The sequence below is a fragment of the Dasypus novemcinctus genome, chromosome 1 (assembly GCF_030445035.2).
Source record: "Dasypus novemcinctus isolate mDasNov1 chromosome 1, mDasNov1.1.hap2, whole genome shotgun sequence".
Taxonomy (NCBI): Eukaryota; Metazoa; Chordata; class Mammalia; order Cingulata; family Dasypodidae; genus Dasypus; species Dasypus novemcinctus.
In genome coordinates, this window is record NC_080673.1 from 64,462,359 (window position 1) to 64,606,537 (window position 144,179).

Here is a 144,179-nt window from a genome sequence, read left to right on the forward strand (position 1 = left end):
ACATCAGCAAATTTTTAATATTGAAAGTACACCATAATAATCAAAGACACATACATATCATCATTTTTTCAACATATGATTTTTTTTTTTTTTTTGTATTTTAAGAGGAATAGGATATCCACATGGAAATGTCTGACCCCATAGATAAATAAAAATAGCTATTCATTGTTAGGAATTTGTTATTATCATTTAAAAAAATAACTACTGTATCATTAAGCCTCCTTAGGAGAACACTTAGCTGGAATGGGTTAGATGTATGGAAACCATCTCCTTCCACTATATGTACCCTGCTGCACTCTGACCACAACCCTCTATACAATGTCCAAAAAACCCACACTGCTATAGTTTGGAGAAACCATTATATAAATGAGGGGCACAAATGAGTTTATTATATTCTTAATTACATTTCCCCCTCTTCAATCAAAATAATGTAACTACAACTGAATTTTGAGAAACATAGAATTTATTGAAGAAGTGCAAGATTTAAATCATAACTATGGAACATTTCTTATCACCATAGACACAGGTATGAATGTTTTGTTTAGGCAGTAAAAAAAGTCATAAAACAATTTTTAGATTTTTATTTTCCAATGTTAATTCCTTAAGAGTATGTTACAAGTCACTAATTGTTCTAAAAATAACAATGAAATGTAGCATTCAGGAAAAATAAAAATATATATTAATTTCTTTCTTGCACATGTATAAAATAGTGAATTACTGAAAGTATCAGTGTTGAGAGATAATCATCTCACAAAATGCAGTGCTTTCTTTAAAAAGTGTGTGTAATTAACAGCATGTGGTCAATTATCAATTCTTTAAGTTCATGTAAACTTAATTAAATAGTATAAGTGGCCTTTAATATCTAACACTTTAAGGCATAAATAACTGAAAAAAATAATACTTTTTTTAGGCATAATGCATTTTTAACCACTTTTGCATTTATCAGCAAGAATAGGAAAGACAGAAGTTTGATTTCAAAGACAATTGAGAGAGTTTAGGGAATATAGTATTGGAGTAGCCAGGCAAGGCTCAACTTACTCACAAAAGGAATGGATAAAGTACTAAAAGATATCTGAAAGAACTTCTTGGGGGTCAGCAGACCAGGACAGTGCTGCAAAACCCCCAAGCTGGGAGAGACAGAGAGATGAGGAGCCTGAAATGACAATAGTGAATTAATAAATCCCTGTGGAAGCTGGGAAGAAAACCCATCCCCTACCTTCATGGCACGCATCCTGAATAAAACCCTTGGACCACTACAGCTGATGGAGAAAGAAAGGCAAACAGTTTTTGAAAGGATCACCTCCATGGAAAGGTTTAAGAACAAGCACCATTTGCTGGCCAGCTGGGAAATTACAAGAGAAAAATACTTCTAAGTCTCTCTTTTATAATTTATTTATTTTTTCTTATCAAATACCTATAATTATATGTTGCAAAGGATTACATACCCAATGAATTTATTAATGGTGCAGAGTTTACATCCTCCCATACTGATAGATAAACACACAGATATTTCTCTAAGCACAAAGCTTATAGTCAAAAATAACCTTTTGCTTAAAGGCAAAATTTCAAATAATGACCACAATGGGAAATTAGTTATTTAGTGCAACCACTAATCTAATGTTGCCAGTAAACTCTAAACAGTTTTATCACAAAACCAGGGTTACATTCAGTGGACATGTATTAATAATCTATACAACTCAACATTATACTAAAAAAAGTAGTTTAATACAAAATTTCCCATCATTTTTGGTGGTTTTCAAATATCTAGGCACAGATTACCAAAAAAACTGTTAGAACAAATTTTACATATTTTCGCAAAAATGATAAAAAATTGAATAAGCCTTTGAAATTGTCATACTGGGCTGAAGTTTTCAAACATCAAGCTGGCCCCAATCTGTTAAAATTGACAGATAAATATTTACAATAACTAGGTAGGCTTTAATTACAATGATACTGGTGGAGTAGCACCTTCTATCAGAATCCCTTTGGGAGATAATTTTCAATGCAAACGTATCTTTGTAAATACTGTTGTAATATAAACTTGGAAACATACTTAAAATCAGGACACAGATGAAAAATAACACAAAAGTCAATCTTATCTGACCTGTCAGCATAAAGCCCTCTGACTCCCAAACATCCAACACTGTTCCCCTCTCCATATAAAACTAAGTTAAGAAGAGTTGAATGACTTTACCTTACTACTTGTCTGTGGCAGCGGCGGTCTGAGCCTGGCCGAGGGACAGGCGGCCGTGGGCTAGGTGACTCTTCCCGGAGGCGAGGGCGAGGCGGGAGACTTGGCGGAGTCTCCGGCGGAAGCGTGCAAGGTGTGGAGGGCGGCAGGAACGAAGGAGACGAGACACCCTTGTAGAGCTGTAACAGAGCCGTTTATTGGGGGATGTACAGAGGTTATACAGGGCTATCATGGGGGCGGGACGGAACTCTTGTTGGGAGTTAGGCGTGCTGGGGTAAGTGGCAGGGTTTAGGGATTGGTGGCTGCTGTTGCTGGGGTGGAAGACAGACTTTAGTTTCGCGCCTTGCGCTTGCGCACTGCTTTATCAGCCTGGGCAGTGGCGGGAAACAGAGAACAAAGGAGCAGGGAGGAAGAAGAACAAGGAAGTGGGCTCTGCTCTGGCGGCCATGTAAGGGATGCTAGGAGGGGCAGGCGTTTGGGCAAGGGGATGAAGCGGGGGAGCATGAGTTGGATGCTGATAGGCCAGGGAGTATAGGCCGTTACTGGGTGTGGCTAGACCTGGGGGTGGTGCTGGATGTCATGGTTGAGAGGCTTGCATTGGCGACAGGCGTTTATCAGCGGGGGAAGAGCTCGGCCTGTGGCCGAGGCCGCAAATTCCGTGCCGGGGAAGTTACAGAGGGCCGGTCTCCTACCCTTGCCTGCTACTTCCACTGAGGGCTGCATGCTCTCCCCAGGCTCCAGGTGAGGCGGCCCCGACTGTCGCTTAACCTCACTTGTCATTCTTCTACAGCTTATCTTTCACTACATATCAGACAGGGGTCAAGCTCTTTTAACTTCTTTCTCTAGACTATAATTAGCAGAGCACCAAAATACATAAACTTAACCCAAAATGCTAAGCACGCTTTTCTAATAGAAGCAAACGTTTTTTTTTTTTCTATTGTTATTTCTATGTGCCATGTTATTCTTGAAACTTTTACGGCTGGCTACCAGTAAGAAAAGAACAGGGAAGCTGTGAACACATCTTGTACTTTTCATCAAGGCTAAAATGCAAATCTCCATTTCTCTGGTATTTTTAGAGGCTAAAACATCAAACACATATTTAAGGAAAAGAGGTGACAGTAGAACTAACACAAAAAAGACCTCTTTAAATATACATTTGAAGACTATATAAAACCAATTTAATTTTCCTTCCTTTGGTGAAATTTGTAAATGAATATTTGGATGCTCTTCCCCAGGACGAGAAATTCCAAAATTATTGTAAGAAAAAATGGAAAAAAATAACATTGCATGACAATGGGCATAAGTTCATTAAGAACCTCTCTGTAAAATGAGATAAAATGGAAGAAAATGCCATGAAATTAATAATCCTATGAGAATTGTTTTTAAGCATATTAAATTTGAGCCTTGGTCTTCATGAAGATACTATAGTTTACATAGTATAAACATATCTTCGTGAAGATATATAGTTTATATAGTATAAATACTATATTTATACAAGACTCTGGGTAAAAAAAGTCATGACACATATTATTTAACATTCTGGAGGCCTGAAAAACTATGAGGGCAGAGAGAGAAGGATGGCTAAAACTGAATTTTCACTTAAGAATAAAGAACTATGAAAAATTCCAGGGTCAAAATAGAGTTCTAAATAGAACCACACTCATGAAAACACACAACTTAGGAGATTTTTAAAGGAAAGAAAAAGTACTGAATAATTGCAGTCCCTTCCAAAAGGAAATATTAAATTAAGAGGAAAATATTCTAATAGTGTAAACGAGTCTGGATCAGAAAGAAAACTGAACATATCCAAAATTCTGTCCATAAAAGGAATGAGAGTACACCTTTTATAGTAAAGAGATAAGCTATTAAAAAGTTCATTCTCAGAATTTTTTTTTATGCAAAGCTTATTTGTGGTCCTTTGTAGGTGGATAATAAAGTTCCATGGGTTCACTTTCCAGTATTTCTCACTGATTAATTTCAAAGAAAAAGAGGTATTTAATACAGTGGACTGGCCATTGACTGTTGCTATGTAAATACTATACCGCCTTTCACTGGCTGTATCGAGGTTCATCTGGTTTGATTCTCCTTTGCTCTGAAGTTCTTCTAAAGCTAACCTTACAGCCAAATATTTGGATAATTGATAAATCTTGGCGTTGCCTGAAGTCTTTATGTATCTTGTCTGTGCACTGTCATCTTTTTCCGTAAGTGTAAGATGAGGCCTGAATACTAATTCAATTTCTTCAGTATCATCCATTATTGGATCAATTGACACTGTTGTATTGTTATAATCAAGCTCAAGCCCAGAATTATCAGATGTTTTGGTCAGTTTGTTCCTAGGTCCTGCTTCCTGATTGCTGGGTGTGGATGCATTTCTATAGTGAAAACTGTCACCATTATCTTCTGCTCCACTACATAGTAGACAAATGCTCCAATTGTCAATCTGTTGTTTCTTGCCTTGCTGTAGACTGTTCATGGTCTGTATCTTCAGTCCTTCTTCAAAGCCATGACTGAGAGCTTGCTCATTATTGTGCTTGTTGATCAGGCTAATACTCTCTTGGTGAGTTTCATGTTCATCACAACTTGGATAAATTTTGCTAATGAGTGCATCAAAGTTTGGGTCTGGCCTTAGTGATCTTTTGGAAACTAGCTTTTTCTGACAGGTAGGACATTCTTTGTTGACACTTCTGAGGGCTGTGATAATGCAGTCTGCACAAAAATGATGTAAACACTTATTTGTAGCCATGGTGTTCTTCAATATATCCAAACAGATTGGGCACATTAATTCACTGTGTAGACTTTTGAGGTGAAACCACAATTTCCAGGCCATCTGTTGTTGCCCCCCTGAGGTGTTTGCTGTAATTCATATAAATTAAGCTTCCATGTTTTCTTAATGGTTGAGAGCCATTCATCTGTACAGTCTGAGACACTGCTGCTCCATGCTGGGGGTTTCAGGTGTGCACCCACAGTGGTGCAGCTTGTCTGTGCCATCTGGCTTGGATGGGGCTTAGTTTATTTTTATTTTTATTTTTCTAAATCTCTCTTAAACTGAAATCCTGGGAGGAAAATGACACCCCATTAGTGAGTTCCTGGCCTGATTTTGATAACTTAAGCTGGGCAATTTTAAAGACTCAGAATAAGTTGAATCAAAAATCAGAGAAAATTGTGAATAAAAGCAAAACAAAACAAAACAAAAACTAGGCAAGAGTGAGAAATTGACCATCAAAGTTAAGTTCACCGCCATTATCAGATGACTAGACCTCAGCAGAAAATTAAAAGGCATACTAGGAAACATCAAGATAAGGCCCAGCCAAAGAAACAAATGAATTATCCTGATGAGAAATAAGATTTAAGACAACTAATCAGTGATAATCACACAAATCTCCTAAATCAATTCAAAGATTTGAAGAGAAATATAACAAAAGAGATGAAGAATATTAAGAAGACACTGGATGGGCATACAGAATAGTTGTAAATTCTTCAAAGAAAAGTAGCAGAGCTTATGGGAATGAAAAACACAATGAAAAATATTAAAAATACATTAGAGGTATAACAGCAGATATGAATTGATGAAAGACAGAATTAGTGATATCAAGGAGAGTACAGTTGAAATTGAAAAGACAAAAGAAAGAAGAGAAAAGGATGGAGAAAAAATAGAACAGGGTTTCAGGGAAGTAAATGACAATGAGAAATGTATGAACATACACATTATTGATGTTCCAGATGGGAAGAGAATGAAAAAGGGGCAGAAAGAAATAACCAAAAACTTCCCAATCCTTGTGAAAGACATAAATAAATATCAATATCCAGGAAGGACAATGCACCCCACACAGAATAAATCCTAATAGACATACTCCAAGACACCTACTCTACTGAATACGAATATCAGAGCTAGAGAGAGGATTCTGAAAGCAGCAAGAGAAAAGCAAAGCATCACATACAAAGGAAGCTTACTATGATTATATGTTGACCTTTCATTAGAAACCATGGAGGTAAGAAGACAGAGATATGATGCTTTTAGGGTATTGAAAGAAAAAAACAAAACTGCCAAACAAGAATTCTGATGCAGCAAAACTGCCTTTCACAAATGAGGCAAATGAGGGTTACTTTAAAGTCTTCAAAGACAGATAACAACTGAGGGAGTATGTTACTAAAAGAACAAAATTATAAGAGATACAAAAGGGGGTGCTACAGCCTAAAAGGAGAAAACAAAGATGAGAGACTTGGAGGAGTGAGCAGAAATAAAGAAAAGGAAGTGTCAATTAAAAAGCAAAAAGACAAACAATAGTAACATATGACAGCAGAATAGACCATATGCTTAGTCACAAGACAGGTTTCAATAAATTTAAAGAAGATTGAAATTATATATAATACTTTCTCAGATCATAATAAAATTAAACTGGAAATCAATAATTGATAGAAAAAGGAAACACTTAAAAATATGAGATTGAAAAAAACACTATTAAATAACCAGTAGTTCAAAGAAAAAAATTGCAAGATAATTCAATGACTTTCTTGATGAAAGAAAATGAAAACAACATATCAAAATCTGTGGGACATAGCAAAGGTAGAGCCGAGGGTGGGAATTTTTAACACTTAGTATATACATTACAAAGGAAGAAAGAACTAAAATTGAAGACCTAATTGCAAGAACTAGTAAAAGATTGTAAACTAAACCCAAACCAAGGCTGAAGGAAATAATTAGTAAAGATCAAAGTAGAAATAAAATTGAGGGAAAAAGCAATAGAGAGAATCAATGAAACAAAAATTTGATTCTTTGAGAAGATCAACAAAATCAACACAACCTTAGCTAGATCGACAAAGGAAAAAAAGAGAAAATGCCAACAAATAAAATCAGAATTGGGGTGGGCATTACCACTGATATTGTTGCAGAAATAAGAGAGATCATAAGAGAACATTATGAACAACTGTAGGCCAAAAAGTAAACAGCACAGATGAGATGGATAAGTTCCTAGAAACACACAAACCACCTACATTGACCCTAGGAAAACAAGAAGACCTCAACAAACCAATCACAAGTGAATAGACTGAAACTGTCATCAAAAACCTCTCAACGATGAAAAGCCCAGGACCAGATGGCTTCACAGGTGAATTCTACAATATTTCAAAGATGACATAAAACCAATCTTGCTCAAGTTCTTACAGGAAGGAATGCTACCAAACTCATTCCATTCAGTCAACGTCACCCTAATATCAAAACCAGATAACAGTACTATGAAAAAAGGAAAATTACAGACCAGTAACTCTAATGAATATAGATGCAAAATTTCTTCACAAAATATTTGCAATTCAAATGCAAAATCATATTAAAAGAATTGTACACCACTTTCAAGTGGGTTTTAATCCAGTTATGTTAGAGTTATTCAACACAAGAAAATCAATTAGTATAATAAACCACATTAATAATTCAAAGAAAAATTACATGATCCTCTCAGTTGATGTAGAATAGGTGTTTAACAAAATACAGCATCCTTACTTTATAAAAACACTCCTAAAATCAGGAATAGAAGAAAACTTTCTCCATATGTTAAAGTGCATATATGAAAAACCTACAATAGCATTACTAAAGCATTGTACTCAATTGTGAAAGACTGAAATCTTTCTCATTAGGATCAGGAAGGAGACAAGGATGCTCACTGTCACCAGTGTTATTCATCATTGTTAGAAGTTCTACCTAAAGCGGTTAGGCTAGATAAAGTAATAAAATGCACCCAGTTAGGAAAGGAGAAGTAAAATGTTCACTATTTGTTGATGATATGATTCCATATTTAGAAAATCCTGAAAATTCCACAACAAAGCTTTTAGAAATAATAGACAAGTTCAGCAAAGTGGTGGGATACAAGATTAATGTGTAAAAATCAGTAACATTTCTCTACACTACTGATAAGCAGTCTGAGGAGGATATCAGAAAAATATTTATTTTCAATGAATCAGATATGTAGGAATAAATGTAACCAAGTATATAAAGAATGTGAATTTGGAAAACTACAAAACATTGCTAAGAGAAACTGAAAAAGACTTAAATAAATGGAAGGATATTCTGTGTTCATGGAATAGAAGATGAAATATTGTTAAGATGTTAATTCTACTCAAACTGGTTTACAGATTTAAAACAATCCCAATAAAAATCCCAACTGCCTTTTTTTTGTATAAATGGAAAAGCCGATTATCAAATTTATTTGGAAGGGTAAGGGGTTCTGAATAGCCAAAATGTTTTAAAAAAGAAGAATGAAGTCACTTCCTGTCTTTAAAACCCAAGTCTCCATCCATTGATAAATGGATAAGCAAAATTACACATAATGGAATACTGTTTATCTGTAAGAAAAAGTAAAATATGTATGCATATGACAACATGGATTAACCTAGAGTTTATTATGTTGAGTGAAATAAGTCAGACACATAAGGACAAATATTGTATGAGCAAACTAATATGAATAGGATGCAATGCATAAACTCACAGAAGTAGACTCTAGAGGTTAAGTTTCTAGGAAATAGAATGTGTTTTGAGAATGAGAAATGATGTTTAATGCATATAGCATTATTAATAAGGTTAACTGTAAAAGTGTGGAAATAAATATTGTTTATGGTAACACATAATAGTGAGTATAACTGTTGATATATAAATGCGATTGTGGCTGAGAGAGGTAATATATGGAAAAAATGCCAATTGAAAAAAACTAGAGAATAATAGGCTACATATAAAAGTGGTTTGGTGGTGGACGAAAGTGTGATTAATAGTATTAACGTAAGAATGCTCTTCTTTTACAAAGTGCTAAGAATATGGTGAAACATGGGAAAATTACAATGAACATAACTTATGGATGATAGTCAATGGTAATATTGTACTATTTGGCAGCAATGGCAAGAAGACATTATTTCAACAATAGGGATCAACATTAGGGGGATATAGCGAGCAAGGGGGTTTTTCCTTTTGGAGTAATTAAAACATTCTAAAATTGACGGAGTTGATAGCACAACTCCAATGAAAATGAAAGCCCCTGTTTGTACACTTTGAATGGATACACAAATCATGGGACCGTATAACACAGCGATGCCAGTTTTGAATGAGACTGAGGCAGGTTATATGTATTGTCTTATTTTATTTTTACAATCGCTCTAAGATTCTATTACTTTTATTATCAATTTATATATCAAGGAAAAGATCTGAAAGAAACTTTCCAGAAGTGTGGATAGCTTGTGAGTATCAGTGTGATTTTAAAGTAGGTTTTTCAAATAATTTTAAAGCAACTCTTTAAACCTTAGGTATAGAGCTATTAGACAGAGGCATAATTATCTAATGAATATGATATTGTTTTTATATAAAGTCCTTAGATATTGGGGCAATCTTCCTTTTCAAAAATACTTTTAATCTAAATGAAATCCCAGGGAATTTAAAAGTATTTCCTATGTTGAAAAAGCCAGTCCTCTTGTCTAATTGCCAGTAGTTCACTTATTCTTTAAAATATATTTTTAGCTGAAAATCAAGACATACCATTTAAGATATCTTAGCTATAATAACAAAACCTGCAACTGAGGTATGGAAGAAAGTAGAGGAAGTTAAGTTAGATACTGTCTGTGCTTTCAACTACCCGAGTTTCTTACACACTCTCCTTCCTCCACTGAAGACCTTCCAAAATTCTTATGCTTTTTCCCCCAAAACGATCTTATTGTGTCCTTAAAGATTCATTGATGTACAATTATCATTTTAATTCCAAGATATCAGAGTTTTATGCTGTTGTCTCTATCAAGTGAAATAAACATCAAAATAGAAATAAATTGTTCACTTTCCAAAATGCTCATGTTATATGAAATGAAATTGCTGATTTCCCAAAGGAAGCACACAGAGTCATGTAGCTACAATTGCAGAATCCCTAAGGCAAACAGCATACTATTATTAGGCAAATATAATAGTCAAACCCCAAACAAACTTCACAATTAGAAATTAACTACTAATCCTAGGTAGTTTACATAAAGCAATTATTCCCATTACTCTTGTCTGATATGGCTATAAACAATTAGGGAGATCAACCCAAAATACTGAATGGGAGGCTACTTGATTGAGGCATTGGTTTCAATGCCAGCCTAGGGAAATTTCACCACTCACTATCCATATCCAGAAACATAATTTATGTTTTATGCCAGTGACCACTCTGTTCAAAGTACTTCCAAATTTTGAAAAATAATATTATTGTGTTTAACAAAATCCTTGAATAAATTTTGGTAGGAAGCAGTTTATTTTAAAGTGATAGGTTGTTGAGATGATTAATTTCATCTGCCAACTATGGCTCCAGTTGTTTGGTCAAACAGTACTCTAGATGTTACTGTGTGCTATTTTGTAGATGTGATTAGCATTTATGATCAGTTAATTTTAAGTGAAGATGGTTTCCTTTCATAATGAGAGTGGGTCACATCCAATCAGTTGAAGGCCGAAGATCAAAAACTGAGTTTTCGTGAAGAAGAAATATTTCTGCCTCGGGACTACTACATCAGTTCTGAGTTGCTAGCATGCCTGCCTTCCCTATGATTTCAGAACTTTCCAGTCCCTACAATTGCATAAGCTAATTTCTTAAAAGAAATCTCTTAATATATGTCTCATTGTTCCTCTTGCTCTGAAGAATGTGAACTCAGTATTCTCACCTGATAGAGATAAAAACATAAACTAAAAGTGGAATGGGAGTGATTTGGGAGTTTTGCTAGACTCATCCCATTCCTTTGATGGGATTCTGTATTCAGAAATATTTGCCTGCAATGTAAAGCCTTCTCTCTAAAGAGCTGAACTAATAAAGAATTGTACTGTCTTCCACAATTGAAATTGCAGATGTAAAGCAAGCTTTAAGATTACTGAATAACATAGCTAATCCAGTGATCAAAGACACATGCCCTATCCTAGTCAACACATTGCTACGTAGAAGCAGATCCTTTCTGATATGTGTTCCTCAATTGGGTGTAAAATGGCTGCTAGTGTGAACTCAGACCACAATCTTTTAGTTTACTTCTGATGGAGGAAAGACAGATCAAGAGGAGATCATCCCTTTAAGTATATAAATAAAAATCCTTACCTACATTCTTAGTTGACATGTCCCTGGAATAATGATGATTACAAGGAAAATTCCATGCTTCTTGAAACTGAAGCAGGAGTAAATCTCTACTGACATACATGAAATATTTTGGGGTGAGATGGCTACCTCAAAAAACTACTGTGCCATTAGGAAACTAGAGAGGATTTTCCTCCTCAACTTCTGGAAAGAAACCAAAATTCTACAAGCCTTCCTCTACTGAAAATAATTTAGTTCATGCAAATATATTTTCTAACCTTGAAAAACTGAGTCATAGATAGATGGAAATGATTGAATAAATAAGTGGTTGAAAGCAATTGAAATTCACTAACCAAAGCATTAAATTGTGGTTATTTATTTTTATCATTTGGTCATTTAGCATACTCCTTTTGAATATTTGTGTAGGTTAGTACTCAATGCTTACTTAATATTGATTTATTTTGATTTAATAATTATGAATTATTTCAAGAAATAAAGAAAACAGAATTCTCACTTTAAACCACAATTGTCATATTCATATTTGTTAGTCAAATAAAACAAAATATGAAATTCAACTGATTTCCAGCAAAGTATAGTTTATTTCATTCAAACCTTAAAATTAAATCCTTAGTAAATGCTGTAATTAATTTACATTTTCAATAATTTCAAGATAAAAAAAACTGTTAAGTGTCTATTTTGCTCAAGACACTACTAGATACTCAGAATATATAGATGAGCAAAACTAGATATGCTTTTCTCCCCCATGGAGCTTGTTGTCTGTTGCTACCAGTCATTACAAAATAAAGCTATATGTCATGTACTTGACAAATTAACTTTCATGACATTTCCAAGAGGAAGATTATTATTATAATCTGTGTTTCAAAATGAATAAAGTTTATCTTACCAAGTTTAGGTAAGATGAAAAGGAAATAGATTATGTATTCCAAGGAAAGGTCCACTGACAGGGTACTCACTTCTTGGGGTTGTGTGCCTTGCCTATAGTGCCCAGCTGTCTCTACTGCCCTTGAGAGTACCCCCTTGTTTACCATGGCAGTTAGTGAGATCCTCCTGAAATAGGCATAAGTGTAACCTCTGTAATGACATCTTGATTCACTTTGAAATCTGTCAGTCATAAAAACTTTTATATTTAATTTCCCCCCCTTTTCATTCAGGTTTTTTTCCAAATGCTTTGCTGCTTGGTGCTTGGTAATAATCCCTCAGTGACAGGGAGGCCTCATCCCTAGTTGTCATGGAGAAATTCTTAGGCATTAATTGTAATTAGGCTAGGATTCATTTTTACAGGAATAAAGTTCATAAGTACAAGCTTTAAGATTGGGAGCCTGGCATATTGACCTATTTTTTTAATTAGGCATGGTTTATGTATTTCACAGATTTTTGCCATTTTATTTGAGAAACTAGCAGGACTTTCCCAAGATAGAAGTTTAATATTTTGCTTGCTAGTATGTGAGTCTCTATCTATCAAGAAAACATACCTATGACAACACAACTATATTCATATCCCATAGATGTATTCTTTAGATGCATTTTCCCCATATGTCACTGCACTATCAACACCCTAACAAGTGACATGTCTTTGTTATAGATCCAAAAAGAATATTCTTATATTCGTATTACTAACCACAACCCTCAGGTATCCCAGAGTTCACTCAGTTAACTATTGACAGTTTTATCCTCTAGTTTTGTTTCTAGCATCATGAATGACCAAAAACTTTTCCTTTCAATTATGTTCACTCTCACACTTCTGTGCTGTTAATTATGCTCATATCATTGCACCTCCATCACTTCTGTCCATTTCCAAACTGTTACGATCAATCTAATGAGAAATGCAGCACAGATTAAGCATCAGCTCACCAAATCCTACTTCCTTTACTCTTTCATAGCCTATCTTCCAGATTCTACCTCTATGAGTTTGCTTACTATCTTAAATTCATGTTTTAGTTTGCCAAAGGAATGCTGATGCAAAGTACTAGAAATCTGTTGGCTTTTATAAAGTGTGTATATTTCAGGTAAAAGTTTACAGTTCCAAGGCCATGAAAAGTCCAACTCAAGGCATCATTCTTACCAAAATCAGATACCATGTGTTGAAGCAAGATGGTGGACCATCTCTGCCTTGTGTCCGCCATCCGCTCCAGGCTTCCTCTGTCAGGCTCAGCTGCTTGGCTTTCTTTCCAAGTTCCGCTGCCAACTATCATAGGGCTTATCTCTTAGAGTTTCTCTCCTTGCAGCTCAGCTGTGGGAAAAACTAGAAGCTTTACTCTCACATGCAAAATCCAACATGGAAATTCTCTTTTTCCTGTGTCTGTCCATGTGAGTTTGTTTATATCAGACCCAGCAAGGGAGTGGATACTCAAAGTGAGTGATTCCTTAGTCCAATCAAAGCCCTAAAATGATCTTATCAAGTAATATAATCAATGGCCCCTCAGCTGAATTTAATGCAATCAAGGGGAAACACACCCAGAGGTTTAGATTAGTTTACAAACAGGGAAGCGGACTTGGCCCAATGGATAGGGCATCCGTCTACCACATTGGGAGGTCTGTGGCTCAAACCCCGGGCCTCCTTGACCCATGTGGAGCTGGCCCATGCGCAGTGCTGATATGCACAAGGAGTGCCGTGTGATGCAGTGTTGTCCCCCATGTAGGGGAGCCCCATGTGCAAAGAGTGTGCCCTGTAAGGAGAGCCACCCAGCACAAAAGAAAGTTCAGCCTGACCAGGAATGCTGCCGCACACATGGAGAGCTGACATAGCAAGATGATGCAACAAAGAGACAGATTCCCATGCCGCTGACAATAATAGAAGAGGACAAAAGAAGAACATGCAGCAAATGGACACAGAGAACAGACAACTGGGTCAGGGGGAGGGGAGAGAAATAAATAAAAATATTAAAAAAAAGATTAGTTTACAAACAATAATTATTTTTTTGGTTTTCATAAAATAATTCAAACTGCCACAGTTCATATCAGAGGTCATTCAATTCTTGTCCTTTTGTGCTAGACTTATTTCAATCAATGTGAGGTCCTCATGTTTCATCCATGTTATCACATATGTCATTGCTTCATTCCATCTTACACCTGAATAATATTCCATCATATGTATACACTACATTTTGCTTATTCATTCCACTGTTGATAGACACCTGGGTTGCTTCCAATTTTTGGAAATTGTGAATAATATCCCTATGAACCTTGGTGTGCATATAATAGTTTGGATATTTGCTTCCAATTCTTCTGGGTATATACTTAGTAGTGGGAAGGCCAGATCATATGGCAATCCTGTACTTAGCTTCTTGAGGAACTGCCAAACTGTCCTCCACAGTGGCTTCAATGTTCTACATTCCCACCATCAGTGAAAGAGTATTCCAATTTTTCTGCATCCTCTCCAATTCCTATAGTTTTCTGGGTTATTTTTTAAATAACTTCCAAACCAGTACATAGGGCATGATATCTAATTGTAATTTTGAGTTCCATTTCCCTAAGAGCTAGTGATATTGGACATCTTTTCATGTGCTTCTTTTTAACAAATCATTTTTTTATATTATTAATAAATCATACAATTCACCCAAAGTGTACAATCAATGGCATTTGCTATAATCACATAGTTGTACATTCATCACTTCAATCATTATTAGAGCATTTTCATTAATTCCATACTACTACTAATAAACAAAAAACAGACAAAAAACAAGTAAGAAAATTCCTTACCTTTCATTCTCTCTATGCTTTCCCACTGTACATAACGCTATTTCTTGCTATAGTATCCAAAGTGTTTAATCAATAGTTTTTATTATAATCACTACGCTGAACATTCAGCATCTCAAAAATTTTAAAAAAATTTCATTACTCCAAAAAGAAAAATTCCATATCTCTTAGCTTTCCTTCTTCAACCCTACATAACAATTAATCCCCTCTCATCTTTTTTTTTTATTTTTTTATTTTTTTATTTTTTATTGACTTTGTAATAATATTACATTAAAAATATATATGTGAGGTCCCATTCAACCCCACCCCCACCCCCCCTCTCCCCCCCCCCAACAACACTCGTTCCCATCATCATGACACATCCACTGGACTCGGTAAGTACATCTCTGGGCACCTATGCACCTCATATACATTGGTTCACATCATGTCCCATACTCTCCTCTATTCCATCAAGTGGGCCCTGTGAGGATTTACAATGTCCGGTGATTACCTCTGAAGCACCATCCAGGGCAGCTCCACATCCCGAAGACGCCTCCACCTCTCATCTCTTCCTGCCTTTCCCCACACCCTTTGTCCATTATGTCCACTTTTCCCAATCCAATGCCACCTCTTCTATGTGGACATTGGATTGGTTGTGTCCATTGCACCTCTATGTCAAGAGGAGGGTCAGATTCCACCTGGATGCTGGATGCAATCCTCCCATTTTCAGTTGTAATCACTCTAGGCTCCATGGTGTGGTGGTTGTCCTTCTTCAACTCCATCTTAGCTGAGTGTGGTAAGTCCAATAAATCAGATTGTAGGTGCTGGAGTCTGTTGAGGCTCAGGATCTGGCTATCACATTGTCAGTCCAGAGATTCAAATCCCCTAAATATATCTTAAACCCCAACATTAACTGCACCTCCAGCACATTAGCATGAAAGTCTTATGAAGGGAGATCCCATCTGAGTCCAGATTCATCACACATAAACACCATTTCCAAAGAGGGGCCATCTGCCCTGGTAGTTAACCCCATCGGCCATGACCACAACTCCCATGGGTCTCTTTAGCCCTCAAAGGAACCAATATCTGGGGGTTGTATCTGCTTTATCTGTCTCTCTGACTCTGCTCAGTTGTGCATGTGGGCAAACCTTCTGCCAGCCTCCAGACTCTTTTTTAGAAACTCGTAGCCATATAAACTCATTTCTCCTTTCCATTTCCCCCTTACTTTAGGTCAAACAGCATTTTAAAGTCATGGTATTTTATGTAGACATGGATATTCTGCTGATCCGCATTGAACCTTCCGTATAAGGTCATTTTCCAGTTGCATCATCAGTTGGTAGTTGATAGTGGTCCCTCGTTGCCAGGGAGGCTCATCCCCGGGTGTCATGTCCCGCGCTGGGGGGAAGGCATTGCATTTACATGCTGAGTTTGGCTTCGAGACTGGCCACATTTGAGTAACATGAAGGCTGACAGAAGGAAATTCCCAGGCACAAAGTTGCTCTAGGCCTTGTTCTTATTTTGGGTTTATCAGCTCACAAGCATAGTCATTAGCATCTGGGGCTCACTGTTGAACCCTCACTCCCTCCCGGTCCCCACCACTGTACCTGGGAGACTGTCGCTGCTCCTCTAGGGACCACGACAGAGCACCACTGGCCAGGAACCCAGTACCCCCCCCTACTGTGGTTTTTAATTGTTGCCACTATGAGTATATCCAAACATTACCATGCACCCTGGACATATGTTCTGTACAGCTCCCTGTCAGTCATATATCACCTGTCATTGGTATCCCATACCAGTATCCCTCCATTGCCATTGTTGAGACACTCTGTGATCCAGAACTCCCCGAAATTTGAAGCCCAATATAATGTCATGGTCCCTTACTAGGGAATGGCATATAGCGATGAGTTTAAAGGATAGATAAAGAACTTGGATAAAGTTAGATAAAGAACTTAGATAAAGAATGTTGACTTGAAAAAATTCCACATCCTATTTTTTTCTTTCCCCCCCCCCCCCCCCAATTATTCAGCTTTTCTTCACAGGAGTCCTAGACCACAGCAATGTATATATATAATATACAGCACTCCCACACATCCACCAGAAAACCTTTTCCCTTCCACAGTGATACTCTTACGCCCTATTCATATCATATTTACTTAAAGTGATGTACAGAGTCTGAGACATTAGCTTTCTAACAAGGTGACATCTGTGCTTACATTATGGTGCATACTTTAGGATACACAGTTCTTTACATTTTTAGTTATCCTATGTTTTACATTATGGTTTACATTATCAGTCTGTCATCTCCTATATGTTATGGTGTAATATTACATGTTTTATATCCATCTTTGTGTACTCTCAAGAAACTCCTCTCTTACCCCCCATTTACTTTGGTTCCACACATTTAACGTCCATTTTCCCTTCCACCTTGGTGCCCTCAGTGATAGCCAACCTCCGTTTCCTGAGGAGCCACTTCCAGAGATAGATGGAATAGTGTTCAGGGCCTAACTTGCTCAACTGCCCCAATGCCCTGGGAGCCACCCTTTCTCTCGAGGGATACAGTTCCCTCTATTGGATGGCATTAGTCCTCCCCAGGATGTGGGTCCACCCCCACTCTCACTACTTGGGTTTCTACCCCATGGTGTCACCCACTCTGGCAGAATGAGCATTTAGACATTCCCCAGGAGCCCGTCCTGCATCAGACCCTCCCCTCCGAGCATTCTAAACAGGTAACCCTCTTTATTATATTTTGATATGATTTTCTCGGCATTTTACTCTCCACCAACACCTGACCCTCTCCTGGTTCGTATGCTACCCCTCCCTCCCCCCACTTTTGGGCAACGTTACCCATCCGTCCCTCCCCAGCCACCCTCAAACCCGCAAAGCCCCAAGCAAAGGCAACCTCTTGCCCCCCTTTTATCTCTTCTTTGTGTTCATACTTACCACCATCTCGTCTTAAATTCCACCCCTGCAGACATCGGCTCATATCCTTCCTCCACCCTCCGATTTCCTGTAAGCCTATCGTTCAGTCTCTTGCTATCTAGGGCAGCTTGTTTATTTCATATCATTGAGGTCATGTAGTATTTGTCCTTCAATGTCTGGGTTGCTTCACTCAACATAAGGTTCTCAAGATTCATCCATGTTATCACATGTGTTTGTAGTGTGTTTGTTCTTACAGCCGAGTAGTATTCCATTGTGTGTATATACCACATTTTATTGATCCACTCGTCTGTTGATGGGCATTTGGGTTGATTCCAACTTTTGGCAATAGTGAACAATGCTGCTATGAACATTGGTGTACATATATTGGTTTGTGTTCTTGTTTTCAGTTCTGCTGGGTATATTCCCAGCAGTGGTATTGCTGGGTCATATGGCAAATCTATGGCTAGTTTTTTGAGAAACCGCCATACTGTTCTCCAGAATGGTTGGATCCTTCTGCATTCCCACCAGCAGTGGATGAGTGTTCCCCTTCCTTCACATCCTCTCCAGCACTTGTATTCTTCTGTTTTTTTCATAGCTGCCAATCTTATGGGTGTAAGATGGTATCTCATTGTGGTTTTGATTTGCATTTCCCTGATAGCTAGAGATTTGGAACATTTTTTCATGTGCTTTCTTGCCATTTGTATTTCTTCTTCGGAGAAGTGTCTGTTTAAGTCTTTTTCCCATTTTTTAAATGGGTTGTTTATCTTTTTATTTTCAAGATATAGGAGTTCTTTATATATGCAAGTTATAAGTTTCTTATCAGATATATGATTGCCAAATATTTTCTCCCACTGTGTGGGCTCCCTTTTTACTTTCTTGACAAACTCCTTTGAGGTGCAGAAGGCTTTAATTTTGAGGAAGTCCCATTTATCTATTAGTTCTTTTGCTGCTCGTGCTTTTGGTGAGATATTCATAAATCCATTACCTATTACAAGGTCCTGTAGATGTTTCCCTACACTGCTTTCTAAGGTTTTTATGGTCTTGGCTCTTATATTTAGGTCTTTGATCCATCTTGAGTTAATCTTTGTATAAGGTGTGAGATGGTAATCCTCTTTCATTCTTCTACATATGGCTATCCAGTTCTCCAGACACCATTTGTTGAATAGGCCACTCTCTCCCAGTTGAGAGGGTTTGGTGGCTTTATCGAATATTATGTGGTTGTATATGTGAGGTTCTATATCAGAGCTTTCAATTCGATTCCATTGGTCTATATGTCTCTCCTTATGCCAATACCATGCTGTTTTCACCACCGTAGCTTTATAGTATGTTTTGAAGTCAGGTAGTGTGATTCCTCCAATTTCATTTTTCTTTTTCAGTATGTCTTTGGCTATTTGGGGTCTCTTTCCTTTCCAAATAAATTTCATAGTTAGTTTTTCTAGTTCCTTAAAGAAGGCTGCATTGATTTTTATTGGGATTGCATTGAATGTGTAGATCAATTTTGGTAGGATAGACATCTTAATAATGTTCAGTCTTCCTATCCATGAACAAGGAATAGTCTTCCATTTATTTCGGTCTTCTTTGATTTCCTTGAACAATCTTGTATAGTTCTCAGTGTATAAGTTCTTTACCTCTTTAGTTAAATTTATTCCTAAGTATTTGATTTTTTTATTTACTATTGTGAATGGTATTTGTTTCTTGATTTCCTCCTGATCTTGCTCATTATTGGTGTACAGAAATGCTACTGATTTTTGCGCATTGATCTTATAACCTGCGACTTTACTAAACTCATTTATGAGTTCTAGAATCTTCGTTGTAGATCTCTCAGGGTTTTCTATGTATAGGATCATGTCATCTGCAAATAATGAAATTTTGACTTCTTCCTTTCCAATTTGAATGCCTTTTATTTCTGGTTCTTGCCTCAGTGCTCGAGCAAGTACTTCTAAGACAATGTTAAATAGGAGCGGCGACAGTGGGCATCCTTGTCTTGTTCCTGAGTTTAGAGGGAAGGAGTCTAGGATTTCTCCATTGTAAACAATATTGGCTTTAGGTTTTTCGTATATACTCTTTATCATGTTCAAAAAATTTCCTTGTATTCCAATCATTTGGAGTGTTTTTATCAAGAAAGGGTGCTGTATTTTGTCAAATGCTTTTTCTGCATCAATAGATATAATCATGTGATTTTTTTCCTTCAATCTGTTTATATGGTGTATTACGTTGATTGATTTTCTTATGTTGAACCATCCTTGCATACCTGGGATGAATCCCACTTGGTCGTGGTGTATAATTCGTTTAATGTGTTGTTGAATACGATTAGCAAGTATTTTGTTAAGTATTTTTGCATCTAGGTTCATTAGAGAAATTGGTCTGTAATTTTCCTTTCTTGTGATGTCTTTGTTTGGCTTTGGTACTAGGGTAATGTTGGCATCATAGAAGGAGTTGGGTAATGTTCTTTCTGTTTCGATGGTTTGGAATAGTTTCAGCAGGATTGGTGTCAGTTCTTTCCGGAATGTTTTGTAGAATTCACCTGTGAAGCCATCTGGCCCTGGGCTCTTCTTAGTTGGGAGATTTTTAATAACTGATTCTATCTCTCTGCTTGTGATTGGTTTGTTAAGATCATCAATTTCTTCTTTTGTCAATATGGGCTGTTTATGTGTTTCTAGGAATTTGTCCATTTCCTCTAGATTGTCATTTTTGTTGGAATATAGTTTTTCAAAATATCCTCTTATGATAGTCTTTATTTCTGTGGGGTCAGTGGTGATATCGCCTTTCTCATTTCTTATTTTGTGTATTTGCATCTTCTCTCTTTTTTTCTTTGTTAGTGTTGCTAAAGGTTTGTCAATTTTGTTAATCTTCTCAAAAAACCAGCTCTTGGTCTTGTTTATCTGTTCAAGTGCTTTCTTATTTTCTATTTCGTTTAGTTCTGCTCTTATCTTTGTTATTTCCTTCCTTCTTCTTCCTGTTGGGTTACTTTGTTGTTGTTTTTCTAATTCCTTCAAATGTGCAGTTAGTTCTTCAATTTTTGCTCTTTCTTCTTTTTTGATATATGAATTTATGGCTATAAACTTCCCTCTCAGTACTGCTTTTGCTGCATCCCATAAATTTTGGTATGTTGTGTTATCATTATCATTTGTTTCAAGGTAGTCATTGATTTCTTTTGAGATTTCCTCTTTGACCCACTGTTTTTCTAAGAGTGTGCTGTTTAATTTCCAAATCGTGGTGTGAAATCTGGGCTTCTGTCCCTTGCAAATCTCCAGCTTGACTCCACTGTGGTCAGAGATAATGTTTTGTATGATTTCAACCTTTCTGAATTCGTTCAGCCTTTCTTTGTGGCCTAGCATATGATCTATCTTGGAGAATGATCCATGTGCCCTTGAGAAAAATGTATATCCTGCTGTGTTTGGGTGTAGCGATCTATATATGTCTATTAGATCGAGCTCCTCTAATATACTATTCAGATGTTTTGTTTCTTTGGTGATTCTCTTTTGAGATGTTCTGTCCAGAGTTGATAGTGGTGTATTAAAATCCCCCACTATAATTGTAGATGTATCTATTCTTTCACTTAGTTTTTCCAGCGTTTGCCTGACGTATTTAGAGGCACCCTTGTTAGGGGCATAGATATTTATGATTGTTCGATCTTCTTGACAGATTTTCCCTTGGACTAAAATGTAGTATCCTTCTTTGTCTCTCACAATTGTTGCACATTTAAAGTCTATTTTGTCTGATATTAATATAGCTACTCCTGCCTTTTTTTGGTTATTGTTAGCTTGTATGATTGTTTTCCAGCCTTTCACTTTCAATCTCCATGCGTCTCTGGGTCTAAGATGTGTCTCTTGTAGACAGCATATGGATGGGTCATATTTCCTTATCCAATGTCCCAGTCTGAATCTTTTGATAGGTGAGTTTAATCCATTGACATTCAGTGTTATTACTATCAAGGAATTATTTGTGTTAGCCATACTTTGATTGGATTTGTGTTTGTCATATTTTGTTTGTATAGTTTTTTTTGTCTTTTTTGTTGTTGTTGTTGGTCTTATACTCTCCTCCAACTTTGCCTTTCCTGTTTTTTCCTTTCTTCCTGCAGCACTCCCTTTAGAATTTCTTGAAGGGGAGGTTTCTTGTTGGTATACTCTTTCAGTTTCTGTTTGTCTGCAAATGTTTTGAACTCTCCATCATATTTGAATGCTAGTTTAGCTGGATAAAGTATTCTTGGTTGGAAATTTCTTTCCCTTAGTACCTTGACTATATCATACCACTGTTTTCTTGCCTCCATGGTTTCAGAAGAGAAATCAGCACTTAATCTAATTGAGCTTCCCTTGTATGTGATGGTTTTCTTTTCTCTTGCTGCTTTTAGGATTTTCTCTTTGTCTTGAGCATTGGATAATTTGACAAGTATATGTCTTGGGGTGGGCCTGTTGGGGTTTATGACTTGTGGAGTGCGCTGTGCTTCTTGGATATGTACATCTGTCTCTTTTAGTAGATTTGGGAAGTTTTCAGCCATTATTTCCTGCAACACTCTTTCTGACCCCTTTCCCTTCTCTTCACCTTCTGGAATGCCTATAATACGTATGTTTGAGCGTTTTGCATTGTCATTCAGGTCCCTAAATCCTAATTGGATTTTTTCTATCTTCTTATTGACCCCTTCTACTATCTGTTTGATTTCTGATGTACTGTCTTCCACATCACTAATTCTCTGCTCTGTCTCTTCTAGTCTGCTGATATTTGCTGCAAGTGTATTTTTGATTTCTTGAACTGTGGTGTTCATTCCCATCATATCTGTTATGTTTTTGCGTATGTCTGCAATTTCCCCTCCAAGTGATGTCTTCATGTTGTTAACCTCTTTCATTACTGCATCAAATTTGTCGGTGATAAATGTTCTGAGATCTTTCATTGCTTGTGCCAAGTTTTGCTCCCCTTCGTGATTGTTGGTTTGTTGATTGGATTCAGCCATGTTTTCCTGATTATTGGTTTGGTTCGTAGATTTTTGTTGCTTTCTGGTCATCTCTTTATTTTGACGAATTTAATCAGTTCCTTAGCTTCTTTGTCTGCTCTTGGAGGTTAATTAGTTGTTATTTATGCACAGGTGTTATATCTTCTCTTTGTCACTTTTTTCTTCTTATTCTAGTTACTTGTTGTTGGTTAAGTTCACTTTAGAGGAAAGTATTAGTGTTGGGGAAAGGCAATTGTGTAAGCAAGGGAAAAGTGTAAAGTTGTATTGGTGATGTATGTTAATAAAGCAAGAATATGAGATCTGGAAGGATGGAGGTTAGATTCATGTAGATTGTATAGAGTTATAGCTGTAGGTAGAGTACCTTTTATGAAGTAGATGACTGAATTTGGGAGGAATATGGTATGAACTACACAGCTATTGTTTTCATGAGAGAGGGAAAAAGAAAAGAAAGGTAATAGTTTCAAGAGTGGATAATAGACAGAAAACAGAACAAAGGTATTAGAAATTAAGAGTTAGACACTTTGTGGATCAAAGAACGGGAGGTGGGGGGTGGAATATAGGAGAGACAGTAGATGATAGTGGATATCAAGATGCAGGGGAAGGGGGATAGTGTAGGTAGCCTAAATCAGTTCACACAGAAATGAGGCAGTGGAGGATGGGAAAACCCAGCAAATGTGAGGTGTTCCCTGTAGCACCTATTGTATACTTGAATTAAAGTAAAAATAAGTGGAAGATGAGGGACTAGAGGGAAAGAGAAAACCGAAAAAAAAAAACTAATTATAATAAAGAAAAAAGAAAGGCAAGAAGAAAGGAAGAAAGAAAAAGAGGATGGGCAAACGGTGGGGAACGGATAGGGAGAAGAGAGATACAGGTACACACGTGTCACAATTGCAACACTATCTAAAACAACAACTTCCCCCCGCTTTGCCCTAAAAACCCCGTCTGTCTGCCCAAATGGGTCTGCAAGCACCTCCCTTCCCACAAACCCCCAATAGGCCGCCCAGGGCCCACGAACTCCCCAGTACTGCAGATGCTCAAAAAAAAAAAAAAAAAAAAAAAATTAAGTAAAATAAATTAAAAAAAAAAAAAAAAAAAAACAGAAAACAAAAACCAAAAAAAAACAGAAACCCCTCCGCAGGCCCGGCTCCGCCCGCCGCGGAGGCTTGGACTGGCTCTGCCCGGCTCCTCACGCCGCCTTGGCCTGGCCTGGCTCCACCCAGCTCCGCTCGCTACAGCGGCCCAGCCGGCTCCGGCGTCCACCTCCCGCCACCGGGGCCTGGACCGGCCCTGCCTGGCTCCGTACCCGCCGCGGCCTGACCCGGCCCCGCCCGTCTCCAAACGCTACCGCGGCCCGCAGCCGGGGCCTGAACCGGCCCCGCCCGGCTCCAAACGCTACCGCGGCCCGCAGCCGGGGCCTGAACCGGCCCCGCCCGGCTCCAAACGCTACCGCGGCCCGGCTCGGCCTGGCTCGGCCCCGCCCGGCCCCGCTCGCCGCCGGCGCAGCCCGGCCCGGCTCCGGCGTCCGCCGCTGCAGCCCGGCCTGGCTCAGCCCCACCGAGCGGGGCTAGATGCCTCGTCTCCGCCTACCCAAGGAGGGAATCCTCTACAGGTAGCTGGGATCTCCGTGTATATTTCACAGACGAATCCTCTCTGTTACCTTCCCTCCAAATCGATGTCCAGACACCTCCGGACCAGCAAAAATCCTGAAACAATCCGGTCCCAAAGAGTCTCCAATGCCGCCCAGCCGATTCCCTGCAGAAGACCCTAACAGGGATGTTCACTCAGCCGCCATCTTGCCCCCTCTCCCCCCTCTCATCTTTATAAATTGATTTATATTTACATTTTATATAAATGGAATAACACAAAATATAGTACTCTGTGTCTGGTCTCCTTCACTTAGTATAATGCATTTTTTATGTATGATATTAATATTTTGTAGTATAAACTTATGTTTGTTCAGCTTCAAAGAAAAACAGTCTTATATAGGCAATTCTACCCATATTCGTATTTCACATAAGATATTTATATTTCTCATAATAGATTTAGCCTCTGAAAAAGTGTCTGTTCAAGACTCTTACCATTTTTTAAATGCATTGTCTTTTCATTATTGATTTGTAAGATTTTTATATATATTGGGTATTAGACCTTACCAGATATGAGGTTTCCCAATATTTTCTCCCATTGAGTAATGTGCCTTTTCACTTTCTTTACAAACTCATTTGAAGGACAAAATTTGTTTTGTTTTTTTTTTTAATTTTGGAAAGGTTCCATTTATCTGTTTTTCTTTCATTGTTGGCACTTTGGGTGTAAATGTAATGAAACCAATGCCTACCACAAGATCTCATGCATGCTTCCCTATAATACCTTCTTGGAGCTTTATGGTTCTGGCTCTTATATTTTGTTCCTTGATCAGTTAATTTATGTATAGGACATGAGATAGAGATCCTTTTTCATTCTTTTGGATAAGGATATCCAGTTATTCCATCACCATTTGTTGAAGAGATTATTCTGTTCCAGTTGATGAACTTAATGGCCTTGTTGAATATTAGTTGACTCTATACGTGAAGACCTAATTCTGAACTCTCAATTCAGTTATTTTTGTCCATATTTGTATCCTTGTGCTAATACCATGCAGTGGATTTGTAGTATGTATTCAAGTCAGGTAACATCATTCTTCCAACTTTGTTTTCTTTATCAAGGTATTTTTGTCTATTTGGGACTCTTTTCCCTTCTAAATAAACACAACAGGTTTTTCCATATCTCTAAAAATGCTGTTGGGATTTTTATTGGGATTACATTTGAATCTGTAAATCAGTTTGGGAAGAATTGATGTCTTAATGATATTTAGTCTTCCAATCCATGAACATGTAATATACTTCCAGTTATTGAGGTCTTCTTTGATTTCATTAACAGTGTTGTGTAGTTGTCTATGTACTAGTCTTTTACATACTTAGTTAAATCTATTACTAGATATTTGAATCTTTCAGTTGCTGTTTTAGTTTACCAAAGGGCTGCTGACACAAAGTACTAGAAATGGGTTGACTTTTAAAAAAGAATTTGTTTGGGGTAAACTATTACAGTTCTAAGACCATCAAAAGCCCTACTCAAGGCACAGTGAGAGATGCTTTCCCACCAAAGTCAACTACCACTCATGGAAGCAAGATGGCAGGTGATCTTTGCCTAGGTCTCTGCCTTCCTCTCTGGACTGTACCATCTCCTGAAGCTCAACTGTGGGCAATCATGCATAGGGCTTGCCTCTCACTGGGCCTTCTCTCTCAGAGTTGGCTCCTCTGCCTTCTCCCAAGGTCAACAGCAAGCTATCAGGCATGTGGCTCATTTCTTCCTTGGTGTCAGCTTTGAGCCTTTGCTGCATTCAGCTAACAATAGGTTGGCTCAAAGGGAAGGCAACACAGAAATAAAGGTAGAGACACAAGAGGGGAGACAAACCTGGGACCAGAGGCTCACAGTTTCTGGAACTGAGAGCCTCAAACCTAGTTTTCCCATTGCATTTATTGGGAAACTACCAAGCAGCTGTTTGCTATCTGAACTGCAACATCATTTACAATAACAGGGAACAACTGCAACATCTATCAATGGCTACATTTAACATGTGTAACATTTACAATAACAAACAGGTAAGCCAGTTTCCCACAACAAGCCTTTATTTTGTTTCCCATGGCAGGATCAAATATGGCATAGCTCCCTTTCCCTGTGTGTCTCAGGTTATATCAGACCCAACAGAGGGTGGAAACTCAACCTGAGTCATGCCTTACAGGCATAGTACAGTCAAAAGGCTCTCACATTCACAAGAATAGATTAGTTCCTTTTAGGGATTCATAAAATAATTTCAAACTGCCACAGGTGTTAATGTAAAAGGATTTTTTTTCTTGATTTCCTCCTCAGATTGCTCACTATGAGTAATGAAAGAGTGCTGATTTTTGAATGTTGATCTTATTTCTATTTACTGAACTCATTTATCTGCTCAAGTAGCTTTTTTTTGTAGATTTTTCAGGAATTAATATAGGACCATTTCATCTGAAAATACTATAAGTTTTACTTCTTCTAATTTGGATGCCTTTTGTTTCTTTTTTTTTTCTACGTGCTCTAGCGAGAACTTCTAACATAGTATTGTATAAAAGTGGTGATAGTGGGCATCCTTATCTTGTTCTGTGTCTTAGAGGGAAAACTTTTAACCTTTCACCATTGAGTGTGGTGTTAGCTCTAGTTTTAAAAATGTGCCTTTTATCATGTTGAGGAAGTTTCATTCTATTTCAAGTTTTCAAAGTACTTTTTAACCAGAAAGGATGCTGAATTTTGTCAAATGATTTTTTTTCCTGTGCTGATAGAGATGATAATGCAATTTTTCTACTTTGATCAATTAATGTGGTGTGTTACATTGATTGATTTTCTTATGTTGAATTCTCTTTGCATACGTGGGATTCCATGGTTTGTAATTAGTTTGGTGCGTTGTTGGATTTGAATTACAAGTACTTGGTCAAGGTTTTTTAATCAAAGGTCATTAGAGAGATTGGTCTGTAATTTTCTTTTCTTGTCTTGTACAGAGCATCTTTATGTGGCTTTGGTATTAGGGTGATATTGGAATCAGAGAATGAGTGAGGTAATGTTCCCTCCTCTTCCATTTTTTGGAAGAGTTTGAGCAGAATTAGTATTTATTTTTTATTTTTCAGAATGATTGGTAGAACTCACCTGTGAAGCTATCTGATCTGGTCCTGGGTTTAACTTGGTTGGGAGGTTTTTGATGACTGATTGTTCTGATTACCTGTGATTGGTTGTTGAAGTCTTCTATTACTACTTTTGTCAATGTAGGTTTTGCATAATTCTAAAAATCCATCCACTTTGTTGGAATTGTCAAACTTGTTGTCATACATGTTTTCATAGTATTTTCTTTTGATATCTCTTATTTCTGCAGGGTCAATGGTAAAGTCCATTCTTATTTCTGATTTTATTTATTTTCATCTTCTCTCTTTTTTTCTTTGTTAGTCTAGCTATGGGTTTGCCAATTTTTATAACCATCTCAAAGACCCAGCTTTTGATTTTGTTAATTCTCTCTATTGTTTTTCTAATTCTCAAATTCCTTTAACTCTGCTCTAATCTTTGTTTCATTTCTTCTGCTTGTTTTGGGATTAGTTTGCATTCTTTTTCTAGTTCCTCCAGATGTGCAATTAGGTCTCTGATTTTAGCTTTTACTTCTTTTTTACTGTAGATATTTAGAGCTAAATTTTTCCTTCTCAGCACTGCCTTTACTGTATCCTATAAGGTTTTTTTTAAGACTTATATTATTTATTTATTTCTCCCCACACCCTTGCTGTTTTCCACTTGCTTTCTGTATGTCATCCTTGTTCCTTTAGGAGGCACCAGGAGCTGAATTCAGGAACCCCTGAGGTGGGAGGGAGGTGCCTAAGTCCTTCAGCCACCTCCACTCCCTGCTTTTGTTGTCTCTCACTTTTTTTCCTCCCCACATCTCTTGTTGCATTATCTTGTTGTGTCAGCTCACTGTGCATGCCTATCATGTCAGTTCACTGTCTTCTTTAGTAGACACTGGGAACCACTGCTTCCTCCTTTGTTGTGCCTCTCATTATGTTTTTTTCTTGTGTCTCTTATGTCAGCTTGCTATGCCTGCCTGTCATGCCAGCTCACTGTTTACTTTAGGAGGTACCAGGATCCAAACCAGTGACATCCCATGTGGTAGGTGGGAGCCCAGTAGCCCGAGCTACATCCACTTCCCTACACCCTATAAGGTTTGATATGTTGTGTTGTCATTTTCATTTTTTCTGAGATTTGCTGATTTCTTTAGCCATTTCCTCTTTGATCCTCTGATTGTTTGAGTGGATTGTTCAACTTCCATATATTAGTGAATTCCAGCTTCATTCTGTTGTAATCAAAGAAAGTACTTTGTATAATTTCAATATTTATAAATTATTTGAAACTTGTTCTATGATCTAACATATGGTGTGTCCTGGAGAATGACTGATGAACAGTCAAGAAGAATGAATATCTTGCTGTTTTGGAGAATGATGTACTTTATATGTCCATTAGGTTTAGTTCCTCTAACACATTATTCAAGACCTCTGTTTCTGTATTGATCCTATGTTGAGGTGTTCTGTCTATTGCTGAGAGTGGTGTATTGAAGTCGACCACTATGTAAAGACATCTATTTCTCCCTGTAGTTTTGCCAGCATTTGTCTCATATTCTTTGGGGCAATTATTTATTTTCTTCCTTCTTGCTACAATGCCCCTTTACTAATATGTAGTATCCTTCTTTATCTTTTACAACAGTTGTTCATTTAAAGTCTATTTTGTCAGCTATTAGTATAGCTACTCCAAACCTTTTATGGTTACTGTTGGTATGAAAAATTCTTTTCCAAAATTTCACTTGCAATCTCTTTGTACTGCTGTGTGATTCTGGTGTGTTTTTTAATTCCCTCCATTGTATCTTTCACTACCATAAGATCTGTGTAGTTCTTATGTAATTTTTATGATTTCTTCAGAATATTCACCCAGTGTTTCTTAATATACTTAATCTCTTCCCTCAGCTCCTTAAATTGGTTTAGATTTGTTTGGACACTTTTGATTAGTAGTACCACATTCAAGTCTCTTCCTGCTTTTTATTTGTGCATTCGCCTGGGCCACATCCTCCCGCTTCTTAGTATGACTTGTAATTTTTTGCTGATGTCTATACATCTTTTTATCTTGCTGAATGTATTCTGTTGGCCAGTTTCTCTCTCTTGCTTATGGCTTTATTTCTGTTTGGCTTTGTGTTAAGGAATTTTTTAAAACACTTTGTTCCACTTATTTTATTTTATTTTATTTTTTTAATATTTATTTATTTATTTTTTTAAATTACATTAAAAAAAATATATGAGGTCCCATTCAACCCCACCGCCCCCGCCCCCCACTCCCCCCACAGCAACACTCTCTCCCATCATCGTGATACATCCATTGCACCTGGTAAGTTCATCTCTGAGCATCACTGCACCCCATAGTCAATGGTCCACATCATAGCCCAGACTCTCTCACGTTCCATCCAGTGGGCCCTGGGGGGATCTACAGTGTCCCATAATTGTCCATGAAGCACTATCCAGGACAACTCCACGTCCTGAAAACGCCTCCACATCTCATCTCTTCCTCCCGTTCCCCACACCCAGCAGCCCCCATGGCTACCGTTCCCACACCCATTCCACATTTTCTCTGTGGACATTGGATTGGTTGTGTCCATTGCACACCTATGTCAAGTGAGGGCTTAGATTGCACATGGGTACTGGATGCACTCTTCCCGCTTCTAGTTGTAGACACTCTAGGCTCCATGTTGTGGTGGTTGACCTTCTTCAACTCCATGTTAGCTGAGTGGAGTAAGTCCAATAAGTCAAAGTGTAGGAGCTGAAGTCTGTTGAGGCTCTGGGCCTGGGTGTCATATTATCAGTCCAGAGATTCAAATCCCCTACATATATCTTAAACCCAGCACCAACTACAATTCCAATAAAGTAGCATGCAAGTCTTGTGAAAAGAGATCCCCTCTGAGTCCATTTCCATCATGCAGAAACACCAGCTCCAAATAAGGGCCATCTGTCATGGCAGTGAACCCCTTCTGCCATGACCATAGAACCCGTGGGTCTCTTTATCCCTCAAAAGAACCAATACCTGGGGTTGTATCTACCTTATCTGTCTCTTAGACTCTGTTCAGTTGTACATAGGGCTATTCCTTCTGACAACCTCCAGACTCTTTTTTAGAGACTCACAGCCTTATAATCTCATTTCTCCTTTCCATTTCCCCCTTACATTAGGTCAAACCGCTTCCCGAAGTCATGTTATTATATGTAGACAGGTATATTCTGCTGTTCCGCATTGAATCTTTAATTCAAGGTCATTTTCTAGTTGCTTCTTCAGCTGGTATGTGGTAGTGATCCCTCGGTGCCAGGGAGGCTCATCCCCGGGTGTTGTGTCCCACGCTGGGGGGAATGCATCACATCTACACGCTGAGTTTGGCTGTGAGAGTGGCCACATTTGAGTAACATGAAGGCTGTCAGGAGGAAACCCCCAGGCACAATGCTACTCTAGGCCTTGTCCACTTATTTTAAATATTTAGAATTCCCATGTTGGAAGGAAGGGAGGAAGGGAGGAAGGGAGGGAGGGAGGGAGGGAGGAAGGGAGGGAGGGAGGGAGGGAGGAAGGAAGGAAGGAAGGAAGGAAGGAAGGAAGGAAGGAAGGAAGGAAGGAAGGAAGGAAGGAAAGGGTGGGCACAAAAGAAAGAAAGAGAAAGGAAGAAAAAGAAAAAAAAGAAGAAAAAAAAGGACCTCCCTCTCAGACAACTGACTTCAGCTTGGATCCTCCTAATTGCCCATTCATGCCCTCCAATCAGTCATCCCATGGCCTGCCTCTCCACTGGTATGTAGTTGAGAAAAGAAACAAACTGGCCTCCCTCACAGGCCTTTGGCTTCTAGATAGGACACCATTACTGGCTAGATATCCCACATGGCCTGCAATTCCCCTGGTACACATTTGGGCACCTTATACTTGCTTTATCATTCTATAGCCCATTGCTCATCCAGTGTCCAGATGTGATACCCATTGCCAGCTGAATCACCTGAGCAGCTGCCTGCTGCTCCCCAAATACCTAGATGGACTCTGTTCTCCAGTCACCCACTCTGACAGTCCCTGGGGCCCCAAGGCTTTCTCTATGCCCAATAAGTCTGCCTGTCTTCCTGTAGCTTCTGGAGGAGGAGTGTAGCCTGCTATTCCCTACTCCACCATCTTGTATCTCCCACTTTTTCTTTATTGTAAATTTATTTCGACAATTTTACTTTAATTAAAACATTCAATGATAAACATTTATATTTTCTTTAAAAATGATAGCTACTTATCCTGCTGGTGTAGAAATTTTGTTAGTTATATGGCCTATTTGATTCAGATTTGAAATTCAAATTTTACATGGGATCTTTTACTCTTCCAGAATGTGGGCTCAGATTAAATGATTCTTTCATAGGTACTAGATACCAAGATGTTACTTCTTGTTTAGATAACTTTTTAAGGGCCAAAATTATCAACTATTCAAATATATGAAACCTAGTTTATTTAAAAGAATGTCTGTCTTGGAGTAAGAAAAAAAAGTTAAAACAAGTCTTTTGCCTCTTTGAACCTTAGTATTCTCTGTCATGAAATGGGAATAATACTACTTAGTATTTTTCATCAGATGGCTATTATATAGGCCAATTTTTTTCATGTGTACTAAAGTCCTTAATGAATTACAGTGCAATACAGAGATGGAAGCCATAATTATAATTTCCATTATCATTATTAGTAAACCCTGAAGATATCCTAAGGAAAAATAGATGGGCATTTATGGGCATAAAATTATCACAGTATTACTAATTTCCCATAAATTTGTAACTTGACTATTCTGGACCCAAGGTATTTCCATGATGAATAAAAGCTCTTGAGACCCTTACTGTTCTTACTGATTAGATCAGATTTAAAATATATGTGGAATGTCTGAGATTTAACATAGAACTCAGAGATCTAGTTATGGAGAGTAAATATTTATATGAAAGCTCAACTTTTTCAATGTGATTAAATATTTCAAGAGTATTTCTATAAACAAAGTGCTTCTGTTGAGCAACTATGGTGAATCTAATAGAAACTGATGATATCAAATCAAATTTAATGATGATTTAAATTTGATATTTTAAGCTCCTGCCTTTATAGGAATTAGATGTAAAATAGAAATGCTTCATATGAAACTTTGAATGAAGAGGCATAATCAGTAACAAATATATATATGGATGGGCAGTTGATTACATAGGCCAGAATGAAAATTTTAAGTTATGTGCTTCCGGATTTCATTTGTCACTTTCCTCTCTCTGTGAGGTTTAACTTGTATTTATCATCATGAGTGTATTGACAGGAAAACTGTATTGTTTGACTAGAGTTGATTACATAGGTGACTGAAAAGATCAAATAAAGTAATTTCAGGAAAAATGTACATTTTAAGAGTTCATGTTTTATAATAGCTTTCCAGGTTGTTAATTATGATGAGGCTGCTGCTGCTATTGATAACATATGTGTACTCAAAATTTTCAGATTTTTTACTGTATTGTAAATTTTTTCTTTACTTTTGCAAAAATAAACAAAAATAGCTATAAGTCATTGCACGTTTTAAACCTTTTAAGATACAAAATTGAGGGATGCTTAATTTAATCATACAATTTAATTTCATGTAAAAATTAGGTGAGTTTGAAATTTGTATTTACTTTTAGCAGGTAGACAAATGTTTTACCAACACACTTTTAATGCTAAGATATTTAGAAGTTGGCAGTTTGCTTTCTTTCTATGAACAAGGGTTTGGCATATGATTTATTCCCAAGATTAAAGAATGTACACCAGCATCTAATGGTATTTGTAGAAAATGCATTTTGAACAGATAAAAATTGAAGTGTAAATTAATATCATTTCATAAAGCTCTGGGATTTACCTTAAATTTCATTTTATGTCAGTTAAATGGAGTTGCAAGGTTCATTCTTTTTTTCTTTTTGTGCAGATATATCAATTTTATGAAGAATTGCACTTTAGTAGGATAAAGGATTTTATATTCAGTCAAACCTAATAATAGTTCTGCCCAACATGGCAGTAATGGAATAGATTCCATTTCACTTATGATTATCATTCAAAAATACAGACTAGCAAATAAAATTTTAACACTGCAAAGATAGACTCCAAATTTACAGAATCAGCCTGTTACACTTTGCATAATGGCCAAAACCATTTAAAAAGCATAACTTATAAATGAACTAATTGTTCTATGGTAAATGTTTAATTTAATCCATGGTTTAGAAAAACATTGTGTATATTCATATGGATTGCAACCAACTTAATTATGAATTTTTAGATTTGAAGAAGATGAATAATTTAGTAGTAGCTTTTTTATCTACTTTATATTTAATTAAATTTCTTTTGGAAACATATACATTTGAATGCCCTCTTTGTTCAGATTTATATATGGAAATATGGGATATTTATAAATTCAGTTAATGTGTGGAACTTGCTGCAATAAGTCAAAGGGTATTTCATGGAATATATTATGTAAAAATATTTTTATCTTTGCTTTTATCCCATAATGAAGAGAAATTATTAAATGGAAATAAGAGTGGAATTAAAATGTTGTCATATAAAATTTGGTCATACTAATAGTGAAAAAGATTATTATTCATTTTACATAGATCACTACCTAAAGAAGAAGCTCTTAGCAAAGCGACAATAGGAAATCTAAAGTAGTATATGGGGATGGAGTAAAGTGATGGAATTTGTTGGCAGTTTGTGATTATGAATCTCAAACAGAGAAATATTGTTTGTAAACTAATCTGTTCCTCTGGGTGTGATGATCTTTGATAGTATTAAATTCAGTTGTGGGGACTGTGACTAGGTTACTTGATTGTAAGATTGGTTTGGGCTTTTGATTTGACTACATCAGTGGGCATGTCTCAGGTTGAGTCCTTGTCCTCTTGCTGTGCCTGATATAAATGATCATTCACACATACAGACACACACACAAGAAGAGAGATCTCTCATTTTTTATCCTGCCAAGTGACAGAAAGAAGAAAGCTCAAACACGAGAGGCCCTGGGGAGAGATGAGCCAGTTTGGCTCATAGCTTACAGCTGAGATTTGGAAGAAGAGCTGAGATGGATATTGAAGACCCAGAAAGAAACAAGCCCTATGAAAGGAGAGTGAGGACTACAGAGTCACTTAAGCATGAAACCTCAAGAGGCTTGGTTCATGGAGCTCAAGAGAATAAAAAAGCCAAAAGGGAAAGGAGAGACCATCATCTGACTTCAACACTTGGCAGTTGACTTTGGTGAAAAAGTACTCCTTATGGCACCTGATCAGATTTTTTATGGTCTTTGAACTGTAAGTTTTTATTCCAAATAACCCCCTTTACAAAAGTCAACATATTTCCGGTATTTTGCATTGGCACCCACCCGTTTGGCACACTAATAGGGCATTATCTCCTCTATGTATTATCCCCCTTATAAGATTAAGATAAAGCATAGGGCATATTCTATAATATCAATTATACTTAAAGATTTAGGGATATATTTTATATTAAAACCATTGTCATTAAATTATGGAATGTAATGAAAACTTCATATTGATTTTTTTATTAGACCTAAGAATTTGTATATGTATTTATCTTGAGATGAGCTGTTCCATCAATTCCTCTTGACTCCCAGAGTTATTTCTAAGTCTTTACAGCAGATCATTTCACTTCCATTAGGAAAACAGACTCTGTTATTTGAAAAGAAATGATTACTATGTATTATAAAAGGAACATTTGTGTAATATTTATTTATTGAGAGGTGTCCTAGCTTTCCAGAATGCAAATAACAAATAACACACAGTGGGTTGGTTTAAATGGTAGGAATTTATTGACTCATGGTTTTGGAGGCTGGAAGATTTACTTCCTCCTTGAGTTGGTAGCGTTCTGCTGGCTAACAATCTTTCAATTTCATGACTTTCTGATCACATGGCCATGCACGTGGAAATGCTCCCTCTTTTCTTTTCAGGGTTCCTGCTGACTTCCAGCTTCCAGTAAACCCCAAATAGCTTAAACTCTTTATGTCTTTAGAGTTGTATTTTTATTTTATTGAACATATTTATAATAGTTTATTTGAAATCTTTATTGGAAGAGGAATGGTTTTTATTTACTTTTTTATTTCCCTGAGTATAGATCATTATTTCTTATCTCTTTGCATACTTCATAACTCAGTTTCCAATTGAATATTTTAGAAAATACCTTGTAGCCAATCTCAGGTCTTACATTTTCCCCTTGTAGATTGTCTATGTTGCTCTTTATATTTATTTTTCGTTTTTGTTTTTGCTCTTTTTATTTTTTGTTCCTTTCTTTAATGACTTTGGTGGGCTAAGTATTGAAATATATTCCCCCCACAGAATGGGAGGTTACTGTGTTTCTGCTTACATTAATGAAAAAATAATTCCTGATTTTGTATTTAAGCCTGTATTCCTCTGGTCTCCCCTTTTTCTGCACAGCTTAGTGATCAGTCAATGATTCCACCGAATTTGTGTTTAAATATGTCTGGACAACAATGCTTCTGCCCCGTCAATGGATCTGTGTTTGGGTAGAGGATCACATTCAATGTTCAAGGCATTTCAAGTCCCTGCTATGTAATGCTTTCTTACAGGCTCTGTAGAGTCTCCTGTGCTCATATGGACAGCCATAGAGAAGACTAGAAATTGTGAAAATGGTGGACCTGCCTGCTTTTCCATTACAAAATACATATTCTGGCCAGAGAAATACTTTCTTCAGCCATGCACACATTTTGATCTAATATAATGAGCTCTTCTTCTGTGCCCACTTGACTTTCTCTGAATTATCACTTCCACTGACAGCTGTGGCTCGGCCTGGGCATTTGCTACTACTCCAAATAAGTTCATCTCCATTTAGCCACAACAAATAATATGCCAGTTCCATTTCTACTGTTATTACCCAAAGTTCAACAATTTCTCAAGCAAAACTACTTCTTCACTGTTTTATGCCTCTGGTAAATATAAGGTCACTAAAGTGGTTGCTGCTGTCTATTTTTTCATGCTTTGTAAATACATTTTAGAGAAAAGCATCATTAGTCTTCTTATTTCGCCATAGCTTCAAGTTGCACCTCCTCACATCATTTTTACAAAGATTAAAAAAAGACATAATGTCAAAATTGAAGTTTCTTTTGGAATATCTTAAGGAATATCCACCATATTTACATCATACCTTTATCATAGTAGTGACAGATATATTCATGTAGAAAGGTTTATTCATCCATTCTTCTTAAATTTATCTGTAATATTCCATTTGATTCTGAAGGATATTAATTAATGCCTAGACTTTTGGACTTTGTTAATACATTTGCTTCAATTATTAAATGGTAGACTTTTTCCCTCCAGAATCTTAATGAAATATTTCCTCATCCTATGTTTTCCTCCAAATTAGAAACTCCAAGTTGCTTTCATTAATTAGTATAATACTTGAATAATGGGATTATGAGAATTTATCAGAGTTATTGAGTGAATTACTATCTGTAGAAATTTCTTTACTATGTTTTTCCACATCTTTACTGGAAATAATTTCCTCCTAGGGGTATCTCAGAGACACATCCAGCCACCCAAATAACTATATAACAATTGTCTGCTTTTCAATAATTTTATAATATTTTCTCAAAAGACCCCATTTGTCTATCTAGAGAGTTATGCTTTAGTCTGTTATGTATAATGTTTGAGTTATATATATGCATCAGTAGAGATAGAATAGATATAGATAGATATAGATATGGATACAGTTATAGATATAGATAGATATATTTTAGGTTTTAGCATATAATCCATAACTTAGGTACAGTAATGGCATGGAAAGAGAAAAGGTAAATTCAACATGTAGCCTCATTTATTTCAGAATATTTAGTTTTCATTTTTCAGGTGGGGGGACAAAAAACTAAGAGTGTGCTGAAATCTCAAACACTACCAGGAGAAATAATCTCAACGTTAATTATGAGCTCATTTCCCACCCCAACCCCCCACCCCCTGAGGCTCTAGTACTATTTGTCCTCATTTTAGTCGAGTGGGAAATCTAAGCATCAATCCCAGCATTTACTGAAGTATCAGGATTTGCCATCCATTAGATCATTCTCTTTTCATGCACTTTAGACCTTTCAATAAACCTCCTTCACTCTCACTTTCCCAGAGTCCTAGGATAAGTGTACAAATGATTATAGGGATTTCACTTTTAGACATGTATAATATTTTCCTTCTGGAGGTGAGATATATAAGTTCACACACCAGGATTTAGAGACTCTAGATCTTAGTAATATACACTTTAAAACTAAAGCAAATAAAAGTAATTATATAGTCAAGGTCACCAATTGTCATACTAAGGTCCAGATATATCACTTGTTCTTTTCTAAGAGTTTGATTTTCTCTTTAGAATGCCCAGCCTATAGCTACAAATGAATATGTATTAATTATACAACATGAATTTAAATCATTTCACTTTCAAATGAAAATGGGATTCTGCAGAGATTGGTAAAAATATAGTGAAGGAATCTGGGAAAATTAAATGTACTACCAGTGCTAGTGTGATTATGGACTTTGTTTTGTTTTAAAGGTAGAAAGTGTTTCTATTTTCCCAAACAAAGTGAATGGAACAATTTTTAAATCCACAAACATCTTTCTTTGTTCATCAAATGTTATAATATTGAAATTTCAATGATATTACACCTCATAGCTAGAAAAGATTTATTCTGGAATTATTTAAATAATCTTTGATAAGAGTAATACTAACACTAATAATAAGGAATTTATATAGCACTAAGTGATCTTTGTACTATACTAAGTGTTTTACTTATATAAAATATTGTGCAGCCATTTGAAATTAATTTATAATTTTGAAAAATGTAACTCTTTTAAGCAGTGAAATTTAAGAAGCAAAATTTTGCGTTAGGCTGTGCATTAATATAACACTTTGTAGTATTAAGTCATTGCTAAAAATATGGAAATTTACCTTTTGTAATTTTAAGTCAAATTATGAAAGGATATTTGTTTTACCCTCAATATGTATTATTTCATCTACCACAGCTGTATATTGTGTCTTGTCAACTAGGCATTAATGAATGGAAATCAAATACACATTTTGTATTATATCTGATTCCAAAAGAGACATGGACACAATAAAAACATTTAATAAAAATATATCTTTTGCACAAAAAATATTTTTAACCAAGACATGTTGCTTAAAAAATGTTATGTAGAAATAGTCAGTGAAATATTATGTTATAGGTAGGAAAATACAAGGCTATTTTGATAAATAGGCTATGGTTTATAAATCACTGCATCTCTTACAACTTAACATCTCAAAACCCCAAAAAAAACAACTGATTTCAATACAGAATTAAGAAGTAAAAATAACCTAAAATCAAATGTTTACAATTAAACTCCTTAGGTACATGTATTGTGTTCGAATTTAAGGATTTTTGTGTTGATCAAGAGAGAGATTTGACCACTAGATGACAGTCACACACAAGCTATTTATGGGGACCCACACTGACAAGTTGGAATGAAGAGGCTGTCATTTCACAAGAGACCTTATTGAATCTAGTGGCATGAAGGAGCATGCAGAGGGAAATTATGGCAAGAGGAAAACTCCCAAGATCCTGAGTGGGTAGAAAAAGGGGGCTTTAGAGGGCTTAATCTGTCCAAGTATCACAGTGTGGCTGAAGTATCAGAAGACTTTAAAAATAGGCATTTTTGGGGGTTGGAATTGTCCTGGGTAGTGCTGCAGGGACAGGTACCAGACATTGTATGTCCTCCCATGGCCCACTGGGTGGACTGTGGGAGAGTGTGGGCTATGGTGTGGATCATTGACCATGAGGTGCAGCGGTGCTCAGAGATGTATTCACCAAATGCAATGAATGCCTCATGATGCTGCAGGAGGTTGTTGTTATGGGGGGAGAAGTGGGGTGAGGGGGGAGAAGTGGGGTGAGGAGGGAGGGAGGTATATGGGGACCTCATATTTTTTTATGTAACATTAAAAAAAGACAAAAAATATATAAATATATTTTTAAAGAAGCTTTAGATTACATAAATGTTACATAAAAAATATAAGGGGTTCCCATATTCCCCACTCCCTCCCCCACCCACACTTCCCATATTAACAACATCCCTCATTAGTGTGGTACAATTGTTACAGTTGATGAACACATATTGAAGCACTGTTACTATAGATTACAGTTTATTTTATGGTTTATACTCTGCAGCAGTTTGATATGGCTATGAATTCCAAAAATAGATAGTGGATTATGTTTGCAATCTTGTCTGTACCTGGACATGATTGAGTTATGATTAGAGCTTTGATTGAGCCACATCATAAAGGCATAACAAAAAACAGCGTTGAGGGTTCTTAAGGCTGGAGTTTTGATGTTGGAGTTTGATGCTGAAGCTGGAACCCCGGGAAGTAAGCTCACAGGGGAAACAGAAGCAAGCCCCAGGAAGAGAGGAACCTAAGCCCAGGAAGAAGCAAGCCCTGGGAAGAAAGGAACCTTGAACCCAGAGAGAAGAAAGACCCTGAAACGGAGGAACCCAGGAAGCCTGAACCCTCACAGACATCAGCAGCCATCTTGCTCCAACACATGGAAATAGACTTTAATGAAGGAAGTAACTTATGCTTTATGGCCTGGTATCTGTAAGCTCCTACACCAAATACATACCCTTTATAAAAATCGACCCCTTTGGCTGACTAATACACACTCTGTCCTTCACAATTTTATAGGTTCTGACATACAAGACAACTTCGATATCCCAAAAATGCTCCCATATTTCACCAATTTTTCCCTATCCCATCCCTCAGAATCTCTGATTCTCACTGCCTTTATATCAATGATAAGAGTTCTTCCATTGCTAGAATAATGATAACTCTATAATAGAATAATAATAAGTCTGTTTTAACCCATTGTTCATTCCCCAGTTAAGGATTTTGTGATGGTGCTGCCCACTCTGCTTCTAATGAGATGGAGCTTAGATTCCATGGGTCAGATGGATGGGACTATCTTGCTTACAGTTACAGTCACTCTCTTCTTTGGAATGGATGTTGTACATGATCATTTTGTTAGTTGTCCTTGTTGAGTCCAATGAACTGGAGAATAGGTTTTGCAACTCTGCTGAAATTCAGGGCTCAAATGGAACATGGAAGGACCAAAGATATAGGTTTGTGGGACATATATTTATCAAGTATAGTGCTAATTATATGTCCAAGAAAAAGGGGCAAAAGAGCCAGCCCTAGAGAACCTATTAATGAGCCTAACTCTGTTACACTGGGGAGCATATTCCAAAGTAAGACCCACTAATAGGGTGCCAAATTCCTGAACTGTCTGCCCAGTTTATATTTTCTGAATCCTCAGGAGCCCCACCCTTTAAGGCACTGTTTGCTCTGGCAGTCAATGAGTCCCTGCTGAGACTTGCATAAACATAGCCTCTGATATGACCTCCCAATTCATTTTGAAATCTCTTAGGTATAAAAACTCATTTTTATTTACCATTTCCCCCTTTAGGTTAAGGTCTTTTTCCAGATGTGTTAATAGTTGGCACTTGGTAATCCTTCAGTGCCATGGAGGCTCATCCCTGGAGTCATATCCCATGCCAGGGGAAGATATTGCATTTATATGTTGAGTTTGGTTTAGGGAGAGACCAAATTTGAGCAGCAATGATACTTTTGGGAAGTAATACTCAGGCAGAACATAATACTAGGCTAAGTAAATGCAGTCTTATCTAATCGACTGAGAACAAAAACTGGGTGAAGCTAGATAAGGTTTATTGGTTACCTGAAACAGATTAATTCTAAATAGCTAAAAAAAATTGCTTATTTGGACTATTTTTTAAAACTGAGTGAGTAATAATTTAGTGTGGTATGGTAGGTTTTTCTAACTGACCCCAACTGCTCTGAAGAAGGAAACAACACACAGGGCCTCTACAACTGTAGCAAAAGTACCATACTTTTCATGATGTCATTAATGGGGGAAAATGTGAGAGGGGAGGGGCTGAGGCCTATGGGAATCCTCTGCAGTTTTGACATAACTTTTCTGTAATCTAAGACATCTTTAAAAATAAAGTAATTATATCGGGGGAAAAAAGCTAATGAAACACACACACAAATACAAGTGGTTTCACATTTTTTCTTCATGCTTTATTTTTTATTCTGCCTCAAGCAGATACAGGATACCATTTTCATAGTTAATTTCCAGTCAATCATATCTAGTTATTTACTGCTTATGGTAAGTGGTGTCCTAACTTAACATTTGTGGAAAGAAAGGACAATATGGAGACAGTCCTTGATATTCATGTAGTCTACCATTTACGGCACTGAAAGAGAAAAACTGCTAGCCAAGAATTCTGTACCTGGCAAAACTCTCCTTCAAAAATGAGGGTGAGTTCAAAGTCTTCACAGACAAACAAAAACTGATAGAACATGTTACAAAAATGCCAGCGTTACAAGAGGTACTAAAGGGGATGCTGCAGCCTGAAAGGAAAAAAAGGAAAAGGCTGAAATATATGGAGAAGAGTTTACCAAAGCCTGATGAAGGAAAATGCATAACATGAATTATTTGAATCTGTCTTTTTTAAAGTTATCATTTAACATTTTAGACACAGGAACATTTATTCTGGAGAAACAGGGGTAAACTACCTTTTGTAAAATAAGTCTTCCAGATAAAGTATATAAATCTAAATGGTAGCATTATTGTATAGTATTTGGATTTTGCTTTGATAAGTTATGGTTCATAATTTAAGATTAGAATTATGAGCATGTTTTTGATGCATAAATTTAATTTAATCCAAATACATGAATGGATACATTTTAAAGACACAAATTGAAAAGCAAATTCTTGAGTAAAAAATAACTTGGTTAGTGTTATTAAAATGTTGACTCATTGACTTTTTTTTTATGATGAATAATTCGTTGCTTTCTCTCCTAGGAATATGCTGTTGTTACTATTCACTGTGTTTTCCTTGCTTCTGTAAAGTAAGCTTGTCACAAGGCTTATGCATTTTTAATATTTATTTTGATTCAAAGTTGTGGTTTTGATATATGTGGAATCTTTAAACCTTTAGTCAAAAATGTACACAATTGCGAACGTTCTTAAGTTTCTCTCTTTTTAAAAATTTTTTTTGGTCTTTATTTTTTTTTAATGTTACATTAAAAAAATATGAGGTCCCATATACCCTCCATCCCCCTTACCCCACTCCTCCTCCCAAAACAACAACCTCCTCCATCATCATGAGACATTCATTGCATTTGGTGAATACATCTCTGAGCACCGCTGCACCTCATGGTCAATGGTCCACACCATAGCCCACACTCTCCCACAGTCCACCCAGTGGGCCATGGGATGACATACAATGTCTGGTAACTGTCCCTGCAGCTCTACCCAGGACAACTCCAACCCCTGAAAATGCCCCCATATCACATCTCTTCCTCCCACTCTCTACCCCCAGCAGCAACTATGGCCACTTTCTCTACACCAATGCCACATTTTCTTCGATTTCTTAAGTTTCTCTTAATTCTGATTTGTGCTTACCTGTTGGCTTTAAATAAGTTGTAACAATGGTAGTTGCCTCCTTTAGTATTTGTTAGATGTGTGAAGTACTGACAAATGTCACAAAGATGGTTTTATATTTTAGGTTAACACTGTAGGTAGGTTAGTCCTTACTACAAGTGAGTTATGTTTTTAAATGTGCATGTTTTTAATGAGCAGATTTTACAGATTCATCATAAATTATACTGCTACATTTTAAAAAATAGGGAAAATGTAGGAGAGGGAGACGGTACATAGGAATAATTCATAATTTTGATGTAACTTTTCTGTAATCTAAAACCTTTTTAAAAATAAAATATATTATATTTTTTAAAAATCTGTTTTATCTGATATTAGTAGTAGTACTCTAGCTGATTTTTGGTTACTATTTGCATGGAATATCTTTTTCCAACATTTCACTTTAACCTGGCTGTGTCCTTACATCTGAGGTGAGTCTCTTGTAGACAACATGTATAGAGCTCATATTTTTTAAAACCATTCTAACATTCTATGTCTTTTGATTGGGGTGGTCAAGCCATTGGCATTCAATGTTATTACTTCAAAAGTGTTACTTCATTCATTTTGATATTTGGCTTTCTGTTGTCATATTGTATTATTGTCTATCTCTTTACCCTTTAATTTACCCCTACTTTCTAATAATCTTTATTTCTACACTATTCTCCAAGACTCTTGCAACTGTTTTTGTTCTTTCAGGCTGTGGCACTCCCTTTACTAATTCTGGACTTTTGGTAACTGATTCTATAAGTCTTCAAAGTTTGAAGGACATCTCTGCTTCATAAAGCATTCCTGGCTGGCAGTTTTTATTTTCCAGTACCTTAAATACATCATACCACTTTCTTCTCTCCTCCACGGTTTCTGATGAGAGGTCAGTACTTAATCTTATTCAGTTTCCTTTGCATGTGGGGCTTTGCTTTTCTCTTGGTTATTTCAGAATTTTTTCTTTATCTCTGATGTTTTTTAATTCTAAAGTAGATGTCTCAGGGTAGGTCTGTTTGGATTTATTCTGAGTTGGTTATGCTGTCCTTCTTGTATATTGATATTTATGCCTTTCTTTAGTGTATAGAAGTTTTCAGTTCTTATTTCCTCAACTATTCTTTCTGCTCCTTGTCCATTCTCTTCTCCTTTCGGGACACTGATAGAGCATATACTTTTGTGTTTCACATTGTCATTCAATTCCAAGGGAAACTTCTGTTTTTTCCATTCTCTTTCTGTTCTCCGATCTTTTCCAGTTTAGATATTTTGTCTTCAAAATCACTAATTCTGTCTTTGAATAATTTAAATCTGCTCTTCTGTGCCTCTAATGTATTTTTAGTTTCATCCATCATGTCTGTTATCCTCATTCATTTTCTTTTCAGACTTTCAAATTGTTCTTTATGTTCTCCCAGTCTCTTCTCAATATCTTTTATCTCTTTAGTCATATTTTCTTTTAATTCTTTAAATTGATTTAGACATTTGTATGGTTATCATTGATTAATTGTCTTAAATTCTATATCTCTTCTGGATATTTGGTTTGTTCCTTTGGCTGAGCTATCTCTTCTGTTTTCTTTTATGGCTTACAATTTTTCACTGATGTCTAGTATCTAAACATGTTGCTGAATTTACTCGGATGGCCAGTTTCTCTGTCTTGCCTATTATTACTTTTTCACAGCTCTTCTTTGGTACTTGGTTCAATTTATCCTAAGGTCTGTAAAATTGCCCAGCTTAAGTTATCAAAATTGTGTCAAGGACTCACTAATGACTCACAGATTTTCTCCTAGAAGTTAGACAACAGAGAGACCCAAATGCAGTTTCTGTCCATTTAATTTCCAGGCCAACCAGTGTATTGCATTCATTGGCATACCTTTTCAGAGAGGTGTATCTCACCCAGCTTTTCTTTTTGTTGGTCTGGTTGGAGTTAAGATTCAAAGAGGTCTCCACTTATCAAATTCACTGAGAAATGCCCCCTAATAACCCCCTCCCATTTTCCTCATAAGAGCTGGCACGGAGGAAGACACTGTGGACCTCCCAGTCAGCTGCAATGAGTCAAGGGTTTTACCACACCTTAACATATTGGGGTTGGGGGAAGGGAGCCTTTCCCAGCAGCCTGGAAGTTTAGTAACTCACATTTTTTGTTTTTAATTCTTCATCTCTCTGTCTCTCACTCTTTTGGAATTGTGAAGCACTGTTCTAGTGTGCTGACCCCCAAAGAAGAACCCCCAGGCAGCTTTTGGCTCTTTCTCTATTGTTTTATGAGAGAGCTGAGACTTGTCTGCCTAATCCGATGCCATCTTCCCATAAACCCCTCTTAGCATTATTTTATTTTTCAGATGTTATATATTTCTTTGCAAATGATCATGAAGTTATAATAAAATATGCATATTAATTATATATAGCCTTGTATAGTAACTGTGAAATTTCTATACACCATTTCAATTATACAAAATTTTGAACATTCTAATGAACATCCACAAATCTACATTCTATATTCATATTTTGCATATTTGCCTTCTTTATCTATGTGCAAACACAAATATATAAATAAATACAATTGATACATAGATATACATTCTATGTATACATAGAAATACATTGACATATTTATACATTTCTGAATATAATATATTTTGATTAAATACTTCCAATAATTTGTAACTATCAAGCTCCTTAGTTAGGATCCTTAATTCCTAACTAAGCTTGTATTTCTTAAGAATAAGGTCATTTTCTTGTATAACCAAATTCTGGTTATACAAGAAAATATGAAAAAAATACATTTCTTTCATAATATTATCTCAAAGCTATTTAGTATTAAATTTCCATAATTGTTCAAACTTATCTAATACTTTCATGCAAGAGTAAAATTAGTGTTTAGTATTATGTTATTTCAGCACTTTATTGTCAACTAATCTAGAACAGTTCTTCAACTTTGTGTGTGTATGTTTATATGAAATCTCCATTATTTTAAAAAAATTTCTATACATATTTTCCCTTTTATTTAATTGGAGAAGTTATTGATTTATTTTAAAAAGTCATATGGCAAGTAGAGAGTTACCCATATACCCCACACATACAGTTTTTCTCATAATTAACATTTTGTATTAATATAACTTTGTTACAATTAAAGAAGCAATATTATTATAATTTTACTATTAACTACAGTCCATAGTTTACATTAATATTCACTGTTTGTGTTGTACAATCCTAAGGTTTTTTCCTGAAGACTTTTATTATGTTAACATATATACAACCCCAAATTTTCCATTTTATCCATTTTCACATATAAATTTTGTGGTGTTAATTACATTTACAGTGTTTTGCCATCACCACCATCCATTACCAAAACTTTTTTATCATTCCAAAGAGAATCTCCATAGACATCAAATATTAACTCCCCTTTCTCCACTTCCACCTGACCCCTAGTAACCTGTGTTCTATTTACTGACATTATGAATTTGCTTATTATAATCATTTCATATCAATACAACATTTTACTATATATCATGTCTTCAAAGTTCATCTGTGGGTAGCATACACCAGAATGTCATTCCTTTTTCAAACTAACAGTAGTCCATTCTCTTTGTATGTACTATATTGCCGTTTTGAAAAGATCATGTCTATTCTTATGTAGAATGATTCATATTACAATAGATTTCATTAAGAGCACAGATTCTTGACCCCTCCTTTTATTCACACTTTTTGCCTGATTATTTTGCTTTGCAATGCCTCTTAACCTGGTTTCAGTCATGTGACTTGTTTTTGTCAATAGAACAAGGTGGAAATGATGGTGAGCAAATTCCAAGCCTAGACTGGAAATGACTTTGTGAGTTTGAGCTCGATATCATGTGCCTCCATCATTGTCATGAGAAGGTCTTACCACTGCTAACCTTTGGTTCCAGGAGGAGTTAGAGAGTGCCTGAGAAACCAATAATGAAGATATATAATTATATCCAATCAAGATTATATAAACTTACCCCCAGTCATATAACACTGTGTAGATATTGTATGCTGCAATATTTAAGGTATATTCTTAAAAAGAAAAGGCTAATAGAGTAAACATTACACTGATGCTTCATATGTTTGTATCTGTGTAGGAAAACAAAACTTGCCTGGGTTTTTCAATACTCCTGCAAAAACTCTAGCATCCTGAGACTTTATATACCATAAAAATTAGATTTATGGACATTTTTTTAGTTAATTGATCCAATAATTTGAAAGAGTGATAAAACTTCTTTTACCTCTCAGAAAGAGTTAAATGATTACATGCTGGAATAGATACCTTGGTTAAAACAGAGGGTAAAAGAAGCCTGGAGAATTTTACCCCCAGGTATTCACGTGTCAAACAGGATATAGCCCCAAAACTTGTATATATCTTTTGGTCATAAAAGCTGAGACAAATGGAGTTACCTGGATCCTAGAGAGATTTTGTCAATATACTGAAGTGTTGAGGTTAAAACTAAGACTATTATATTTCCAAGGAGTATCTTTCAGGTGTGGAGTGGGACAACTGCCTCTTTTCCTTTTATAAGAAGAGAAATTCATTTTACCAGGTCCCTTGCCTCTGGAGTGTCTGGCTAATTACAGAGGAAAAATTCTCCCTCGGTTACCATTACATCAGCCCAGAAGTAAGCACAGGACAAAGGAGACAAACACACATTACTTAAGATAAAAAATAATAAATCCGTATCTGACCCAGGACACTATGTATATACATTCAGACAAAATTAATAAAATGCATATTTAGTATTCAACAATCTAAGTCAATTAAGCTGAAAAAATAATTTACCCCTTTAAAGTGCAAAATCTTCAGTTTTAGTTGGGAGGTCCACTATGAGTGATTTTGGAAAATTATAGAAGTATTTTTATGCAGTCAGAAGCTAAAAGAAATCAATCCCTGAAATAGCCCTTTAGCCAACTGAGTAAAGATAAGTCAGCATAGATATTGGGAAAAAGCAATAATTTTGGGGGTAATAACAACAGAAAATAGTATAATAACAAATATAATTTAAAAAAATAAGCACTAATTTTTAGTTTAATAAAATATTTAATAAAAATTATAAGATGTAGTTCAAAATCCCATTACTCTACTTATAAATGACCCCAGAGATAATATAATATAATGAGGAAAAAACATTTAAAATGAATGAATTAAATAAAAAGATATATGTATATTTATATAGATAGAAAGTGAGAGAGAGAGAGATTGATTTTAAAATGTCATTGTGCATAAAATACTGAAGATGTACAAAAAATCAAAAAATGCAATCACAAGGAAGGGACTAAGAGATTGACATTAGACTGACATTTTTCATATGGCTCTAACCAAAGCCTCTGGGATTGAGATAAAAAATGGGAAGTAATTCATCATTAAGTCATAGAACCATGGACTCAATATTGATATTTTAAAAATGCAAACTATGTTAAACATTATATAAAAATGGGGACAGAATATTTATCAGATGCAGTTCTTGTATTTAAAGGTCAAAGTGGGAACATATGATCTTATCCAGTTTGGAGATAAAGATCTACACTACACTTTCGATACCTACTAGTTCCAAAAAAATTATCCAAAGTTAAATCAGAATGAAAGGACAGGAGGTGAGGCAATTAGCACAGAATCTCCTCAAAGTATCAAAGGAAAAGTAAACTTATAGAAGGAATTAATGAAATTAAAATGAAAAGACATAGAGAATAATGCAAATATAATCAATAGAGAAGCTCCTAAAGAAAAAAAAAAAATAAAGAACATTATTGATAGAGAAGGATTGTGAAGAGCTAGAAGCATTAAGGGAAGTTCAGTAATTTGGAACACAAGTTCAGGATATATCTGATCTTGAGAAGTCCTGCCAATGATTACAAGGAGCCTTGGGCTTTCTAGGTCAGCATTGCTTGCATTCAGGAAATCAATAGAAATGCATCTTACATTTCAACAGTGTTTATGGTGTCTTATTCATTTCCTAGTATACAAACAGATTATGAACTAATGAGAGTGGGTTTGTTTTGTTTTGTTTAATGGAATTAATTTCTTTAAAATTTTTAATTAAGGAAGATACAGAGATAATGTATACTGAGAAAGTAATAACCAGGTAAGTACTGAATTTGACCATAAAAGGAGCAAATAACTTAGAGTGTATTATTATGAAGTATAAAAATAAGTGGATTCTAAGCTTGATTCCAATGGTTACATTTTTTCTTCCTTCATTTCTTCTTTTCTATCACCATTCCTTCTTTTTCTACTTCCTTCTTTTTTTTTTTCAAAATGATAAATACATTCGGGAAGTTTAAAGTAATTATAAACCCTGGGAATCACATACATTTGTATATGGACTGCATACCTTTTGTTTTACCATAAATCAGTGTCTTAAGTATTTTTATGTACAAAATTCAATCCAAGCATATTAACTCATTTCAACTTCCATTATTAAATTATGCCATCATTCTTATTCACTTCTAATGGAAACCATACAGGGTAATTTTTAGTCTATAATGGGCTCCATCAACTTAAGTATTTATATAGCCTGAGAAGATTGAGATCCCAATCTCTGATATTGCAAATATTTTAAAAAATCAATTTGAAAAGCAAATATTTGTCAGATGTGATCACTGTTTGCATTCATGATTAAAAGGCCATGGAAAAAATGCAAAATGCATTTCCAAATTATATGGAAATATATTTCCAAGCTTTGTTGTTTCCCATATTTATCTTGCACTGATCAGTTAGCTTCATTTTTGTTGTCTTTGGTTAGAGGCTCAATTGTACTTGCAGATGATCATGCCACCTAAAAGCATTAAGGCATTCTCAAGTGATACTAGGAGCTCTTGGTGCTACAAAGTCAAAAGTGCATAATAACAAAAACAGTGGATGAAAACTTTAAATAGAAAAAAATTCTGCTACACATCTCTTGACTTTAGTTGGTTAGGAGGTTGAAAGAAAGTACAAATCACACATAGAGAATAAAAGACTAGTCATCATTATGCACACTAGCTGTTTTCCCTTTGGGTCTTAAATAATTTAAGGAATAAACTGGGTGTCATTTGCATCCTCCCTCTTTGAGAAGAAAGACATGCTGCTATTTTTAAACAATATTTCATTGTAAGATTCATTTTCCTTCCCTATTTTTCTCACTTCAATTTTCTATTAACTTTAATTGATTTCACCTCATTTGCAAATTGATTTGGAAAGCAGCAAAAGGAATACTAGCTTAGTAAACAGATTTTCACAGTTATAGTTTTAGAGAGTGTTTTGAAAGAGATTAATAAATAATTATTTTCTAATTAAATACTGAATATTGATGTAACTCCAGCTGTCCTTGATCAATTGAGCTGTTCATGTCTCCATGTTATATATTTTTACAGGAATATACTCTATCAGGAAAAAGGTGTCACCTCACAAAATCAGACTAAATTGTCAAAAATTGGAATGTTTTAAGTTGGCATTCTAATGTGCCTTTTTACTATAATCTAGGAAAGTGTACTCTTTAAATTCAGATTTCTAAATCAATATATATGCTGTCTATACTCTATTTGTATGTTATTATCAGCACACTTTCATTTAACATATGTCAAGTGCCCAATATATGCCATACATTGTACTAAGCATGGTAATAGAGATTAAGAAAGACAAAGTTTAAAATTCAGTCAGCACTCCATTCGTGGAGCTTACCTTGGAATATATGATAACCTATATCTCCAATGTATCAAAGTTAGACTCATTTATGATTTTTCTACACATGGTTCTTATCCCCTTTCATTTAAAGCTATAATTAGCACTACACCTATTAAATATATTTCCAAGACACTTTAATCTTCTGACTTTTCTAAAGCCTGAATCTCAGCAGAGTTGCAGCCAACACCAACTCCCCAGTTCATCAGACTCATGCAGAACAACTAACAAAAAGATGATGATGGACAATGCCCATCCCCCAAAGCAGATTATATACAACTGTAAGCAAGACAGTTCCATTCATGTGCCCCATGGGATCTAAGCCCCTTCTCAAACAGAATTAGTGTTGGCACCAACATCCCTAAACCCTCAAGACTGAGGAATTAACAAACATAACGGGGGGACTGCAACTATGGACTAGAGTAGACTTATTATTATTCTAGTAATGGAAGAACTTGTATCATTGATATAAAGACAGTGGTCACCAGAGGTTCTCAGGGGAGGGAGAGGGAACAATAGGTGTAAAACATCACATTTTGGAACAATGGAATTGTTCTACATGATATTGCAATGATGGATACAGGACATTACACATTTTTGTCAAAACCAATAAAATTGTATGTTGCAAAGTGTAAACTGTAATGTAAGTTTTAGACAATGGTTAGTAGCAATGCTTCAATATGTTTTCAACAATTGTAATGAATATACCACACTAATGAAAGATGTTGTTAAAGGGGGAAAGTGGGGGATGCGGAGGGGGTTGATTATTTAGTAATCCCTTATATTTTCAATGCAACATTTATTTAATCTAAAACTTCTCTAAAAATAAAGAAAAATTTAAAAAATATATTAAAAATTATTTCTTAAAGATTTTGGAAAGATGGTGTGTAAGAAGCTCTAGGAATCAGTCCCTCCAACAAAACAAATTTTGAACTGACAGGAACTGTCTGAATCAACTATTTTGAAACTCCAGAGTACAGTGGAATACTGTGTAGCATCCAAGAAAGAATGAGAGCTGGAAGAAAAGCCTGGTAAATTGTGTTGAATACTGGTGAATTTCACCTCCTTGCAGTGTATACCATCATCCATCCCCCAATCTTATGGCAGGCAGCAGTCAGGAATTGCAGCCTGGGCTCCTGGTGTACATTGCTGGTGACAGGATGGGATTTAAAGAACTGGTCTCCAAACTCCAGAAATGTGTGGTTTTATTTCTAATCACTGCTTTAGAGCAGCTGTTTCAGATCTCTGGAGTTGGGATTTGAGGATGGAGATTTTTCCAACTCCCTCGGACATAAGTGGCAGAGAAATCTGAAGGATAATGTTCTTTCTCAAAATTATGGAAAACAATTAAAGGGCTTCATTTACTGGGAATATGCCAAACCAAGGGAAGGCAGCTTCAAAAAGCTGCTAGCACCTGTAACGACACCACTTCAACCCTCTTCCCAATGCTATGTGGAGGCAGCCTATGCTCCCAGTATCCCTTGCTCTATTCCAGAGGGAGCAAAGGATCCACTAGGAGCATACCGTAATGCCTATATTTCAGTGTCCATTTGTCAGGTGGAAGTCTGGAAGACTTACCAGGAATCTTGTCTGAGGCTTATCTTCCCAGGATTTGTCCTGATGGCAAAGATGCAGATTTCAGGCAGCAAAAGCAGTATGAGTAGCAATTAAATATCAAGACAGCCTGAGGCAAAAGAAAAGCTGCATTGAGTTACACAATATAGTACCATGAAGGAAAAAGCCTTTATAAAAGAGAGTTGAGGGGGGATTCCAATGCCAATAAACCATAAAAAGGAGAACTCTTAAGGCCGCACCCAAGCACATCATGTACAAAAAAATCAGCTGAAAATAGATCAAAGACTTAAAAATAAGAACCAGAGGCATAAAATTCCTAGCAGAAAAAATAAGGAAGCATCTTCTAGACCTTGTATTAGTAATGGTTTCTTAGACTTTATACCCAAAGCACAAGCAACCAAAAGGAAAATAGATAAATGGGACCTCATCATGCAAAAACAACAACAACAAAAACCACTTTTGTGCATCAACGGACATTATCATGAATGTGCAATGATAATCTACAGAATGGAAGAAATATTTGGAAACTGCAAATCTAATAAGGGTTTAATATAAAGAATTATAAAGAAATCCTAAAACTCAAAAATAAGAAGACAAACAACTCAATTAAAAAGTGGGCAATAGTCTTGAATAGACATTTTTTCCAAAGAATGTATACAAATCTTCAAAAAGGACAAGAAAATATGGGTACTTTCATAGCCTAATGATTTGCATTAAGGCAATGCTAATCAAAACCACATTGAGGTGCCATTTCTCACTCCCTAGAATGGCTGATATTTTTAAACAAAGGATATTTACAAGTTTTGGAGAGGACATAGTGAAATAAGAACACTCATTCTTTGCTGGTGGGAATGTAAAATGGTGTAGCCACTATTGAAGACAATTTGGTGGTTCATCAGAAAGCTACACATAGAATTACCATATGATCCAGCAATCCTGCTTCTAAATATATCCCCAAAACACTGAAAGCAGCTATTCAGTCAGATATAAGCATAATGATAGCCATAGTGGCATCATTCCCAATTGCAAATAGATGAAACTAACTCAACTGCCCATCAACTGATAAATGATTAAACAAAAAGTGACATATAAATGAAACGGAATAGAATTCAGCCTTATAAAGCAATGACATTATGATGCCTGTGCAAACATGTATGAACTTAAAAGACTTCATGTTGAGGGAAATAGGCACAGTCATTAAATCATTAAACTTGATGTTCTAACTATTCTCTAACAATGGGCAATTTCTGCTACCATTGGAATATAAAAACAACCTCAAATCTTAGAAAAATTAAGAAGTTAAAAAGGCAAAATTTTATAATGAACATCTGGCCAATGAAATTAGGGTATGCATACCACATCAAAATACCCTCAGGAAATAATATTTTTCTAATCCATTAAGATTTTGAGTAAAGTAAGAAAATATACCCAAAATATGGGAAATGAAAACTAGATAAAAATAAGAATCTTCCAGAAGACAAAGATTTAAAAAATGCAAACTGCTAAATGCATAGTCCTGAAAATGTAGGATATTGGGAAATACACTTATGCAAACATACACCCACAAACAGGTACACACATTTGTGCACAGTCATAGCAATACATAGCTATTGGAGAGACAAATCCAAATCAGAAAATGGAGACCAACTGTAGCTGAGCGTGAGGGTTTCGTCCTCACTCAGGCCCAAGAGTCGGGGGGGCTTGCTCCTGCCAGGCAGCCGGCAGGGGGTGCTCCAAGATGGAGCACCGGTTCTCCAGGCATGGGGGACGCGCAGTTGAGGAAAAACCACGGAGACTGCTTGAGCGCAAGAACAGGTCTGCTTTATTGCGGAAGTACACTTGGTTATATAGGCAGGGAAAGGGGTGGAGTATGAAGGGGAGAGCAGGGCGGAGGGGTGGCTGTGGATTGGCTAAAACTGGGGGGGCAGACCTCTGGTAATACGCTGTAAGCAGTTACTGGGGAAGAGGGCAGGTTGTAGGTTGGTAATATGGGCGGGACTGGCGGGAAGGGTGGCGGAGGCTGGAAGGGGAGGAGGGGCGGAGAAAGGCGGCAACAACTGTTCCTTTTGTTTTAAAAAGAAATTGAAGCAACAAGTTTTGGTGCACACGGTGGGTGTGAATGGCTCGGCGTGCGCAGCAACAAAAGACAAGGATTAGGAGGAAGAGTAGGAGGAAAAGGAGGTTATAGGGACGGGCACGGGGATAAGACGAGGGGTGGGGGGAGACCACGAGGACCGGCTGGTCGTGAGCGGACAACATAGCATCTGGCCAGGATGCATGTGCCTGCCATTAGGGTCGGCGCACGCCAGCGCCTGGCGCGCACCGAGCCTTGCCAACGAAACGGACCTGTGATGCCCCTGTACCCCTCGCCTGAGGGGGAGGAGTAGTTGGGGAGAAGTAAGGAGAGGAAGACAAGAAGCTATAGGCGAGCGGTCTGGAGTAGGTGGCTTTTGGTGAGGTTGGGGTGAGAAGAGTTTAGAGAAGCGTACGAAGCTCTGATCAGATTAATGAGGGGGCTGGGGTACAGAGTAGGGGGTAAGCGAGGCTTGGGGTTGTGGGAGCTGAAGGAGGCAGTGGCGAGGGGAGTGCCGGGCGAAGGAGCGGGCAAGGTGGAGCGGGGCAGGGAAGGGGGCTGTGCCTTTGGAGGATTGAAAATCTGATTTGGGCCCACTGGGGTGGAATGTGTGGGAATTGGCTCCTTTTTTATAGTGATAATGGCACCGTAATCGTAGCCTACTGCATACAGGCGGGCTCCCCACATGCGGCCTCGTAACCAGAGGTCGGAGTTGGGGCCTTTGACTGTGAGTGTGATGGTGTTCCATCGAGTAGCATTACGTTGGAGAGTGAGGTATGGGTCTTTGTTAGGGGCGCTGGACCATCCGTGGGTGATGGTTTCGCACCCCCAGGAAGGACAGTAATAGTGCGTTGGGTCATGGCATCCTCTGGCGGAGGATGGGCACATGTAGAAACCTGTGGCAGCGGGGTTGTGTCCCCCCCACTCATAAGACGGAAGGTTCGTGCGTCCAGTGAGTAGGCGACATCAGTTGTGAAAGAGGGGGCGGAGGCAGTTACGTTTGAGGCGAGGAGCCTTTTTTGTTGCCAGAGGGAGAGGGTCCAATTGAAGGGCTGGTGACTCGGGTTGGCAGCGGCTGGGAGAGTGAGGGAAGCCAGGACGAAGAGAACGGCTGCGAGGCTGTGTAGAGGCATCATCTGACGGTGCGGCATCTTGATGATGGCTGGTGCTGGATCCGGGTGAACGGGGCGACCTCTGGGCCGTATCCACTGTCAATGTTATGTCTCACCGAAGGCATAGGGTGCTGATCGTTCGGTGGAACTAGTGGGTCAGTGGCAGGCCAAATGCAACGCCCAGGAATCCAGAGCGGCTGCGGCTCAGAATCTGGAAAGCCCCTCCCCTGTGCTAGGAGGGGAGCTGGATCTTGCCAACGATTTGTGGCAGGGTCTTTCCAATGGACGAGGGGAACTTGCGAGGGCTGCCACATGGGTCCCCAGTGTTTATGGGTGGGGGAGAGTCCATGGTCATCGAAGGTTAGGAGATTGTGATGAATGAGGCAGGCAGTCACGACGTCGGCGGGGGCCTTGTGGGGAGAGGAGGCCCTTTCTTTTTGAATGAGTAGCTTGAGCTGTTGGTGAGTGCGCTCGACGATTCCTTGCCCCTGTGGATTGTATGGAATGCCAAAATGATGCGTGATGTGATACATTTGCACGAAGCTGGCGAAAGAGGCACTGCGATATGCTGGTCCGTTGTCTGTTTTGAGATCCCATGGAATTCCCATGAACAAAATAGCTTGGCGAAGCACCTGGACGCAGTGTTTAGCACTTTCTCCCGCAAGAGGGACTGCATAGCACAGATGCGAAAAGGTGTCAATTGCCACATGAAGATATTTGAGGTGGCCAAATGCACTGACATGAGTGACATCTAATTGCCACCTTGAGTTCAGGCGGAGGCCGCGGGGGTTAACACCTTGAGGCTGCAAAGGTCCAAGTGGCAGCAAGGGTGCGCAAGTTCGGCACGCGCGCACAAGGTGCTTGCAAGTCTCAATGGGTATGTCTGGAAAGAGCTTTCGGATGGACCACACAGAGAAATGAAATTGGGAATGTAAGAGCTTAGCTTGATTGACAAAGTCCCCAAGCCGCGGCCCGTCGGCAGGGCTTTCATGGAGGAGGACTGGGTTTACCTGGCGGCTTGACACAGAAGCATCAGCGAGGTCATTCCCTAGAGCCAGCGGTCCTGGTAGGCCAGAATGGCTTCTGATATGAGCAATGAACCAGGGCTGCTGCCTCGCCTCAAGCAGTTGCTGTACGAAGGCGAGCACCCGATCGATGTTTGAGTCACCTGGTAGGAAAGTAGCAAGTGGGAGGCTGCGACACACCTGAAGAGTGTATAGGCTGTCAGTAAAGATGTTGAGAGGCTGGTCTGGGTGGAGATTGAGGACTGCAGCGACAGCTAGAAGCTCGCCCACTTGAACAGAAAAGTCATTTGCGAACAGCAGTTGCCGTGGCTCAGGATTCCCAGGAGTGTATATGATGGCAGCAAACGCCATTTTTGAGGCATCTGTGAAGGCAGTGATGGCTGAAGGGATCGGGTTCCGTGCAGGCAATGGACGGAATGGGTTGGAAAACGCCAATTGAGACATTCCCTGCAGCAATCGGTGATGAGGATAGTGGTTGTCAAAGGAGCCGCGAAAGAGCTCTACCAGGCTCTGCATTTGGGCATTGTTCATGATGAGGGAGGTAACTTCTTTGGCATCTAAAGGCCAGACAATGGTGTGTGGCGGGATACCATACGTCTGTATGGAGAGAAGTACTAAGTCAGTGGCCAGCGTGATCCAGGCCCTTATGAAAGGGCAGATTTTTGGGAGCTTCCTTTTTGACGTATGAAGAAAGAGGAGGGGGCCATCTTGCCATAAGAGACCCATGGGAGTGACCAGCGTTGGCAGAACTAAAGCCAAAATTGGAAGGTCAGGGGAGAACCGCTCCAGGCGGCACTGCTGCAGAGCGGCGCTGACCTGTTGGACGGCTTCTCGGGCAGTGGGGGTGATGGTGATGCTGCGAGTGGCTGCAGTTGGTGGGCTATCCTTGGTCTGCAAGAGCTCAAAGAGGGGCTGCATTTGCGCTGTTGTGATGGGAAGCGTCGAGCGAAGCCAGTTGATTTGCCCGCAAAGTTGCTGGAGCTCGGTTAGCGTCATCCTATCAGAAAGGTGGATTTTTGGGCTTGCGGGTTGGATGAACCGATGAAAATGAAAGCCTAGGAATTGAAAAAGAGGCTGGAGGTTTATTTTGTCAGGCTGCACGGTAAGCCCGAGGCTGGAGAGGTTTGTTATTATTGCCGAGAGCAGATCATTGAGGGGCGCACTGGAGCTCGCTGCTAAAAGGAGTTCGTCCATGTAGTGGAGAATATATGTGTGCTCCGGATTGAACTTGGAGCGCAGCGGCTCAACAGCATGGTTGACATACAGTTGGCACATAGTCGGGCTGTTGCACATGCCTTGAGGCAATACTCGCCACTGAAATCGCTGAGCTGCGCCTTGGTTGTTGATGCGCGGAACTGTGAACGCGAATCGTGGACAGTCCCGGGGGTGAAGAGGAATAGAGAAAAAGCAGTCCTTAATGTCAATGGTTGCTACGTGAAAATGCTGGGGGACTGCGGTGGGATGCGGGCATCCTGGCTGAGGTGATCCCATAGGCTTAATATGTTTGTTGATCTCACGGAGGTCGTGGAGAAGGCAGTATTTGCCGGTGTTCTTTTTGCTAATGACAAAGACTGGTGAATTGTAGGGACTAGTGTATGACTCTATATGCCCTGCTTGTAGCTGCTCTTCAACGAGGGCAGAGAGAGCTTGCAGCTTGTGAGCTGGCAAGGGCCACTGCTCAACCCAGATGGGCTCCTCTGTGTCCCATTCCAGAGGGATAGGGTCAGGTTTTGAGATGGGAGCAGTGGCCCCTAGAAGGGGGGGGGGCAGCGCAGCTGAGAAGGCTTCTGTGGTGATTCGGGCCTTTAGCTGGCTGAGGACATCTCTCCCCCATAAGATGGTTTGGACAGACGAAAGGACGAGTGGGTGAATTTGGCCTTCGTGGCCTTCTCGGTCGCTCCAATGCAGAGGTTGGGATGTTTTCCAGGAGGTAGCAGCTCCCGTGGCGCCGATGACTTGAGGGCCGGTCTCTAGGGGCCAGTGATTGAACGCAGCGACTTCGAAGGGAACACAGGAGACTTCAGCGCCAGAATCTAGAAGTCCATCGAGCCATTGCCCATTGATTTTGAGCTCCAGTGAAGGTTTCTGGCGGCGTGTGATGGGCATTGTCCACATTATGGCTTGGGAATTTTCCTGAGGGCCTCTTGGGGGTGGGGCTGAGGCCTGCCCCGCTGGGAGTTTAAAGGCTGCTGGGAACTTTGGGTGGAGCGGCAGTCGCAGGCCCAGTGATATCCTTTCCCACAACGTGGACATGGTGTAGAAGGGCCCCTTGGCCACCGCAACGGCGGGTCTGAGCGAGGCGCTGGGCTTGGTTGGGAGCACTCACAGACACAGTGGCCGGGCTGGCCGCACCAAAAGCAGACAGAAGTGGGGCTGGATGAAACAGCCATGGCAGAGGCAGAGGCAAAGGCAGCGGTGAGTGTTTTGACTTGTGGGTCGATGTCACGGCAAGCAAGGACCCATTCGTGCAGAGCTTTGTCACGTATGGGAAGGACTATGACCCGGAACGGCGCAAGGCACCCATCAATGACTAACTCTTTGGCTAACGCAAATTGGGCATCCTCGCTGGAAATTTTCCATTGACAAGCTTCCAGGACGCGGGCGACAAATGCTGGGAAGGTCTCATTGGAGTCCTGAAGCAGCTGCGCAAGCTTGGTGGGCTGCTTGGTGGAAACTAGAGAGAATGACCGCTGGACGAGGACTTTTACCCGGTGCCAAAACCCTGGGTCAATTTCGAGATAAGAACGAGGGTTTGCATAATTGTTGGTGCCCGTGTATGCATCGGAGGGATGGAGGACGCCGACTTGGGCATTCTCCACGATTTGCCGGTCAACAGCCGCTTGGTAATGGGCGCGCCATTCAATAAATTGACCCGGCGTCAGGATGGCACGGGCTAGTGCAATCCAGTCATATGGGAGAACGAGTTGGGTCCCTAACTCCTCAAGTAGTTGCTGCGCATAAGGACTGCCAATTCCATCTTCCTTTACAGCTTTGCGGAGGGTCCTGACCTCTTCCGCTGTAAAGGGTAGCCAAGTTTGGGGTCGCTGTGGCGTGGGCTGCGGATTTAGCGGATATAGCTGGGGTGTTTGAGAAGATGTGGCACCGGGGACTGATGGAGCAGCCAAGGCAGATGAAGGGCTATTGCCGTACGGCGGCGGCAAGGGATAAGCGGAACACGGCTGAAAAAATGGCGACCTAGCGGCTTCCGGCCGACAACAAAATGGCGGCGGGACCCTTTCGGGCGCCGGCCAAGATGGCGGAGCAGCCACATCCGACAGCGGGCAAAATGGCGCGAGGGGTGCTTCCGGTTTAGCGGAAGATGGCGACCATGCAGTTTCCGTGCCTGAACCGGATGCTGACTGGGCAGGAAGAGGCGGGTAGAGGCGGGAGGAGGAGGACACCGGCGGAGAAGAAGCCGGATGGGCGCCATCTTGGGCAGAAGACAAAGGCGCTGGCGGAGAAGAAGGCGGAAGTCCGCCATCTTGGGGAGCGGCAGGAGTGGTTTCTGTCTGCTGCGGGGAGCTCGGGCGGGGAGGTTCGCGCTTGAGAGCAGCAGCAAGTTGGTCAGACAGAGAGTCAGTGTCGGCGGGCTCATCGGGATCACAGTCTAGAGGCTGTTTGGGAGAAGCTTCATAAACGGCCTCGGTCGGAGCGCCGAGGAGACAAGCGCAAATGGCAACGAGAACGGGTAAGAGGCCTGCTGGGAAGGTGCGTTTCTCGTGCTCCATGGCAGAGGTGACTTGATCTATGAGTCGCGAGTATGTGTCCGGGCTCCAGAGTTGGCAGGTGGCGAGCCACGGATTAAAAGGGAGCAAGAGATCCCAGTACTTTTGGAGCTGCCGCAAGGAGACACGGACTCCATTGGCATCGAACAGGGCAGCGAGGGCTCTGACTTGCGGCGCCTGACGCAATGACAAAGAGGCGCCCATGACGGGATAGGGACGGGACGACGGCGAGGGGTCCCTTGGGGCTCGTCCGGGCGAGGGGTCCCTACCTGGAGAGGAGGACGATCACAGCAGCAGCAGCAGCAGAGAGGGGCCGGGGGAGGAGCCGCCACGTTGGGCGCCAGTTGTAGCTGAGCGTGAGGGTTTCGTCCTCGCTCAGGCCCAAGAGTCGGGGGGGCTTGCTCCTGCCAGGCAGCCGGCGGGGGGTGTTCCAAGATGGAGCACCGGTTCTCCAGGCGTGGGGGACGCGCGGTTGAGGAAAAACCATGGAGACCGCTTGAGCACAAGAACAGGTCTTCTTTATTGCGGAAGTACACTTGGTTATATAGGCAGGGAAGGGGGTGGAGTATGAAGGGGAGAGCAGGGCGGAGGGGTGGCTGCGGATTGGCTAAAACTGGGGGGGCAGACCTCTGGTAATATGCTGTAAGCAGTTACTGGGGAAGAGGGCAGATTGTAGGTTGGTAATATGGGCGGGACTGGCGGGAAGGGTGGCGGGGGCTGGAAGGGGAGGAAGGGCGGAGAAAGGCGGCAACAACCAACTATATGTTATGTTAAAATAAAGACTTCAAAATAGGAAAACACAGCATAATACTTTGAGAATCTGGTGGAATTTAAATGAACACTAAATAAAATAGGTACAGTTCTATGTCTAGATAACAGGAAGAGTGTTGAATTCAAGTTATAAGCAAAATATAAATATTAACAAGATAGTAACATATGTATAATGACACTCAGTGCGAACACATTAATTCCCTTTATTTCAGCAATAGAATTCAAGAGGCACTGTTTAAGAATTAAACAATAAAGAGATTGTTATTAAATAATATCAAGTTGAGCAGAAAAGGGTTAACCCAAGTAGCCCTGGTTTGCTTAAACCCTGAGTATTCCAAAGAAAGCTGACTTCAGACAAGCTCTGGTCCAGCTCCTGGGCAATATCTCTGAACTCTTGGGATTTTCTGCCTGATAAGAGTTTTCAAAGGTTTAAGGAATTAGGCTATGGGTATTTATAATTGTGTTCATTTCTTAGTTTTGTCATAACCAATTACTACAAATTTGTGAGCTTAAAACTACAGAAAATTTTTCTCTCACAATTCTGCAGGCTAGAAATCTGAAAAAACAAGGTGTTAGCAGGCCCATGGAGATAGAAAGAGTGATATAGAGAAATAAAGAAAGAAGAGAGAAAGAGAGATTGAGAGAGAAAAAAATACAAAGAGAGAGGGAGAGAGGAGGTGAGAGAGTTAACTTTTCATATTTCCATAACATGAATAAATTGTATACCAGAATTCCTACAGCATTCTTACAAATTTTTAAAAGTGTGTAATCATATAAAATTAAGAACAATTAAATATAATATGTACATAAATGGATAGACAGGTAGGTAGGTAGATAGATAGATAGATAGATAGATAGATAGATAGATAGATAGATAGATAGATAGATAGATTGATTTTCTGGACTTTCATTCATGAGTCATTAGCCTTCTTTTATTTTTGGCAATCTTTCCTTATGAAATGATGTTTGATTTTTATTTATGGAAGACCTGCATGCTTAACTTGAAGATACTCTCTTCAACAAGAGTTTCCTTCTTTCATTTTTTTTGCCTAGTGTGGTGGCAAGTTTCTGCTTCTACTCTAGGTTGAGGGTGGCTCAGAGACCCCAACTAATGGCTACCCCAGTCCCTGCCCACTTTTTGGTTCATGCTCAGATCTTCACTGGTTGTGTTCGCTTGTTAGTTTATCTGACAGAGAGGTTGGCAACAAGGATGTGTCATTTCTCTCTACCTTTGTTGGGATCAGCAATTTCTCAGACTCTGTTCTCTATGTAGTCTGCTGGTAGTGGACAGTGGTGTGCCTCAGATCTCATATTCACCCATGATACTGACAACAGCAGAATCATTTTCATCATGTGAATGAATTTATTTTTCATAACAAAGACAAAAATTTAAAAGTTTGGTAATGTAATTTATGACTAAGTTCAGGGGGAGATAGCTATTATAACACAGTGTTTTTGGACAGTAAATTTAGAAAGACTTTTTGTAGGTAAAATTTTTGCAGTATCTATCAATCTTCAAAATCCATATGTCTTTTGACAGAGCAATTATATTACCTAGAATTTATTCAATAGATACACTTATACAAGGATAAAATTATTTAAAAGTCATCTCCACTTTCTGTAAATTAAAAACATTTGATAACAACCTTAATTTCTGTCAATAAAAACTTAAATATATTATATTTCTAATTAGCTTAAAACCATAAACTATATAATCATAAAAATATTTATTCCATTATCAATTTTCCAAAAAATCTGTGGTTTATCAGCTAACCTAAAATGTGTTAATATTCTATACTTTTTTTCACTGCCAGCATTACATTTATGTAAGATCACATACATATGTTTATAATTTCATTATCAAAATATGGGTAACATTTGTCATGTTAAATATTTAAATATTATATTCCAAAAGAAAATACAGAGTTATTTAATAAATTTGATCAATGCCAGTCTTGATTTGGTTGGAAGATTTTCTTAATGTCCCACTCCATACAGAGTACTGCCATTATGATTTTCAGCTTAATGGAGATGGCTTTACATTTCATCTAGGAATCCAATATAAGAGAAGGTTTAGGATTTAGTAGTTAGTGACAGACATATTGAAAGACCTAGAAAGGGATATGCAGGATGTTTCAAAATTGATAGATCAAAATTCAAACATAATTCAGTGATGGGATTTTTAATTTCTGTGATTGTGTTTCCTAGAGGTATATATATGAGAAAGTTATGAACTATTTTTCTTATCTTCAAAAAGATTTTCCACTTTATTTTTATTTCTTAAATAATTGCTGGCTTCAACCTGGTCTTTAGCAAAAATATATGCTAATTTAAATTTTCAGGACTAAGTCTTAGAAGTTACCCTAGTAAACCAGTTATGTACATAAAACTCTTATTTAAAAATATATTAAATAAAGGAAAGTGAAAGGAAACCAAAGAAATATACACAATTCATTAATGCTGCTGTGCTAAAGAAAGAAGATGTACTGTCTCCTGTTAGTTTATTGGAATATTAAGGCGTAGCTGAGAGAAAAGGTCTGGGCAGAATTCATATCATACTGACCTAAAACAAAGTAATTTCTAACAATAATTGATTTTATTATGTTGAGATGGGACTTTGAGTTTTTGCTATATATGTGTGTTTATATCTATATATGTATATAGATATATCCCCAAATGTGTGTAAGTTTATCAAAATGGATTAGAATATTTAGAGAAAGACTCTAAAATTTAAGTAAACTCAGAGAAGTAAACTAACAATTAAAATATTTAAATGAATACTATTTTGTTATTGAATAGCTATATTATTTTGTATTTGTAGAAGATCAAAAAAAAAACATAGTGAAAATTGGGAACATATTTATTTGAAGTAGTTATTTAAGAATTGGTAAAATAGAAAATTAACCATAAATTGAAAATTATCTGCAGTATATATGAGAAAAATACAAAAGACATAATTGTATATATTTCTTAAGATAAAATTTGGAGTTTTTTATGTCATTTGATAAATTAGAAATTTTGTGAGGATTGGGAAAGTAATGGGTAAAACCTGGTGCATGTAGGATTTGGAAAGATGAGAATCCTTACTTAACTAAGGTAGAAAACACATCAGTTTATCCAGAAGATAATTTGACTTAAAATGGTTTGAGCTTTGACCTTTCATTGAAGAAAGGTAAATATTGTGAAGGTGTGATAAAAGGATTTTCTAAATTATAGAAAAATTATTAGCTGTGATAATAGTAGATGAGAGGTATATAATACCCATTGGTGTTTTATAGCAGAAAACTTTGAAATCTAAGGTAAAATAGCTTCAGAATGTTCTGAAGGGAAGAATGCAGGTCTTTCATCAGACAAGATTTTTTTTTTTCAAATATACTCACTGATTATTTGGAAGTGACTGAAGAGGAGAGGTATAAAGTATGAAGTACATCCTTTATTTAGGAAAGTTTTAAGGCAACCTCATAGAGAATGAATGTTCAAAATAGTAGAAATGAAAAAATGGTAGGGTTTAGCAATTCTGGCTAATGATGAGATGTGAAAGAAACAATGTATGTGAGAAAAGCAGAAAGATAGTGGTGATTATCTGAAATAAAGGGGTTGTGGTTAGAGGCAGGCTACATGGAGCACAATTAAGAAATAGAAGAAACAGCTAAATGTAATGATCAAATGAGCTGACTCTGAATCCTCTCTCTCTGTGCTCATTTGTCTCTGTCCATTATTACACAGTGACTCCATGGAAGAATAATTGTACAACTATTTTACAACTTTGTGCTGTCTCAGTTTCCCCATCTATAAAACGTTGATGATAATAGTACTTACCTATTGAGCTGTTGTAACGATTAAGTGAATAATCTTTTCAGAAAAACTTAGCAAATTTCCTTACCCATATTTGCTCTTAGCAAATATTATTTACATACAGTAACCTTAATATTCATGGCAATGCTATTAATTATATCCTAAATATAAACATCATCATGTATCATGCTACGATAAAACAGGACTCAATACATTTACAAATTCTTAAGCATGTATATTAAGTATATGAAATGTATATTTTTCTTCAGTTAATTCTACCATTTTAATATCAGATTTCTACAAATATTTTAACCATACTGAAAACTTATAATCACCTTGATTAGAGTAACAAAAAAATATTTTTAAAACAGCTCATGGAGACATTCTCATGTCATATACTTGCCCTGGATTGGTCTGGAATAAAGCATAGTCTTAGAAATTGCAATTTGTCCTATAATTAGATATCATTAATATAGAAATATAATGAGAAATAGATTAAAAATTGAATCATAAGTAATCAAGGTTGACTATCAGAGAGATTTGTTACAAAAACTTTATTTAATCCTAAACTAATAATAGATAATTTTTTGATGTTTATTCCTGATAAAATATTGATTATGCTGATTATATTAGTCAGCCAAGGGGGTGCTGATCCAAAATACCATAAATTGTTGGTTTATAAAGGGTATTTATGTGGTGTAGAAGCTTACAGTTACCAGACCATAAAGCATAAGTTAATTCCATCACCAAAGTCTATTGCCACATGTTAGCACAAAATGACTGCTGATGTTTGCCAGGGTTCAGGCTACTGAATTCTTCTCTTCCTGAGGCTCATTTCTCTCCAGGCTCAGCTCCTCTGTTTTATCCAAAAGGTTTGCTTTATACATTGAGGTTCTCTAGGCTTTGCCTCTCTCCACAAGGCTTGCTGTAGAGTATCAGGTGACCAGCTCTGTCTCTTTTCCCAGGGCTTGATTCTCTCTAGGCTCAGCTGCTCTGTTACTCTGTGTGCTTACTTCCCCAGCTCTAGCTCAAAATTCCAGCATCAAATTTCCAACATAAAAACACCAACTAACTTCTCTGCTCTGATGTGTAGTTTTACCTGTGAGTTCCTAACCACTAAGGAGGTGAGGACTCAGTGTCCTACTGACATGGCCCAATCAAGGCCCTAATCATAATTTAAGCATACCCAGGTACAGACCAGTTTACAAACATAATCCAATATCTATTTTTGGAATTCATAAACCATATCAAACTGCTACACTGGTCTTTCTGGAAAGTCTAACAAATTATTTTCACATATAAAGTAGCATAAAGATATACCCATATGTATATTTTACATATTGGATTTCATTAAAATTATCTGAAAGGCTCTATCATATTAACACACCACACAGTTCGTTATCAATCTTCTTAAAGCTGTATTTAAAAAAATAGACAATTATAATTATGAAATGCATGCATCATTTTATATGATTATTAGCAAGAAAGAAGTTTCATTCAGTAGATTATATTAAAATGTATCATTTGCTATCAGTAACTCATAATTACCTCATATTTCTGGAGAAATCTTATTTGCTCAGCTGCAAAGGAAAATATGTGATATCAGATTTGTTTGAATTTGTGAAGTAAATTCACTTATAAGCCCTTTGTCTTATAGGATATATATGAAAAAGTTAATTTTTGTGTGTGAATGAGCACCTAGATAACTAAGGTTTTACCTAAAGTACAGAATTTTTTTCTTTAGCTCCCAGGAAAGGTAGTTTTATAGAGTTTCTTAGTTCAACCTTACTTGTACAAAGATAACTCGAGCTGCATCATCCCTACAACAGAAAAAAGAGAAATAGACAAGAGTTCTAAAGAACTAGACAAGTGGTGATAAAGAAAGCTACTTCCTTAATGTAATGGAATTAACTTTTGATTTTTATTTTTGTTTTGGTTTTCACTGTCTGTGTGTATTGTTTTCAATAGAAATTTCAGTGAGGATATTGCTATGAGCTCTATGGAAATTTCTAGGGAAATGCCATAACATTTATTCATATATATATTATTTAAAATAATAAATTATATCTAATATGGAAATAAACTTTACTTGTATCATTTATGCAGACTGACTCGGGAACTCTGAGTTCTGCCTAACAGATAGGCATGTATCATATAATACAGGCAAGGTGTTTTAAGGAAAGCTTAGAAGATAACCCAAAACGTAAAAATTTGGTACCAAAGACATCATCATTCATCTTATTCACATTTAACATGTTTTGATGTATAAGAGATTTGATGCAAAAATTAATTTTATTCATTGATTTTCTGAAATGTTTATTGCCTTAAAGATTCTGCAAAGAATCCTGTGAAAGAAAATACTAGTAGAAAAATAATTGTATAATACTTTTGTTTCCTTTATCAAGTTGCTAATAAATTAGACTCATAATTTATTTCATGCTGATTTTTCTAAACTAGATCTTGCTTATTACTTTTTGCCACTATATAATATAGCATCATAGGAGTGTGCTACAGTGTTCATTTCATTCTGTTGTTGATGGATATTTTTATTTGAAAATGTGTGCAGTTATCAATAATGAGATATAAATCCAAACTTTCTTGATTTCTGAAGCTCTTAGTTTCTCAGTAATTAATCAAAATGGCTTTAGAGGGGTGGCGGAGTTGGCCCAGTGGTTAGGGCATCCATATATCACATGCGAGGGCTGTGGTTCAAACCCCGGGCCTCCTTGACCTATGTGGAGCTGGCCCATGTGCAGTGCTGATGTGCCCAAGGAGTGCCGTGCCATGCAGGGGTGTCCTCCGTGTAGGGAAGCCCCATGCACAAGGAGTGTGCCCCATAAGGAGAGCTGCCCAGCACGAAAGAAAGTGCAGCCTGCCCAGGAATGATGCCGCACACACGGAGAGCTGACACAACAAGATGACGCAACAAAAAGAAGCAAAGATTCTTGTGCTGCTGACAACAATAGAAGCGGACAAAGAAGATGCAGCAAATAGACACAGAGAACAGACAACTGAGGTGGGGGGGAAGGGGAGAGAAATAAATAAAATAAATAAATCTTAAAAAAAAGATGGCTTTAGAACAAAATTTATATCTAACAGTTTCATTTATGAAATAGTTATGTCCAAATACTTTATGAAGCATTTATGTCTTACCAAATATGCTGCCTGTTGGGCCCTGCAAAAGTCATCAAACTTTGGAATCAGTTTGGACATGGCCACCATCCATTTCCTGTTCTACATTGATTTTCATAAGATACTTACCTTTTATCAGAGCAACCACTAGAAAACCAGCTTTGCAAAGGTATAATATCATTGAAAGTAATGTCAAAATTTAGTATTCACCTGGGAATGATGTTGAATTTGGGTCTGTGCAATTTCCATCAACTGACACTGTGTATCTTTTAAAATTTATGACATTTCATCATGTACCTATGAGTTTGCTGCAGTGCTCAGGGTATTTCACTGCCCAGTTTTGGTACCTTGGCTGTGAATTATCAAATGATTCATTCCTTCTGGTTGCCTAAGGAGATAGGTATTTTTCACAGAATGTTTATTTTATATAGATTCTTTAGTATATTCATTTGAACTTTCACATCAATATTGCAAAATAGGAATTATCCTCCTCATTTCACAGAAAAAGAAACCAAGGGTCCAAACTAGGATAGCTAACAGTTGCTAGGTCTGGGAATTTGAACCCTGCTTTTCCTACCACACCACACTGTCTTTTAGAAACACAGACCCTTTCTAAAAGCAGTATGAGGATCCACAAAAAAAAATTAAAATTGAATTTAAAAAATATTGCTGATACAAATGCTTTCCCAATGACAATCTACTAATTAAAGTCCATACTTGAAAAATATGAAACTTCTGTAGGACTCTTGTGTGGAGTTATGAACTCCTCACTGCAGTACCAAAAACTGTCCTTCAGTGAATTGACGGCCATATTCCATTCTTCTCCATTTAATGTCTGATGGAAGCATAGAGCAGAGGTATATCCCTTTACATTATACTTTCCAATGAACCAGTAAAATAATTTTTCACTAGAAAATCTTTTGCTTTTAGAAATACTTGACAAAAATTCAAAGTAGTATAAACAATCTTCTGAATTATCTTGTTATCATATTCTTATTTAAGGAAATGAAGATCATATAAAGAGGGTCTACTTGATTTCAAAGATAATTGTGTTATTTTGAAAATGCTTTCTTCAATACTAAATTCTTTGCAAGCAAACCTGTGTTTTCTTATTCCACCCACACAAAGAAAAAAAATGATAAAGAGACTTATTAAATGCATACTGAAGATGAGAAAACTGTGGATTAAAGAGTTTACTTTCTACAAGGTACAAAGGAAGTAAATGGTAGACTCATAACTGAAAAACCACATTTTTTTACATCCAATTCCAAGCCATTAACCACATCACTGTTACCATTCTGGAATTTTATAATGCTTTAATGGTACTTTTTATTGGGTATGTTTTATTCTCAGTAGATTTAAATTGATTTTCACTGAATAAATCATATATCAAATGATATAAATATTTATCAATGCTTTATGTACATTGCTGACAATATGTAACTCAAATATTTATATTCAAATACATGCTTAACAGTTTGTTTCTTCTCTTATTGCAGGTAGGAGGCTGCTAATAAGACATGCCAAGCTTGTGTCTATAAAAGAAATTTTAATAGTGTTTCACACTATTTAATGATCTCTAGAGAAAATTTCAGATATGCATACATAGCCTAAGCCTACAACTGATTAAGGCCTTATATTCAACCAGTCTGAAAAAATCAATCACAGTTGTATTTTAGGTGTATATAGAATGTGCACAGGAAGTGTTCTGGATCAGAAATGGGTTTATTATTTATTACCTCACAGTAAATAATAAGTGTGCTGGTGTGCCTTGCCCCAGTGCTTACTCTGGTGGTGACACATATATCCCTTATGAGGTCCAATATCCTTTATGAGGATGTGGATACTCCATAGGAGAGGGTAGAGGGAAAGTTATTTTTCTCTGCTTATAAAGGGAAAGGAAGCAGTTATTCTTATTCTCACCCAAAATTGTCTCCTTGAAAAGAAAATAGAGCAGAGTCCATACTACAAACTATTGGTCTTCTCTTTCAGACCTAGAGAAGTCTCAAGTTCTGGGGATCACATTTTTGACATGTGAATATCTAGGGCAATACCTCTGGAGTCTCCCTCACAACCTGGAGATTAACCAAGGGATGCAGTTTGAACTATAACTGTTTGGTTCTCTTATGGAAGTAAAAGAAGTTTATTATCTCTTCAAATGCTTAGAGTAACTCTAATTAATTTTCCTCACCCAAGACAACAAACAAGGAGACGATGATGGACAACAACCATCCCAAGGAACAGATAGAGAGTCTGCATCTGCAGGCAAGATAGTCCCATCCATATGCCCCATGGGATCTAAGCCCCTTCTCAAATAGAGGTGGGGTGGGCATCATCATCCCAGAATCCTCAAGATTAGGTAATGAACAACAGACTAGAGTATACTTACTCTTATTCCATTTTAGACTTGTTGTTATTCTAGCTTTGGAAGCACTTTTATCATTGACATGGAGGCAGTGGCCACTGGAGTTCCTGAGGAAGAGAGGGAAAAATAGGTATAATTTGGGGGCATTTTTGGGACTTAGGAATTGTCTTGAATGGTATTGCAATGACAGATACAGGCCATTATATATCTTGTCATAACTTACAAAATTGTGCCGTATGCAGGAGGGAGTATAAACTACACTGTAAACTATAATCCATACTCAGTTGAAATACCCCACAATGTGTTCAATGGTAACAAATGTACCATACTATGAAATATGTTGTTAATGTGAGAAAATATTGGCAGGGTAGCAAGTGGGGCATAAGGGAATCCACTATATTTTTTTATGTAACATTTATGTAATCTAAGTATCTTTTGCAGGGACAGATGCTGCACATTGTATATCCTGCCATAACCCACTGGGTGTACTGGGGGAAAGTGCAAACTACAATGTAAACTATTATCCATGTGGTGCAGCAGTGCTCCAAATGTATTCACCAGGTGCAATGAATGTGCCACAATGAGGGAGGTTGTTGATGTGGGAAGGGTGGGATGGGGGTGGGGGATGTATGGGAACCTCATATTTTTTGAATGAGCCATTTTTTTGTGATCAATGTATCTTCAAAACAATACAATTAAAAAATTGATTGGGGTGGGGCGTGGTGAGTGGGGTATATGGGAACCTCTTATGTTTTTTGATGTAACGTTTTGTGTGGTCTATTAACTTTAAAAAAGATGATTTTTTAAAAAGTGAAAAAAATATATGTGTAAAAACAAAAGAATAGGTATTTTTACCATAATTTATCTGACTTCCCTTAGCCATTAAAAATTGTATTCCTTATAGATACAATGACATATTTAAGATGTAAAGTATGTCAGTATATTTGTTATTTGATATTAGGACAATTTCATTGCCAGAATGTTCAAATTTAGCATTATTTTCTTAATAAATCAAGATTTAAAAATTAAGATATTTTATGAATTAGTGTCCTACATTTACTCTGTGTTTATAAGATAATTGTTTTAATTAATACAACTGCTTATTGTTATTATAATCCCATGTATCTCATTCACAATTTGTTAATCCTGTGCCTTTTCATCACAATTTATTAGTAACCTAAAAGGTTTTCAACTTAATTGTAAGAAGTGAAAGTACTCTAACAGTATGTTTTAACTTCTGATAGACATCAATTACCTGGTTCTATTTTTTTTTTTTTGTATACTTTTAGTTTAGCTTTCATATGTCTAATAGATTGCTATCATCTACTTTGTTTCAGTATTATAAGTGAAAGTTTTATAATTAATTAAAGTACTATTGATGGTAAAGTGCTTGAGTGAAGCTTCGTGGGACACATGGTTTCTGTCACAACAATTGAGCTCTAACATTGTAATCGCATAGACAAGGACATAAATGGCTGTGACTATGTTCCAATTAAACTTTGTTTACAAAAATTAGGCAGCAGGCCAGATTTGGCTGGTAGACATAGTTTGGCAACAATAGTTTAAGATAAAAGGTACGAAAGTTCACTAATATAAAAAATAGCTTAATGCATTGTGTTCTTACTTAACCTGTTTGTTTTTAAATATATTCAAGCATTTCTATGTGTTATTTTTAAAACTTGTTCATCATTTGTGAGTTCATTTAGCCTTACTCTTGATTTCTGATTTGACGTTTCCTGATTATCATAAATGCACATCCTATCAAGAGTTAAAATTTTAAAATAAAACCGATGAAAAAAATCTGTTTCATTATATCTGTTTAATCTTCTTCAATAACACTTTTTTACCATACCTAGAAGCACTCCTATTTTACTCAATTTCTTAAAAACTCAAAATAATTAGAAAAAAATTTGATGCTAGCTTTCTTTTGATAGATCAGTCAGCAGGATTGCATCTGAATATTTCTTATTATGTGCCAAAACAAGTTTGTCTGCATTTTATTTTTATATGACTTAAACAAGTTTTTCTGAAAGATAACAGTGTGAAGGTAGCATTTATCTTTCATTTGATCCCAGATTTTTTATGTCATTAATTGTATATATTAGTCCAGGGAATATATTTCACCTTTTTTTGTTGTTGTTTTTTCCTGCAGAGTTTTCCATTCTCTGTGAATTGTCCATTCACAGAAGCATATTTCATTAAGGCTAGTTACAACAGCTTCAGCTTTAAGGTATTTGTCTGTTAGTGCCAGCATCTTGCTTATGTCACGTTTGGATTCAACTAATTTTCTCTGTTTGTAAGAATTTATTGCACTTTTAAATTCTTTATACTTCAGTTAATTTTGTATTGAATATTAAATATATTAAGTTTTGGAAAGTCTGTGTTCTGTTATTTTTATCCAATATATTTTGTTACTCTTAATTTCAGCATGGAACATTTTAGGCAGTCTTAAATGTCAGTTTTTCTTGAGCATCACTGTGGTCTCAGTTCAGATCATATACCTTTAGTGAGGTTGATTTGAATCTGTTTTACCGGTGCATGGTTCAGTGTTCAGTCAAATTTTGTATAGGCTTCCTTTGAAAATCTCTCTAGCTCTTACCCTTCTGAAATTTTTCTACTCTTTTGAATGTTCATCATTACCTCATATAACAGTTTGATATTATTTATGGATTCCAAAAAGAAACAGATTATATATTTTAAACTGGTTGATTCCTTTGGTGTGATAACTCTTTGATTGTATTAGATTCAGCTGAGATGTCTGATTAAATTACATTAAGATCAAGGCTCTATCCAGCCATGTCATTAAAGTCACTCCCATCCCCCTTGGGAATAAAACAGATGCTCAAACAGAAGTAAACATACAGAGAAGAAAAATACAGAAGCAGATATGCAGGAAGAGAGAGAGCTCCTTAGACATGGCCCCAGGAAGACAGATGAGCCTGATAGTCTACAGCTGACCTTGTGGAGACACTAGAACAGCTGAGTCCAGAAAGAAATGAGGCCCAGGAAAATGAAGAGGCTTATGCTCAGATAGCAAGAAAGCTGGGACCAGTGAGGAAAGAGGAAAGAGGAAGACAGAACAATTGCAGATATCACACACCATCTTGCATCACTTGGCCATTGACTTTGGGTGAAAAAGTACCCAAATAAATATCCTTTATAAAAGTCAACAGACATTGTAGATCCCCCCAGGGTCCACTGGATGGAATGTGGGAGAGTGTGGGCTATGATGCGGACCATTGACTATGGGGTGCAGTGATGCCCAGAGATGTGCTTACCAGGTGCAATGGATGTGTCATGATGATGGGAGAGAGTGTTGCTGTGGGGGGAGTGGGGGGTGGGGGCAGTGGGGTTGAATGGGACTTCATATTTTTTGAATGTAATTTTTTTTTAAATGAATACAAAAATATTAAAATACTTTCCATTAAAAAAATAAAATGGCAAAAAAAAAAAAGTCAACAGAGTTCTGGTACTTTGTATCAGTACCTCTTTGCCTGACTAATACATCTAGATTACTTTCTGGTATCCTAGACTCTGGGCTTTATGTACACAAGGAAGCTACTATGCATATAATCTTTTTTTTTTCTTTATTCATTTTTTTAATGTTACATTAAAAAAAATGAGGTCCCAATATACCCCCCCACCCCCTTCACCCCACTCCTCCCCCCATAACAACAACTTCATCAATCATTATGAGACACTCATTGCATTTGGTGAATACATCTCTGAACACCACTGCACCTTATGGTCAATGGTCCATATCATAGTCCACACTTTCCCACAGTCCACCCAGTGGGCCATGGGAGGACATACGATGTCCAGCAACTGTCCCTGCAGCACCACCCAGGACAACTCCAAGTCCCAAAAATGCCCCCACATCACATCTCTTCCTCCCACTCCCTACCCCCAGCAGCCACCATGGCTACTTTCTCCACACCAATGCCACATTTTCTTCGATTACTAATCACAATAGTTCATGAATAGAATATCAGTAAGTCTACTCTAATCCATACTCTATTCCTCCATCCTGTGGACCTTAGAATGGTTGTGTTCACTCCATATCTATATCAAGAAGGGGCTTAGATTCCACATGGATGCTGGATGCAATTCTTCTGCTTTCAGTTTTAGTTACCCTTGGTTCCCTGGTGTGGTGGTTGACCTTCTGCACCTCCATGTTAGCTGAGTGGGGTAAGTCCAATAAACCAGAGGGTAGGAGTTGCAAGTCTGTTGAGGCTCAGGGCCTGGCTATCACATGGTCAGTCCAGAGATTCAGGTCCCCTGGATATACATTAAACCCCAGCAACAACTACAGTTCATATAATCTTGACTCTACCTAGTCCCAGTTTAAAAGCCACAGAGCCATCTAACATTTTCAGCAGTTTCTGGTTTTGAACTAAATGCATGTTTTCAAGTTTTTCCCCTCTTTTTTCTTTTTTTAAAAACAATAGAGTTCATATAAGTTGACTCCTGTTCTTAGTCCATCATACTAGGAAGAAGAACCAATTCATGTTCTTGAGAAAATCCAAAATGCTATTTTCTTTTCATGGGAAAATGAATTATACAGTTGTTTTTTATTGATATTGGACCGATCAAAACAAAGGGACGTAACTTTAGTCCATTCCTTATCCACAGCCCAGTATATTGATATAAGATTTAATCTTCTGTTTTTTGTGGATTTTTTTTGGGGGGGGAGGAGAGGGTAAGGGTGTTGAGATAGAGATATAATTGTTGGGAAGGGTAGGAAGGGGCTCTACAAACTTTGGGAGTTGGTGGGGACTTAATCATGTACTGTGGAGACTCAGCACCACCACCCCAAGTCCACAGCATGAAGTGCCTGTGTGACTTAAACATAAGTTAAAGGTTAACAACCCTTTCTGGGTTGGAGAGAATGTATATACATCATATCATAAACTATTATCTTCCCAAAGCAGTAAACCTCTTTGGTAATGTCCTTCCTATGAGCATAGTGAAAATATCCCCAGAACCCATGTGTGCCATCATGGAACGCTAGCAGGAACTCTGTTCTCATACCCTGTGGAATGTCCTTGTTCTGAAGCCCATTATGTCACCCTTCATTTCCCTGTCTCTTTACAGAGTGCTTTCTTTATTCTCAGAACTGCCACCATTCAAGATTCTCTCCTGTCCATAAGTCCTGATAAAGTTTATGCCTGACTAAATACCAGGTGCATTCTTTGGTCTTGCTGCCATTCCAACTCATGCCCTTCAGGAGTTGAGTTGTAACAATTGGTGAGCTACAGCCAGGAGACCTAAGGACCATGGGCAGTAGCTGGTATGAGCTCTGGGAAGGGAGAATCCATGGAGGAAATCATGAGTTGGCCTATCATCTCCATGTGGGGAGGGGTGGCTGCCCTCCTGGATGAGTGGGGACCATGAAGAAAATATGTGGATGCTCTAAAATCTCTGGCAGTTATGCTGGCTGTACTATAGTAAGAGGGCAAACAGCTGCAGTTAAGTAAGGAAATGATGGACCACCCAATAGTGGCTATAGCTTGGCCCCTGTTAAGAGACTTTTCCTGTAGCTACTGAGGCTGGACAAGCAGCAAAGCATCTGTGTGCTGCTTATAAGGAAAGTTAAAGTTAGAAAGGGGTACATGCCTGGCACAGGCAGAGATGAAAGATTCCTTAACCAATCGCTTGTGCCTAGTTGATGATCAGTTATATTACAAAAATGTGTAAACTGGAAGAGTTTAATGGGATGTTATTTTAACACTGTTTTAAGTTTTATTCACATTTAATTTTGTTCAGGATTTTTATCAAGAACTTTCTATTTTCAATTAATTGCTTAATTCTGAACTTTAAGTGTATGCCTGAAAAGGAATCTAGAATATAAGTGTTAAATGCTTGTCTAAACTGCTAAATTAGTGCTTAACAGCATTTACACTGCTCAAGTATTCCTAACTGGTTCCTAGTCACTATTAAAAGTGTTTCCAAGAAGGAGCTTGCATATCACAGGCAATATTGATCTCAGAGGAGATCTTAAAAGCAGTATAACTCAGAGATGTGGAATGATGGAGACCGTGGACACAGCCATACCAAAAGATTGAGACTCATGAATCAAATTAGTGAGTTTTATGTTTCTGTTGGTGTGTCTTAACTCTTTGTGTATGTCTGCTTGTTCAGTTTATATTTTCATAACTCCAAATGGTAGTATTAAGTTAAATAAAAAATTCTTCAAAGAGCTATTTTCAAATTGCTAAAAATTAAATAGGTATTTATAAAGGTAAATTAGTACTACTGTAGTCCAAATTGGAGGAGCCAAACAGGATAAAAAGTCACATAAAATCTGAATAAAGAAACTATTTAAAGGAAATAAGCTAAAAAGTTTTTCCTGAATTCTCCCAAAAATATTTCTATAGCCTATCATGCCCCCAGAGTATTCTCCTAAACTTGACTGAATTCCAGTGACTCATTAAAACCAGTTGAGGAAACTAAGGGGATGCACTGGGCATGTAAAGAGAGGGGAGATGTGAGGTTAGCTTAGAATTCTGTCTACTAGGCCTGTAACTTATATTAATAAGAACAAAGGGTATATTATAGAACAAACCTTGTTTTTTATAGTCTGTCCTGTAATTTCCCAATTAAGTTTTAACAGCTTTGAGATAATAATAAAAATCCAATGACCAAATTTCAGTAGGTAAGAAAAGTTCCTTGAAAGTTATGGAGATATTTTTCTAAATTATGATTAAAAGAAATTAAACAGTTTTAATATGTTCTCCAGAACCTGGTGGTCAATATGCTTTTAAGGTTATTCAAAATTTTAGAGTTTTGTAAAGAACAAGCTTTAGCCTCCTGTGGAAGAAGGAAGAAAAAACAATATGTCTTGCTTGAACCATAATTGTTCAAATTTTATTTAACTTGGGTGAAATCTCCATACATTTATATGGATACTAATATAATAAGGTAGTTTTGGCTAATGAAATTATCACAAACTTCTTTTAAAAATGTTTTTGCCTTAAATTGAAATGAACAGTTTTTTGTTTTGTTCTGTTTTGTTTTCTGTACAGAACAGAATGAGGGACCTGACACATGGATGTTGAAAGAAGTAAAAAGTGTATGGAAATGAATTCATCATCAATACTGACTAAAATTTGTTGTTTTTTTTTAAGGGAATGTGATTTGTCCTATGATAAGATGACTGGTTTTCATAAAATCAAGGTGGAAATATGTAAGATAAGGCTTGAATGAATATAGAAAGCTGTAGAAGGTATTGTAGAAATAGCATTTGTGTAAGGGAATGTGTTTTGTAAAGGTGAAATTTGTCTTGAGAAGAAGTAACTGTAGTTTATGTGGTTATGGATAATTATGGGAAGTTTGTAAAAACATTTTCTAAACTGAAATATTTAAAAGGCCAATTTCAGGAATCCATTATTAAATAAAACTGAATTCATGCTGATAAAACAAAGTAAATTCCTAACAGGGAAACCTGTCAGAGGCCACCTCAGTCTGCATATTAAAGTTGTGGTAGGGGGAAGATAATCTTGATTCCATTGAGAATCTTAGATTTTCATGAAATAATTGAGAAAGTAATTTTTCCTATACTGTTAAAGTAAAATTAATTAATGTAATCATTGTAAAGGTGTAAAAGTAAAAAGTAGAGTACTGAAATAGTTAAGTTGATTTAATATATTACAAACTGCATTAGAAGGTGCATAAAAATTGAGAGATAGACTTTAGTATTGTTAAACTCTCTTTTGCATTCAAACCACATGTCATTTCTCTTCATTTGAGGTATTGGCTAGGTTGGTCATTATGACCCTGAAAATAGTAAAAGGATCTAACATATTTCTGAACATGACTCCTGAAGTGGATGGAGAGTACATTGCACTTTTGGACTCCCAGAGCAGCTGGTGGTGGCTCAGTTTAGATGGTTATATAATGGATATTGCCTCCAGACTGGCTCTGTTTCATAGTGCCAAAGGGCACTATGCACCAGGCTGATAAAACATTGAACCTTCCTTCCAAGGGCCAACGGTGCTGCAACATGCTGGTTGTGTGAAGGATTTACCAAATGGAGCAATAATTACCAGAGTAATGTAAGTAGAACCTAAACAGACACAATTGGCATTATAGTCTGCACCCATGGAGAGACAACATGTAGGATAATGCAAACCTGGAGGTTAGATCTATTAACTACAGTTTAAGAGGAACTGGTGCATTGATTAGTATTAAATGCTGTACCTATATACCTGATGAATACAATAATATCCCTCCTATTCCAGGTCATAAGCTGAGGTATATTGATCATTTTAAAAGTCTTTGTAAACTTAATTCATTTTCTTAGTAATTAATGAATGTGCATATAAGATAATGTGTCTTTAAAGTGTATCTATTTTTCTTTCCATATGCTTATCTTCTTGCTTTTTTTGTCTTTTTGAATTTACATCCACATACTTCTCCTTGCTCTCCTAGGCATAACCACCAGTATGGGAACAGGAGGTGGCAGTTTCCTACACTGCATTTGAAATTTACAAGATCAAGTCCATGAGCTTGAATATGAGGAATATGTAGCCTCTGGAGGCACCTGACCTTTCTCATTCCCATGGTTCAGTATGTGTCAGTTTGCCCCTTTTGGGGACCATGTACCACAATTTTCTTCCAGAAACTTTATTTCTTCCAGAATCAACACCTTTCAGTATAAGATTTTAGTGATGCAGGGATTTCGTCAAGTTACAACTGCGGTGCTCAGCACACCTTCCTTCAACTTCAATAGAATAGCCAGAGAGTTTCATGCCCTGTCAGGCAGGGACTACTCTCCCTAAACAGCAGGAAGCAGCTACAGAAGAATGGCCATTATCCTTCTGCTCCCACTTAAAAATAAGGGTGTAAACTCTCATAGGAGGAAGTTGAGGCAGGTTAGTATAGGAAACAGGAAAGGTGCTAGTCAGAATAAAGCCTGCCAAAGACCCTGGACATGAGGTCCAATTTGAAAGTCCTGGACTCAAAAGAAGACCTGTAGAACTCCAAACAGAAAGGCCTCCCCACTGGTTCCCTGAAAGCTGACAGGTGGTGGTAGAAAGGCAACTAATGAGGACAGCAAATAGCTGGCACCCTAAGTGTATCTATATGGACTCTCCTTATGCCTAAACTAGTTTTTGAGGTCACCATCGAAAACCCAGAGGATTTAGAAGGGAAAATGTATAGTTTTGGAAGCCTCCTCATAGCACTTCTCTACCTGGTATTTTGTTATCAACAATGGAAATGTTTCTTGTTTACCTTTAAGCCAGCACAATATGCCCCTTATTGTTCCTCATAAACATCTTTCTTTTCACCCAAAGTGTCCTAGCCAATACTTTTCTACAGTGGGCTTCAGCAGTAGCCCATGCCCACAATCAAACCCAATGTTGGGTTTATACAGACTTACCATCCTCTGGTGCTACTAGCCTTCTGTGGGCTGTAGCTCCTGCACATTGGACAGCATTAAACACCTTGCTGGCATGGCAGGATATGACCCAATGACAAGCTTGGAACAAGACCTTCTTATGTAAGACTGAGATTTAGTGGCAGTCTTTCAATGAGACTCATAATTATATTTTTCCCTTATAAGGAAACATATGAATAAGCCCAGGCTTTTATTAGGATATGCTGTCTATAATGGTTTGGCATGGTTAAAAGCTAAATTTGTCACCCTAGATAAAAATGACCCTGAATGCATGGAACAGCAAAAGGAAATCTGTGATGTCAGGTGGTTATTCCTGAATTGTATAATTTTACTAGCAAGGCTACATATAGAATAAAGCATGGCACCTGTTGGTTCTACCCATGGACCATCTTTGTGTCAGGTGGAAATGCAATTGTCACTTAAAAGCACATAACAGCTTTAGCTATTATCTTTTATACTGTTGCTGATGAATGTGGATGCAATCCTTGTCCTACAGTCAACATAGGCCACTAAGTAGAAGTGAATTTTGTGGACCCAGAATTCCCCAAGTCATCAGCACATTGCTACCCACATGACATAGACATAAGTTAAAGGTTAACAACACTATCAGGACGGTAGAGAATGAATATATGGTATCATAAACTATAATATTCTTAGTGGTAAGCCTCCTTGGTAAATGTCCTTCCTATTAGAGTAGTGAAAACATCACCACATCTCATGTATGCCATCACTGGGGCCTAGCAAAAACTCTGTTCTCGTATCCCAAGGAATGTCATTGTTCTGAATCCCTTCATTTCCCTGTCTCTTTATGGAGTGCTATTTTCATTCTCTGAACTGCCACCATCAGAGAGTCTCTCCTGTCCATAAGTCCCAATAAAGCTTATGCCTGGCTAAATGCCAGTTGTGTTCCTTGGTCTTGCAGCTGTACCTTCTCATGTCTTCAGGAATTGGGTTGTAACAGTGTCCCACAAAAGGCATTTTCAAATCTTAATCCAGTTCCTGTGGGTTTTAATCCATTCACAACTAGGACCTTTGAAGATATTATTATGAATTAAGGTGTGGACTCATCTGTGAATAGGATCTTCAAAGATCCTATTTAGATAAGGTCAAACCAAATCTGGGTAAGTTTAATCTATATACTGGAGTCCTTATAAACAGAAGTCTTCAGATGCAGTCAGTCAGAAGGCAAAAGGCAGCAGAAATCAGAGGAGTAGCCATAAGGAGAGAGAGGATCTCCAGAAAATGAAAGTTTCAGGAGGAAGCAAACTCTACCAAGACACTGATGTTGGACTTCTAGCTTCCGGAACTGTGAGACAATAAATTTCTGCAGTTTAAGCCAACCAGTTTTGTGGTATTTTTTATGGCAGGTCTGGAAAATTAGGCAAGAATTTATATATATTTTACAGGATTTTTTTTTCCCGTGCCTTTCTCCCTGACTTATAGTAAAACAGGATTAAGGTGCAAATCCGATTGTGAAAACCAAAACAAGAAGGTAAGAAAATCTTTTCTGATTTAATTTATACAAAAGAATCCCAGAGGCTGTGATATTGGTGTGAAATGTGTTCTGGCATCCATATTAGTAAACATTTCTACCTGATTCTTGTCCTTTGGAAGAGAGAAATATAACTCCTTTCTGACACTCTCATGGTATTTAGAAAAGAAACAAACAATTCAGGACACAGTTTTCAACCTGATTACTAAGCTATAAAATTCATTCCAGATATTGTAGATTTTGTAATTATTTCTTTAACAAAATGGGAATGAGGACTGTATTCTCTGTTAGGATCACTAGTGATTCACAAACTCTACCTAATGATTATGTACAAAATCAGGCTAATGAAATTTCACATTCTAAATACATGGAAAATAATCTATTTCTCTTTTCATAAATTCATAGAGTGGTAAAGAGGTTTTCCTGATGATAAATGACATGTTTTGGCTGGATGAGTTCAAGGGCTTCTTTTAATCTACAAGTTCTTGTATGCTTTCTGGCCCTAATTATAAGTCCTTATTGTCACCAGCACCAACCACAATGTCTCAAATAAAGTTGGTGCACAATAAATATTTATTTAAAGTAATAATTAAACATATGATGTTTTATTATATTCAGATCTTGGTGATCTCAATATTATTTTGTTGCCAAAAATCCTGATGACTTATAGTAAATAGCACTCCCATAATTCTTGACTCCCAAAATATACAAGAAATTTTTTGATTCTTATTTCTCTTGCCATGCTAAACATAGATTCCAAGTGTACCACCAGTCCAGAGTGAGCAAGACTGAGGTTGGTGATGAAGTTAAATAAAGGCAATTGTTTGAGTTAAAAGGTTTTGCTATGTTCTCAAATTCATGGGTCAACAAGTCTCTCTTCCTACCCCATCATTAAACTAGAAACACCCTTTTGTGTTAAGACATATTCCATTATTAGAGAAAACTGTAAGTATATATTTGAATCCAAAAACTTTAAACAAGATGATAGGTGGAGCATTAGTGACAGCTTTTCCTTCTCAGTAAATGGTTCATTTGATATTATTTGCTTACACATTTTTCACATGAACAATTTTGCCAAATGAATAGTTTTTGCATTAATTTACTGGGTTCACATTTACACCTGCCCTTTAATAACATGCATTAACAGCAGGACTTAAAAATGAATAGTGCTTGAATCTGCAATGCCACCTCCCAGTTTTCTTCCCAATCCTTTTATTGAACAAAGATGAAAAGTGGTCAGCTATTAAAAATAATTTGGTGAAGAATAAAGTGTAGAGCTTGAGATAATAGAGAATTTGGTGATTGCAAAATTGGAAAAAATACATTACAACTTTTAAAATCTATGGTTCAATTTCAGTGGAAATTTTATAGCATTGGAAATAAAATATGAATGGGTTTTGAGGTAATAATAAGGAAAATACCTTCTGAGAAAAGTATATGCAGACATGAATACCTAGCTCTTCAGACCTGTCTCAATTAAGCTCTAGAGAACGAAGGTTTTTTTTGTTTTTGTTTTTGTTTTTTTTGGAGGGGAACTGGGTGGGAACAGATAAGGAACATTGAGAAAAGTAATTATCATTTTTATAGAGAGAAAGTACATAGCTGATTGGCTAATTTCAAAGTGCTAATCTATGATAGAGAAGTAGGATTTTTCAGAAAATCTTTTCCTCTCTGGACAGCATGCCAATGTAGGCTTAGTTGTGTAGCAGTGGAATTGTTTAGCTGTCAAATAGATGAATACAGTAGTATGCATGGTGTGACAGGCTCTTCATTAGCAAAATTTGATTTTATTTTAGACAAACAACTTTATTTAAAATAAACATCACATAATGTGTAATGATTTGTATTTGAGCAATGATTCTCTTAAATAGATAATTGTAGTTATGGATTTTTGCAAATCGAGGCTATGATTTATAGCCAAATGCTATTTATTCTACAGAAAAATTGATAAATGTATTATGAGTTTTATTAATACAGAATAGTTGTGTGTGCATATTTGTGTATGTGACTGTGCACACAGGGATAAACACCTGGCATGGATGAGAGTTACTGCATGTCCTTCAATCTTTCAAGTGTACAGTTCTTTCCATTCTAATGGTAATGAGCAGCATAGAGAAGGAAAGAAAAGGGAAAATGAATAAATTTACAGAAATATTTCCAAAAGATCAGGAAAGAATATTTTCTTAGATTAAAGAATGTGTGTCCTTGCAGGGGGATACCAAAAGACAAGGGATCTGTTTATAGTCTATAAATCTTTCCATTAACCTATAGAATGACTTCCAGTACATGAAATGAGAAATCATATTAGTCTATTTATATTTTTATAAGCCTTTATCAACGCCATTTCTTCATGCAAAATAATCCATGGGAGTTAACTGATTATTAGAATGGGGTTGATAATGACTAGATCAAAACATAAAAATAATTCAAATTCATATTTATAATGGAATTGTTGAAGGCTTAGCATTGGTAACATTATATTCCCATAATTTGTATTACTCAATGCCTTAGAAATCACCTTCCATAGAATATGGGGTAAAAGGAATCTAACTTTAAACTGGTATTGGATAGATAGATAGATAGATAGATAGATAGATAGATAGATAGATAGATAGATACATAGATAGATACATAGATAGATAGATGATAGATAAATAGATAGATGATAGCTATAGATAGATAAAGAGAGTCAAAATAGGAGACTTTATTCTGTTTAAGAAACTATAAGTTTCCTCCTTAATGGAGGAAAACTATTTGCACTAGAGAAGGAGTGATGTTATTTTATACTTTTCCTCTATACATCCTGCTCTTATTATTTTCAGAGAAAAAAAGGAACCTCCTCTTTATGTAGAATTTTCAGTTTATATAATCTCTATGTCCTTGAGGAAACAAGGGATATTAAAATATCAAAAACAGGTTATCTTGTCCCATCTTTGGATTGATTCACTGTCATAACACTAAATGTTATAGTTTATATTTTATAACAATTATTCATTCAGAGTTGATTTATAAAGTCATGACTGAATCTTGCATCACTGGAAGTGGAGCCACACCAAAAAGAAATAAACTAAATCATATCAAATTACAGAACAATTATAGCCAAAAATGGGATGAATGATGGATTACTTAATTCTGTTTGATGTGCACTTAAGTTTCTTTCTCAAGACTGAGTCCTCTGCAAACTTTCAGGGGGTTGATATCCAACTATGTGTTTGTAGTCCTGACCTTTATCATGAACTTTAATCTTGACTTTTAAACTTTCTGCTGTACATCTCTAATTTCTGAAATGAAATTGCAAATCAGATATCCCTTGGGCTTCTTCATTTTTTCCACCTATTTGACTAGCTTTTGATAGTCTAAAGTCTTACAACCATTTTAATTCTTTTCCATTTTTTCTTCATTTGCTCCTGTGTCCCTCAGAGAAAGCTAGCATGGACATTTGCACACAGTAGAATCTCAATAAAGATGGTAAATTCACCAGAACTAAATTGTGTTGACTTGGTAAGTAATATGCATCTTACTTTTATTTAAGTATTTCTTTTTTTTTTAATAAATAAAAAGGAATGTTAATGTGAAGATACTGAAAATGTAGTCAAGTCAAGGGAGTAAATATTGGAGATTGTCAATGATCCTGATGGCAGAAGATTCTAAGTTTGATGGGGAAAGTAAGGGACACTTTGTGGGAACACATGCTAATTATAAATGTCAAAGTTAAGAATATAATTAAATGTTTATAATCCATCAAAGACTGTACCCAAATTATTTTGGTCTTTTAATATAATGTTGATTGTGTGTTAGGTATATGTCACCAGAAAATAGAATGATGTCAGGGAATGGAAAGCTGAGATCTAATCTGTGCAGAACTGGTAAAAAGATTGTTTGGAAATGTTTGGAAATGAACTGAAATGGTGAATCCATATCATAGTGTTTGTAATTAACAGCACTAATGTATGGGTATTATAGTGGTTAAAAAGGGAGAGTCAAATGTGTAAATTGTTAGAAGTGAAGCTAAAAAAGGAAATATGGGAGTGTACACGATAGCAAACCCTTGTAAAAAATGAGTATGATTAATAGTGCATGTATAAGAATGTCTGTTTCTGAAACAGAACAAATATATGTTAATGTTACAAGATGATGTTAATATCAGTGTGCTATTTGGGCAAAAATACAACCAAAGCAAAACTATGAACATTAATATATAGTAATATATTAAAAATCTTCCCTTCAGTGGTAAAAGAGAAAGTATGATATTGAAAGAAACTAGATAAAAAGTACTACATATTGCTTAAATCCACCCATAAAAATGTAAATACAAATAAATTGTAAAGATAGAAATAGATTCACAGTTATGTGTGGCAGGAAAAGGATAGAGAGATGGAAAGGTGCCTACTAAGGGTAGGGTGTTTTGTTTTCATTTTGTTTTCATTTTTTTCTTTTATTTTTGGAGTAATGAAAATGCTCTAATATTGATTAAATTGATGAATGTACAAATCTGTGATTATATCAAATGTCGTTTATTGTGCACTTTAGATGGAGTGTATAGTTTATAAATGTTTCAATAAAATTAATAAAATTTATATCTATGAAGGATTTGCCTTTCTATTTTTAAAATAACTCATCCACTTAGTGACTATGTCTCAAGGCCATGTTGCTAAAGACAAAGATATATTTTAAATAGAAATAATTTTGAGCTATCATGAATATGCAACACACTTGATCATTCATTTCCCATGATTTTGTCACTTGCCTTTTAGGATCCCTCAGTTGTCTGGTTTTGGCTCTTTCCCTTTGTCTTCATTACTAATTCAGAAATGTGACTCTTTCTTCTCTATTTTTACATGTTACTGAAATGAGCTCTTCCTGAACATAAAAGATGCTTATAGGGCTAACAAATCCAAATTTATGTGTGCATATGTCTCCCAATGTCCAGACTGATTTATCCAATTGCTTACTAAATTTGCTTGTGTTTATGGACATCTCAAGCTCAACATAACCAAAACAGAATCTTACCCCTCAAATTTCCTTCACTTTGAGTTTACCATCTCTGTTGAAGGCAATGGAATCTTTCCATTTGTGCAATAAAAATATATATTTATCAGTCATTCGTGATCCTACTGTTTCCATCACCTCATATTCCAATTCACCTGGAAATCCACAGGCTGTACATCAAAATATATCCTGACTTCCACAACTTTTTTCTGTTTTTGTTCTGTCACCCAACTCTCATCACAATCATCTTTCTCCTATATTTTAACAACCTCCAAAAAGCATGCCTGCTTTTATCCATGTCACAGAAAACTTATTATCAACATGGCAGAGTGATATTTACGCATAAGTTAGGTTATGTCACCCCTCAACTCAAAACACTGTAATAGTTCCCAAATTTAATTAGTACCAAAGCAGCCTGGAACATCTTTGATGACCTAAGCTCTCTTTGCATTATGACAACAGAAAACTTTCCCCATGTACCACCCCTAGACTTCATCTCTTACCACCCTATCTTCTCTTTTCTTTTCTGTGTATATATGAATCATTATCCTCCCACAGGAATTTTGCCTGGGCTTTTTCCTCTGCCTAATACAAATTTCCTTTGGATACCACATACCACATAGCTAAATCCATCACCATATTTAAGTCTTTGCATAAGGTTTCCCTTCTCAATGATATTTGTCTTAAATAACTTTTTAAAAATTGCAGCCTGAGGAAAACACTGGTAATTCCCTTTACCTTTCTTTATCTTTTGCTACTTAATGAGATTTATAACTTTAAAATATACTAAAATGACTTTATTATATTTAATTTATAATTCAATAATATTGTCTTTTTTGTCACTATTAGAATGTTAAGTTTGTTGGTAGATTACTTTCTTTAGTTTACTGATATATCCCAAGCAGAGAGAATAAGACCATGCCACTTGAGTGATGCAGAGATATAAATTAGTTTTCAATATGTGCTTTGGAATGGATATTAACTTTACTATGAAATGTTATGCAAAGCATAGGAAATATTAAGTGCGTAATATATGAAGAAAAAATCAAAACAAATTTGTTTTTTGATAGTAACACTTTTACCTTCATTTTTAATAGATACACAGGATTTTATAACTAAATTCTGTCATTATACCTCATTTATGTAATAAATTTAAAACAATAAAGGAAGTATTTTAAAATATATTTAAGAGGTTTTAGCAGGTATGAGTTAAATTATCTTAATTTTCAAATAAACTACAATATTCTGAATTTTCTTAGAAGTGCAGGTTAATGATCTTAGCCATGTGTTAATGATGCATTTTCAGCACTGGTTGTCAGGAAAACACTCTTCCAAGTTGAAAATAGAAAACATATGTTGCTCCATATCACAGTAAGGGTCTAACTTCACTGCAGGGATAGAACATTTATAACCTTGTAAAATTGCCAGCACATTTCATGTGAATTCACAGTATACACCTTGCTCTAGTATACAATGAAATAAAGAAAATGTCCCTTGGTAGTAGTCCAACATACTGAGCCCCCTATTATTACCATGTTAAACAGTGTTGATATGTTTGAAAAGATGAAATACACTGACACCAATGACCCTGCAACAATGATCTTCCCCTGCCACAGTTGTAACCCTTCTGTAATCCAAAACTTCTTCACAAATGAAGCCAACAAAATAGCCATATACAATTAATAAGAAAATGAAATAATAATGATTGTTTTTAAAATAATAAATAAAACACAATAAAGTAGAAAATAAATATAAAAAATAAAATTTTGGGATAAAAATAATGAAAAAATATAATTTTTTGACATTTTGCCTTTCCTCACTACAAGATCTCTTGTCCTATATGTAAAGTGAAATTTTCTTCTGTTCATTGCCCCAGTATCTTATGTTTTCATTTTGTTCTCTAAGCAGTTTTAGGTTATAGAAAATCACATACCAAATACAGGGGACACCATTTACCCCAAATCCTCTCCCTTCCCCTTTCCCCTATTAATACCACTTTATATGTGGATAGTGCATTTAGTACAATTGATGTAAAAATATTGAAACATAGTTACCAACCATGGTCAATGGTTTACATTATGGATTATATTTTGGACCATACACTTTTAATTTTTTTTAGCAGCATTGAATTATATATTTGAACGTGGTTAAAGGGGTAATTTTTACATTGTGTATATATTGCAAAAACAAAAACGACGTACGGCTATTATATAACACAAACTGTAAAGCTTAATGTAAATCATGAACTGTCATTAATAGCACAATTATAAAAATGTTCTTTCATCAATTGTAACATCTGTATCACACTAATGCAAGCTCTTAACAACAGGATGGTACATGGAATCTGTGTTTTTGCATAACTCTTTAATAAAAAATGTGAAATGGATGGCAACAATGGCATGAGAGGAAAGTCTTGACCTACATGTTTAGAAGTATAATTTACTTAAAGTTCAACTCAGATTTTAAGACATATGTATTTTGTAATCCCCAGGACAATTATTATAAACTTTTAAAATGCAGAGTTTCACCCAGGGACAGAAAAAAAGGTGTAAATAAACAAATAAATTTAACAAATAAAGAGCAACTGGTAATGTGTATATTTTTGTGTGTAGATATTTTACATTTTTTTAAATTTTTCATTTTATTTTTTTAAAGATACTAAGATTTTTAAAATGTCACATAAAAAATATAGAGAATTCCCATATGCCCCACTCCCCACACCTCCAACATTTCCCACATTAATATCCTTCTTTAGTGAGGTACATTCATTGCAATTGATGAACACATTTTGGGGACATTGTCACTAGGTGTGGATAAAAGTTTACATTGTAGTTTACAATCTCTCCCACCAATTTCTGTAGGTTATGGCAAGATTTATAATTGCCTGTATCTGTCATTGCAATGAGGGGGAAAAAGGTATAATATGGGGTCATTTTTGGTACTTGGAAATTGTCTTGAATTGGTTCAGGACAATTTTATAAACTTTTATATAATTCAACATGACCCGTGTCTATCATAGCAAGATCATGTAGAACACTTCCATTGACCCCAAAATGCCCCCTGTTTCATCTAGTCTATTCCTCCCTTCCCCTTCCCTTGGGACCCATGGCAATCACCAGGCTTCACTCTTTGGAGAACAAGATTCATACTTACTTGCAACTACACCACGGACCTGGCCCACAGGTATGTCTTCCCCTATTAGGCACTGTCCTTGCTCTTGAGAGATTCCCACCATCCTATTTGAGAAAATAATGGGCTTCCCCAGGAAGGGAGTCCACCACTTTGTTGCTCATTAGGTAAGTCTTCACCTACTGATATAACACACTATGGCAAGATGGACACTCACACACACTCCTTAGAAGGCTGCCCCAGGTGTGCCCAGTCCCAAATGCCCCTCACATTCAACACCCCAATCCAGCAACCCTCACTTGCCATATTGCTAGTAGAGCATTCCCCAACATTGCAATTTCAACCATGTAACCACCAATCCCCAGTGTTCACCTGCTCCCTCTCCCAATACTCCCCCAAGTTCCATGGACCATCTAACCCACCCTCCCCACCCCAACCCACTGACAAACTAGCACTGCCCAATCCAATCATTACACCATTGTCAAGCTCCTTCATTGTACAACCACACACTGCCTCCTTATTGTAGATTTTTCCCTTATGATTGTTGGCTTACAACCTTCTGTCTTTCTATTTTCAGTAAACCTATCTTCCAGACTCTAGCTCAATGAGTCTGCTAGATTTGCTTAATTCATATCAACATGGGAGAAAGCAAACCTGGATGTACATATAAGGCATATAAATGTGTTTAAATGTTCATGGGACACCATCATTGTGGGTGGAGATTCACAGGATAACCAAAGAAATACCAAGTTTCCATCCTGGGAGCTCTGTCAAATTCTCTAATGGATCAGCAAGTAACCCCTGAGTACAGAGGACAATGACTAGTGAAGGAGAATGGTTCATTGATAGGCCTTGATATTGATAACTGTGTACATGAAACTTTATTCTTGACATTGAAACTTAGCCAAAATTATAGGGTGCCTAAGTGTTGCCTCCTGGGAATCTTATTGCTCAAATGTGGCCTCTTTCTAAGCTAAACTCAGCATATAAATTCATTACCTTTCCTTCATCATGGGACATGACTCCCAGGGATGAGATTCCCTGGCACTGAGGGATTACTACCAAGCACCAACTAGCAATGCAACTGGAAAAAGACCTTGACCAAATGGAGGAAAATGTAAGGACAAATGAGTTTATATTGCTAAAAGACTTCAAAGTGTGTTGGGAGGTAATTCAAGAGGTTATAATTATGCAAGTCTCAGCAGGATCTTATTGACTGCCAAAGTAGACACTACTCCAAATAGCAGGGCTCCTGAGGGCTCTGGAGATATTCAGATACTACAGTCAGGGCAGACAGCTCTGGAATTTGTTTCCTTGCCAGTAGACCCTATTTTGGAATTTATGCTTCCCAGGGTGCCACAGTTGGGCTCAGTGGAGGTTTCCCTACACATGGTTCTTTTGTCCTTCTATTGAACCTATTATTAGTACTACAGTTAGTGTGTGTATGTCCAAGAGGTTTTAATCTTTGGACTGTTCATGTGCCAGCTGGACCCTGAACCTCAAAGGAGTTGCAAAACCTACTGTCCAGTTCATTGATCTCACCCAGGACAACTAACAAGGAGGAGACAACAGACAACTACCACAATGAAGAACAGAGAGAATCTACAACTGCAAGCAAGAGATTCCCATCCATTGGCCCCATGGGATTGCAACCCCCTCTCAATTAGAGGTGAAGTGACATCACTGTCTCTGAATCCTTAGGATTGGGGAATGAACTATGGACTAAAGTAGTATTGGTATTCTACTATATTGGTATTATACTTAGAATTATTGTGATTCTAACAATGGAAGAAATTATATCATTGATGTGAAGGCTGTGGCCACTGAAGGTTCTGAGGGCAGGGAGAGGGAAAAATAGGTAATATGTTGGGGCATTTTGGTACTTGGGAATTGTCATAAATGACATTGCAATGATGCAGACCATTATATATCTTGCATAAACTACAGAATTGGGTGGGAGAGATTGTAAACTACAATGTAAACTTTTATCTATGTTTAGTGGCAATGCTGCAAAATATATTCCTCAATTGCAATGAATGTACCTCACTGATAATTATGTTGTTAAAGTGGGAAAAATTGGGAGGTATGGGGAGGGAGGCTTATGGGAATCCCCTATATTTTTTATGTGGCATTTGTGTAATCTATCTTTTTAAAAATTAAAAAAAATTAAATAAAAATATGAAATACAAATTATATTTAGGGAGACTAAATTTACAGGTGAATTGTAGGCAAAAATTAATTTTTGATTACAGAAAAATTTGTGTTTTGGCAAAAGTTTATCTTAAATCAATATTAAACTTTTAAAGTCAAATATCCATCACATTTTTATTGATTGATTGATTGATTTTTATTGATTTTGTAAAAATATTACATTAAAAAATATATATATGAGGTCCCATTCAGCCCCACCACCCCCACCCCACCACTCCCCCCCCCCCCAGCAACATTCACTCCCATCATCATGACACATCCATTGCATTTGGTAAGTACATCTCTGGGCATCTCTGCACCTCATGGTCAATGGTCCACATCATGGCCCATACTCTCCCCCATTCCATCCAGTGGGCCCTGAGAGGATTTACAATGTCCGGTGATTGCCCCTGAAGCACCATCCAGGGCAACCCCAAGTCCCAAAGGTGCCTCCACATCACATCTCTTCCTGCCATGCCCCATACCCATCAGCCACCATGTCCACTTTTCCCACTCCAATGCCACCTTTTCTCTGTGGACCTTGGATTGGTTGTGTCCGTTGCACCTCTATGTCAAGAGGAGGCTCAGATTCCACATGGATACTGGATGCAATCCTCCTGCTTTCAGTTGTAGGCACTCTAGGCTCCATGGTGTGGTGGTTGTCCTTCTTCAACTCCATCTTAGCTGAGTGAGGTGAGTCCAATAAATCCGATTGTAGGAGCTGGAGTCTGTTGAGGCTCAGGGCCTGGCTATCATATTGTCAGTCCAGAGATTCAAATCCCCTAAATATATCTTAAACCCCAACACCAACTACAATTCCAGTAAAGTAGCATGAAAGTCTTATGAAAAGAGATCCCATCTGAGTCTAGTTCCATCACGCAGAAACACCAGCTCCAAAGAAGGGCCATCTGACATGGCAGTGAACCCCATCTGCCATGACCATAGAACCCATGGGTCTCTTTAGCCCTCCAAGGAACCAATACCTGGGGATTGTATCTACTTTATCTGTCTCTTAGACTCTGCTCAGTTGTGCATAAGGGCAGTCCTTCTGACAGTCTCCAGACTTTTTTAGAGACTCGTAGCCATATAAACTCATTTCTCCTTTCCTTTTCCCCCTTACATTAGGTCAAACAGCATTTTAAAGTCATGTTATTATAGGTAGACAGGGATATTCTGCTGATCCACATCAAACTTTCAATTCAAGGTCATTTTCCAGTTGCATCATCAGTTGGTAGTTGATAGTGATCCCTCGGTGCCAGGGAGGCTCATCCCCGGGTGTCATGTCCCACGCTGGGGGGAAGGCATTGCATTTACATGCTGAGCTTGGCCTCGAGACTGGCCACATTTGAGTAACATGAAGGGTGTCAGGAGGCAATTCCCAGGCACAGTGCTGCTCTAGGCCTTGTTCTTATTTCAGGCATATAGGCTCACAAGCATAGTCATTAGTATCAGGGGCTCACTGTTGGACACTCATTTCTTCCTGGTCCTTGCTGTTGCACCTGGGGGACTGCCGCTGCTCCCCTAGGAACCAAGACAGAGCACCCCCAGCCAGGAACCCAGTACCCCCCCCAGCTGTACTTTTTAATTGTTGCCACTATGAGTATATCCAAACATTACCATGCACCCTGGACATATGTCCTGTATAGCTCCCTGTCAGCCATATATCAACTGTCAGTAGCATCCTATACCAGTATTCCTCTGCTGCCATTTTTGAACCACTCTGTGATCCAGAACTTCCTGAAAATTGAAACCCAATATAATGTCAGGATCCCTTACTAGCAAAATGCCATATAGCGATGGGTTTAAAGGTTAGATATAGAATACGTGTTGACTTGGAAAAATTCTACATCCTATCTTTTTCTTTTTTTTTTTTTCCCCTAATTATTGAACTTCTCTTCACAAGAGCCCTAGACAACAGCAATTCATATATACAATATACAGCACTCCCACACATCCACCACAAAACCTTTTCCCTTCCACAGCGATACTCTTACAACCTATTCACATCATATTTACTTAAAGTAATGGACAGAGTCTGAGACAATAGCTTTCAAACAAGGTGACATCTGTGCTTACATTGTGGTGCATACTTTAGGATATACAGTTTTCTAAATTGTTAGTTAACCTATGTTTTACATTATGGTTTACATTATCAGTCTGTCGTCCCCTATATTTTTTTGGTGAAATATTACATGTTTTATATCCATCCTTGTGTACTCTCGCGAAACGCCTCCTTTACCCCACATTTACTTTGGTTCCACACATTTAACATCCATTTTCCCATCCCCTTGGTGCCCACAGTGACAGCCAACCTCCATTTCCCGAGGAGCCACGTCCAGAGATACTTGCAACAGTGTTCAGGGCCTAACTTGCTCAATTGCCCCCAATGCCCAGGGAGCCACCCTTTCTCTCGAGAGATACAGTTCCCTCTATTTGGTGGCATTAGTTCTCCCCAGGATGTGGATCTAACCCCACTCTCACTACTTGGGTCTCTACCTAATGGTACCACCCACTCTGGCAAAATGAGCATTCAGACATTCCCCAGGAGCCCGTCCCGCATCAGAACATCCCCTCTGAGCATCCTAAACAGGTAACCCTCTTAATTATATTTTGATATGATTTTCTCAGCATTCTACTCTCAACCAACACCTGACAATCTCCTATGTTCGTATGCTACCCCTCCGTCTCCCCACTTTTTGGGCAATATTACCCATCCGCCCATCCCCAGCCCCCCTCAAACCCGCAAAGCCCCACCCAAAGGCAACCCCTTGCCCCCATTTTATCTCTTCTTTGTGTTCATACTTACGGCCAGCTCATCATAAATTCCACCCCTGCAGACGTCGGCTCACATCCTTCCTCCACCCCCCGATTTCCTGTAAGCCTATCGTTCAGTCTCTAGCTCTCTGAGGCCGCTTTCTTATTTCATATCATTGAGGTCATGTAGTATTTGCCCTTCAATGCCTGGGTTGCTTCACTCAACATAAGGTTCTCAAGATTCATCCATGTTATCACGTGTGTTTGTAGTGTATTTGTTCTTATAGCTGAGTAGTATTCCATTGTGTGTATATACCACATTTTATTGATCCACTCATCTGTTGATGGGCATTTGGGTTGATTCCAACTTTTGGCGATAGTGAACAATGCTGCTATGAACATTGGTGTGCATATATAGGTTTGTGTCCTTGTTTTCAGATCTGCTGGGTATATACCCAGCAGTGGTATTGCTGGGTCATATGGCAAATCTATGGTTAGTTTTTTGAGAAACCACCAAACTGTCCTCCAGAATGGTTGGATCCTTCTGCATTCCCACCAGCAGTGGATGAGGGTTCCCCTTTCTTCACATCCTCTCAAGCATTTGTATTCTTCTGTTTTTTTCATAGCTGCCAATCTTATGGGAGTAAGATGGTATCTCATTGTAGTTTTGATTTGCATTTCCCTGATAGCTAGAGATTTGGAGCATTTTTTCATGCGCTTTTTAGCCATTTGTATTTCTTCTTTGGAGAAGTGTCTGTTTAAATCTTTTTCCCATTTTTTAAATGGGTTGTTTATCTTTTTATTTTCAAGATATAGGAATTCTTTATATATGCAAGTTATAAGTTTCTTATCAGATATATGGTTGCCAAATATTTTCTCCCACTTGTGGGCTCCCTTTTTACTTTCTTGACAAACTCCTTTGAGGTGCAGAAGGCTTTAATTTTGAGGAAGTCCCATTTAGCTATTAGTTATTTTGCTGCTCATGCTTTTGGTGTGATATTCAGGAATCCATTTCCTATTACAAGGTCCTGTAGATGTTTCCCTACACTGCTTTCCAAGATCTTTATGGTCTTGGCTCTTATATTTAGGTCTTTGATCCATCTTGAGTTGATCTTTGTATAAGGTGTGAGATGGTAATCCTCTTTCATTCTTCTACATATGGCTATCCAGTTCTCCAGGCACCATTTGTTGAATAGGCCACTCTCTCCCAGTTGAGAGGGTTTGGTGGCTTTATCGAATATTATATGGCTATATATGTGAGGGTCTATATCAGAGCTTTCAATTAGATTCCATTGGTCTGTGTGTCTCTCCTTATGCCAATACCATGCTGTTTTCACTACTGTAGCTTTGTAGTATGTTTTGAAGTCAGGTAGTGTGATTCCTCCAATTTCAATTTTCTTTTTTAATAAGTATTTGGCTATTCGGGGTCTCTTTCCTTTCCAAATAAATTTCATAGTTATTTTTCTAGTTCCTTAAAGAAGGCTGTGTTGATTTTTATTGGGATTGCATTGAATGTGTAGATCAATTTTGGTAGGATAGACATCTTAATAATATTCAGTCTTCCTATCCATGAACAAGGAATATTCTTCCATTTATTTAGGTCTTCTTTGATTTCCTTGAACAGTCTTGTATAGTTCTCGGTGTATAAGTTTTTTACCTCTTTAGTTAACTTTATTCCTAAGCATTTGATTTTTTTATTTACTATTGTGAATGGTATTTGTTTCTTGATTTCCTTCTGATCTTGCTCATTATTGGTATACAGAAATGCTACTGATTTTTGCGCATTGATCTTATAACCTGCGACTTTACTAAACTCATTTATGAGTTCTAGAAGCTTTATTGTAGATCTCTCAGGGTTTTCTATGTATAGGATCATGTCATCTGCAAATAATGAAATTTTGACTTCTTCCTTTACAATTTGAATGCCTTTTATATCTGGTTCTTGCCTCAGTGCTCGAGCAAGTACTTCTAAGACAATGTTAAATAGGAGCGGAGACAATGGGCATCCTTGTCTTGTTCCTGAGTTTAGAGGGAAGGATTTTAGGATTTCTCCATTGTAAACAATGTTGGCTGTAGGTTTTTCATATATACTCTTTATCATGTTCAAAAAATGTCCTTGTATTCTAATCTTTTGGAGTGTTTTTATCAAGAAAGGGTGCTGTATTTTGTCAAATGCTTTTTCTGCATCTATAGATATAATCATGTGATTTTTTCCCCCTCAATCTGTTTATATGGTGTATTACATTGATTGATTTTCTTATTTTGAACCATCCTTGCATACCTGGAATAAATCGCACTTGGTCATGGTGTATAATTCGTTTAATGTGTTGTTGAATACGATTAGCAAGTATTTTGTTAAGTATTTTTGTGTCTAGGTTCATTAGAGAAATTGGTCTGTAATTTTCCTTTCTTGTGGTGTCTTTGTTTGGCTTTGCTACTAGGTAATGTTGGCATCATAGAAGGAGTTCGGCAATGTTCCTCCTGTTTCAATTTTTTGGAATAGTTTCAGCAAGATTGGTGTTAGTTCTTTCCGGAGTGTTTTGTAGAATTCACCTGTGAAGCCGTCTGGCCCTGGGCTCTTCTTTGTTGGGAGATTTTTAATGACTGATTCTATCTCTCTGCTTGTGATTGGTTTGTTGAGATCATCAATTTCTTCTTTTGTCAATATGGGTTGCTTATGTGTTTCTAGGAATTTGTCCATTTCCTCTGAATTGTCATTTTTGTTGGAATATAGTTTTTCAAAGTATCTTCTTATGATAGTCTTTATTTCTGTGGGGACAGTGGTGATATCGCCTTTCTTATTTTGTGTATTTGCATCTTCTCTCTTTTTTCTTTGTTAGTCTCTCTAAAGATTTGTCAATTTTGTTGATCTCAAAAAACCAGCTCTTGGTCTTGTTTATCTTTTCAAGTGCTTTCTTATTTTCTATTTCATTTAGTTCTGCTCTTATCTTTGCTATTTCCTTTCTTCTTCTTCCTGTTGGGTTACTTTGTTGTTGTTTTTCTAATTCCTTCAAATGTGTAGTTAGCTCTTCAATTTTTGCTCTTTCTTCTTTTTTGATATATGAATTTATGGCTATAAATTTCCCTCTCAGTACTGCTTTTTCTGCATCCCATAAATTTTGGTATGTTGTGTTATCATTATCATTTGTTTCAAGGTAGTCATTGATTTATTTTGAGATTTCCTCTTTGACCCACTGTTTTACTAAGAGTGTGCTGTTTAATTTCCAAATCGTGGTGTGAAACCTGGGCTTCTGTCCCTTGCAAATTTCCAGCTTGACTCTACTGTGGTCAGAGATATTGTTTTGTATGATTTTGATCTTTCTGAATTCATTAAGCCTTTCTTTGTGGCCTAGCATATGGTCTATCTTGGAAAATGATCCATGTGTACTTGAGAAAAATGTATATCCTGCTGTGTTTGGGTGTAATGATCTATATATGTCTATTAGATCCAGGTCCTCTAATATACTGTTCAAATGTTTTGTTTCTATAGTGATTCTCTTTTGAGATGTTCTGTCCAAGGTAGATAGTGGTGTATTAAAATCCCCCACTATAATTGTAGATGCATCTATTGTTTCACTTAGTTTTTCCAGCGTTTGCCTCACATATTTAGAGGCACCCTTGTTAGGAGCATAAATAATTATGATTGTTCGATCTTCTTGACGGATTTTCCCTTTCACTAAAATGTAGTATCCTTCTTTGTCTCCAACAATTGTTTCACATTTAAAGTCTATTTTGTCTGATATTAATATAGCTACTCCTGCCTTTTTTTGATTATTGTTTCCTTGTATGATTGTTTTCCAGCTATTCACTTTCAATCTCCATGTGTCTCTGGATCTAAGATGTGTCTCTTGTAGACAGCATACGGATGGGTCATATTTCCTTATCCAATGTCCCAGTCTGAATCTTTTGATAGGTGAGTTTAATCCATTGACATTCAGTGTTATTACTTTCAAGGAATTATTTGTGTTAGCCATATTTTGATAGGATTTGTGTTTGTCATATTTTGTTTGTATTTTTTTCTTCTATTTTTGTCTTTTTTTGTTGCTCTTATACTCTCCTCCAACTCTGCCTGTCCTGTTTTTTCCTTTCTTCCTGCAGAACTCCCTTTAGAATTTCTTGAAGGGGAGGTTTCTTGTTGGTATACTCTTTCAGTTTCTGTTTATCTGTGAATATTTTGAACTCTCCATCATGTTTGAATGCTAGTTTAGCTGGATAGAGTATTCTTTGTTGGTACTTTTTTTCCTTTAGTACCTTGACTATATCATACCACTGCCTTCTTGCCTCCATGGTTTCAGATGAGAAATCAGCACTTAATCTTATGGAGCTTCCCTTGTATGTGATGGTTTTCTTTTCTCTTGATGCTTTTAGGATTTTCTCTTTGTCTTGAACATTGGATAATTTGACAAGTATATGTCTTGGGGTGGGCCTGTTGGGGTTTATGACTATTGGAGTGTGCTGTGCTTCTTGGATATGTACTTCTGTCTCTTTCAGTAGATTTGGGAAGTTTTCAGCCATTATTTCCTGCAACACTCCTTCTGACCCCTTTCCCTTCTCTTCTCCTTCTGGAATGCCTATAATATGTATGTTTGAGCGTTTTGCATTGTCATTCAGGTCCCTAAGTCCTAGCTGGATTTTTTCTATCTTTTTATCGACCCCTTCTACTATCTGTTTGATTTCTGATGTACTGTCTTCCACATCACTATTTCTCTGCTCTGCCTCTTCTAGTCTGCTGGTATTTGCTGCAAGTGTATTTTTGATTTCTTGAACTGTGGTGTTCATTCCCATCATATCTGTTATCTTTTTGCATATGTCTGCAATTTCCTCTCCAAGTGTTGTCTTCATGTTGTTAACCTCTTTCATTACTTCATCAAATTTGTTGGTGATAAATGTTCTGAGATCTTTCATTGCTTGTGCGAGGTTCTGCTCCCCTTCCTGATTTTTGGTTTGTTGATTGGATTCAGGCATGTTTTCCTGATTACTGGTTTGGTTTGTAGATTTTTGTTGCTGTCTGGTCATCATATTAACTTGACGGGTTTAATTAGTTCCTTAGCTTCTTTGTCTACTCTTGGAGATTAATTAGCTGTTGTTTTTGCATAAGTGTTATATCTTCTCTTTGTCACTTTGTTCTTCTTATTCTAATTTCTTGTTGCTGGTTAAGTTCACTTTAAAGGAAAGTATTAGTGGGGAAAGGCAATTGTGTAAACAAGGAAAAAGTGTAAAGTAGTATTGGTGATATATGTTAACAAAGCAAGAATATGAGATCTGGGAGGATGGAGGTTAGATTCATGTAAATTGTGTAGAGTTATAGCAGTAGGTAGAGTACCTATTATGAGGTAGATGACTGAATATAGGAGGAATATGGTATGAGCTAAAAAGCTATTGTTTTCGTGAGAGAGGGAATGAGAAAAGAAAGGTAAGAGTTTCAAGAGTGGATAACAGACAGAAAACAGAACAAAGGTATTAGAAATTAAGAGTTAGACACTTTGTGGATCAAAGAAAGGGAGGTGGGAGGTGGAATATAGGAGAGACAGCAGATGATGGCGGATATCAAGATGTAGGGGAAAGGGGATAGTGTAGGTTGCCAAAATCAGTTCACAGAGAAATGAGGCAGTGGAGGATGAGAAAACCCAGCAAATGTGAGGTGTTCCCTGCCGCACCTATTGTATAATTGAGTTAAAATAAAATAAGTAAAAAATGAGGGACAAGAGGGAGAGAGAAAACAGAAAAAGAAAAGAAAAAAAAGAAAGAAGAGAAGAAATGAAGAAAGAAAAAGGGGGTGGGCAAAGGGTGGGGAACAGGTAGGGTAAAGGAAAAAACAGATATACATGAACCACAATTGCAACACCAACTACAAGGAAAAAAAAAACCGTAAATAACTGAATAAAAAAAAGACTTTGGGGGATACGCTGGGAGAAAAGACTAAGGGATAATGCAATATTTGCAATATTAGCAATCAGGACATTAGAAAAAGTAAAAAAAAATAGTATAAAATCAAAATAAAAACAAAACAAAATGAAACGATAAAGAAAAAATGCAAACGTTGTAGGCTAGGGCATTCAAGTACCTCAGATGGACCTCAGGGCGTGATGGATTCAGGGGTGGAAAGTCTGAGATAGTGAAGGCTCAAGAGGTGTGAGATTCTGGTGTGTGGGCCACCAGAGTTTAGGGGATTCAGACCCGGCAATCTCAAATCTGGTCAACAGGAAGCCCCACAGTGTAACACAGCCCTCAGGGATCCCCGCAGCTGGGTGCCAGCCCTATGGGGGAAGTCAGATCCGCAAACTCTATATTATGTCTGAACCCTGCAATTCACTTACTCACTAGGATTTATTTATGTGGGTATATCATCAATTCAGCTTTTGGACAGCTCCCCCCCTGTGATCCCACAAAATGGCCACGTGAGGGCACCTCTACACCGCAGCCAATTTAATGATGCAGATCTGAAGCCCAGCCCATGGGTTGGGCTTCAGTTGGAAACGCCAAAAACAGATTCCAAAACTGGAATTCCCAGGCTTCGCAAAATATTCCCCACTCGGCTTCCAGATGTGTCCCCCTCCCTTGCTGCACCCTGTAACAACCTCTCAATTATGTCCTTTTATTGCCAACAATCTAATTCTGTTGCAGATCAGCAGCCGGGCTTGTGGGGGTGGGGCTCCAGGTGGAAGTGCTATTATTTGTGTCCGCAATCAAAAATTCCCCCACTTCAAAACAAAACACCGTCTGTCTCCCCAAATCGATCCGCAAAGGCGTCCCGTCCCATCAACCCCCCAACAGCCCGCCCAGGACTCGTGAACTCCCCAGCACTGCAGAGCCACTGAAAAGCAGAGCCGCCACGCTGGTACCATGGCTCCACCCACCCCCAAAGAGAGAGCAACCCATGTGCAGGTCTCACCTCCGGGAAATAGATCCCAAATTATATCTTATAGACCAATCCTCTTCGTTACCTTTCCACCAAATCTATGTCCAGACACTTCCTGCCCTGCAAAAATCCTGAAAAAGCCCATCCTCGGAGAACCTCCAGTGGCACCCAGCCACCTCTTCCCAGGAGAGACTGCAAGGCAAGTTCACTCAGCCACCATCTTGCTTCCCTTCTCCTCCATCACATTTTTAAACTTCAAACAACCCCTTATATTGGTAAAAATCAAAGTAGCCAGTAAACAAGGAAAAATTGAACTTCTGTAAAATTTGAAATTTTAGGAAATAGAACATGTATTTTAAATTGATTCATAGTTGTTTTTTGTTTAAGATTTATTTATTTATTTAATTCCCCCCCTCCCCCAGTTGTCTGTTCTCTGTGTCTATTTGCTACGTCTTGTTTCTTTGTCTACTTCTGTTGTCGTCAGCAGCATGGGAAGTGTGGGCAGTGCCATTCCTGGGCAGGCTGCACTTTCTTTCGCACTGGGTGGCTCTCCTTACAGGCGCACTCCTTGCGTGTGGGGCTCCCCTATGCGGGGGACACCCTTGTGTGGCAGGGCACTCCTTGTGCGCATCAGCACTGTGCATGGGCCAGCTCCACATGGGTCAAGGAGGCCTGGGGTTTGAACCGTGGACCTCCCATGTGGTAGACGGACGCTCTAACCACTGGGCCATGCCGTTTCCTGATTCATAGCTTTGAAATACTTTTGAGCTATTTGATTTTGTTTTAGCCAGGAATTTTACAAAGCAACTCTATTAGTCAGCCAAAGGGATGCTGATGTAAAATATCAGAAATTGGTTGTTTTTTGTAAAGGGTATTTATTTGGGGTAGAAGCTTACAGATACCAGGCCCTAAAGAATAAATTACTTCCCTTACTAAAGTCTATTTTGAGCAAGATGTTTGCCGATGGCTGCAAGGGTTCAGGCTTCCTGGGTTCCTATGTTCCTGGGGCTTGCTTTTCTCTGGGTTCAAGATTCTTTTCTTCCTGGAACTGGCTTCTCTTTCCTCTGTAAGCTTACTCCCAGGGCTCCAGCTTAAGTCTTCAGCATCAAATTCCAACATCAAAACTTCAACATCAGAAACCCACAACCCTGTCTCTTGCCATGCCTTTTATCTGGGAATCCTCACCCACCAAGGAGTGGGGACTCAATGCCATAATGACTTGGGCCAATTAAAGCTCTAATCATAACTCAATCAGACCCAAGTACAGATCAGATTACAAACATAATCCAATATCTATTTTTGGAATTTGTAACCATATCAACCTGCTACAGCAACTATTCATGATTCTATGCTTAATGATATCCAAGGGTATTCTCTGTTTTCCACAGTATGCTCTCTGGATTATAAATTCTTTAGGACTAGGCTTTTCACTTTTCAATTAAAAATTACTATAATACATTTCCATAGTTATTATTTCTTAGATATAATCATCAGTGGTGTTTTAAGGAAAGCCATTCTGATAAGGAGTCTGTTGTAATGCTCAGATTGTGTTTTCTTTCCAATTTAGGATCCTCAATTTAGAAAGCAAGCCTAACAGTTTAGAAAAGTATCATTAAACTACAGTAAATATATATTACAACACTTAAATAAAAGCCTTGAGGTAACAAGTCTCAACAAGTTAAGACCTTTTCAGAAAAGGAAGTTTTTTGCAAGAATCAATTCTGACCATGTAGTACAAAGGCAAAAGCCTCAGAAGCTTGTAGACAAATAGAGAATTACACTTTAACGAGGCTTTTCTCCAATGTTCCATTTTTTTTCCACAAATGGGACATTTCTACTTTTCTCTATTTAGACATCTAAACCAGAAAAAACTTTGAATATGACATAATAAAAATAAATGACTTATTTACTCAGAACAATATGGTCTCTACAGAGCCAAATATTTAAGTGATTCAGTGTTTCTTTTCATTTCTAGAGTCAGGGGAATACAGAAAAATGAATTATTAAAAACAGGGTCTTGTTTATATAATACTTTTTCTTCAAGGTAACTAAGTTTGTCTTTATTCCATTGTTCTATATGTTTGTCCTTATGCCTTTACCACACGTTTCGATTATTGTAGTAAATTTTGAAATCAGGAAGAATGAATCCTCCTACCTTGTTATTCTTGTTGTTGTTATTCTGTGTCCCTTGAATTTACATGAAATTTTTACAATCAGCTTGTGAATTTATTTTTAAAAAGCCAGTTGAGATAATGATAGGGATTAACTTGAATCTTTAAAATGATTTGGTGATTATTGCTATCTTATAAACACTAAGTCTTCTGATGCATGAGCATGGATGTCTTTCCAATTATTTAGGTCTTTAATGTCTTTCCAAAATATGTTTTGAAATTTTCAGTTTAATCATATTGTTAAATGTATTACTAAATATTTTATTTTTATGCTATTATAGAAATAAATTGTTTTATTTCATTTGTGGAATGTTGATTGTTAATATATATAAATCAAATTGTTATTTGTGTTATTGATATTGTACTCTGAAACTTGTTGAACCCTTTATTAGTTCTAGAATTTTGTTTGTTTTTAGTGTATTTCTTAGGATATTCTATATACAAGTTCATGTCATCTGAACAGAGTTTTTAAAAGTATTTTAATTATTTTTATGTTTCATTTCTATGCCATTTTTTTTCTGGCTAGAGCCTCCAGTATAATGTGAATTGCAGTTGTGAGAGTGAATTTCACCTCTTCTTCCTGAACTCAGGATAGAAACTTTCAGCCTTTCAACATTAAATATGATTTAGCACTGTGTTTTTAGGCAAGGTCCTTTGTGAGGTTGAGGAATTCCCTGCCTATTTCAAGTTATTTCAGTGCTTTAATCTTGACAGGGTAAGTGTTGGTATTTTTTAAAATAATTTTCCTACATCTGAAATATATATTTTTGTCCTTTATTTTAATATGATATATTGAGCTTTGGAGTTTAAAAAGTTATTTCATTTCATTTCATATATAAATATCACTTGTTAATGTGAATAAAGCTTTTTATATTTTCTGCATTTGGTTTCTTAGTATTATGTTGAGGAATTTGTTTCTATGTTCATAAGAGATATTGGTCTGCAGCTTAACTTTTTAAAATGTCCTTGTCTGATTTTCAAATCTGGACAATACTGACCTCAGAGAAAGAATTGGGAAGTGTTTCTTAGCCTTCTCTTTATTGGAGAAGACAGGATTGGTCTTAATTCTTCTTTAAATTACTGGTGAAGTCATCTGGTTTTAGGCTTTCTTTGTATGTCATTTTAAAATTATTTATATAATCTCTATTTTTTTTGTCAGTCTACTGAGCTTTTATTCAAGAGTAAAATTTGTTACTTTGTGTCTATCTAGGAAATTGCCTAATTGACTAAATTTTGGTATTTAACATTTTTATTGTATTTCCTTATAGTCATTTTTTATTTCTGTAAGGTTAATTTTAATGTATCCTCTGTCATTTTTTATTTTAGTAATGTGAGTCTTCTCTGTTCTTCTGTCTTCTTCTTTTGCCAGACTAAATAAAAATTTGTCAATTTTTAAAATCTTTTCAAAGAGCCAAATTCACTTTGTTCATGTTCTCTATTATTTTTTATTCTCTCACTAATTTTCACTCTAATATATATTATTTATTTTTCTCTGTTTTTTAAGGTTTAGTTTGCTCTTCTTTTTCCAATGTATTAAAGTGGATAGTAAGGTTATTGATGTAATATCTGTGTATTGTTTAATATAGGGGTATACAGGAAAATGTAAGGAGCATTTTAGTTCTATCCCACAAGTATAAATTTGTTGCATCTTCATTTTCATTAATCTGGAACTATGTTTTATTATAATTATCATTTCAATTTCTTTCACTCATTGGTTGTTTAAAAAGTGTGTTTTTAAAATTTTCATACATTTATGAATTTTCCAAATCTCTTTTTGTTAATGAATTTTAATTAAATGCTATCATGTTCAGAGAACTTATGTTGCATGATTTCAATCCTTAAAACTTATTGAATATAATTTTAATCCTAGGCATATGTTCTATCCCTGGAGAATGTTTCATGTGCACATGAGAAGAATGTGTATTCTGTTGGTTTTGGGTGGAGTGTTCTATAGATGCCTTTTAGGTTTAGTTCATTCAGAATGTTGTTCAAGTCTTCTAATATTTAATGATCTTCTGCTAAAATGTTCTTTATATTACAATGATGGAAATATAATAATATGTGTATCTATATGTTTAACCATTTGTTTATTTGAATCAGGACTTAAATAAAGCAATGAATAATAATTAGTTAACATGTCTTTAAAATCCTTTTTAATATTTCATCAATGAATATGTTTTTGGCTATGTCTTTTTTCCTCTCTTCCTTCCTTCCTTCCTTCCTTCCTTCCTTCCTTCCTTCCTTCCTTCCTTCCTTCCTTCCTTCCTTCCTTCCCTCCTTCCTTCCTTCCCTCCTTCCTTCCTTCTTTCCCATCTCTCTCTGTTTCTTTCCTTTTTTTAGTCTTTATTTTTTAATGTTACATTAAAAAAATATGAGGTCCCATATGCCTTCCACCCCCCTCATCCCACTCTTCCCATATCAACAATTATGGGGCATTCATTCCATTTGGTGTATACATTTTTGAGCACTGCTGCACCACATGTATAATGGTTTACATTATAGTTCACACTTTCCCCCAGTCCACTCAGTGGGCCATGGCAGGACATACAATGTCTAGCAACTGTCCCTGTAGTACCACCCAGGACAACTCCAAGTCCTGAAAATGCCCCCACATCGTATCTCTTCTTCCCTCTACTTACCCTCAGCAGCTACCATGGCCACTTTCTCCACATCAATACTACATTTTCTTCCATTACTAATCACAATAGTTCTAGAATAGAATATCAGTAAGTTCACTATAATCCATACTCTATTCCTCCATCCTGTGGACCAGGGGATGGTTATGTCCACTCCAACTATATATCAAGAGGGAGCTTAGGTTCCATATGGATGCACTTCTCCTACTTGCAATTGTAGGCACTCTTGGTTCCCTGGTGTGGCGGTTGACCTTCTTCATCTCCCTGTTAGTTGGCCTTGGTAAGTGCAATAAACCAGAGGTTAGGAATTGCAAGTCTGTTAAGGTTCAGGGTCTGGCTATCACATGGACAGTCCAGGAACTCAGGTCCCCTGAACATATACCAAACCCCAGCACCAACCATAGGTCTAGTAAAAATAACAGGAGAGGCTTGTGAACAAAGATCACATCAGAGTCCAACTCCATCACACTCAGGAACACAAACTCTAAAGTAGGGCCAACTGACATGGCCCTGAACTCCAGAGCCATCTGCCATGACCATAGAAATTGTGGGTCTCTGTAGCCCTCAGAAGAACCAATACCTTGGCTTGTATCTACTTTGGCTATCTCTGGGACCCTGCTGAGGCATGCATAAGAGCGACCCCTCTGATGACCTCCCAATTCTTTTTTGGAGACTCATAGCCATATAAACTCATTTGTCCTTTCCATTTCTCCATTTTATTCATGGTCAAAAAGCATTTTTAACACCTGCTATTACATGTAGGCTGAGATATTCTGCTGGTCTGAGGTGACCCTTTTATTCAAGGTTGTTTTCTAATTATATGATCAGCTGATACTTGGTAGTAATCACTCAGTGCCAGGGATGCTCATCCCTGGGAGTCATGACCCACGCTGGGGGGAAGGTAATGCATTTACATGCTGAGTTTAGCTTAGAGAGTGGCCAGATTTGAGGAACATGGAGGCTCTCAGGAGGTAACTCTTAGGCACCCTGCAGCTCTAGGCCTAGTTCTTATTTCAGGCACACAGTCTCACAAGCATAGTCATTAGTATCAAGGGCTCATTGATGGATCATCCTACTTTATTGGCCTTAGCCATTGCACTTGGGGATTGTTGCTGTCTTATTAGGAAATGTGATAGAGCTCCCCTGGCTAGGAACTCAGCACTCCCTCAGCTGTCATTTTAAACTGTAACCACTATGAAAATATCCAGACATTTTTATGTACCCTGTATACATGCGCTGGAGAACTCTCTCCCAACCATGTGCCCCCTATCAATAACACCCCACACCAGTAAGTCCCTACTGGATATTTTCTATCTTTTTATAGATCAATTCTACTATCTGTTTGATTTCAGATGTACTATCTTCCATATCACTTATTCTTTCCTCTGCCTCTTCTAATCTGCTGTTATTTGCTGAGAGTGTATTTTTGATTTCTTGAATTGTGTTATTCATACACAATCATGTTTTTGTGTACGATTGCAATTTCTTCTGTATTCTCTCAAGTGTTTTCTTCATATTCTTAATCTCTACCTTCACTTCATCAAATTGGTCACTAATACATGTTTTGAGAACTGTAATTACTTGTTCGATGTTCTGCTCCTCTTCCTGGTTTTTAGTTTGTTCTTTGGATTGGGTCATGTTTTCCTGATTATTGGTTTGGTTTGTAGTTTTTTGTTGCTGTCTGGTCATCATGTTATCTTGATGGGTTTAATCAGTTCCTTAGCTTCTTTGTCTCATCTTGGGGTTTAATTCGTTGTTGTTTTTGTGTACATATTATGTCTTCTCTCTGTCATTTTGTTCTTCTTATTCTATTTTCTTGTTGCTGGCTAAGTTCACTTGAAGGAAAATATTAGGGCCAGAGAAAGAAAAATGAGTAAGGAAAGAAAATGTATAATAGCACTATTGATAGTAGATGTTAACAGAGGAACCATGTGGGATCTAGGAGAATGGATATTAGACTCATGTAAGCTGGGTTGAGTTATAACAGTAAGTAAAGTACAGCACCTATAATGAGACAGTCAACTGAATATGGGGAGGAATATAGTATGAATTAAAAAGCCAGTGTTTTCAGGAGAAAGAGAAAAGAAAGACAACAATATAAAGAGTGAATAAAAGACAGAAAACAACAAAGGTACTAGAAATACAAAGTCAGAAAATTTGGGGGCCAAACAAAGAGAGATGGAATGTAAGAGAAACAATAAATGATGGAGGATAGGGAGATGTAGAGGAAAGAGGATAATGTTTGTGGCCAAAATCAATATACAAAGAAAAGAGGAAATGGAGGATGAGGAAATACAGCAAATGTGAAGTGCTCCCTGCAGCATCTGAGAGAGAGAGAGAGAGAGAGAGAGAGAGAGAGAGAGAGAGAGAGAGAGAGAGAGAGAGAGAGAGAGAGAGAGAGAGAGAGAGAGAGAAGGGGGACAAAAACTTGGGGGAAGCAAGCAAGAAAAAGAAAAAGAAAAAGAGAAAAAAGAAAAGAAAAAAGAAAAGAAAAGATAAGAGGCCTTGGGAGGATAATGGGGAAGGAAAAACAAGAAGACAAACCAAGGAAGCAAGCAAGAAAAAGAAAAAGAAAAAGAGAAAAAAGAAAAGAAAAAAGAAAAGAAAAGAAAAGAGGCCTTGGGAGGATAATGGGGAAGGAAAAACAAGAAGACAAACCAACAATATAAAAAATATCGAGTTTCAAGGAAGGAATTCTCTTTGTAGTTAAAGAAAACACTTAGGAATCTGATGTTTCCCCTTTCCCCCTTCCTCACTTCCCTCTCTCCAAGGGCAGCAGGAAAACTGCATGAGGGGTCCAGTAGGAGATTCAAGTGGGTCCTTGGTGAACCAAATCAACACAGAAGACAATGCTTCTTTATTTCCAGCAAGAGAGTACTACACCTCACCAGGAACCCCAAATATGTTATTGGAAACTTGGAAATCACGTCCTACAGTCCCTCTCCCTTTTGTGTGCTAGGAGAGAGGGCTAATTGATTTTCTGACTCAACCTTCTCCCAGACCAAGTTTCCTTCCCCAGGGTATTTAGGTGAATTGGCCTTTCTCAGCAGATTCACTGCTCCTTTCTTCCCAGGCTCTCCCCAAGCCAGCTGGTATGCTCCTCCAAGCTCAAGGAAAAAAAAAAAAAGGAAGGTACAGAAAATTGAACTTGCGCTCGCCTGGCCCCTCTGCATCTCCCACCAAATCTCTCACACTCACAAAGTCAGTCCAAAACTGGAGCACTAGAGTAATCATCGACCTCAGAGAGCACTGGACTCAGGAATGGGAAGCCCAGAATATTGTGGACTCAAGGTATGTGGGTCTGTGGAGCAAGGGCTACAGGAGCTTAGGAGACGCAGGCCTGGGAACCACAAATCTGGGAAACGTGGTTTTTGGAAATCTTGCCTCACAACCAACAGTTTTCAGGGAACATTGTGGCTGCCTGCCCTAGGGGGAATGGTCCCGCCTCCCTGCAACTTCTGACTTCCATGTCAGAAACCCAAAATTCTACCTCTAGTAAGCACCAATTCAGTCACTGTCTCTCCAGATCAATGTCCAGATATCTCCTGCTATGCAAACCCCTGAAACAGCCCACTCCAGCAGGAGTCCAACTGCACTCAGCCACTTCTTTGAAGGAGAGATTATGAGGTGCACTCACTCAGATGCCATCTTGCCCTGCCTCTTTGTTTCCTTCTTAATACTATTTTTTAGATTAACAAAGTGACATTTCTATTCCTAGTTTACTGAAATATTTTTAAATTATTAATGGATGCTGAATTGTGTCATATGGTTTATTATATTGGTGAACATGATCATATATCTGATCATATTATTGTTAATAATTTAATTTAATTGTTTATTGTTAATAATTTAATTGAATGCTAACTGAAGGTGTTTGCTAATATTGTTAGACCTTTAATAATCTTACTGATCATTTTGTCTAGGTTTATATCAATTGTTGAGAGACAGGTGCTAAATCTCCTGAGATATTAGAAATTTGTTCATTTCACCACTCTATCATTTTTGGAATTATATTTACTTATTTGAAGCTCTGCTATTATGTAAAGACAACATTTTTATGGTGTTTATGATGAACTGATTAATTTTCATCATGAAATGTCATCTTTATCATTTTGTATTGAAAAATATTTTATTTGATTTAAATATAGGAACTTTAGGAGGATGGGGACAGAGTAGGGAGCTCCAGGACTCAGATTTTCCACCAGATCAGCTCTTAAGCAGGCAAGGGCTGTTCTAGAAAACTATTTGGAAAGTCCAGAGGCCAGAAGAATACTGCATAGCATCCAGGGAAAGGTGAGATGAATAAGCTGATAAAGTACAGTGAAGAAAAATAAATTGCTCTCTCCTTGCCACAGCTACTGTACATATCTCACGGCAGGCCTCATCAGAGTCCAGGCCCAGACTAGCTTGCCTGTGATGGAAAAAAACTTAAAAATTCTCTTCTCCAAGAACAAAAGTGGACATGTCAGATCACTGATCATGGTTTTTAATTAGAGAATTTTGATTACTGGGGCCCTGGTTCTGAGGGAAGCTGTTGTTTAAAACTATCCTGGGCAAAAACAGTAGCCATTATTTTTACCCTGCCTAGGGAGAGGTGTGACAGTGGGGATTCCAAATCCATTCCATGGCTATTTCCCCAGTTCCAGAATGTATAATTGGAAAATACATACTCAGTAACTGGCAGAATCCCCACATTGTGACCCTGACTTGTGGAGTGAGGGCTATTATATTTGGAAAGGCCAAGTGGAAGCCACTACAACTGCCCTTACCTAGAAAAATAGTAAATCAAAAGCAATACTGGATCCTGGAGGGGTTGCAGAAATTAGTGTTGCCATCAAGGATGTGAAGGATGCAGGGGTGGCAACTCCCACCACATCCCCATTCAACTCTCATATTTGGTGTGAGCAGAAACAAATAGATCTTGGAGGATGACAGTAGACTATCATAAACTTAACTAGGTGGTGACTACAATTGCAGCTTCTGTCCTAAAGGTGGCATTGCTTGAGGAAATTAACACATCCCTGGTACCTGCTATGCAGCTGTTGATCTGTCAAATGTTTTTTGTTTTTTTTTTTTCTCAGTTGCCATTAGTTAGGATGACCAGAAACAGTTTGCTTTCCACTGGCAAGGCCAGGAGTTTACCTTCAGTGTTCTGTCTCAGAGGTATATCAACTCTTCAGCCCTGTGCCATAATATGGTCCTCAGGGACCTTGATCATCTCTCCCTCCCACAAAACATCACACTGGTCCATTATATTGATGATATCATGTTGATAGGAAAGAGTGAGCAAGAAGTAGCAAAGACACTAGACATATTTGTAAGGCATTTGTTTGGGAGAAGATGGGAGATAAATCCAACTAAAATACAGGGTTCTTCCACATCATTGAAATTTCTAGGTGTCCAGTGGTGTGGGGCATTTCAAGATATCCCTTCTAAAGTGAAGGATAAAATGCTTCATCTGGCCCTTCCTACAATCAAAAATAGGCAAAACACTTAGTTGTTTTTTTCAGATTTTGGAGAAAACATATCCCTCCTTGGGGTATGCTACCTTCACTCATTTCCTGTATGATCAGAAAAGCTGCTAGATTTGATTGGGGACTTGAACAAGAGGAGGCTCTGCAACAGGTCCAGGCAAGCTGCACTATCACTTGGGCCATATGGTCAAGCAGATTCAAACGTGCTGGAAGTTTCAGTGGCAAATATAAATGCTGTCTGGACCCTTTGACAGGCCTCTATAGGAGAATCACATAGAGACCCTTAGGATTTTGAAGCAAAGCCCTGCCATTTTCCATGGATGATTACTTTGCCTTTGAGAAACAGATTTTGGCCTGCTCCTAGGTCTTAGTAGAGACAAATGCTTAACCATGGGCCATCTAATTACCATGAGACCTGAGTTACCTTGTCTGACCCATCAAACCATAAAGTTGGATGTCCACAGCAGCACTACATAATAAAGTGGAAGTGGTTTATATGTTCAGGTACAAGTAAGTTACATGAAGAAGTAGACCAAATGCCCATGGTCACTACCCTGTGATGTTACCTTCTCTTTCCCAGCCTAAAGCTTAGGCCTGAGGAGTTCCTTATAATCAGTTGATTGATGGTGAGAAAATTCAGGCCTGGTTTATAGACGGTACTGCATGATATGTAGGTACCACTTAAAAGTGGACAGCTGCAGCACTACAACCTGTTCTGGGTCATCCCTGAAGGATAGTGGTGAGGGCAAATACTCCCAGTTGGCAGAACTTCAAGCAGTGCTCCTGGTTGTTCATTTTGCTTAGAAGAAATGGCTAGGGTGTGTTTCTATACTGATTCATGAACTGTTGCCCATGTTGTGGCTGGATGGTCAGGGACTTGGAAGAAACATGATTGAGAAAATGGTAACAAAGAGGTCTGGGGAAGAGGTATGTGGATAGGGCTTTCTGAATGGTTAAAAACATGAAAATATTTGTGTCCCATTTGAATGTTCTCCAGAAAGTGACTTCAAGGGAGGAAGATTTTAATAATCAAGTGGATAAGATGATCTGCTCTGTGGCTAATGTTTAGCCTCTTTCCCCAGCCACTCCTGTCATTTCTCAATGGGCTCATGAACAAAGTGGTCATGATGGTAGGGATGGAGGTTCTGTATGGGCTCAGCAACATGGACTTTCCCTCACTAAGGCTGACTTGGCTACAGCCAATGTTAGGTGCCCAATCTGCCAGCAACAGAGACCCATGCTCAGCACCTGATATGGCACCATTCCTCGAGGTGACCAGCCTGTTACCTGGTAGTAGGTGGACTACATTGGACCACTTTGACCATGGCAGGGGCAGTGATTTGTTTTAATGGGAATAGAAACATACTCTGGATTTGGGTTTGCATTTCCTTAATGCAATGCTTCTTCCAAAATACCATATATTGACTTACCAAATGTCTTATCTACTGCCATGGCATTCCACAGAGCATTGCTTCTGATCAAGGAACCCATTTCACAGCAAATAATGTGCGGGAATGTGCATGTGCCCATGAAATTCACTGGTCTTACCATGTTCCCCATCACCCTGAAGCAGCTGGATTAATATAACGGTGGAATGGCCTTTCGAAGACTCAATTATGGTGCCAACTAGATAGCAATATTTTGAAGTTCTGGGGCAATGTTCTCCAGGAGACTGTGCATCCTCTAAATCAGCATGCACTCTATGGTGCTATGTCTCCCATAACCAGGATTCATGGGTCCAGTATTCAAGGGATAGAAATGGGAATGGCACCACCCACTGTTGCCCCTAGTGACCTCCTAGGAAAATGTTTGCTTCCTGTGCCTACAACCTCAAGCTCTGCTGGCCTACAGGTTTTAGTTCCAAAAGGAGGAGTGCAGCAACCAGGAAACACAACAATGATTCCATTAAAATGGAAGATAAGACTGCCACCTGCCCATTTTTGGCTCCTCTTACCTCTGAATCAACAGGCAAAGAAGGGAATTACTGTACTGGCTGGACTGATTAACCCTGACTATAAAGGGGAAATAAGACTGCATCTACATATTGGGGCAAAGAAGAATTTGCCTGGAATAAAGGAGATATTCTGGGGTATCTCCTAGTGCTGCCATGCCTGTGATTAAAGTCAATGGAAAATTGCAACAACCCAATCCAAGCAGGAGTAACAATGGCTCAGAATCTTCAGGAATGAAAGATTGGGTCACCCCACCAGGCAAAGAACAATGGCCAGCTGAAGTGTTTGCTAAGCATAATGGGAACATAGAATGGTGGTAGAAGAAGGTAGTTACAAATATGAACTGCAACCACATGACCAATTACAGAGATGAGGAGTATAATAGTCATGAATCTTTCCTCCTCATTTCATTATGAGAATGATTTTTATATGTACACAAAGTGAATTTTCTTTGTTTTCTTCCCCAACCTTTTCCCTTGCCATATAAAAAATTGTATCAGTTTCATGTCATAATATCTGAGGATGTCAAGTTTAATAGTATGTATTACCCAAGAAGTTGCTCCCTATTCTTCAGGGAATTAGTGTGTTTTCAGTTGTATGCAGGAGAACTGAACCTTGTTAGGCATAATTTTTTTTTTAAGATTTATTTATTTCTCTCCCCTTCCCCCCAACCCTGGTTGCCTGTTCTCTGTGTCTATTTGTTGCATCTTCTTTGTCCACTTATGTTGTTGTCAGTGGCACAGGAAATCTGTGTTGTTGGTTTTTTTGTTGTTGCATCATCTTGTTGTGTCAGTTCTCTGTGTGTGTGGCACCATTCCTGGGCAGGCTGCACTTTCTTCCATGCTGGGCATCTCTCTTTAAGGGACGCACTCCTTGCGCGTGGGGTCCCCTATGCGGGAGACACCCTTACGTGGGGGAAAACCCTGCCTGGCACAGCACTCCTTGCACGCATCAGCATTGTGCATGGGCAAGCTCCACACAGGTCAAGGAGGCCCACGGTATGAACCGCAACCTCCCATGTGGTAGACGGACGCCCTAACCACTGGGCCAAGTCCGCCACTGGTAGGCATAAATTATATATATATATTATATATATATATATATATATATATATATATATATATATATACACACACACATATATATATATACATGTCTGTTTTTATTTTCCTTAGAGACTAAGTATGGTTTAAGGTAAGGTGTATGGTTGCCAAGTTGACAAGGGGTGGACTGTGATGATTAGGTTAATGCATCAACTCGTCTCAATAATTGTGCCCAGTTGTTTGTTCAAGAAAGCACTGGTCTAATTGTAATACAAGAACATATATGGACTTTAGTCACCAGTGACTTTACTGTATGATAGCTGATGATATTTCCATCAGTCAGAGAGATTCCCATCAGCAATGAGTGATGCTTTATCCAATCAGTTGAACTCCTTAAAAGGCAAAGTGATTTCAGCATTCAGAGAGAATTTCCTAGTTCATCTTTGGACATCCAGTGTCTCCTGGAAACTCAAGTACCTTCATTGGACTTTCATCTGAGCCCCTGGCTTGCAGCCTGCCTGTGGAACCTGGACTTGTGCATCTCCATGGTCACATGAGAAACACTTATAAAATCTCTTACTATTGAGAGATATCTCATCTTGATCTGTTTTCCCTAGAGAATTCTGACTAATACACACATCAATGAAATAGAAGTGAGAACTCAGAAGTTAACCTTCACATTTATTGCCAACTGGTTTTTGACAAGATGGCAAAGACCATTCAATTGGAAAAGAACTTTTCTTCAACAAATGGTGTGAGAAAATTAGAAATTTGTTTATAAAAAAAAAAAGAAAAAGAAAAAATAAGTATGACCCCTACTTCATATGCACTATATACAAAAATCAGCTCCAAATGTATAAAGGGCTTAATTAAAAGAGATAGAATATCAAAATTCTAGTAGAAAATGTGGGGAGACATCTTTACTCCCTTGTGTTAGGTAATGGTTTCTTAGAACTTACACCCAAAATGCAAGCAAAAAAAGAAAAATATATAAGCAAAACTTTATCCAATTAAAAAAAATAAACATACAAACTGTTCTTATTCAAATGACTTTATAAAGGAAATAAAATGAAAACCTACCAAATGGGAGAAAATATTTGGGAAGAATATATCCAAAATAGAATTCTTCACCTTAACACCAAAAAGACATACAACCCAATTTAAAAATGGGCAAAAGACTTAAAAAGAAACCTTTCCAAAGAAGGTATACAGATGACCAGAAAGGACATGAAAAGATGCTCAACATAATTAACTATCAGGGAACTGCAAATCAAAACCACAATAAAATACCATTTCTTACCCATTGAAATGTCTGCTATTAAAAATAACAAGTATTGGAGATAATGCTGAGAAGTAGATCCACATTCATTGCTAGTGGCAATGTAAATTGATGCAACTGCTATGGAAGAATGGGGATTCCTCAGAAAGTCAAGTATAAAATTCCAATATGATCTTGCAATCTCACAACTAGGTATATACCTAAGAGAATTGAAAGCATGGACTCAGACATTTGCACACTGATGTTCATATTGGCATTGCTCACAATTGCCAAAAGATGGAAGTAACCAGTGTACAATGGCTGATGAATGAATAAATAAAATGTGGCATATACATACAATGGAATATTATTCTGGCATAAAATAAAATGATGTCATGATACATGCAACTATATGTCTCAACCTGGAACACTTCATGTTATATGAAATAAGACACAAAAGGATAAATATCGTTTGATTTCAGTGATTTGATACAATTGAAATAGCAAACTCAGAGTCAGATTCTAGAATATAGGTCACCAGAGCCCCAAGTAGGGTAGGGAATGGAAAGTTAAGACTTAAAATGTACAGAGTTCCTAACTAAAATGTAAACTATAATCCATGTGGTGTAGCAGTGCCCCAAAATGAATTCACCAGATGCGATGAATGTGCCACAATGATAAAAGAGGTTGTTGATGTGGGAGGAGTGGGGTGGGATAGGGTGTGGGGTATATGGGAACCTCTTATATTTTTTAATGTAACAGTTTTTGTAATCTATGTATCTTTAAAAAAGACAAATAAAAATTAAAAACAAACAAGCAAAAAACATACAGTGTTCTTATGTGGAATTATGGAAATGTTTTGATAATGGATGGTGGTGATGGTAGCACAGAATTTTGACAGCAACTAACAGCACTGAATTATATATCTCAATATGATTGAAAGGGGAAATGTTAGCTTGTATACATGATATCAGAATAAAAATATTTTTGAAAAAATTCATGGAACTACACTACACAAACTATGAACCTGATGTTAAACCATGGATATGAATTAATAGTACAATTATAAAAATTTTCTATCTCCAGTTGCCATAAATTTTGCACACCAGTGGAAGTTGTTGTTGGTGGGGTCAGTGTATAATTGAGATTCTCAATTTTTAAAAAAAAGTCTCTACTATTTGTTTTTCTCTATTTCTTTTTCCTGTATTATTTTGATTTAATCAAATATATTTTATATTCTATTTTACTTCTTGTGTTAGCATTTTGTATATATCTACTTATATTTTTATTTATTCATTGTTCCAAGAATTGCCATATGCATTCTTAATTTTTCACAGGGCGCTTGGAGTCTGTATATTTCTCAGTAAAATGTAAGCAACTTGTAATATATCTTTTAATGTATTCTTCTGTATTCATTTTACTAGTGATTTGCTAAATATATTTTTTTGCTCAGTAAAGTTGATGTTTTTCACCAAATTTGGGATTTCTTTGCATATTATTGCTTCAAAAAGTTCTCTCTGCAATATTCCCTTTCTTCTCTTTTTATAGGACTCAGACTTGTGTGTTTATCAGACCACTTCTTATAGCACAGGGCAGGGCACTAAACTTCTTCATGTTTTTCAATCTGATTTTTTTTCTTTTCTTTTTTAGATTGGAGGTTCTGAAACATCCCGATTCCTTTTAAACTCATCTAAGTGTATTTTTTATTCAGATCAAAATAATAATATTCAGATGTTATTTTCAGTTTTAGATTTTCATCTGGACCTTCTTATTTTCTATTTCTCTGATGAGATTTCACATCTCTATACTAATTTTGATTACATTTACTTTATAGTTTTGATTATCATTATAATATCTATTTTACAGACATTTTCTGCTGTTACCAACATAGCTACCACCTGGAAGTTAGAATCTATTGATATCTTTTCTCTTTCCTATATATTACATGTCTAGTAGATTCAAAAAACATAATGCACATCATTGCAAATGGTTCATTTGAGGTATTTTAAGTTCTGTATTCAAACTCCAAACTCTTCTGTGGTGGAAAGACCTGAAATGTTACTCAGAACTTTAAAACCTGAGCTGTTGTGCTTTTCACTGTGATCCTCAGTGTCATACCCGTATGTTCACATTTACATGTCAGGAAAGTATTCGGAGAGTTGCAGGGTGGATTTAGGATTTCCTATATATGATTCCATCCTCTACTGAAATCTTCTGATCACTTTTTCTCTATTCTGCCTCTTTCAAACTCTGACATCTAACTTTCCAAGATGGTAAGAATGCAGCTCCCTGCTTATGTTCTCATCATTCCATTACATGTAGATAATTTTCTACCTTCAGTTTAATTATTTTAAAAACATGAATTCACATGATGTAATTTATTTCTTTCAAGGATCACTTTCTGTCCAGGTTCTGCTTTCTTCTATATCACTCTAAAACTTTAAAAACTAGCATTTTCTAATATTTTGCCCAGAATTTATAATTGTCATTTGTGATAGCACTAATTTGATGACTTCTATTCTGCTGTTACCTGAATCAGAAACAAAAGACTTATTTTTTAAGATGTTACTTTTATTTTCTTTCTCATGCACCTAAAAATTATGGATGCATTTCTTTATTACTTTATATTCTCAGGATTTGTTTGTTACTGTCATTCTTACATTCCTAGTAGGCCTCCAATGTCAGCTCACATTTAACAGTTTAGCATTAAAAATGAGTGAAATCTCTGTGTGAATTGGTGCCTTATTATAATATAAAGTAAATGGAGGGGGACTTGCCTGTTACAGTGGAGGACTCCCAAATGATAGTAATACATGCCCTTTCTTCTTGTTCTAAGCAGTTTCTTCAGTGAGTAATCATCCACGATTCTTCATTTCAATTATTGGGCAGGCTTCCAAGGTTTGGGGAAACAAATGGAAGAAGAGGTCTAAGGTTCCAACCATTCAGCATGTATAATATCAGTTTTTGTAATCTTGTCTCACCACAGTGGTCATACTCCTTTTGTTGTAACTAAAAATGCATCACCAAACCAAATGACATACGATTTTTCCTGTTTTCATGAAGAAATTATATATTTTTATAATTTACATATCTGTCTATAAGTCAGCTTTTATGTAAGGTGTAAGGGCTGTGTCTAGGATTGTTGTTGGCACATGAATGTCCAGTTGCTCAAGCACCATTTATTGAAACACTATTCTTTCTCCATTGGAAATATCTTTAATTTTATTAAAAAACTTAGGTTGACTATATTTATTTGGTTCTTTATCTGGACTTTCTCATCTGTTCCATTGATCATTTTTTCATAATATCATGATTTTTAAAAAAATTATTCTGAAAATGCATATATAATAAAATTTTCCATTTTAACCACTTTCAATTTATTGGTGTTAATTACATTCATAATGATGTGCCATCACCACATCCATCCTTTACCAATAATGGATGGATTACCACCATCCTATTCAGAAACTGTAATAATTAAGAATTAACTCCCCATTCCCTACCTTCACTTCAGTGCCTGGTAACGTGTATGCCAGACATTGGTTTTAAGAATTTTCTCATTCTAATTATTTCATATTAGTGATCTCGTACAATATAGGTCATTTTGTGTCTGGGTTATTTCAGTCAACATAATGACCTCATATTTCGTCCATGTTTTCATTTCTTTTTTGACCAAATAATATTCCAATTTATGTAAATGTGCCACTTTGTTTTTTCATTCATCTGTTGATGGACACTTGTGTTGCTTCCGTCTTTTGGCAATTGTGACTAATGCCACTATGAATATTGTTTTGCTAATATCTGTTAATGTCCCTGCTATCAATAATTTTGGGCATACACTTAGTAGTGGGATTTCCAGGTAATATGATAATTCTACACTTAACTTTCTGAGGAACAGATTATCTGTTTCCTATAGCAGCTGCAACACTTAACATTCCCACCAACATTGAGTGAACATTTCTATGTCACCTCATACTCTCCAAACTTTGACTTTTTTTTCATTTTTAATAGTAGCCATTTCATGGTTATGAAATAGGATGTCATTATGGTTTTAATTTGTGTTTCCCTAATGGTTAATAATACTCAGCATCTTTTCATGTGCTTTTTGACCATATGTGTATCCTCCTTAGGGGAATGGATATTTAAGAGTTTTGCCCATTTTTTAACTCAGATGTTCCCTTTTTGTTGTTGAGTTCTAGGATTATGTTATATATTCTAGATATTAAGTCCTTATCCAGTATGTGATTTTCAAATATTTCCCCCATTTGTAATTTACCTTTCTAATTTCACGACACAGTCTTTTGTTGTATGAGATGCTTTCTTATGTTTTCTTCCAGGAGTTTTATAATTTTGTTTCCTGTGTTTAAGTCTGATATATTTTGAGTTAAATTTTATATACATCGTGAAGGAACTGTCCACCTTCATTCTTTTGCAAATGAGCATGCAGTTTTCCCAGCACCATTTTTTGAAGAGATTATTCTTTCTCTACTGAGTAGATTAGCACCCTTGACGAAAATCAATTACCCATAGATATGAGGGATTATTTATGAACTCTGGATTGATTACATTGTTTTTTATGTCTCTCCTTGTACCAGTATTATGCTGTTTTGATTGCTATAGTTTTGTAATATAATAATGGAAACTGTGAGTCCTTCAAATTTGTTTTTCTTTTTCTTTATGGTATTGGATCTTCAGGGTATCTTATCCTCCCATATAAATTTGTAGGTCTCTTTATTCCCCACAGTAGGTGGGAATTTTTTTGTAGATTTTTATGTACAAGTTCTTTATATCCTTGTTAGATTTATTCCTAGATATTTGTTTTTAATTGCTATTGAAAAAGAAATTTTTTTCTTGATTTCATCTTCTGATCATTTATTACTAGTGTATAGAAACACTACGATGTTTTCATATTGACTGTTCCTGCCAAATGGTGATTTATTTATCATTTCTACAAGCTTTTTGTGGATTTTCCAGGATTTTTAAAATACATATTTTTATTTTTTTAAAAAGATATTTAGATTACATAAATGATACATAAAAATTTAGGGTATTCCCAAATGCCCTATTACCTACATCTCCTCCATTTTCCCACATTAACAACACCGTTCATTAGTGTGGTACATTCTTAAAATTGATGAAAACATTTTGGAGCTTTGAAAGTAAGCATGGATTATAGTGTACATTGTAGATTAGGATCTCTCCTGCAAAGTTTTGTAGGTTATGGCAAGATATATGGCCTGTATCTGTCATTGTAATGTCTCTCAGGACAAATCCCAAGTTCCCAAATCCCACCACATTTCACCTGTTTTTCCCATGCCCTGCCCTCAGAAACTCCAATGGCCACTGCCTCCAAATCAATGATTTAATTTCTTCTATTGTTAGAATCATAATAAGTCTATAGTATAATACCAGTAAGTCTACTTTTTTCCATTAGTTAATTCCCCAATCCTGAGGATTCTGGGATGATGATGCCCACCCCACCTCTAATTGAGTGGGGGCTTCAATCCCATGGGGCAGATGGATGGCACTATAGATTACAGATGTATGCTCTCTCAGTTCCTAGGGATAGTCATTGTCCATTGTCATCTCCTTGTTAGCTGTCCTTTGTGAGTCCAATGAACTGAAGAGTAGGTATTGCAACTCTGTTGAGATTCAGGGTCCAGCTGACACATGGACAACCCAAGGATTTTAGTCTCTTGGATGTACACCTATCAACCCTTGTCCTAATTAAATATTGAAATAGAAAAGTCAGAAGAGCCATGTTTAGGTACACTGCAATTGAGTCCAACTCTGGCATATAGGGGAGCATAAACCCCAAAGTAGGGCCCATTGGCAAGGTATCAAACTGCTAAATTATCTATCCTGACTATAATGTCTGGATTATTCCAGAGCCCTCAAGAGCCCCACTATCTGAGGTAATTACTTTGGCAGCCAATGAGATACTGCTGAGAAAGCACACATGTAACTTCTGGAATGATCTCTCAACTCACTATGAAGTCTCTTACCCATATCAATTCATCTGTCTTTATCTTTTCCCCTTTTTGGAGAAGTCTTTTCCAGTTGCATACTAGTTGGTACTTGGTAGTAATTCCTCAGTGCCATGGAGGCTTATCCCCATGAGTCATGTCACACTCTGGGTGGGAGGTAATGAATTTATATGCTGAGTTCAGCTTATTTAAAGGCCACATTTGAGAAACAAAGAGACTCTCAGTAGGTAACTCTTAGACAGCCTATAATACTAGGCAAAGTTTCAATTTCAAGAGTAAAAATTCATAAATATGGTCATCAATATTAAGGGCCCATCAATGGACAATCCTCCTTCTCTAGTCATTGCCCCTGTGCTCAGGGGATTACTGCTTTTCCATTAGAAAATGTGGTAGAGATCCCCAGGATGATAATTCAATATTTGTTTGGTTATTGCATGAATTTCCACCCACCATGACAAGGCCCAGTGAAAAATTGAACACATTTATATGGTTTATAAGTATGCCCAGGTAACCCTCCTCCCATGTAGCCCCCATCACTGGTACACTGCACAAATGATCCTCCCCTTTTTATTTTTGGGTTGTAGGATTTCTTCATATATGCTTTATATAAGGCCTCTATCAGATAAATGGTTAGCAAATATTTTCTCTCATTGATTAGACTGCCTTTTCAGTTTCTTGACAAATTCCTTTGAGATATAAAAATTTTTAATTTTGAGGGGACCCCATTTATCTATTTTTTTCTTTTGTTCCTCATATTTTGAGTGTAAAGTTCATGAAACCATTTCCTAATACAAATCCTGCAGATGCTTCCCTACATTATCTTCCAAGATCTTTATGTTCTTGGCCTTTATATTTAGATCTTTGATCCATCTTGAGTTAATTTTTGTATTTGGTGTGAGATGGTGTTCCTCTCTCATTCTTTTCAATATGGATAGTCAATTCTCCAAGAAGAGACCATTCTCTCCCAGCTGAATGTATTTGGTGTCCTTGTCAAATATGATTTGACTTTATATGTGAGAATCTATATCAGAACTCTCAATTTGGTTACATTGGTCAGTAGGTCTGTCCTTGTGTCAATGCCATGCAGTTTTGACCTTGTAGTTTTGTAGTATGTTTTTAAGTCAGGTAGTGTGATTCCTTTGATTTCTTTTTTCTTTTTCAATGTGTCTTTGGCTATATGGGGGTTCTTGCTTTACCAATTCTAGCTTTACCAATTCAATAAAAATCTCTGTGGTGAAATTTATCAGGATTATGTTATTCTGTAGATCAGTTTGTGTAAGATAGATATCTTATTGTTTTGTCTTCTACCCATTATCAGGGAATATTCTTCCATTTATATAGGTCTTTTTTTATTTCATTTGACAGTGTTGTATAGTTTACACTGTACAGGTCATTTACATCTTTAGCTAAATTTATCCCTAGGTATTTGATTCTTTTAGTTGCTATTGTAAATGGGATTTTTCTTGCTTTCCTATTCACATTGCTCATTATTGTTGTACAGAAATGATACTGATTTTTGCACCTTAATCTTATAACCTGTCACTTTACTGAACTTGTTTATAAGCTCTAGAATCTTTGTTGCAGATTTCTCAGGACTTTCTATGTAGAGGATCATATCATCTGCAAATAAAATTTTTACCTCTTCCATTCCAATTTGGATGCCTTTTATATCTTTTTCTTGCCTAAGTGCTTGGGCAAGTACTTCTAACACAATGTTAAATAAGAAAGGTGACACTGGTCATCCTTGTCTTGTTCCAAATCTTAGATGGAAAACTTTTAAGATTTCACCATTGAGTATGACAATAGCTGTGGGTTTTTCATATACACACTTTTTCATATTGAGGAAGTTTCCTTCTATTCCTGTCTTTTAATGTGTTATTTTTTTTTTTAATCACGAAATGGTGCTGTATTTTGTCAGATGCTTTTTCTGCATTTATGGAGATGATCATGTATTTTTTCTTTCAATATGTTTAGGTGATGTATTACATTGACTGATTTTATGTTGAAACATCCTTGCATACCAGGGATGAAAACTACTTCACTGTGTGTATAATTCATTTGATGTGTTGTTAAATATGATTAGAAAATATTTTATTGAGGGTTTTAACATCTGGGTTCATTAGAGAGATTTGTCTATAGTTTTCCTTTCTCATGGCATCTTTGGCTTTGGTATTAGGGTGATTTTGGCATCATAAAATGACTAAAGTAATATTCCCTCCACTTCTATTTTGGAAGAGTTTAAGCAGGATTGTTATTTCTTCCCAGAATGTTTGTAGAATCTCCCTGTGAAGCCATCTGGTCCTGAGTTTTTCTTAAGTTGGGAGGTTTTTGATAACTAATTCTGGTTATTTGTGAGAGGTGTGTTGAATTACTCAATTTTCTTTCATTAATGCAGTGTGATTGTGTGTTTCTAAAAATTTTTCAATTTCCTCTAAATTATCCATCCTATTGGCATACACTTTTTCAGAGTGTCCTCTTATGTTACTCTTAATTTCTGTGGGGTCAGTGGTGCTACCCCTTCCTTATTTCTTATTTTTTGTATTAGCATCATCTCTTTTTTTCTTCGCTATTCTAGCTAAGGGTTGTCACATTTATTAATCTTCTCAAAGAACAAACTTTTGGTTTTGTTTATTTTTTTCTAGTGCTTTCTTATTTTCAATTCCATTTAGCTCTGCTCTAATCTTTGCTATTTCCTTCTTTCTACTTCCTTTGGGGTTGGTTAGTTGTTCTTTTTCTAATTCTTCCATGTGTGCAGTTAGGTTTTGATTTTAGCTCTTTCTTTCTAATAAGGGCTTTTATGACTGTGGATTTCCCTCTCAGTTCAGCTTTTGCTGCATGCCATAGATTTTGATACATCGTGCTGTCATTTTAATTTGTTTTAAAATCATTATTGATTGATTTTATGACTTCCTCTTTGAACCACTGTTTGCCTAAGAGTGTGTTGTTTAACTTCCATATCTTTGTGCCTTAACTCTTTCTCTGCCCTTTACTGATTTTAAGCTTCATTCCAGTGTGATCAGAGAAATTACTTTGTATAATTTCCATCTTTCTGAATTCATTGAGAGATGTTTTTTAGCTTAGTATGTAGCTTATCTTGGAGAATGATCCATACTTTTTATAATTTCAATCTTTCTGAATTCATTGATAGATTTTCTGTGGCTTAGCATGAGGTCTCTCTTGGAGAATGATCCATGTGTACTTGAGAAGAATGTATATCCTGTTGTATTTGGGTGTAATCTTCTGTTTATGTCTAGTAGGTCCAGTTCTGCTAATATATTATCCAAAGCTTTTTTTTTCTTTATTAATTTTCTGTTGAGCTGTTCTGTCTAATGGCGATAATGGCATTTTAAATATCCCAAATATAATTCTAGAAGCATTTATTTTTTTACTTAGTTTTTCCAGTGTTTGTGTCATTTATTTTGAGGCATTCTGGTTAGGTGAGTAAATATTTTTCATTGTTTTTTCTTCTATATAGATTACTCCTGTTATTAATATATAATGTCTTCCTTTGCCTCTCACAATAGTTTTGCATTTAAAGCCTATTTTGTCCAATATTAATATAGTGACACCCACCCATTTTTTGTTATTGCTCACTTGTAAAATTGTTTTCCAGCCTTTCATTTTCAGCCTCCTTTCATCCCTGGGTCTAAGGTGGGATTCTTTTAGACAACATATAGATGGGCTGTATTTCCTTATCCATTTTACCAGTCTCTGTCTCTTGACTGGTGAGTTTAATCTGTTAATATTCAATGTTATTACTATCAAGGAATTACTTATATTAACCATATTTTCTTCAGGATTATGTACACCACGTATTGTTTTTAGTTCTCTTTTTATCTGTTCTTACACTCTCCTCTAACTCTCTCTCTCTCCTGTTTTTTCCTTTTGACCTGTAGAGCTCACTTTAATATTTCTTGAAGGGCAGGTTTCTTATTGACATATGCTTACTTTCTGTTAGTTTGTGAATATTTTGGACTCTCCATTTTTTGAATGTCAGCTTTGCTGGATAGAGAATTCTTGGCTGCAATTCTTTTTCTTTTAGCATCATAATTATGTGCATTTTGTGTTATCATTCAAAGCCCTAAGTCCCTGCTGTATTTTCTCTATCTTTTCTACTATCTATTTGATTTCAGATGTACTGTCTTCCACTTCACTGATTCTTCCCTCCATCTGTTCAAATCTTTTGACATGTGTTTTCATGGTATTTTTTTATTTTTTGGATTGTGCCATTCTTCACCATCATATCCATTGTTTTTTATGCATGTTTACAATTTCTTCAATATGTGCTCCCAGTGTCTCCTTAATATCCTTAATCTCTTCCTTCACTTTGTTAATTGATTTATTATATTTGTTTGTAATCTCTGATTAGTTGTTTCATATTCTGCATCTCCTCTGGCTTTTAGTTTGTTCCTTGGCTGGGATATGTATTCCTGTTTCTTAGTATGGTGTGTAATTTTTTTTTTTGGTGTCTAGGCATCTATTTATTTTGATGGGTTTATTTAACTGCTTATGTTAACTGTCTATATTTCCTTGAAAAAAATTAGGACCATAGAAAAGGAAAGAAATAAGAAGAGAAAAAAAGAATAGTAATAATAACAGTAAAAGGTAGGAGAAGAACTGTATAAGACCTAGGAAAATGAATAAATAGCCCAAAAAAGTGCAAAAGAATAAGATTTTAAAAGTGGAATAGAAACAACAAAATGAGACACAGAATAGAGAAAATATATAGAATGAATTAGAAGGCCAGAATGATGAGAAGAAAGAAAAAAAGCAAAGAACAACAAAAAAGTAGAAAAGAAGGAAAACAGAGTATAAAAGAGTGAGAAAAATGAAAGCAAGAAAACTTGAAGACAAACAAAAAGATGTGAAATGAAAGAAAAGCAACAGAAAACAGAAGATAGAACGTTGAATGAGAGAAAATAGAATAGATAGAGAAAATCAGTAAGCAAAATAAAACATAAGCAGCATAAAAACAGGGAAACAAAGGAAGGGAAATATAACAAACAAGAAACAAGACAGTAGCAAATCATTTTTTTTTAATTGGGAAAGAAAAAAGAAAAAAAAAAAAAACAAACCACAGATAAACAGCTTTCCCTCCTAGACCCTAAGGATCTTCTCAGGCTTCTGGTTTCATTCAATCAATAACCCTGCGGCCTGCCTGCCCTCTGTATGTTTTGAACTAAGTTTTAGTGTGTAAAATAAGGAAAATTTAAAAAGTAATCTTTTTTAAAAAATGAGATCCAAGAAAAGCTAACACAAAGAGAATGTCTATATGTTCTCTATCATAAAGTTTCAGCTGGATGCCTCATAACCCAGCCAGTGTATCACTTCTCTAAGAAGAGCCAAGACTGGACCTTGTATATGCAAGGCAGGAATTCTCCCACTCAGCTAACCTGCCTTCTCAGGTTAGTTAACTTTTCAGAAGGCTATCTACCCCTTTCCCTTAGGCAGGTTAGATTATTTGCAGTTTACTAGAGTCCTGCTGATTAGGTGCCTGTCTGTCCCTGTCTCCTTTCTGACTTACTTCCTCTATTTTTCTGGGGAGCTGGGTGAGACAGCCTGCCTGAAGAGATCTCCCTCTACTCTCCCTATTGAGTCAGAGTCCCTTCCAATATTCAAGGGAGGATCATCTGGCCAAATTCATCACAAAGGAATTACTCACTACCCTCCCAGACTTCTCTTGCTCCCTGAGAATCCATCCTTATACTCCCATTTGAAGTTGAGAGCCAGAGGCTCCATCTATGTTATTTGCCCTGAGGGCATGGTATATCTACCACTTCCAGCCACAGAGGCAAGCAAATCATGATTTTTCTTTGGTTTCTTCATCTTTCCTGTGCCCTCCTAGATGACCCAGAACACTCTCTCAGTCTATATACATATGAATATACACACACACACACACACACACACACACATATATATGTATATATTTATATATACCCAAAGCCCCTGGCAGACAGGAGGATGTGTGCTCCTCTTTCAATCAGATTTAATTGACCAGAAATTTTACCCTTGTTTAATATCTCAGGGTTAGGGGAGGGGAGACCTTCTGGAAGCTGGAAGGTTTAATAACTCACCATTAGTTTTTTGGTTTTTTTTTCCATAAAAATCCTCTTCCCCGAGAACAACCATTAATTCTTTGGGCTTCTTCATCTCTTTGTACCTCACTGTCATGGGTGTTTTGAAACAGTGTCCTGGTCTGCTGTACCCTAAAGCAGGTCCCCAAGGCAGCCTTTGGCTCTTTCTTCACTTCTTTTTATTTTTTTATTGAGAGCTGAGCCTTAGCTGCCTGACGCAGCAACCATGTTTCACCTCTACTCTTTTCATGAATTTTTATTTATGGATCATGTTATCAGTAAATAGTGAACACTTTACTTCTTTCTAATTTGGTTGCCTTTATTTCCTAATTCCTCTGGGTAGAACTTCCAGAGCAATGGTAAATAATGTAGTGACCTATTTTTATACATTCTGTCAATATCTATCTTTGTCCAGTCAGTTTAGTCCATGTATATTTATAGCGACAGCTAATCATGCAGTAATTTTTTCTTCCATTCTGCTTTTTGGTCTTTATAATTCTTATATTTTCATTGTTCCTCAACTCTTCCAGTAATGCCTATTTTCATGTATATTTAATTTTTGTAATGTACCGTTTTGTGCCCCTTCTTATTACCTTCCACTGGGCATTGAACTATGTTGCCCACAATAAGCATTTTCAGGTCCCAGTCCATGGTCTTATGGTTGTGAATCTATTTGTAAAAAGGACTTTTGAACATGTTATTAATTAAAGTGCATTCAAATTGAATGAAAGGTGGGTTTCAATCCAATATCACTAAAACCAAGAAAATAGATACAAAAGAGGAAAGCATAGGGTGCAGTCAGAAGCTGGCAGTGGAAACTCAAAGTAAAAGATGAGGATGTTGCCTTGTGCATTAAAAATTCAAGAAATGCTAAAAATTGCCAGCCAATCAGCAGATACTGACATTTGGAGGATGCAAACCTTGGAGTATCTGAAATCATAAGCTAATAAATTCTTTTGTTAAGCCAGTACTTTGTGTAATATTTGTTTAAGCAACCCATAAATTAACACACCTTCTGTTATAGTTTCAGACATTTTCTTTGTGGTTAGCATGTGACTTAAATTTAACATCCTAGACTATAGCAACCATAATTGATTTGATAACAACATAACAAAAAGCATATACAGGGACTATTTTGATACCACTCAATCCCCCCATCTTTTTATAGAACATTTAAAAATAATATTTTTATACATTATACATTCAAAGCCATCCAATTATGTTTGCTTTTTATGTCTTTGTCTTGTCAAAACTGTTAAGAAGTAAAAAATGGTGTTACATACCAAAATATACAATACAGTGGTGCTAGCATTTATAATTACCCATACAGTTTCCTTTACCAGATATCTTCTACCTTTATACTACTTTGTCTACTGTCTTATGTCCTTTCATTGCAGTCTAAAGATCACCCTCTATCATTGTTTGTAGATCAGGTATAGGGTGATGAACTTCAGATTTTGTTTGTTTGGGAATGTATTATTTCCCTCATATTTAAAAGACAGTCTCACCAAATAAAAATGATTGGTTGCAATCATTTTTTTTCAGAATTTTAAAAATTGCACCCCAAAGCCTTCTCTCCTCCATGTTTTCTGATGAGAAATTGACACTTAATCTTACTTAGACTTCTTTGTAAATAACATATTGCTTTTCTTTTGCCACTTTTGTAACTCTTGCTTTGTTCTTAGCAGTTGATACTTTAAGTACAAAGTTTATTGAGATGTGTTTCTCTTTGTCTTCTTGAATATGTATTTTCATGTCTTGCATTAAATGTGAAAGTTTTTATTATTTTGTTGAATATTCCTGCTTTTACTCCCTTTCTTCTATTTCTAAGACTCCCCTCATATTTATATTGGTACTTTTGATGGTGCCCAAGTAGTCCCTTAGTCTCTGTTCACTTATTTTCATTATTTTGTTTTTTGCTTCATACAACTCAGCATGAATCACTTCACTTGTTTTATTTTCTAGTTCACTGATTCTGTCTTCTGTTGCCTACAATCTGGCATTGAAACACTCTTTTTTTTTTTTTTTAATTTTATTTCAGTTATTGTGTTCTTGGGTTCCCGTATTTCTGCTTGGTTATTATATTAATTTTTCTTTATTGAGATTCTTATATTTTCCATTCATCATTTTCCTTATATTTTTTTAGTTATTTCAATTTCTACTTGCAGCAATTATTCTTTATATCACATTTCCTCCTATCTTTTAATTTTAAATTGTTGCCAAACCATATTTAGCACTTCTCTTTACCTCATGGCTGATATGCCTCGACTATCTGGATTATGATAATAGTTTCCCAACCTGTATTTTTCTCACTTTGTTCCTTTGAGATTCCCTGATTACATAATATAATAATCTATAAAAATATAAATACTGTTCTTCCCTCACTTTGAGCTTTTATTTAATTCTTTAATTTATGTTTTGAATAATAAAAAATAATTTGAGCAAATTGTTTAATATTTCCTGTCATGTCCTATATGATTACTTTCACCTTCCTTCATCTTTGTTCATATACTTAACCAAAATGGAACTTAGTTCATAGCTTCAAAACACTTTATTTTTTTCTGAACTTTATTCGTTAACAGATCATTTACTGCTTGCTCAGGAGATGCCTTCTTTAATTTCCTCAAACAAATTTAGGTCTGTATTATACTTATACACAAAATCCTATGCTTTTTCTTTTAATAAATATTATTTTGTAGTTATAAGCATATTACTCATTATTGATTTAAGGTCTTGCTACATCTCAGATTATAATTTCTATACCCTCTTGACACAGATGTAGGGTGGACATAACCATTCTAGGGTCCACAGGATGGAAGAATAGAGTATGGATTAGAGTGGGTTTACTGAACTAATGTGATTAGAAATCAAAGAAAAATGGAATATTGATGTGGAGAAGGTGGCCATGGTGGCTGCTGAGGGTAGGGAGTGGGAGGAAGAGATGTGATGTGGGGGGGGGGGCACTTTCAGGATTTGGAGTTGTTCTGGGTGGTACTGCAGGGACAGTTACTGGATATTGTATGTCCTCCCATGGCCCCTTGGGTGGACTGGAGAGAGCAGAAACTATAATGTGGACCATTGACCATGTGGTTCAGCAGTGCTCAGAGATGTGTTCACCAAGTACAATGAATGTCCCTTGATGATGTAGTAGGTTGTTGTTGTGGGAGGAGTGGGGTGAGGGGGATGGAGGGTTATATGGAGACCTCATATTTTTAAAATGTAACAATAAAAAAGACAAAAAAAATTTCCATACCACTGATTTGGTTTCTATATTATTTATCATTGCATCATCATTGGTAATCACAACTCTAAATAAAATACAGTATTCCCTCCAAAGATTTTGCTTAAAAAATTACTAATTTTATAAAGTACATGTGGCAGTTTGATATTACTGATGAATTCCAAAAAGAAATATTGGATTATGTTTGTAAACTGGTCTTTTCCTCTGGGTATATGAGATTATATAAATTATATATAATAATTATAATAATATATAATAATTATATTATATTACTTAATCAAGTAAATCTCTTGTGTCAGTAGGGTGTTAAGTCCTTGCCTCATGGTGGGTGGGGACTCACAGATAAAAGGCATGGTAAAAGACAGAGTTGGAGGGGTTTTGATGGTGTAGTTTTGATGTTAGAGTTTGATGCTGAGGTCTTAATCTGGAGCCCTGGGAAGTAAGCTCACTGAGGAAATAGAAACAAACACTAGGAAGAGAAGAACCCTGATCCCAGAGAGAAGTAAGACCCTGAAAGGGAAGAACCCAGGAAGCCTGAAATTTTACAGATGTTGGCAGCCATATTGCTCAAACACATGAAAACAGACTTTGGTAAGGGAAGTAAATTATTTTTAATGGCCTGATATCTGTAAGCTCCTACCCCAAATAAATATCCTTTATAACAGCCAGCAGATTTCTGGTATTTTATGAGCACCCCTTTGGCTGACTAATATAGTACACAACAGACTTTGATAACTATCCCTTCATTACATATGACATCAGTTTTAGTTTTTAATTCTATAAGAATATATGTAAGCCCAAATGCTTCCAACATCTTATACAATTAATATTTTAAATAGTCATAACAAAGCAGAAATAGATATCTGATATTTTATTGGTATCTATTGCCAAATGGAAACATAATTATCTCCTAGAAGAAATGATTATATGAATACTAGTGTCAATGGAAAAGCCATAAATATGACTCTATTTATCATTTGTCTATATCCTCTAGTTTCATAACTATGGGATCTTACACAAGATGACTTACAAGCAGGAACTTTATAGACTTAATTACAATTATACTTATAGAAACCAAAATGCATTTCTAGGGAAAATGCTTTATTTGCCTTAAAAAAGCAAGGCATTAAATCAGGTTGAATTGATTCCATTTTGTTTTAAGTGTACAAAAGATTAACTATTATTTATTTTGTCTTAACAGAAGTGTACTATGGTTGCATTATTAGTGAAATATTTAAGATGCTTAGCTTTTCATACGACTACAAAAAGTTAAATTGTTTTGGAGATTGCATAAAAAAGCACTTTTTGCCTCAATGGTTTTGCTGCTTTCATTCCAATCTTTTTCCTTATTCATTATTACCTTTTCATACAAAATGAGGTGGAGAATTAAAGCCATTACCAATATTGACACTGAAATATTTTAAAATGTGCTATGTATATTTTCCTGTTACTCTAGTCCCCTCTTTCTATATTTCATTTTATTTTTCTTCTAGGTTAATCAGTTTTAATACATACAAAATGCATCTTTACTCCATACTACTCTCTGGTGTCATGAATGCCTTCATATCAGGCACTTGCACTCAGATAAGCAAACTAGTCAATAAAAGTATGCCTTCTATTTCTTATAATTAATTATATTAAATTTAACCTGGCCTTGCACTCTCTTTTAAAATTTGGAATTTCTTTCAACCTATTTTTCTTTTTATTTTACAATTTTACAATAAAGGTCTTTTTAAGAGCTAAAAAAATGAATCTTCAATTAAAGCTTTAATTAAAGATTTCATTTCCTCCACGGTCTTGGTCAATTTTTATGTAACATATATTAGAACTAAGATTATAATTTATGTCAGGTGGATGTATGATTCATAAGCTCAATAGGAAATTTTCATTAAAACAAATTAGGCGCAAATACAGTAAAGTAGATACCAAAATGAAATTTATGACCAAATCTATGTAATCATCTAAATTTTAAATTAATGATTTTGGTATTTCTTCTCCAAAAAATGTCCATGTTCATAGATGAAAAGTAAGTCTACATGGAGAACCATTGGATAAAATAACCAAGTAAAAAATGTAGATGGTTTTTCTCAATTTCTTTTCCTCAGAATGATCTCTTGCATGTTGAAAGATTAACAAATATTTTTTTCTCTCTCACTAAGGAAGATAGGGCAAAAATTTAGACATTTCCAAAGTAAAATCATATTTAAATATCATATTTTTTCATTGTGCTTCTGGTCATGAATCACTAACCAGTAGATTACATTACTTTAGAATTTCTGAAACCTTTGTTTTACAACCAAAAATCTCAATCTTCATTCTTTTATATCTGAATTAGACAATAACCCTCTAATTTATCTCTCAATTTTCAGGCAGTTTCAATGCAAAATACCACAGTCAGATAGGAAAAATGTTTTAAAGCACTAATACTTTTAGTTCATTGTTAATGCTGAATTTATAGTCACCTTAAGTTCAAAACTTGGCTTTCAACTTCTGTCATAAATGTGGATGAAATTATCTATAAAAGAAAATTTATTATGTTTTTCTAAAAGCTCTCCTATCTTTGATTTTACCTCCATAACACTAGTCCACTCAACAACATCTAGTCTATTTTATGTTTACAGACACAATATAAGTACAACATTGACTGGCAGTGATATTTCCAGAGAAGATGACTCTTAATTGAAATAATTACTTTCATTTGTTTAAGTTCCTTCTGTTTTGATTTACATTAATCTATATTTTCTTTCATAGGAATTGAATGTATGCTTTTTCATATAGGTTATCAATTTTACTGTTTCCAAGCCATAAATTAAGAATAAAATGTAGGATGTAGGATGTTGAGTGCCCACATGGTGGAACAGAGGGTGGAGTTTTAGGTAGTGGAGCCTGAGGAAGTAAACATACAGGAGAAGAATACAGAAAAAATAGAGATGTTTCCATAGACACAGCAGAGGCCACAGGAAGAGAGAGAGCCTGATAGTCTATAGCTGACCTTGTGAGAAGAACAGAGCAGCTAAGCTGGAGGAGAATGAGCCCCAAGGAGAGAAAAGAGTTATTCTAGACTATAGCTAATATTAGAAGAAGCTGGGACCATGGAGCCTTAAGAGGAAGAGGAGGCTTAACTTTTGCAGACATATGCAGCCATCTTGCTCCAACACGTGGCAACAGAATTTGGTGAGGGAAGTAACTTATGCCTCATGGCCTGGGAACTGTAAGCTTCTACCCCAAATAATCTTCTTTATAAAAGCCCCCCCCCAAAAAAAAAAAGAGAATAGAATATAAAAAGTAAACACTGGGACAATGTCTAATGTAGGTATTGAGGCCAAGTCTAATTTTATTTTTGTGCTTCTAATAACTTCCTCACAGTCTTTCCATAGTATAATTAAAGGGTCAGAGTCAATGCCCAGAATGTTTCCTGATCAGCTGAGTGAATAATGAGTGCATGAATGAAGGGAGCACATTCTTTGTCTCATAAGGCAAGATACCTGAAGGACATGAGATAATCATTTTGTACTCTAATACCTTAAATCACAACTTCTCAAATCTTAGTTCCTTTACATGTTGTTTAAAATACTTTATTGAAACAAACTTGAGTACCTTTATACTTTATTTTTAAATTAAATACTATGTGCAATTATAGGAATTCATTAGAATCTCATGAGAATAATCCATCCCCCAAATGCAGTTTTCAATCCAGCTGAGACATATTTTGAGAGTCTTATGTAAGTATTTTGTCTCTCATATAAACTATAACCCTTAATGCTCAAAAAGTAACTTTTTCAGACTTAATGGGATTCACTCTTATTTTAATATATCTATAACAATTTAATCTTGATTGGAAATATTTTAATTGAAAATATCCTTTGTATAGTGTGGAATATCTCATGGACACCATATGTAATTTAAATATATACAAAAACTTAGAGTTTTCATACACATGCCCTCTGTGTAGAGTCAATACTAAGAATATATTAATTCATTTATACATAAATGTATAAAATTCACTTTTTGTTTGATGGATTGGGCAAAATGGAAATAATACTGCCATTTTGGTTTTAGTGAATCTCTTTTATGATTAAAGTGGCTTAAGATAATTTAATACAATGAAAATTTTATTTCTAGGAAATGTCATATTGCATTTCTTTTCAGGAAGCAAAAGGAAATGCTTTATTATTTAGAATTGAAGAAATTAATATGTTAGCCAGTAAGCCTACCAATGAATTACAATATTAATGGCAAATAAACCAAATTAAAATTAAGTAAGTTTTATGGTTTTAATAGTAAAAAATAGTCGACTGATTTAAACTAACAAATGTAAAAAAAGTAAGATGAGTAATATCTGAATATGTAAATTTGTTATTCACTTGACATTAATTGGAGACAACTTATTGTATTAAAATTGGTATTTTCTTGAAAAATTAAGATTGAGGGCTTATATTTTTTAATTGTTTATTCATAGTTTTTCAGCTGAAATTTCCAATTTGTTTACTTTTTTAAATCTTCATAAAAATTCTTTTCTTGGTTTATGTGTACTGCACACATTTAACCACTTCAAATATGGATATAAGCAATTTCACTCCATTAAAATTTAAATGACTTATGCCTTGCAGTTGCAGCAGTATCTAAATGAAATTAGGAAGCTACATATTAGTATTGGGAGAAGACAAATATCAAATAATATGTGATACTAAATGAAGCCTGAAATATATTAATTTCATCAGACTTTATACAGTATACTCCCTAGTAAAGCAAATAAAATAAATTCATTCACATATAGAAAATAGGAATAAAATCATTTAATAGTCCAATAGCAATCAGTTGTCATAATAACATGTTAATAATTAATATGTAGTTAAGCTACATTGTAAATGGCTAATGTTCTCTAAGCAATGTGAATAAAATAAAGATTTAAATTAATTATGAAATCTTTTGAAATTTTTAAAACCTTTAAAAATACTTTCTAGTTAAATTCATAAGTTAAACTTTGATTCTATAAATCCCTGAAGTATATTTCACATTCCTTTAATTTTGAATTTAAGTACATAGAAAATAATTTTAATAATGAGAAGCAATGGACAGATAAAAATGGAAGAATTTGTTTTGAGATGACAATGAGTTTGATTTCAGATATACAGACTTAGAGAAAATAATGAAAAAGTATTTATATTAGAGACAATCTCAAGAATCTGGTAGATGAAAATCAAAATAGTACCAGTTTTATTGACAAAGGATTTTTGAAAATGTTACTTAGATGTGTGAATAAGTGTGTTGCCAATAGTTGACACTGAAGTTAGACATACTTGGTTACCCACTGGAGAAGAAGGAATTCAAATGACTGACCTGTAATCCATTTTCATCCTGCTTATTAGAGAGATCTTCCAACAGGAAACAAAGTGGCATACCCACTCTACTCTTGTTGATAGTTGGATCTCTTAGTAAATAGACAATTGATATTTGCTAGAAAGAGAACACATATCTATGGGATTTTCTTAATAGGAAACTTTAGATTTAGATTACCCAACAGAAAACAAACCACCGTCTGGATTCATAACAAAAATCTCTGGAAAATGAGATGCAAATCGTGTAATGATCTTGGTATAAAATGAGATTTTGATAACTTAGAAACAATATCTTTTAATCTACACATAGACATTTGATCTAAAGAACTAAACAGGAGGCCCAAGATCTCTCTCTGATCTATGAATGCTTGTATCCTTTAAAATTATTAGTAAAGCTTAACACTTGCAAGATTTCTGATTTACATGATTTGAAAATCAGATTCATTGTATTAGTTCAGATTTGCACAGTGAGCAGGATTGGCTTTCAGACCTACCAATCATAACTGTGAAGAAATAGGAAAGAAAGGAGAAATATGATGAGGATCAGATGCAAGGCTATAACTGGCTAGCCACACTTTGTGTGAAGTGGCAAAAGGTTTCAGACAATGTAAAGGGATAAATCTTAACAATGGATATCAGAATAAATCAAATTAGATTCTATATGACTGGCTAAATGGAACAATATGGAGTACATGGAGGACAAAATTAATAAAATATTCTATACTTTAGGTATCCTAGCAGTAAAGGGAAAATCCAAACTTTTGGAAAAGGACAAGTTTGCAGAAATGGGAAAAACTGTTAATTCTTAATTATTTTTAAAAATGTAATATCTGGTTATGTGTGTGTGTGTGTGTATTTATATATATATATATATATATATATATATATATATATATATTTACTATCTGTGGAGACGCCCAATACACTTGCAAAGTAATTCAACAAGGCTACTGCTAAATAAAAGATTATATAGGTAGTTGGAAGCCTAGGTCAGATTGCTACTATATATTAAAGATATCCTTGCAAGAGCTCAAATATCAAGAGAAATATCAAGGAAACTCTGGTGAATCTGACTTAGCATGTTTTCTTAGAATGTATACTCAGAAAGCAGTGGCTAATTTTAGATATTACAGAATTGAAATGATATTTAAGTCCTTAAGTTTTATTTATCTTACTCTATAAAAGAAAAAAAAAACTACTCTAAATTTCACTTACTATTCATCCACTTATGATCTAAATTTATTTAATAAATATCCATAATAATAAATTAGTCATGGACCAGTTGTCATTTACTCAAAAAATGTTAGGCAATATAGCAGTAAAGGCAAGTAGGGTTCCAGATATTCCTCTACTAAAAAAAAAGTATCTTAAATATATTAAAATTTACTTTTATGGATATATATTCACATATGTTTATGTATATATATGTATGCAACATATATTCATATTCATATACATAAGCAAATATATTGTAAAAAAAGAGCCTGGCAATCTTTTGCACAAAGAATTGAAAATGGTGATACAGAGGCAAGATGGTGTCAGTTTAAGTAGGCACTCCCCTCCTCTCTTGCAAAAAAAATGCTGAGAAGGGGCAAGATTTCGCCTGAGTGAGATGTTTTGGAAACCCACAGAGCAGTAGGATTTAGGGCATAGATCTAGAAGGAACAGGACGAAGAGATAAAAAGTCCAAGGGAAAACCATGAGTTTCTCAACCTGGTGGCTGGAAAAGTGGGTAACTAAACCCCACCCCAAGACAAAAACCACTGCACACCCCCAGACTCACACAAGTGACCAGTGGAAGGGAGCATTCTCTGAGAGTAAAAGGTTTCTGGTGAAGGTGAAGAGAGGTTTCCTTTCTGTGGTTTTGGTTACATGGGTCCTCTGAACTTTAGGAAGCATACCTGCTGGCAAGACGGGGCCCCAGGAAAAGAGGAGAGGTAACCTGCTCAAGCATCCTGATTTACCTAGCTGATGTGGGAGAGAGGAATTTGGATCAAGACATGGCAGAGTCAGGCAATTGACTGGTCCAGTGCTGAAAACTATTAAAATTTCAACTCCTCTAAGGGAGGTGGACAGTAGGACACACTTAATAACTTTCCAAGGGCCTATTTAGAGTCCCCTGAGAGAAAGGGCAAGTCTTCAAGAGGCTTGAGAGTTATTTTTCTGCCGTGAGTTCAGATACCAGGGTTCCATTTGAATTTCAGAAGGGAATTCAACCTGACCAGAAGAGGTGAAGGGGTATCGGATAATACAGGTTGTCATGTCCTGCTGCCCTGGGAGAAAAAACAATAAGAATAGATATGAAGTAATGACAGACTCCTAATCATCAGGAATCTACCAAACTGCAGAGTCAAACCTGCCTTAAGGAAAGTGACTGGATGACTCTAGCTGACAAACCCAATGAGAAAATTTAGCTCAGAAGAGGTATCTCTGATTAGAATATATGAGGTCCCTGGCTTGATTACCAACTTTCCTTAAAGTAGTGATCTGTTGGATTATCAAACATGCAGCTTGTACTTTAGGACAAGAAACACATAGACAGTATTTTTGTATTAACTTCTATTGGGTCTCTTATTTTTCTTTAAAATGTTCCTTTTCTAAAATTTAACTTAGTTTACTTGCTAAAACCTGATTCAAAACCTGCAGAGAGCAGGCTGCTGAGTAATTGATGAATACCAGCAGCCTGAGTAGCTCCTAAGTGGGAAGGCAGTTTTTCCTAAGTTTTTGTTTCATTGTTTGCTGGAGTGCTTGTTTTTGTTATTTTTTTCCTTTCTTTCACTCCCATTTTTTAAAACGTAGGTGATCCTGCCTGTTTTTCTGTTTTCTGTGAGTTCCCCTAGCTTTGTTTCCCCCTTTTTATGTACACCAATTTTATCTACCTATATTATGTCTTTTCTTTCCTTCATCTTCCTATCTTTGCATTCGGTTTTTGTCCTTACATTCCACCTTTCCTTGTTTAGTCTTCATTTTTTTTGGTTCTTATTTCTATCTCCTCTTTTCTGATTTATTTCTTTTTTAAACTTATTTCTTATTGCCTTTTCTTTTCTCTTTCCCTCTATTCTTATCATTCTAGCCTTTTAATTCATTTCATATATTTTTCTGTATTTGGTTTTTCATTTCTTTGTGCCTCATTTTTTTTATTATTATGTTTCTTTGTTTCTTACATGAGTTAAATATTCATTTTCCTAGTCTTATACAGTTCCTCTTCTACTTTTACTATTATTATTACTATTATCCTTTTTCTCTTCTTACCTCTTTTCCTTTCTCTGGCCCTAATCTTTTCTTTTTCAAGGGAACATAAATGAGAGCAAGGATATAGAATAATAGGAGCAAAGTGTTAAAGAGCAAACTTAACACAACTCAAAAACAGCAACTAAATAAAACTGTAGAAAGAGAAACTAATCAACTGAATAAACCCATCAAGATAAAGAGATGCCTAAACACCAACAAAAAATTATAAAGCATACTAAATAATAGGAAGACATGGCCTAGTCTAAAAAACAAACTAAAAGGCAGGGGGAGATTCAGAACATGGACCGACTAATCAGAGATCTCCAAACAAATATCATGAACCAATTTAGTAAAGTGAAGGGAGAGATTAAGGATATTAAGAAGACACTGGGACAACATACTGAAGAAATTGTAAACATACATAAAAAGATAACAGATATGAGGATGGTGGAAGGCACAATCCAAAAAATCAAGAATACACTAGAAGCACATACTATCAGATTTGAACAGACAGAGGAAAAAAATAGTGTTGTGCAGGACCGAACATCTGAAATCAAACAGATAATAGAACAGACAGATTAAAAGATAGAAATTCAGCAGTGAATTAGAGATCAGAACAACAGAACATTCACATATATTCATTATAAGCATCTTAGAGCTAGAAGAGAAGGGAAAGGGGACAGAAGGATTGTTGGAGGAAATAATAGCAGAAAACTTCCCCATACTATTGAGGGAGATAGATGTACATGTCCAGGAAACACAGCACTCCCCAAACAGTATAAATCTCAACAGGCCTACTCCAAGACATATACTTGTCAAATTTTCCAATATGCAAAACAAAAAGAGAATACTGAAAGCAGCAAGAGAAAAAAGTACCATCACATAATAGGGAAGGTCAATAAGATTAATTCAGATATGTTAATCTCACATCTGAAACCATGGAGGCAAGTAGGCAGTGGTATGACATAGTTAAGGTGCTAAAAGGAAAAAAAAGTCCAGCCAGGAATTCTCTATCCAGCAAAATTAGCATTCAATAATGACGGAGAGTTCAAAACAATCACAGATAAACAGAAATTATGAGAATATATCAATAAGAAATTTACACTTTAAGAAATAGTAAAGGGAGTGCTGCAGGTTGAAAGGAAAAGAGAGGGAGAGAGAGAAAGAGAGAGAGTTGGAGGAGAATGTAAGAAAAAAATAAAAAAGAGAAATAAATACAAAATAAACACACATAAACCCAAAGAAAACATGGCTAAAGTAATTTCTTGACAGTAATAACACTGAGTGTTAATGGATTAAATTCACCAGTCAAGAGAAACAGATTGGCAGAATGGATAAGGAAAAATGATTCATCTATATGCTATCTACAAGAAACCCATCTTAGACCCAGGGATTCTAAGATGCTTAAAGTGAATGACAGAAAAATAAATTTACAAGCAAACAATAACAAAAAAAAAAAAAAAAGGTGGGAGTTACTATACTAATATCAGACAAAATAGACTATAAATACAAAACTATTGTAAGAGACAAAGACATACTCTATATATTACTAAAAAGGGTAATGTTTCAAGAAGAAAGAATAAACATAAACATTTATGCATCTAACCAGGGTGCCTCAAAATACATGAGGCAAACACTGGAAAAACTAAGTAGAGAAATAGATGCCTCTACAATTATAGTGGGGGACTATCCCCCATTAAATAGAACATTTAGACAGAGAATCAATAAAGAAACAAAGACTTTGAATAATACACTAGAGAATCTGGCCCTAATAGACATAAACAGAACACTACACCCAAATACAGTTGGATATTCTTTCTTCTCAAGTGCACATGGATCATTTGCCAAAACAAAACACATGCTAAGACTCAGAACAACTCTCAATGAATTCAGAAAGATTGAAATTATGCAAAGTAATTTCTCTGACCACAATAGAATGAAGCTGGAAATCAGTAAGGGACAGAGAAACAGATTAGGCACAAACATATGGAAGTTTAAAAGCACACACTTAGACAAACAGTGGGTCAAGGAGAAAATTACAAAAGAAATCAGCAATTACCTTGAAATGATGAAAATGATATTACAACATAGGAAAACCAAAAGGGTGCAGCAAAAGTTATCCTGAGAGGGAAATTCATAGTCATAAACATCTTTATCCAAAAGGAGGAAGAGCTAAGATTTAAGACTTAGCTACACACTTAGAGAAATTAGTAAAAGAAAAACAAAGCAACCTCAAAGGAAATAGAAAGAAGGAAATTACAAATATTAGAACAGAACTAAATGAAGTAGAAAAAAAGAAGGCACTAGAAAATTTAAAACCTAAAGCTGGTTGTTTGAGATGAACAATAAAATTGGCAAACCCTTAGCTAGAAAAAGGAAAGAAGAGAGAAGAGAGAAATAAATGAAATAAGAAATGAGGAAGTGGGTATCACCACTGATCCCACAGAAATAAAGAGTATACTTTATCAACAGGATACTTTGAAAAATTATGTGCCACAAGAGAGATAATTTAGAGGAAATGGACAAATTCCTAGAAACAAACAAGCAGCCTACATTGATGAAAGAAGATACTGGTTAATGCAACAGAACAATCACAAGAAACAAGATTGAGTTAATCATCAAAAACCTTCCAACTAAGAAGAGCCCAGACCAGATGGCTTCACAGGTGAATTCTACCAAACATTCTGGAAAGTAACTGGAATCCTGCTTAAACTCTTTCAAGAAAAAAAATAGATGGAACATTTCTTAACTCATTTTTTATGCCAACATTATCCTAATATCAAAGTCAAACAAAGACACCACAAGAAATGAAAATTATTGACCAATGTCTCTAATGTACCTAGCTAAAGTTCTCAACAAAATACTTGCTAATCATATTCAACAACAAATCTAAAAAATTATACAACATGATCAAGTGGGCTTGATCTCTGGTAGACAGGAAATGTTCAACATAAGAAAATCAAACAATATAATACACCTCATAAACAGATCAAAAGAAAAAAAAAACCCCACATGATCATCTCTATTGAAATGAGAAAAAACATTCAACAAAATACTGAAATACAGCATCCTTTCCTGATCAAAACACTGAAAAAGATAGCATTAGGAGGAAACAAAACTTTCTGAACATGAAAAAGGGTATATATGAAAAATACACAGCTAACATCACATACAGTGGTGATATCCTAAAAGCATTCCCTCTAAGATTGAGAACACCACAAGGATGCTTCCTGCCACTGCTCTTATTTAATTATTTTAGAAGGTCTTGCATAGCATTTAGGCAAGAAAAGGATATAAAAGGCATCCAAATTCAAAAGGAAGAGGTCAAGATTTCACTATTTGTGGATGACATGATCCTCTAGATAGAAAACCCTGAGAAAGCTACAACAAAGCTTCTAGAGCTTATAAACAAGTTCAGCAAAGTGGCAGGTTATAAAATCAATGCACAAAAATCAGTAGCATTTCTGTACACCAATAATGAATAAGGTCATGAGGAAATCAAGGATAAAATCCCATTTACAATAACAACTAAAAGAATCAAATACTGATAAAGTAATACATTGAAAGATATCACAACATTCATCCACTACAGCCAATACTGAATAAAGCAGAAAAATCATGAAAAAACTTTTTGAGATACAGTTTACACAATAATAATGTTATTGAGTTATGATAAAAGAACAACAAATCTCCCAAGAAAGATGTATATGCATATATCTATATAAGAAGGTGTGTTCTATTTGTTTTTTTATTTTTCCAAATAATATTATTTAAAGTTTCTAGTTTTAAATAAATGTGGCTTTTAGGGTGAGATAATTTTCACATTGTTCTTTTTTTTTTTTTTAAAGATTTCTTTCTTTCTTTATTTCTCTCCCCTTCCCCCCTCCCCACCCCGGTTGTCTATTCCTTGTGTCTATTTGCTGCATCTTCTTCTTTGTCTGCTTCTGTTGTTTCAGCAGCATGGCCATCTGTGTTTCATTTTGTTGTGTCATCTTGTTGTGTCAGCTCTCCGTGTGTGCAGTGCCATTCCTGGGCAGGCTGCACTTTCTTTCACACTGGGCAGCTCTCCTGACAGGGCACACTCCTTGCACGTGGGGCTCCCCTATGCAGGGTACACCCCTGCATGGCACGGCACTCCTTGCGTTCATCAGCACTGCACATGGGCCAGCTGCACATGGGTCAAGGAGGCCTGGGGTTTGAACCGCCGAACTCCCATGTGGTAGACGGACGCCCTAACCACTGGGCCAAGTCCACCACCTTCACATTGTTCTTGGTAAGTGTTTTGTTTGCTTAGAAATGTCTGCAATTTTTGACAAAAACAATAAAACATTTAATATTTGTTAAAAAAAAAGAATCAAATACCTAAGAATAACTTTAACTAAAATGTAAATGATTTATCACAGAAAACTATACAACACAGCTAAAGGAAATCAAAGATGACGCAAATAAATGTAAAAATATTCCTTATTCATGGATGGGAAGATGAAACATCATTCTATGTCTAGGATATGTCTGTCCTACCCAAACTGATCTGCAGATTTAATACAATCCTAATAAAAAATCAACACACATTTTTTTTTTTTTTACCAAATGGGAAAACTAACTATGAAACTTATTTGGAAGGATAAGATGCCTCAAATAGTCAAAGATATATTGAAAAAGAAAAGTGAAAACAGAGGACTCACACAACGTGACTTTAAAACATCCTCCAAATCTATAGTGATCAAAATTACCTGTTATTGGGACAAGGGTAGACATACCAACCAATGAAACTGAATTGAGAGTTCTGAT

General features: G+C 36.6%; 1 pseudogene; it reads right to left on the minus strand.

The window, feature by feature from the left end:
* Nucleotides 1-4,095: 4,095 nt before the first annotated feature.
* LOC101441204 (E3 ubiquitin-protein ligase RING2 pseudogene) lies at nt 4,096-57,869 on the minus strand (annotated as a pseudogene).
* Nucleotides 57,870-144,179: the final 86,310 nt, after the last annotated feature.